This window comes from Lithobates pipiens, unplaced genomic scaffold (assembly GCF_037356315.1).
Source record: "Lithobates pipiens isolate NorthernLeopardFrog02 unplaced genomic scaffold, aLitPip1_a1.2 Scaffold_10, whole genome shotgun sequence".
Classification (NCBI taxonomy): domain Eukaryota; kingdom Metazoa; phylum Chordata; class Amphibia; order Anura; family Ranidae; genus Lithobates; species Lithobates pipiens.
In genome coordinates, this window is record NW_027507686.1 from 159,181,986 (window position 1) to 159,326,164 (window position 144,179).

The following is a 144,179-nucleotide window of genomic DNA, read 5'->3' on the forward strand; positions in this document are numbered from 1 at the left end:
GCTGGCAAGTTAATTGGTTGTAGTTTGTGTTTGTATATATACATGTGATATAGGGATTGTAAGGTCTTTGAGGGCAGAGACTGATGTCAATTGTTGTGTAAATTGTCAGTGCTGTGTAAATGCCTGTAATAAATATACCTGCATGTGCTTCACTTAACACATTGAAATGCATGCAGTTCACATGAAAAATATATCTGATGCTGGGTCTACCATACGGTGTGTTTGTGTATATAATATATATTGATTCCATAGCTCTATGATCAGTGATTTCATTCCTATTAGAGGCACAGAATGAGTTTGTATGTTTTTACGCCACATCTCTGTGAGCTTCTTTCATGTATATTTTGCTCTAAAATCCAAAATGTACTGGTTCTGGCCAAAAACTGGTTTTAATGTGTGTATGACATTGGTAAAGACAGAGTACGGCTCATATTCTAAGCTCCTTTGAGACCAGGGAATGATAACGGGCTCACAGAAATCTCTGTATAGAAATGTAACAAAAACAATTGAGAACTGTCTGTGATTTTTTTTTTTTTTGCACTAACAAATTCTCAGAAGAAAAAGGGGGTACACCCCAAAAAAAAAAAAACTTGTCCTGAAAATTCAAATGTTAGTACAAATAATAAAATATCACAGACAGTGCTCAGCCATGTTTGTTGCAAATACAAAAGTACAGCTACAACCACTTCAAGCATCTAAAGAAATGTGAAATATGATTGCTTGATATAATTTACTAAAATATGTATATTAAAACGCCTTCCTGCCCACCCAACGTCCCTTGAAAAAGTTCTGAATGCCTGGAGGGCTCAAAAGAATCAGCAGTCATGTGACTGCTGTGATTGGCTATCAAAGTGATCACATGATGAGGAACTGGTCCTGCTGGCTACTGATTGTTAGTCCAGGCCAAGAACAGTATCTAATAGCTCTATTGATAGCACAGAAATATTGTTTGTCCAGTGAGGCATATGTACAGCTGTTGCCACTGCATATATGTGTTATGCAGGCAGCAGGGGTGGACTGACCATTCGGGCACGCGGGCACTGCCCGAGGGCCCCATGCCACTAAGGGGCCCCACCAGGGTTGTCAGCCTCAATAAAACCAGGGACAGTATGTAAAAATCTGTGTTTTTAAAAAAAATCCCAAGATTATAGCTGCCACGCCTCTCCAGTACCTTTTCAGTATGTGTATGTGTATTCTGTGTGTGTATACTGTGTGTGTATATTGTGTGTCTGTGTGTGTATACTGCATACATAATCTATTGCCTGGGGGGCCCCATAATGTCCTATTGCCCAGGGGCCCCATAATCTCCTATTGCCTGGGGGCCCCATGAGTTGTCAGTCCACCCCTGGCAGGCAGCAATAAGTTAAAGAATTTGAACACTTGGGTGGTGGTAAAAGTGGGGCCCTTTTTGGTTTATACACAGAAAGGTTTATTTCTTGGGACACCTTTGCTTGACATTACATCATATTAACCAAAGAATTCAATTATTATATTTTATTTTGCAGCACCACCCCCCATCTCCCTCCTTTATTTTTCGGTGGACACCCGAAGTTGCCATAGAAATTGCTGGCTAGTCCTTTGGGAACTGAATGCCTCGGACCTTTGTGGACCACCACATCTTTAATCGTGCACCCTTCCTCTGCATCTATTTTCAATACTCCAACACAATGGTTGAATCTGCTCTATGTCTGAATAAAAAGAATGACACATACTGTACATTTTTGGACCATAGCTAGAGACTGGCACTATCTTTGCAATTTTGTTTTCAAAATGGAAAAGCAATCAAAGCACAGATTTCTAATCCTCTTACTACATTTCATAATTCATGTTCTTGCCCTAATTACAGAAAATCAAGAGAGAATACTTTAACAATGCACTTCTCTGCATCTTTCAATAGCAAAATGGTTCAATTGTCTGTAGCAGAAGCTTGGATTTCCATTAACAGTAAGATGCAAAGAATAAACAGGCTGTTGAACTATATGTCAGTGAGCTCATGTAATGCAAAATGGAATTTGTGTAGTTATGTAATTCTCTGAATCTCAAGGTATTCTGCTTTATCATATAAAACATACACAACATTTTTTATAACAGTCACTTGCCACCCTTTATACCCCTTGCACTTTGCCCATGTTCCAGTGCATTCCCCACATTTTCCACTTCCCCCTCATTAATCCCCCACTGATTGTAGTGATACTTTAACTCTGCCGGACTCTGACTCTCTATATAATCCTGAACCTCAAGCTCAAATACCTGTACTAGCTGTGCCCTGAGCAACAGCAGCCACGTGTTCTTACTGGCATTCTCCATCAGAAAGGGGCACTAGGCTGAACTTCAAAAGTTCCTAAGCAGATCCTCAATTTTTACTGCTATACTTGTTTCATCTAAAAAACTTTTACCAAAAGTCATCTTGTCACCTGCTTGATGGAACTCTTGACTAACTGCATATGCTGAAGGTAAGATTTTACTGTTAGCTCCAGAGTCACTCTTCAATGAGTATAGTAATATATTGACATTTCATTGTATGACATTATTTTTAATTGTCTAATGTGGTTGTCAAACTCACTCATATCACTTGTATCCATGGTGTAAGCTGAGTACCTGCAGACTGCAGTATACAGATTTACGTATCCTACTCTGCAAAGTCTAATTGTAAGCCATGAAGCACTGTGTACTGCACACAAAGTAAATATTGCCTATTTAAATCTGGTCTGTAGAGTAGCTCAGGTATCTTAAAAGTCATGACTAAACTGAGCATGCTTTAGATAAGTTGTGCACAAACGGCAGGTCAGATTCCACAGGGTACAAGAATCTGTTTTGGGGGTCCTGGGTTTTTTAATACATTGGCACACAGATTATTTTTGTTCCCAGACAAAAGAAAAAAAAAAACTTTTTGCATCACACCTGTAAATGCACAAAGTTGCATAATGTAACAAAATGTATACTCCTTATTGGATTATGGGATTGATTTACTAATTTACAAAGTGTAATTTACTAATTTACAAAGTGTATTTGCACTCTGGAAGTGCAGTTGCTCCAGAGCTTAGTAAATGAACAGAAGCCATGCTGACTTCCATTAATAATGTGTAAGCAAAAATGCTGTGTTTTTATTTTCCTTGCACGTGATTGCGTATTCTTTACAAAGTGAAGCTTTACCTGTGCAAAGTCTTTTTGCCTTTAGTAAATCAACCCCTATATGTCCTTTGACAAAGCATTCTATCTAATGTAGAACTGTCTGGAAAGGAAAGCATTAAAAATTTAGTTTATTACTCCGGTGAAGAGAGTTTGCAAATTCCTATTTTGCTGACTCAGTGGGATGTGAAGCAAATTCTCCATAACAGGAGCACCAATAGCAATTAGAGTTAGACAGGGGTTCTAACCTTTTCAGGCTGGACATGGGATACATTCCCTTCATGCCACCTTCATAGCTGCCGAATATTGCCCTGAACGACTAACATCTGTAAGAAGAGTTACGCTGCTTGCACACCCCCTTTTGTCCTTTCTGCTATTCAGGGACCCTGTGGTACTTTTTTACCACAATGTAACACACTCTGTGATTTGACGGGGAAGATTCTGTCATTCAATCGCTCTCCCTCCATTCACAGAATCATAGAATCAGTGAATGGGCTCTGAATGGCAGAAAGAGAAAAGATGGGCCAGAACTCTTTGTGACTGCTTTCAACTCATACAGCAATAAAAGATAACTACAACTCACCAGTTGCATAGACATTCTATGATGAATCCTTTAATACCAGTTTAATTGCTACTATATTCTTTGCTCTCCTTTGGTGGACAAGGCATTTTTGTGGTTATTTTTTGGACCTGAGTCCAAAAAAAAAAAAAATAGTCACAGCTATTTTTTTATATGTGATTTTTTTTTATACATGTGCACTAAGGGAAGTGATATTGCACGCAGTATTCTGTGATATAAGATTGCTTCGTATATGGGTTTGTATAAAAAGATAACTGCTTAGGGCAATATCCAGTAGCTATGAAGGAAGGAGCAGCAGCCTGCAAGATATTCATCATAAGCCTCCTTTTTATAATTTATATTATTTTTCTAGCCTGTATGCATGGCCAGGGTTGGGCAGGTGCCCTAGATGCAGTGTTTTCATGTCTGGGGGGACAGCTATGCCTAAAAAGGATGCCAGAAAATCCGTCATCCTCTCCTACAATTTAAATCAGTGCCTCTGATCAGCCTTTGACAAGCAGCAGAGCCTTGTAGAAAAACGTGTTTCAGCCTATAAGGCCTTAGTCATAAGACATACGACGAATGCCTTATCGACTGAAATGAGTCAACTGACCTAATATGCCTTTGTTCACCGTGGCTATTTAATAAAATGAAGAAAATTTTAAGAGCAACAACCGGAGTGCGGATCATTTTTTCTAGATTACTCTACTCAGCCAGCGACTGGGGATCGACCACCTGGAAGCTCTGCTATCTATGTAGTGTATGGGTAGTAGCACTGACTTTTCTGTTTAAGCAGCAGAGCCCACCCCCCGTTCTCCAGCAGGCTGCCTGCTGCAATATCAATCTGTGCTGCTGAATTGCGAGAGGAGGAGTTGTATGTGCCCAAAGACATTTAGTTGCTAAATTGCTTGCAAGCTCCCTGATAGAGATGTGCTGACAGCTTTGCAATCATGTTAATACACCACAGTTCAGGCAGACTGTCTGCAGCACAATGTCTCTCACTCCAAAAATAAAACAGCTGCAAATACACTGAACCCCTATCCAGCAATTCAGCCATAGTGCAGGGTGGGATATCTTGGCAAGTGGGACAATAGCGGGCCCTGCCGTTGGTCCAGGCTGACCAGCATCAAGGATTACTACTGGAAACAGTTTTGGCTTTGCTGACATCCTCTGTGAAAATCAGCAGCACCAGATCTGGAGGAAAAGCTCTATGCCCCCGTACACACGGTCGGACATCCTGCCAACCAAATCCGTCGGATTTTGTCCGACGGATTGTGTCTGAAACTGTTGCATACACACGGTCGGACAAAGTTGTCGAAAAATCCAATCTTTCAGAACGTGATGACGTAATTTCGTTACGATGGGACTACGGTCAGGCTAGTAGCCAATAGCTTTGATGTAGTAATTTGATCTGAGCATGCGTGGCACTTGGTCCGATCGGAATTCTCTACACATGTTCGGAGTATGTCCTATCGGACCAATTTGTCGGAAAATATTTCCAACAAGTTGGAAAATTTGGTCCAACAGATATTCCGACGGAAACAGTCCGATGCATACCACACACAGTTGGATTATCCGACAACACGGTCCGATAGGACACATTCCGATGGATGTGTACGGGGGCTTAAGCATACACACTGTGTGATTTTCTGCTGATTTTTGTCTTCAGATTTACCAAAACCATGTAGTGCAAGGGCCTGTCTGATTGCATACAAATTGAAACAAAACGCCTAAGGTTTGACCACATATTATATGGTTTTGGTAAATCTGAAGGATAAAATCAGCAGAAAATTTGATAGTGTGTACGGGGCTTTAGAGTCAAAAGTCTGGTGAACAGAATATGCCTCCTCTGGAAGTTAATGGCAACACTGATGAGGTCCACTAGTGACACTTCCCTCTATCCTTCCTTCTTTACAGTCCACCCCCTCTCCTAGTCACAGTGACTCCCTGTCTCCTTAAATCTCCCCCCATACCACCTCACCTTCTCTCCTCTAGTCACAGTGCCTCCCACTCATCTCCAGGGCACTTTACCTCTCTGCAAATGATCTACCCTTCCAGATCACAGAAACTCTGAATCGTTTCCTCCTCATACCATTTGCATATCTCCATTCTACCCATATTTTACTTCCCTTGGGAATGAGGTGCATTTCGGCATCTTTGCCTGGAGCGCTACATGACCTTGTTCTAGTACTGTCTGTATGTGCCGGGCAATTTGATTAGTCGGTTTGTTCATCCAAAACTGATTTTTCATAAATATATATCTATATATACAGTATCTCACAAAAGTGAGTTCACCCCTCACATTTTTGTAAATATTTTATTATATCTTTCCACTGAAGAAATTACACTTTGCTACAATGTAAAGTAGTGAGTGTACAGCTCGTATAACAGTGTAAATTTTGCTGTGCCCTCAAAATAACTCAACACATAGCCATTAATATCTAAACGACTGGCAGCAAAAGTGAGTACACCCCTAAGTGAAAATGTCCAAATTGTGCCCAAAGTGTCAATATTTTGTGTGGCCACTATTATTTTACAGCACTGCCTTAACCCTTCTGGGCATGGAGTTTACCAGAGCTTAACAGGTTGCCACTGGAGTGCTCTTGCACTCCTCCATGAAGACTTCACGGAGCTGGGGGATGTTAGAGACCTTGGGCTCCTCCACCTTCCATTTGACGATGCCCCACAGATGCTCAGTATGGTTTAGGTCTGGAGACATGCTTGGCCAGTCCATCACCTTTACCCTCATATTCTTCAGCAAGGCAGAGGACATCTTGGAGGTGTGTTTGAGGTCGTTATCATGTTTGAATACTGCCCTGCGGCCCAGTCCCCGGAGGTAGGGGATCATGCTCTGCTTCAGTATGTCACAGTACATGTTGACATTCATGGTTCCCTCAATGAACTGTAGCTCCCCAGTGCCGGCTGCACTCATGCAGCCCCAGACCATGACACTCCCACCACCATGCTTGACTGTAGGCAAGACACACTTGTCTTTGTACTCCTCACCTGGTTGCCACCACACATGCTTGACACCATCTGAACCAAATAAGTTCATCATGGTCTCATTAGACCACAGGACATGGTTCCAGTAATCCATGTTCTTAGTCTACTTGTCTTCAGCAAACTGTTTGCAGGCTTTCTTGTGAATCATCTTTAGAAGAGGCTTCCTTCTGGGATGACAGCCATGCAGACCAATTTGATGCAGTGTGTGGTGTATGGTCAGAGCAATGACAGGCAGACCTCTCAACCCTTTAACTTCTGCAGCAATGCTGGCAGCACTCATACATCTATTTCCAAAAGACAACCTCTGGATATGATGCTGAGCATGTGCACTCAACTTCTTTGGTAAACCATGGCGAGGCCTGTTCTGAGTGGAACCTGTCCTGTTAAACCACTGTATGGTCTTGGCCATCATGCTGCAGCTCAGTTTCAGGGTCTTGGCAATCTTCTTATAGCCTAGGCCAGAGCAACAACTCTTTTTTTCAGATCCTCCGAGAGTTCTTTGCCATGATGTGGCATGTTGAACTTCCAGTGACCAGTGAGAGAGTGAGAGCGATAACACCAAATCTAACACACCTGCTCCTTATTCACACCTGAGACCTTGTAACACTAATGAGTCACATGACACCGGGGAGGGAAAATGGCTAATTTGGCCCAATTTGGACATTTTCACTTAGGGGTGTAGTCACTTTTGTTGCCAGCGATTTAGACATTATTGGCTATGTGTTGAGTTATTTTGAGGGAACAGCAAATTTATGATCTGACCACAATTGTATAAGGTAAGGCCCTCCTTGATTGAATATAAATAAAAAAGGATTGCTTAAAAATGTCCTTGGACTATATAGCTACTAGTAAATCAAACAATTGTACAATACAATTATAATGTGTGTGTCCAACTTTACATCTGCTCCATGAGTTGGAGCATTCTCCCTCATTCAGGTACAATGCCCATATTTGTCAATCGACTCCCATGCTACTGAACAAGGTATCTAATTATTCCTGATAGATTTGTTTTGGGTGGACTGAGTTCTTCAACCACTTCCAATCATACAAAGTTCTTGTATTCATAGGAAGCCCTACACATCCCCTTAAGAAGACCTACTATAAGGCCTGCATGTGACTGATGCAGTGATAATTTTAAGAGCTGTGTAGCCATAAAGGAATGAAAAAAATGTTAAACTGCAGCAGACATTTTATATTCACAGATTTTGGCAGTGGCAAGCGGGAAAGCAGGAAGGGCACTTCTGCATATAAATATGTAGGGTGATCTTGATTAAAGAGGCTGTAAGTAGCTTGCTTTCATGTCCAACAGAGCCCCAAAAACCTTAAAATAGATCTATTATGAGGAAAATAGCTGCCATTACCCAGACAGCAAGCAAGTGAGCTGTATTTGGAAATGACTTGCTAAGCTATTGCTAGACTTTTCAGGGTTCACAAGTTTGTTGCACAATTGCAACAAGTCCAAATTGCATGACTCCAGATCAACTTCCTTTGCAAACATTCTGCAAGTCTTCTGCAAGTCCTGGTTCAGTTATGTTGTACAATAGTCATCCCACCACAGGGGTCACTGTGGTGTTTTCACAAAACATACTATTTCCCTACAGTGCATTGCATTCTTTAACCACTTCAGCCCTGGAAGAATTTACCCTCTTCCTGACCAGAGCACGATTTGCGATTCGGCACTGCGTCGCTTTAACTGTCAATTGCGCAGTTGTGCGATGTGGCTCCCAAACAAAATTGATGTCCTTCTTTTCCCACAAATAGAGATTTCTTTTGGTGGTATTTGATCACCCCTGCGGTTTTTATTTTTTGTGCTATAAACAAAAAAGAGCGACAATATTGAAAAAAAAGCATTATTTTTTACTTTTTGCTATAATAAATATCCCCCAAAAATATATAAAAAAACATTTATTTTCCTCAGTTTAGGCCGATACGTATTCTTCTACATATTTTTGGTAAAAAAACGCAATAAGCGATTATTGATTGGTGTGCGCAAAAGTTATACAAAATAGGGGATAGTTTTATGGCATTTTAATTAATATATATATATATATATATATATATTTTAAATGGCAGCGATCAGTGATTTTTATCATGACTGCGACATTATGGTGGACACATCGGACATTTTTGACACATTTTTGGGACCATTGTCATTTATACAGCAATCAGTGCTATACAAATGCACTGATTCCTGTGTAAATGACACTGGCAGTGAAGGGGTTAACCCCTATGTGGCAGTGTAGGGGTTAAGTGTGTCCTAGGGGTGTGTTGCTAACTGTGGGGGCATGGCTGTGTTTTACAGATCACTGATCTCTGCTCCAATCAAAGAGAGCAGAGATCAGTGTCACTTGTTGCTAGGCAGAACAGGGAGATGCTGTTTACATCGGCATCTCCCCGTTCTTCCTCTTTGTGAGGCGATCCCGGGTATCCACACTGTGATCGAGTCCGCAAGCTTCCCACGGTCGCGCGAGCGTGCAGCCAGGGCCGCTCGTGCCCCCGCCGCCTCTTAAAGGGCAACGTGCAGGTACATGATTTTGCCTGTATATGCCCTTCTGCCGACGTATATCGGCATGAGGCAGTTGGGAAGCGGTTAAAGGGCAGCTGAATGCCAACTGCCCACTCAATGCAATGCATTGTGGAAGAGAAGTATTAGTGTAATATGTATGGCTGTGAGGGCAGAAGGAGGTGATTGGTGCAACTTTTCTCAGTAGCAGAGGATGCTGTTAACTTTCACAGCACCAGAAGACAGCCGCTCAGGGCAGTCTCTGGTGGCTCTTAAGGAGGCATGGCATGCAACAGGAAATCTTTACCAAAAGCAGCATCTTACTTGGAACCTTGGGTACTTTATACCTGCCATAAATAAGGAGTGTTACTATAAGTACATAGTTCTATATGCTTTACAATTAGATGTCGGAGTAAGATTATTTCATGTTTGCATGTACTCAATATTAATGACACCATTTGTAATGGCTGTAATTTCACTTTAAAGTAATTGTAAAGGCTTGTTTTAAAAAAAAATAACAAACATGTTATACTTACCTCCTCTGTGCAGTTGGTTTTGCACAGAGCAGTCCAGCTCCTAGCACCTCCCTCCTTCGAGTGCCCCTCAGACAGAAGCTTGCTACAGGGGTCCCCCCAGCCCAGACAGAGCTTCATGTATCCATTCAGACACAGAGCCCCGGCCTGGCCCCGCCCCTCTCTCCCAGATTGGCTGACTGACATTGATTGACAGCCAATAGTGCTGCTGCTCTGTCTCAGCCAATCAGGAGGAGTGTACTGGATAGCTGAGGGAATCGTGGACATCACTGGAGAGAGAATGAGCTCAGGTAGGTAAATGGGGGGTGCTAGGGAGGCTGTTACACACAGAAGGTTTTTTTTATCCTAATGCATAGATTGCATTAAGAAAAAAAACCTTCTGCCTTTACAACTTCTTTAACAAGGATGTGCTATATAAACCTCAAATCCAAGATGACCTTAGATTTCAATGTTTAAGTATTTTGAATTAATATGGTTTAAAGGAAACCTGTATTGAGGAAAACATAGAGAATTCCTTTCCTGGCCCTCTGGAACTTCTATTTGGCTGGCTGTCTAGGCTTCAATACCATTGGATTTAGGCTGGGTTCACATTAGCTGTGACCGCGGCTCACAGTAGGGGGTCCGCTGCATCCCTGTTTTCCATTTCAGGGGCAAATCAGGTCCAAATTTTTGCCATAATTGGACCTGAAACGGAGCAAAAGATGCCCAGGACCCTTTTCCAGCATGTTCCGTGGCTGTCCCGGAGATGTGTTTACCAGCTTCATTGAGAGACGGTCACATTCTCATGCAAATTGGATGCTGGAAACCGCAAGTGTGAACCCAGCCTTACTGACTTTCGAGCAAGCAAAGCCAAAATTCCTGCTGTGCATTTTTATTTCAGATCAATTACTCAGTATGACAGCCAGGCAGCTAGCATTTTCAGAGGGAAGGTCAGGATTTGTAGCCACTATTATTATTCCCAGTATTTTGCAAATTTTTTGTTATTTTTTTATATGTGAAGAGATTTCCCTGTTTAAAGCGGAGGTCCACCCTAAAGTGGACCTTCCGCTCATCGGAGCCCTCCCCCCCTCCGGTGCCACAATCGGCACCTTTCAGGGGGGTGGGGGGTGCAGTTACCTGGATAATCCAGGTAACTGCACCCACTTCCGGGATAGCTCTCTGCGGAAAGGGGCGTAACGTACGCCCCTTTCCGCAAGTGCCCGCCCCTTCCCGCAAGTGCCCCGCTGCCTGCTGGGAAACACACAGATCCCAGAGGCAGCAGGGAGCGTCCTTATTGCGCAGCGCGATTCGCGCATGCGCAGTAGGGAACCGGGAAATGAAGCCGAAAGGCTCCATTTCCTGATTCCCATACCCAAGATGGCGGCGGCAGGACCCGACAGGCGACCTAGAGATCGGCTTCGGGTGCCGACATCGCGGGCGCGCTGGACAGGTAAGTGTCACTATTTTAAAAGTCAGCAGCTGCAGTATTTGTAGCTGCTGGCTTTAAAAAAAAAAAAAAACGCGGAGTCCCGGTGGACTCCCGCTTTAAATCAACTGAGAAATCATCCATCACAATCAGCACAGGTAGTGGAGGGTTGGAGTAAAACGCAGTGGGGGTTTCTGGGAAATTATGTAAGTCATATATAAACAGTAGATTTTTATATGTCATAGTCACTTAAGTTAAAACCATTCACATGAAGTTCCCTTTAAACATTGTTGAATTAATAATCTTCTTTGTTTTGTGATTTAGTTGAACTAATTTTTTTGAAGTTTTTCAAGAAACTGACCACAATCTTTAATCACTTTTTCTTCAAGAAGAAAGATATTTTATAATCAACGAAAGTCACCGCCTTGACGCTGAAAAGGTTAACAAAGGAAATTACTTTCCAAGACAAAACATTAACTCAAGCACTGAACGCGATATTTTGCCTAAATTGGTGCGGAAAACAAAATTATGAACGCCCATTACAAAGAGATGAAAATCTAAAGAAAATTCAAAGATTATCTATGAAACTACAGTGCTTATCAAAGAGTTTTTATAAGGGTTTCCAATACTCAAAGAATAAAGAACATAATTCTGAGCGAGAAGAGAGGATTTCATTATAATCCTGTTTAAGAATGCCTGTGGAAATGCTGGCATGAGTTCCTCAGAAAACAGAATATAAAAAAACAGTGAATTTTCTCCAGCATTGTTCTGTCCTCTGTGCTGTGCTGTGGAAAAGTTATTGTTGAACTCCAATCTCAAGAGGAAAAACAACGTTATCTACAGTTAAAATAAAGACCATTTTTTCCATATTTGGGTGGTGAAAGTGATTAGGGAGGTCAAAGTTGAGTTATCAGCCATGGCATTTGCAGATCTTTTGGAAAAAGCTGGAGGCATGGGACGGTTCCAGATCATACACGTTACATTACTAAGCATTCCCATATTGTTGATGGCCAGCCATAACCTTCTCCAGAACTTCAGTGCTGCAATTCCAAGCCACAAATGCAAAATAAATGACACTGGGGTTGTTAACAGCAGTACTGAAAGCGAGGGTTGGGTGGGGGTCTTCATACCACAGAATGATCAGGGGAGGCCTGAGTCCTGTCTGGAGTTTGTTGACATACAGTGGAGAATGGTGGATTCCAACAGCACATGGCATAATACTACAGATACAGAAACAAGATCCTGCACAAATGGTTGGGAGTATGATCGGAATGAGTTCAGCTCAACCATAATCACTGAAGTAAGTGTATGGGTGATATAGTTCTGAAATGTTGCACAGTTAGAATGTATACTGCTCAACTGAAAAGCACTCAAAACATCTGTACAAACTAAATTGATATTTCAGTTAACAGAGAACAGTAGCATTATTATCCCACTGGTTCCCTATAGTCTTTGGTAACTCGTTAATGTCTCTCCATTACATTGTACCATCATCAAATATAGCTTTAGGTGACCTAACCTTCTGATGCCTCAACTACAAAAATCTCCAAAGCTTTGCAGTGCCTTTATGGCCGAAGACTCATTAGTAGGCGTGAGCTTTCTTTTCACATTTGTGGAAAATTGTGGACAGACATGGCCATATCTAAAAGATTGAGATGTTAAATGCTTAAATTATTTCCAGAATTTTTAAAGCACTGAATTATTACACAGTGAAGTACAGAAAACATAGATCCTTTGACATTAACCCTTGTTCCTCAAAGTAGCTCACAATTAAATACCCCCGCAACAATAACATACACAGAAGGGGCAGTTTCAGAGGAAGCCAATTAACCTATCACTATGTTTTCGGACTTTGGGAGGAGAGCCACAAAATCCTCAAACACCATGTAGAGAGTGTCTTGGGAGAGATTTAAGCACAGATGAGCAAGGCAATCTCTTAACTTGCAGAAAATTTTATAATTTGGCCAAGAGGCAACATGTTTTGCAAATGTGCTTGATTCTTCTAGTAACTGGATAAGTGGTCAAAAATCTCACTTCAATTTAGGTGGTCCAAAAAAGGAGTTTCACATTCCCGATACAGGGGTGACCTCTGGTCTTAACATGCTCTTTGATTATTTGAATTCCTAAAATGATAACCCTTCATGTTGATTCATATTACTTCTTTAGCTGGCTAAAAACACAAGCAAGGATTCTGATTGCCCCTGCAGTATTGAAAGCAGGATTCTTATTGCACCCCACTAGGTAGCTGGAGGCTAATTAGGGTGCAGGAGTTATAGCCCCGTTTGGCCTGTTTGGCTGCTTTGCCAGCCTACAAACAAAATAGCAAACTGAAAATCCGAAACCAGCACTAACAAATATAAATTCTGTGTACTGCTAAATACAGTAAGTTATTATTTAAAATAGAAAACTGATCATTGCTCCTTTGTGGTAAATGATCCACTATTTATGCTGGGAGAAAAGAATATGCTCACAGCAGTGCAAATTATGAGATGTTCTCCCACAATTTAGTGGTGGAGCAGATTTTCTATTATTTACTTGTATTGCAGGAGTTTGACTCAAGGACAGGAAATCCTGCACAAATTATACGCTTACACTGACAAACGTAGTAATAAAGTCACAACTGCTCTCAGGTTTCTTCTACATTTGACCTAAATTTTATCAGCAGTGGTAGTGTTTTATCTTTTTATCTCTGTATGCAGAGCGATTAATAGTAGACTAATCTTAAACAGCCTAGTCTGCAGAAAATGCCTAATTTAAACTTAGTGTATAAAAGCACATTGATCTTTACGACACATACATATCGTCACATGTCAAAAATCACTTTCTTTCAGGATTTTAGTATATAATTAATTATAAAGCAATTAAAAGTAATATACAATATATATATATATATATATATATATATATATATATATATATATATATATATATATAAATATACTATATACTATATATATGAATACAAAGAAAGGGGTTGAACAGTATTATGAAAAAGCCGAACCCTATCTTAGTATAGAGAACCTATTTAGAAGTAGGGTCAACCTTTTCCTTCAGAACAGCTGTAATCCTTCCTGGAATGCTGGAATATAAGTCCGGAGTTATGTGTAGTAGGATTTTGCACTGTTCTGTATGAAAAAAGTCTCTAGTTCATTGAAGGTGGTGAACATCTACTTTACCATCTTTTTCTTAAACTTCCTATAAATGTTTTATAGAATTTAGGTCTGGAAACTGTAAAAGATTTAGGACATGTTTGATTACAAAGAAATTAGCTATTCCCACCACACACCTTAATGGAAATGGCCATAGTAGCTAGGCTGTTTTAGCTATAGGCATTGCATTATTTAAAAAAATATATATTTTACTAGTACATCTAACAAAGTCCAGAGCTTTATTCAAACATCAAAAAATCACATCGCAAATAAGAAACATTTCAGAGCCATGCAGAGCCCCTTTATCAGATTTGCTTGACAATTTGTTTAGCAGTTGGCACATGGGCATTTTTATTCTGGCATTGGGAACATGGCCTTTCAAAGTTCTTTAACTTTCTTGGCTAATGCAGAACATGCACCAGAACCAATGAATCCAGAAAGATTCAGAAAAATATTTTAGATACAAATCGTAACAATAATACATCTTGTTACAGAGATGTACTTGCTTCAGCAGCCTCTTTACATCATTTCTCTGCCTCTTCCCAGCTTCTTGATGGTAACAATAATGAACCATGCAAAATGCCTGCTTGCGTGCCTACTTGTAGCCTTTATCGGGTGCAGGGGAGATCCCATGTAAAGAAGTAACTAAATAGGGGCCATTGTGACAGGATTTTTTAACTGGTTCCTGACCGACTCACGTACTTATACTGTGGCACAATGGCACCACTGGATGAAACCCCATACGGGGGCGAGGTCCCCTTTAAGAGCCACCAGAGGGTGCACGCGTGTTGCCGGAGGCACGTGCGTGCACCCGCTGCATGACGGGGGACCCAGTGCCACACACGATCACATACATGAGAACCAGCATGGGGATTTGTGTGTGTAAATACACAAATCCCTGTTCTGTCAGGGGAGAGGAGACATATTGTTTGTTCTTACTAAGTAGGAACAACAATATGTCTCCTCCCTCAGTCAGTCCTATCCCCATACAGTTAGAACACATCTAGGAAACATCTATCTACAGACTCCCTTTACCTAGGCAGTTGTTTGGTAAAGGTGAACTAACCCTTTACCAAATATGGTGAAATTTGACTTATCACAGAGTATTATATATTTCACTGCTCAGAAGTCTATCCTACATTGTCCAAAAAAACAAACAAAACATCACTGCAGTTATTGTTGATCTGCTGACTTTACAGATCCCTTTCTGTGCTTAGTCATTTCTGTGCCCAGCGAAGTCTTATAGACTGTTATCCTCTATGCAGTACGTGCAGCAGAATGAGACTTAACTCTTACAGAAAACAAACACAACCTTATCCTGTAAAAGTTTCCATACTTTTGCAACAAAGTTAACAGGCTTCAATATTTCTCACTGGCTGACCTACAACAAGTTTTTAGATAACCAAAATCAGGATATGAAGAGATGAAAAAATTCCTTGCCTGTATACTTATTGCAGTTAAAGACAGCATAACAACCAGGGTAACTAGCATGTTGAAAAGGAGAGGTTGGCAATAGCAGACTCTATTTTTATTACATTACAAAAGCTGGACATTTCAGTAACTGTATAAATCTTACATAGGTACATATTGATGAGGTTGAATAAAGACACCAGTCCATCCAGTTCAACCTGTGTGGGTGTATAAGTGTGTACAGGGCCTTGAAAAGGTATTCATACTGCTTGACATTTTCCATTTCCATGTTGTCATGTTATAACCAAAAACATAAATGTATGTTATTGGGATTTTATGTGATAGACCAACACAAAGTGACACATAATTGTGAAGTGGAAGAAAAATGATAAATGGTTTTCAATTTTTTTTTACAAATAAATATGTGAAAAGGCATTTGTATTCAGCCCCCCTGAGTCAATACTTGGTAGAACCACCTTTTTCTGCAATTACAGCTGCAAGTCTTTTTGGGGACAGCTTTGCACATCTAGAGAGTGACATTTTTGCCCATTATTCTTTGTAAAAAAGCTCAAGCTCTGTCAGATTGGATGGAGAGCATCTGTGAACAGCAATTGTCAAGCCTCTGGACTTTGACAGGGCCATTCTAACACAATAAATATGCTTTGATCCAAACCATTCCATTGTAGCTCTGGCTGTATGTTTAGGGTCGTTGTCCTGCTGGAAGGGGAACCTCTGCCCCAGTCTCAAGTCTTTTTCAGATTTTAACAGGTTTTCTTCTAAGATTGCCCTGTATTTGGCTCTATCCATCTTCCCGTCAACTCTGCCCAGCTTCCCTGTCCCTGTTGAAGAAAAGCTTCCCCACAACATTATGCTGCCACTACCATGTTTCACGGTGGGGATGGTGTGTTCAGGGTGATGTGCAGTGTAAGTTTTCCAAGTGATAGATAAAAATGGGGCGCTGCCAGCAAACTAAACTAAGAATTCAAAAGATATATATAAGCAAATAAATAAGGTGAAAAAAGTGAATCCACCTCACAAAGTGATCAGACGTGTAATATAGGGCAATACACTATAGTGTTTGATAAATGTGCATAAACAAACAATCATGCAACAATATAAATATAGCACAGTTAAAAGATAAAGAAAAGTGGCTAAAATAGGAATGTGCAAACAATTCAATAAATATTAATAAATCGTGTCCCTTAATTCAAGTCCATGCGATTGCTTCGTGAACATAAAAGTCCATGCACAAAAAGTGACTTCCAAACACGTGATAATCCAGCGACAAACTTCAGTGCCAAACAGGTGCACCACCAGTTTCCCCCAGCCTCTCACCTCAAATGCTTAATATACAGACTCTGTATGTAAGCAAAAGCTACTCCATCCTCATCCGTCCAGCAGATAATATACACTTGTACATTCCTTTCCCAAGTTCTTCATATATCTCCCAATACAGTGTGCGGTACATAGAGTATGGAATAAAAGGACAGGGGGGCTCTCATGTGTAGTATATAGAAAAAGCAATTTATTATGGTAAATAGTCACTTACATCTAAGTAGAAAACAGCAGATAACGTCGTACGATCCGAACTTCCGGTCTCGGCCGCGACCTGAAGTAATGTGTGCAACACCACAGCTCCTTCCTTTTCCACCACACAAAGCATTTTTTAGGCCAAAAAGTTAAATTTTGGTGTCATTTGACCAGAGCACCTTCCTCCACATGTTTGCTGTGTCCCCCACATGGCTTCTTGCAAACTGCAAACAGAACTTCTTATGGCTTTCTTTCAACAATGGCTTTCTTCTTGGCACACTTCCATAAAGGCCAGATTTGTCGAGTGCATGACTAATGGTTGTCCTCTGAACAGATTCTCCCTCCTGAGCTGTGGATCTCTGCAGCTCCTCCAGAGTTACCATGGGCCTATTGGCTGCTTCTCTGATTAATGCTCTCCTTGCTCGGTCTGTCGGTTTAAGTGGACGGCCATGTCTTGGTTGGTTTGCAGTTGTGCCTTACTCTTTCCATTTTTGGATGATGGATTGAACAGAGCTCTGTGAGATGTTCAAAGCTTGGTATATTTTTTATAACATAACCCTGTTTTAAACTTCTCCACAACTTTATCCCTGACCTGTCTGGTGTGTTCCTTGGCCCTCAAAATGCTGTTTGTTCACTAAGGTTCTCTAATGCCACGTACACAAGATCGGACTATCCGGCGGACCAGAATCCGGCAGACAGTTCGCCTGTGTGTGGGCTCCGGCAGACTTTTTCTTCCCAAAAGTCAGGCGGACTTTGAAAGAAGTCTTAAATCAAAATTGTCAACTCAATCCGCCCGTCTGTGTGCTAGTCCGCTGGACTTTTGAAATGAACGCACTTGCCCACACACTGAGTAAAGTCTGTTCATTTTGAACGTGGCTCCAGGTAGACGGAACTAGCGAAGGAAGTGAATGTCACCTCCTCCATCGGTGAGATTGGCACCTCGCTAGTCCCAGCAGAAACACAAACAGCGCCAACCTAAGTGCAGTATTAAAATCCACAATTATTTATTTGGAATGTAGTACACTCACTCTGTATAGTAGAAATTCAGGCACATCGTGTATGTAAAGGAATGTTCCAAAGTTCATCACAGGACTCCCAGGGGAAGGTGATCCTCTTGCGCTGGAGCGTCTCGTCCGGTGGCGCCGGTGGTTTCCAGCGCCTCTGGCTCGGTTTTGCACAGCGTCACGGAGGTCACCTGGGGGCCTGGCGAGAGATGATCATGACTACCAGACACTGCGCGTTTCCATCCCGGCCCTGCCCCTTCTGCTACCGGCCACGCCTTCCTTGCTGGTCACTAGCCTCGTCACCTGGTATGGACTTAAAGGGGAACCCCTATGCCGAAAAAACGGCTTGGGGGTCTCCCCAAGGTCCATAGCAGATCCTTATCCGAGCACGTAGCCCGGCCGGTCAGGAAAGGGGGTGGGGATGAGCAAGCCCCCCCCTCCTGAGCCGTACCAGGCCGTGTGCCCTCAATATGGGGGGGTGCTTTGGGGAAGGGGGGCCCCCCACCCCAAAGTACCCTTTCCCCATGTTGATGAGGACAACCGTTGGTTGTCGGGGTCTGCGGGCGGTTAGCTTATCAGAATCCGGGAACCCCCTTTAATAAGGGGGCCTCCAGATTCCGGCCCCCTACCCTATGTGAATGAGTATGGGGCACGATGTAGCCCCTACCCCTAGCCCCGTCACCTGGTATGGATTTAAAGGAGAACCCCTATACCCCTATGCCCCCTACCTTATGTGAATTAGTATTGGGTACGATTCACCTGGGGGAAAAAGTGTACATAAAAAAACACAACACAGGTTTTTACTGAAGGAGAAAGCCGGGTTCCTCTGCTAGTAAAAGAGCTAGAAAAAGAGCAGAAGATAGCGGAGGAGCCCGGCGAGAAGACCCCATGAAGATGGAAGAAGACCCCCGAGCTGTCTAATAAAGTACTTTAAAAATCTGTGTTGTGTTTTTTTATGTACACTTTTTTCCCCAGGTGAATGGGTAGGGGTACATCATACCCCATACTCATTCACATAGGGTAGGGGGCCGGAATCTGGGGGCCCCCTTATTAAAGGGGCTCGGGATTCCGATAAGCCCCCGTCCGCAGACCCCGACAACCAATGGCCAGTGTTGTCGGGAGGAGGCCCTTGTCCTCATGAACATGGGGACAAGGTGCTTTGGGGTGGTGGGACTGCAGGGCCCTCCTTCCCAAAAGCACCCCCCATGTTGAGGGCACGTGGCCTGGTATGACTCAGGAGGGGGGGCACTCGCTCGTCCCCAAACCATTTCCTGACCGGCCAGGCTGCGTGCTCGAATAAGGGTCTGCTATGGACTTTGGAGGGACCCCACGCCGTTTTTTCGGCATAGGGGTTCCCCTTTAAATCCATATCAGGTGACGGGGCTGGCGAGGTGTCAATCTTGCCGATGGAGGCGGCGACATTGGCTTCCTTCACTAGTTCCGTCTACCTGGAGCCATATTTAAAATGAACGGACTTTACTCTGTGTGTGGGTAAGTCCGTACATTTCAAAAGTCTGGCGGACCCCCGCCATAGTCCAGCGGGTTGTCCGCTGGACCTAGTCCGCTGGAAAAGTCCGGTCGTGTGTGGGCGTGTGTTTGCAGGTCCGCTCGTTTGGAAAGTCTGGTGGACCTCCACTGCAAAGTCCGCCGGATAGTCTGATCGTGTGTACGCACCATCACAAACCTCTGAGAGCTTCACAGAACATCTGTATTTATACTGAGATTAAATTAAACACAGGTGGATTCTATTTACTAATTAGGTGACTTCTGAAGGCAAATGATTCCACTAGATTTTAGTTAGGGGTATCATTTATAATTTTCCTTCCACTTCACAATGATGTGCCGCTTTGTGTTGGTCTACCACATAAAATCTCACTAAAATACATTAATGGTTTTGTTTGTAACATGACAAAATGTGGAATATTTCAAGGGGTGTGAATACTTTTTCAAGGCACTGTATATATTTATGTCTTTATCACGCACATACTATATCTCACTAAGATGCCTGTCTAAGATATTTTTAACATTTTTGACACTTTCCACTGACACCACCGATTGTGAAAGGGAATTATACATCCTTACCACTCTAAGCCCACGTACTCACGGTCGGAGATTTTGCCAACCAAATCCGTCGGATTTTGCCCGTCGGATTTAGTCCGACGGATTGTGTCCGAAACTGTTGTATACACACGGTCGGGCCAAGTTGGCGAAAAATCCGATCTTTCAGAACGTGATGACGTAATTTCGTTACGATGGGACTACATTCAGGCTAGTAGCCAATAGCTTTGATGTAGGAATTTGATCTGAGCATGCGTGGCACTTGGTCCGATGAAAATGCTAAGCCCTTGTACACACGGTCGGAGATTCAGACGGAATGTGTCCTATCGGACCGTTTTGTCGGATAATCTGACTGTGCGTGGTATGCATCAGACTGTTTCCATCGGAATATCCGTCGGACCCAATTTTCCAACTTGTTGGAAATATTTTCCGACAAACTGGTCCGATCGGACATACTCCGATCATGTGTAGAGAATTCCGATCGGACAAAGTGCCACGCATGCTCAGATCAAATTCCTACACCAAAGCTATTGGCTACTAGCGTGAACATAGTCCCATCGTAACGAAATAACGTCATAACGTTCTGAACGATCGGATTTTCTGACAACTTGGTCCGACCGTGTGTATGCAACAGTTTCGGACACAATCTGTCGGACAAAATCCGTCGGACAAAATCCAACGGATTTGGTTGGCAGAATGTCCAACCGTGTGTACAAGGGCTAAGCCCTTGTACACACAGTCAGATATTCCGATGGACAATGTCCGATAGGACCGTGTTGTCGGATAATCCGACAGTGTGTGGGCTCCAAGTTTTCCATCCTGTCTATAAAATTTTCTGACAACATGCTCCGATCGGACTTTGTCCGATCATGTGTAGAGAATTCCGATCGGACAAAGTGCCACGCATGCTCAGATCAAATTCCTAGACCAAAGCTATTAGCTACTAACCTGAACGTAGTCCCGTCGTAACAAAATAACGTCATCACGTTAAGTACGATCGGATTTTCTGACAACTTTGTCCAACTGTGTGTATGCAACAGTTTCGGACAAAATCCTTCGGACAAAATCCGTCGGACAAAATCCGACGGATTTGGTTGTCGAAATGTCCGACCGTGTGTACAAGGGCTAACAGTAAAGAACTCACTGACTGTGTTGATGGTGGAATTTTCCCATGGATCTACTGTGTTCTCTCTGCTAGGGGGCGTGGAATGCCATCCCTGCCAGGAGAACACACTGATTATTGCTAGTGGCTATAACAGCTTCTAGCAATAATTGCATGTAAAATCCAACATGCTGGTTGTAGCCAAGTGGATTGATTGATCAGCTTGGGTACATTCAGCCTGCCCATACATGGTTGGAATCTCAGTCGATTCAACCTGTCTATGGCCAGCTTTACACATTACATTACAAGACATCCCAGGTCTCCCGCGAGGTGCGGGAACCTCCTGCATTTCAGGGGCGGCTCCCGGACACCCGCAAGTGCTGCCCAATATCCCGGCTGTGGGGCTGATCCTGGATTGTCAACTGATTCACAGTCGGGGATGATCGGTGCAGCAGGAAGGACAGCTGTGATCCCCGATATCCCTGTATAGCTGACAGCCGCTTCTCCTTCTCTCCCATTCATGGCCGTCAGCTAAAAAGCTATACAGAGAGAACGGTGATCACAGCTGTCCCTCCTGCTGTACCGATCATCCCCGGCTGTTCCCTGTAGCCTCCTCCTCCAACCCCCCTTCGTGCCCTACCCCTCATCTCCTCTGGCTCCCTGTCCTCCTCCTCCACCCTCCCTTGTAGCCCGCAGCCAGATTCCCTCCTCTCCTCTTCCGCCAGCTGTGGGGATCTGTCAGGATGGCGAGTGGAGAAAGGGACTGGTCATTTACCTGCCCCTGCCTTTTCTGAATTGGACATAGTAAGCGAGTGTGTTGCTCAGTTTATGAATGGACAGGAGCTTCTGTCCATTCATCTTAAATGCTGAGGAGATGCCAGGGGTCTGTTTAGACCCCTGATATCTCACCAAAGCCCCCCACTCCCCCCCCCCTCCCCAACAGGGTTGATCAAAAAAAATTCAGAAAATATTTGTGATTTTTTTTAAATAAAAAATGAAATTATAAAAAAATATATAAAATAAAAAACGACTGACACCACCCCCCTGCCCTACCAACAATGTTCCCTGTCCAAAACTCCTCCCCCCAAAAAGCATTGTGAATAAAAGAAAAAAAAATTGAATTGTAAAAAAACAATATGTAAAAATGAAAACTACTGACACCATCACTGCCACATACCCTCCACCGCTTCCCCAGAAGCACCATGAAACAAAATATTTAAAAAATGATTTGAAGAAAATAATAAACAACAAAATTGGAAAAAATAGAGAAAATAATAAAAACAAAAAACTACTGACACACTGCTCTACTGACACTATCCACCACCCCACCCATAATCATTGTGAAAAACAATAAATAAAAAAGTAAATTGTAATAAATATTTAAAAAAATACAATTGTAAAAAAATAATAATAAAAATAAAGAACTACTGACACCATCCACTGCCCTACTGACACCATCCTGCACATACTACTCACTGTTGTACACTCCACACTCCTCACATACACATTATACCCACCTATATACACTCCCCACTCCTCTCCTGCACATACTACCCACTGACATACACTCCGCACTGTATATTCACTATTTAACATTTCTACATTCTGCACTATGTAAGTCAGGGGTCTCAAACTGGTGGCCCCTGATGTAAGTCATCTCAGGCTCTTTTAAACCACAACCCATTTAAGCCACGCCCAATAAGTAGCACAACTTAAGCCACGCCCCCTCCCTGAAATGAGTTTTTGCAGGTTGAGATGTCTGCATTACTTCCACATAACATTAAAATATATATCTGATGTCAAGTCCACTTTGGTTGTGCAGGAACTGCTTTGAACTAATTTCCATAGGTCTTCATGCATGTATGTTTATATATGTAGATATTTAATGTGTTTTAGGGCAGCCTGTTAATTTCAATCAGCTGCCCTGTGCATGAGAAATGTGCAAAAAAGGTTCCAACATTATTTTTTTAAACCAAGCTGCACCAAAACCCATGGTACTGTGGTACCACGAGTTTTTGTGGGTGTACTGTAAATGCTTGAATGTTTGCTAGATGCAAGGGGTGCCATTAAAAATGAGTCCTTAGGGTGCAGTAAGGTGAAAGTGGCCTGGCATGTTTTCGTTTAGAGACCTTGTAGCATACACAGCTCCAGAAAGATAGATAGATGTCTTTATGGACAACTCAGTTATGTACTGCATCTGCACTATGCAGAGTTTTAATTATCTATATTTACTTTTATAGTGGGATTTGGTGTGCAGCAAAAAAAACAGAAGACAGCTGGCTCAGTCCTTGTACATGGCAGGTGTGCTTGTGGGAGCCATCATCCTGGGAGGCCTGTCAGACAGGTGGGTGACACTTTTTAAATCTATCTTACTCTAATTATCATAGATCTCATTATATGCATACCATGACGTTAAAATCACTGCTTCTTCATTTTTCCTAGGTATGGTCGAAGGGCATTGTTAATTTGGTCATACCTTCAAATGGCCATCAGTGGGATCTGCACTGCCTTTTCTCCAAACTACCTCTCCTATTGTGTGTTCCGGTTTCTTGGTGGGATGGCCCTGTCTGGCATTGGACTGAACACTACTGCCTTAAGTATGTAGAAAGGCTTTGTATAATATAAATATACACCATGTTGGTCCACCCTTTGCAGCTATAACAGCTTTGACTCTTCTGGGAAGGCTGTCCACAAGGTTTAGGAGTGTGTCTATGGGAATGTTTGACCTTCTTCCAGAAGCGCATTTGTGAGATCAGGCACTGATGTTGAACTAAAAGGCCTGGCTCGCAGTCTCCACTCTAATTCATCCCAAAGGTAATCTAACAGGTTGAGGTGCAGGCCAGTCAAGTTCCTCCACCCCAAACTTGCTTATCCATGTCTTTGTGGACCTTGCTTTGTGCACCGGTGCACTGTTGTGTTGGAACAGGAAGGGGCCACCCCCAAACTGTTCCCACAAAGTTGGTAGCATGAAATTGCCCAAAATGTCTTGGTATGCTGATGCCTTAAGAGTTTCCTTCACTGGAACAAAAGTACGAAGACCAACCTCTGAAAAACAACCCCACACCATAATCCCCCCCTTCACCAAATGATTTGGACCAGTGCACAAAGCAAGGTCCATAAAATCATGGAGGAGCGAGTTTGGGGTGGAGGAACTTGACTGGCCTGCACAGAGTCCTGACCTCGACCCGATAGAACACATTTGGGATGAATTAGAGCGAAGGTTATGAGCCAAGCCTTCTCATCCACATCAGTGGCTGACCTCACAAATTCACTTATGGAAGAAGGTCAAACATTCCCATAAACACACTCCTAAAACTTGTGGACATACTTTCCAGAAGAGTTGAAGCTGTTATAGCTGCAAAGGGTGAGCCAACTCAATGCTGAACCCTACTGACTAAGACTGGGATGGCATTAAAGTTAATGTGCATGTAAAGGCAGACGTCCCAATACTTTTGGTAATATAGTGTGTATATACTATATATAATAATATTATTATTATTATTATTATACAGGATTTATATAGCGCCAACAGTTTGCACAGTGCTTTACAACATGAGGGCAGACAGTACAGTTACAATACAATTCGATACAAGAGGAATCAGAGGGCCCTGCTCATTAGAGCTTACAATCTAGAAGGAAGGGTCAAGTGATACAAAAGGTAATAGCTGTGGGAGATGATCTGATGGAGAAAGTAAAAGTGCAGTTGTTAGGTGGGGGTCGGATAGGCTTCTCTGAAGAGGAGGGTTTTCGGGAGTGTCTAAAAGCAAGCAGAGTAGGAAATAGTCGGACAGATTGGGGTAGGGAGTTCCAGAGGATGGCAGAGGCTTCTAACACTTCTACACTGTATTCAATATGAAAATACAATGTGGCGATAGACACATTTTAACTTGTAACAGCAGACAATACATAGAGTAAAAACAGTGTCAAAGTTGACATGGCAAATGGGATATAATTGTACAGATATTTGTCTACTTTAGTGCAATTTTAGATGATTTTAGATGTATGCAATCAGCACTGTAATCACTGCCAATGGCTTATACAATTCTCATACAGCTGTGGGTCTCATCTATATTTTGGCCCTGCAAAATGTTTAATAATGTTACAGACAGCCAAAACTACAAATTAAAGCAGTATAAAAACCAAAACCAAAAATGTAATATATTGCAGCTTACCAATCTTTTGATGTAGTGGCTGTATTAGGTTTCTTCTTTTTTTTACTTTTTCCCCTCTTAACACACCTCATGTTTTAGAGTGCCTACACTGTGGATGAAGGAGCACAGGAGGTACCTTTGGACAGCAGCATTGCTAGTCTGGAGGGAGAGGATTGTCATATGTACTAACAGATTTAAATACACTAACACATTGAAGCTAAACTCCAGATAATACTTTATAAGCAGTTATAGCAAACAGCTTTTTCTTTTGGGACAAAGATTTCACATGAATACATAAAACTGAACATTTTAACCACTTGACATCCGCTCTATGGCCGAATGATGGCCACAGCACAGATCTGAATTCCCGGGAGGCCGTCATATGACGTACCTGTACACACTCCCTGCGCGCGCTGTGATCACCGAGCCACTGAGAATCGGGTGATCACCGATCCGAGTAAGGGGCTGGTCCCAACCCCTTACCATGTGATCAGCTGTCAGCCAATGACAGCTGATCACATGATCAAAACAAAAGCTCGGTGATTGCTTTTTCTTGTCCTCACGCTGACAGTGGAGGAAAAAAAAAAGCTGTTCACCGCCTCATCTTAAAGGGACATTGGTCCCAAAAAGAAAGAGGCAATTATGCCTCATTTATGCCACCTATCAATGCCCACAAGTGCCACCTATCAATGCCCACCAGTGGTGCCAATCAGTGCCACCAAGAAGTGCTGCTTATCAGTGTAACCGATCAGTGCCCATCACGGCCACCCATCAGTGCCCCTCACTGCCACCCATCAGTGCTCATCACTGTCACTTTTGGTGCCTATCAGTGCCACCTCATCAGCGTACATCAATGACGGACAAAAATTACCCGTTTAAAAATTTTATAACAAAATTTAAAAAAAAAATATATATTTTTTTTAAATTCGGTCTTTTTACATTTAAAAAATAAATAAAAATCGCACAGGGGATCAAATACCACCAAAATAAAGCTCTGTTTTGGGGGGAAAAAATTATAAAAATGTAATTTGGGTATAGTGTTGTATGATCGCGCAATTGTAATTCAAAGTGCATCAGCGCTGTAAGCTGAAAATTGGTCTGGATAGGAGGGGGGTTTAAGTGCCCGGTAAGCAAATGGTTAAGCACCCCTGTCAGTGGTAAATGGTTTGTCCCATCCCTGTAATTGCAAGAGAGCTTGTTCTTTTGAAAAACAGCAGACTTACTGGTGAAATTTCTGATAAAAATAGAAGAATGAAAGTCTAAAAAAGAAAATGAATGAAGCCATCACATCTAAGAACCGATAAACTGCAATATAATAAAACAAATAACAATGTTTGCATGTGGGTTTAATACTGAGATGCATATAGGAATAAGCCCCTGTATCTTTGGGATCATAAGCAATAAAAGCAAAACATATGTTAAAGAGAAGCTCTGCTCTGGGCAAAACAGTTACAAATTTTGGCAAACTAGGAACTGACAATCACTGCAAGCACACTCACTAGAGACCAGAAGAAGAACAAACCCGATGTGACACATGACTGCAGTTTCATATAAGAAATTGGGTCTTTTAAAAATTTTTTTTACATTTTTCCTAAATAGGTGAAGAGGAACAGATTTTTTTTTTTTCAATGCCTGGTGTGATTCTATAATTCATTATATTATTTTATTTGATGTTAGCCAAGAAAACAAATTGTGACAGATTTTAAGCACTCTCTTAACAAGTACAAAGGTTGTAAACATCAAGTCAACAGAAATGTAGGAAATGTTGTACAAGCGTCTTGTTAATGAATACATTTTGTATTGCATGTAGTAGACTTGGTTACTCTTTGACTACTAGATGCTTTCTCACATACTTGTAGTAAGTCATGTCTCAAAAAAAATGTATTTACATCTTGAAATAGTTATTTATTATTTTACATGTTATGCAGTCTCAAGTCACCTACCTACAAAATCTTTCTTCTTCGTACAAACATACTGTATGTTATATATTGTATTTTTTCTCAGATAACAATCATGGGGTAGTTCTGTGATTAAACTACAATGGTTTGGGGTACATTTTTTTTTTGATTCAGAATGTTTGACCATAGACAAACACAAAAAAAGAAAAAAAACACATTTTAATAGTGAGAAAGGTCAGGATTCCTGTCAATGATTTTGTTGTTGTCTGCTCCTTCAATCTAGCTGACATCTGCAGCCCCTTTTTCTTGTATGTAAGCAGTTAGGGCCATAAAGATGAGGTGGGAAGTGCATCTCTGTATCAGTTAGATAAGAGGGTGGAGACACTATTAACACCAGACAATGGTCAGAGAACTGCCACAGATGGAGCCTCTGGTGAGAACACAAGTGTAATAAATCTAGTTGTGTAAAGCTGGGTACACACGACCTGAAGATTGGCCGGTGTCGTTTCAGCTATATACAGTACACAGTGCTGGCTTCCAGATTTGAGACAGAGACTTTCACTCTCACACCTGGAAAAATATAGAGTTGGTCTAAACAGCGCTCAGCCATTTAAAGGCAGCTTTGTATTCTGTGGGGGAATACAAAGCTGGTTGATCGTTGATGATGTCACGCTCTCCAACTCAGCCAATCAGAGGAAGCTTTGTATTTATGCAGAGAATACAAAGCTGCCTATGATTAGCTGAGCACCGCTCAGATGGAATCTGCATTGTTGAGACGGGAAGACTCTGTCTCACAGCCGGAACTCGGAACTGTGTACTATATGCAGCTGAAGCTACAGTACATGCAGTACATACAGTGCTTAGAGACACTGCAGCACTTAGTGAAGTAAATTGTCCACTTGCACCGACTTGGTCTAAACAAACTATTTAAAGTGACAGGAAACATGGAGATCAGCTTTAAACCCAAGAACAAAAATGTAATAAATTGCAGTTTACCAGTCCATAGATGTTGTGACTGCATTCATTTTTGGATTAGAACTTTTTCTATATTTACCAGACAATAGCTGTTGATGTTGTCAGAATTCCAGTCTCCATGTAAATTCCTGTGCACTGAACTGCCATCTGAAACAATGTTATCACCTTTCCCAGTTATCTTATATGAACCACAAAATACCTTCTTCCTATGTAATGGAGATGCGAAGATGTTTTAATACCAATCAGGAGAGCAGCCTAGAATGACAACATTACATTTTCATAGATAGTATGGTTTAATAAAGACACCAGTCCATCCAGTTCAACCTGAGTGAGTGTCTACAATTGTCCCTACATTGCACACTCACTTCAATCCCTACCCTCAAGGAGCCCACAATCCAAGGTCACCATTCATATACTAGGGCTAAGTTTGAACAGAAGCCAATTAACCTATCATCATGTCTTTGGAGTGTGGGAGGAAACCCACGCAGGCGCAGGGAGATCATGAAAACTCCAGGCAGGTAGAGTCGGGGTTGGTATTCGAACCTGCAACCCTTTTTCTTGCTAGGTGAGTGTGCTAACCACTACGCCACTGTGCCACACAGATTTTGCTTAGTAAGTGAGTGATGGCACTCTAGGAGAGGAACTAATAAGCTGCAATATATTACATTTTAGTTTATGGATTTAGACATATTTTTAATAAACTTTTAATAAACTAAAACAGGGGAATTGTATATTTTCTGTGAACTAGGAAATAAACTGTGCAGACTATGATCTTCCAGCTTTGTATTGTTTACATGGTGCTTTATCATTTCAGTTGTGGAATGGGTTCCAACTAAAGTCCGCACAATCACTGGCACCCTGGCAGGTTATTCCTATACTGTTGGACAACTCCTTTTGGCAGGTTTAGCATATGGCATCAGAGACTGGCGATGGCTTCAGCTTTGTGTTTCTCTACCATTTTTTGTGTTCTTCTTCTACTCCTGGTAGGTCAAATTAATTTATAATGTTAAAGTTTTATCTGCTGGAGGCTACCAAAACATCTGAATGGCAGCTGCATCTGATTAGGTGCTGATTGGATTGGACTGTTCAGCTAACAATTTTCCACCTAGTTCAATCTTTCAATTGACGGATATTGGGCAGGAAGGGGCCAACAAGGCCGATGATTTGTGGCCTGGCTTCTTTGAATTCTTAATCTAGGAGCATCAGGGCCAACAGGGCCACCCTCGATGTAAATTTCAGCTGGTTCTTCATGAACTGGATAAAACTTGCACAGTGTATGTCCAGCTTTAGACCTACATTGAATGTATTATTACTCCACACGACCGCCTCATCTAAGAAAATTGTAGCAGCTGAGCTTATATAAAAAAAACAAAAAAAAAAAACGATGCAGTGGCATGAAAAAGTATTCATGCCACTTGAAATTTTCCAAATTTTTTCATGTTACAACCAAAAGCATAAATATATTATATTGGGATTTTATGTGATAGACCAACACAAAGTGGCACATAATTGTGAAGTGAAAGGAAAATTATAAATAATTTTCTTTTTTTTTTTTACAAATAAATATCTGAAAAGTATAGCGTGTATTTGTATTCAGCCCCCCACCCCCCCACCCCCCCACTCCGAGTCATAACTTTATAGAACCAACTTTCCCTGCAATTACAGCTGCAAGTCTTTTTGGGGATGTCTCTACCAGCTTTGCACATCTATAGAGTGAAATTTTTGCCCATTCTTCTTTGCAAAATAGCTCTTTGTTTCCTTGCAAAGGTAAAGTATAATGGGCTACTATGCATCTGTGGAGAGTATCTGTGAACAGCAATTATCAAGTCTTGCCACAGATTCTCATATGGATTAAGGTCTGGACTTTGACTGGGCCATTCTGACACATGGATATGCATTGATCCAAACCATTCCATTGTAGCTCTGGCTGTATGTTTAGGTTGTTTTCCTGCTGGAAGGTGAACCTCTGCCCCAGTCTCAAGTCTTTTGCAGACTCTAACAGGTTTTCTTTTAGTATTGCCCCATCCATCCATATTTGGCTCCATCCATCTTCCCATCAACTCCGACCAGCTTCCCTGTTCCTGTTCCTGTTGGTTTGTTCAAGGTGATGTGCAGTGTTAGTTTTCCACCATACAAAGCAATTTTTAGGCCAACAAGTTCAATTTTGGTGTCATCTGACCAGAACACCTTCTTCCACATGTTTGCTGTGTCCCCCACATGGCTTCTTGCAAACTGCAAATGGGACTTCTTATGGCTTTCTTTCAACAATGGCTTTCTTTTTGCCACTCTTCCATAAAGGTCTGATTTGTGGAGTGCATGATTAATAGTTGTCCTGTGGACAGATTCTCCCACCTTACTAAGGTTCTCTAACAAACCTCTGAGGGCTTCACAGAACAGCTGTATTTATACTGAGATTAAATTACTAATTACTCTATGTACTAATTAGGTGACTTCTGAAGGCAATTGGTTCCACTAGATTTTAATTAGGGGTATCAGAATAAAGGGAGCTGAATACAAATGCAAGCCACACTTTTCACATATTTATTTGTAAAAAAAAAATTGAAAACCATTTATCATTTTCCTTTTACCTTACAATTATGTGCCACTTGGTGTTGGTCTTTCACACAAAATACCAATAAAAATACATTTATGCTTTTGGTTGTAACATGACAAAATGTGGAAAATTTCAAGGGGTATAAATACTTTTTCAAGGAACTGTATACTCAGTGTGAATCACCATATGCCCAGCATATAAGTTCTTACCCACTTACTGTCTGGGGCAATTTTATTAATTTTGCACATGGTAAATTTAAATTTTTTTGCGAGAAAATTACTTAGCGCCCCCAAACATATATTTTATGAAAACAGAGGCCCTAGAGAATAAAATGGTGGATGTTGCAATTTTTTATGTCACACAATATTTATATATTTTCAGGAAAATACATTAAAAGGAATTTTAGTGCACACAAACACAATATAATACCCAATTGTTCCATAACATAAAATAATTTTGCACTGGATAAATACATACAAAACATGTCAAAACTTAAAGTTGTGTGCCCCTAAGAAATGGTGATTCACTGCCTAAAATGTTTCATAGGTGATGATTTATAGATTATCAGTGTATTTGTGAATGATGGCTCTAGAATTATTGCTCTCGCTTTGCAATTGCTGTTCACATATGCATGTGGGATCAACGAGGGGAGGGGGATTGTCATTCTTTGAATTATTTGTATTTATTTTATTAAAATTATATTTTTTCCTTTTCTAAAATTGTTTTTTTTTTTCATTTTATTGCCATCAGAAGTGGGCTAATAAGCCCCCATGTGATAGCTTTGGGCAGACACCCTTTATGAAGACATCAAGGGTCTATCAGACTCCCAGTTTATCCCCTGCCCTCCAGACAAGCTAATCAAACACAGGATGTGCTTGATTAGCTGCTCCCTTGGCTGTAACATTTAGAAAAGGACAGCTCTGAAACCAGAAATGACAATATCATTATCAATTCCAGCTTAATTTATCATAGAGGTGATGGGAAAATGGATGTTCCTCCATCTCTTCTATGTTCACCAATCCTGGATGTTTACTGCAGTCCTACCATCATCTTCATTACTTTTACTAAACAGTTGATACTGTAAAGAAGGACATCAAGACCAGCAGCCATGATCATGGTGTAACCATTTGCTGGCATGCTGTATATATACAGTATATACTATGGCCATCAAGGGTTATTGGATGATTTTAAGTTGAACAGTCCAATATAGTTTTATACATAAAGAAACACTAAAACAAAACACAAAATACATTTGTGAATTTCTTCCAAGATACAAACATAATCCACTTCCTGTCTACTGTTTATAAGTGTCATACAAAAAAGAATATTCTCCAATTCAATAATCATTCATATATTAAAGAATATTGCGTAGCCACTGCAGATGATGGCTGCTATTGATTGCAAAATAACTATTTCTATAAACAAACTATTTCCCTCTCCAAAAATGGTTAAGTCAAGAAAATTGACCACCTCTTGATTAAATCGATATTCCAAATGAATATTATTAGAGTTGCTATTAAGTCCAGCTTAAAACTGGTGTAAAGAATCCAAACAGTCACGCCACACCACGTCAAACCAAGCCACATCAACCACCTCCAAAACTGCAGAGTTATTCCCTTTTTTTAAAATTAAAAGTGTGTGTAAAATGATTTATATAACTCCACTCTGTAATAACAAAATGAAAAAACGGGAAATTAATGAAATACCTAAACCATCTTTTTTTAAAACAAATACAAATAAATCACCACTGCTACATAAACACCCCTCAATGCACACATTTAATATAATAAACACAAAAAGTGCTCATTCCTTGCAGAGCTGTGGCTAAATCAATCGATGTGTCTATACAAAAGTGCACAAGTCCATAGTGTTAATTTAATAACAAAGTGTAAACTGAAATATATACACAGGTGTCCAACGTAATTTTTCTTCCACCAAAGATCACCAGTGCTTTTGGTGATCACCAAACCTCACCAAGAAAAATAACACTTACCAAATTAAATTTCCTCTCTTATTTCAGACAGGCAAAAACAACTTGAGAGGCAACCTTGTAAAAATCCAGATCAATGTGGCGCCACCACCTCTTCTCCTCATCACATGGGGTAAGTAATAACGTATGCAACATAAAAATAAAAACACTCCAATAGTGAAGTATTTCCAAACTTCTGAATTTATTCCATAAAAATTAGCCCACCAGATCAATTATTAGTATTACACATGCCATATGGAACATAAAGAGCATAACCATTATCATGTAAAACTGCTTTGCACCACACAACAAATCCACCTAAATCTCACTGCAACAATTGACACCAGTATGGTGTCACTTCCTGTTACGTCACTTCCTTTTTCCACCACACCATGACTAACACGTTTTGTACATTCTGACTATTGCAAGGGCATGGTTTGCTAAAAATAGCAGCCACCTTATATACGCTACCTATACCAGTAAGCTCCTTCATTACCTTAAATGTATATGAATGGGCACAGTCATTTGAATACCACTATAAACTCATAACTTTCACAGAAAATTAAATAACTAGATTAATCAATAATTAAATAGATGAATAAATCTATAAGTCAATGAAAAAGTATATAAAGATCTCAATAATATATCTTTACAAAATATATAATAAATGTAAAAACCACTAAGTCCATAATAAAAAATATAAATATCTATATATTCCACATGTCTTATCTTAAAAAGTCACATAGAATTCCTACCTAACTTCATATATATTTTTATATGACATAGATAACAGCACATATCACATTTATTCAAATAAATAAATTAAAAGATTAAAAACAAAATATAAAAAGAGAGATAATCAATAATCACTTATAAAGCAGCGGATATACAGTATCATTTTATACTCAGACCTGCTGGATGCAGAGAACCCAGTACAGTATGAAATAGGTTTCCCTCTTAGAAAGATCCCTCACTCTATTTGATCCTCTCCAAAAGGTAAAGACCCTGTCAATTCTCCTAAACTGGAGACTTGTGGGGTCTCTATTGTTAAATACCCGAAGTATGCTGACACACTATATGGTTTAAAACCAAGTAAAATATTTTGGATATGTTGAGCAATATGCTTCCTAAGTGGACGTTTAGTTCGGTCAACATATTGCTGACTGCACAGATATTTAAGATCATACACCATATGAATGGTGCTACATGTTATCAGATCTTCAATCTTATTTTGTTTCCCGGTTGTTCTAGATACAAACATATCTCTTCTCTCCTATTTACTCTTCATGTGGTGCATGGTCTACACAGCCTACAAGAGAAAAAGTCCTGCTTTATCCAAGAAGGTAAGTGATTTTTAGGAGGATCTAAAACTCTCTTAACTACTTTGTCCTCAAAAGTAGGGGCCATTTGGTACACAAAGTAGGTTGTGGAGGAAGGTGTGTACCCAAAACCTTATCCATCAAAAGTATGGGCCAATGTTTGCGGAAAATATCCTCTGCTTCCCTGTAGTGTACATGAAAACCAGAGATAAAAACCAGTTGGTGTTTATTATAAGATATGTTCACACTGTGCTTTCTCTCTCATAAAATCTTCCCTTGGGATAGCTTGTGTATTTTGAATGGACTTGAATGCACAGAATACCCTTTTTCTATAAATCTTTTCCTTAACGCTTGTGATTGTTCTAAAAAGTAACTATCTTTGGTACAGTTTCTTCTTATCCTTAAAAAATTGCGGATGATGGCTGCTATTGATTGCCAAGTAACAATTTCTGTCAGTGGCTTTAAAAAAAAACTTTAGTAAACAAACCATTCCCCTCTCTAAAAATGGTTAAGTCAAGAAAATTAATATTCCAATTGAATATTATCAGAATTGTTTTTACGTTCAGCTAAAAACTGATGTAAAGAATCCAAAGAGCCATGCCTCGCCAAGCCATGGTAACCACCTGCATACATAGCTACAGAGTTATTCACTTTTTAAAAATTAAAAGTATGTGTAAACTAATTTATATAACACAACCCCACCCTGAACAAACTTAAGAAAATGAAGTGAATGAAATACCTAACCCTACCTAACCTTTTTTCAAATAAAAAAATAAATAAATCACGGTTGCTACATAAACACCCCTCAATGCATAAATAAACGCAAAAAGTAAATAACTCGGCTATGGAGGTGGTACATTTATTAAATAGTAAATAATAGCAGTCTTTATTTGGATATGGCTTTTCACCAACCTCAGGAGAGCAGCCATATGGAGAGTTCTAATAAGATCATGAGATCTCTGGATCATTCTTTAGAGAAACAGGCTAAGACCTGGTGTGATATTATTTCTCTAAAACGTTATCTAAAGGAAGGAATAATTGCAAGAGGGCTGAGATGGGATGTGGCCCCTCAGGATACTTTAAATGATCAGGCATCTAAGGAAGAGTTGCTTAAAGTGGTTGTAAACCCATGGAAAAAAAAAAAAAGCAACCTGCAAGGCAAAAGCATAATGAGCTAGTATGCATACCATACTAGCTCATTATGAATAACTTACCTGAAAACGAAGCCCCCGAAGCGGTCCTCCGTCTTCATGTTCGCCGCTGCCATGTATCCCGGAGTGACTTCCGGGTCTCGCTGCTCCGGCGCTGTGATTCGCCGGAGCCGCGATGACGTCACTCCCGCGCATGCGCACGGGAGCCGACACAAGTGACAACACATAAAGATATCTGCTGTCTTTTTGTAAATATCTCCTAAACCGTATAGATTTAGGAGATATTTCTTGGACCTACAGGTAAGCCTTAGTGGTATGTAAGGGTTTACAACCACTTTAATGTTATAATAGGGTGGGCAAGGAACTCCAGGAATTGACTTTGAAATTAAGAAAATAAAAAAAAATGCAATATTGGAAGCTAAAATTAAAGATTTTCAAACCAAGTTAGGGATTCTGTGGAATGTACAAAGTTCAGCCGGATTTTACAGATAGGATTAGAGAAATTTGATTGAGACATTCAAGTTAAGAAAGGTAAGACATTTAGGAGGGATTTAACAGACTTTAAGAATAATAAAGTGGCAAAATGGAGTCACTAATGAGCAAGCTTGGTCTGAAATTGTTAGCTCCACCGTGGAATCTGTAAAGACTGACAGCAGCAATCCTGCTGATATACTGGATAGAAACAATGCAATCAAAATTCTCAGAAGAGAACCTGTTAGAGAGAGGCAACTAGGGGGCAATTTGGCCAAGTCAGGGAACTGACCTGCAGTAAAGTAAACCAATATTCAGAAAGGTTCTCTCAAAATAATTCAGGTTGGAAGGGTAGCCCTTACACACAGATTGGTGGAAGAAGACCCTTTTATGGTAGTGGACATAATATAACTAATTATAATGCCCCCATGTATGCTAAATTTGAACCTTTGTCTAGTTATTGGGGTGCTAATAGAGAGATGGTTAATGATTACTGTCCTACTTTCATTACTTCAACTTTGAGGCCCTCTGGGAACAGGGGGTACTTGGGGAGACCTCAGGGGTTCCACCCAAGGCAAAATGCATCAGTAAGGAGGTTGGCAGGGAGGAAACACAGGGGATGTAGGGCAGGGAAAAGAGTCCAACAACAAAAAAAGAATTAAGGAATTGTGAATAATGGTAATTTTAATTTAACTAGTGTGCAATTGACCAATAACAAAACTTTTGAAACTGGGTTTCAAATCTGCACCCAAAAGGGCAAATAATACATTGGAGGTGTTTATTGACACATAAATATATTAGAACATTGAACTTGAAGAAATATTTTTAGGTTATCCTTTGGATCAGAGAGTAAAGGAAAGAGTGGGTTGTTTATTAAAGTGTTTTTTTTTTAAAGCCACTGACAGAAATAGTTATTTGTCAATCAATAGCGGCCATAATCTGCAGTGGCTATGCAATATTCCCAAAGGCCAATGATAAGAAAAATCTGTACCAAAGATAGGGACTTTTTAGAACAAGTTTTAAAGAAAAGATTTATAGAAAAGGGGTATTCTGCAGGTATTATCGATACGACCATTCAAAATATACTAGCTATCCTGAAGGAAGCATGTCTGAGAGAGAAAACACAATTGAAAAGTGTGTTATATCTAATAATAAACAGCAATGGGCTTTTATTTTTGGTTTTCATGCACAATACGAAGAAGTAGAGTTTTTTTTTTTAGCAAACATTAGCCCATAGTTTTGATGGATAGAGTTTTGGGTACACACCTTCTTCCACAATCCACCTTTGTGTACAAAATTGCCACTAATTTTGGAGACAAAGTAGTTAAGAGAGTGTTAAATCTTCCTAAAAAAACACTTACTTTGCTGTATAAAGCAGGGTTTTTCTCTTGTGGGTGAACCATGCATCACATGCAGAATAAATAGGAGAAGAAGAGATAATTTTGTATCTATAACAACCTGAAAAACAATATTAAATTGAAGATTCAATATCATGTAACACTACTCCTGTGGTGTACGTTATTGAATGTCCATGCGGCCAGAAATATGTCGGCCAAACCAAACGTCCACTTAGAAAACGTATTGCTGAACATATCCAAAATATGCAACCAAACTCTTGAATAATCGGAAATGATGAAATGCATCAGTGCATGATGTGGCAGAAACAGGAAGTGACATAACCGAAAGTGATGCCATACTGGTGCTGATTGTTGTGGTAAGATTTAGACGGACTTCCATCTAAATGGATGTTCCATATGATATGTGTAATGCCAAGAATTGATCTGGAAGCATTTTTATATGGAATGAATTCAGGAGTTTTGTAATACTTCACTATTGGAGTATATTTCTTTTTAAGTGGCATAGGTTATTACCCCATGTGAAGAAAAGCAGAGGAGATGGGGCACCCTATTGAGCCGTATTTGGGTTGCCTATCGAGCTGTTATTGCCTGTCTGAAATATGAGATCACAAAAAGCACTGTGCACTTTGATGGAAGATGAATTATGTTGGACACCTGTGTATATGTTTCAGGAGTTTTATTAATGGACACGATGGACTTGTTTTAAGTGCACTTTTTAAATTAACTATTTTTGGGTTTATTATATCGAATTTGTATATTTTAAAGCATGCCTATGCATTTCACTCCACCTACTTGCTCCACTCTGTGCCAACCTTGTCCCAGGTACATTTACCTACCAAAAATTATCTTTTATTTCTAAGAAAGGTCAGTATGCACTTCTGGGTATTAATCCAGTAGTTTTCCTGTAGGAGCATTCTGTTTATACATCCACACATGTAGTTGAACATAAGAAAAAAAAAAGTAAAAACGGCATATTGTAAACTTCTGAAACATTTTTTTCTCATTAAAACAGCATTACAATTCTCACTGGGTGGTGCTCAGATAGCACAGATTTAAAGTATGTGTGTAGCCTGTATAGCATGTATAGCCTGGGCTCTTCTGTTATCCTGAGAGCATTGTGTTGATGTAGTTGATAACCACAAGGGGAACCTTGTGCTACGAGTACTGTGTTGCTGTCATTGAAAACCACTCCTGTAATGCACAGAAGATTCCACAGTACTATATATAAGGTCCTTCTGTACTGCACAGAAGATTCTCCACTGCTGTACTGCACAGCACTGCCTGTCTGACAAACATGTACATGGATGGTGGTTTGAGATCTTTACACTTCAACCCCCTTATCCAAGTTCATAACAACCTACCATATTCTGCAGCAGACTTCATCAGGGCCTTACAATTCCAATGTGGTTAAGATTCTAGCTCTGAAAGTCTAGCTGAACAGCTAGGACCCATAAGACCTGTAGACCCGAGTCACCTGACACATGCTCCATGAGGAAGGTCCTCTCTCACAACCAGGAAGGCAACCCCTTTTCCTAATCATCACCAATTCCTAGGCCAATCAAGCTTACACTAGGTCATCAAGGATGCTCCAGTCCCAAGATATTGTCTGTGCATTCTGTTTCACAGTCTATTACATCCCACCATATAGAGGCTGGTTGTTATTTTCAATTTCTTTACTCAAAGTGCAAACAGTTCACAGTAGCGAGGGCATTGCAGTTACTCTGGTAAATATTAACTTACAGTTCATAAAGATGATAACAGTCCCATAAGAGAGAAACCTAATAAAGTTCAACAGAGTGTAAGAAGGGAGAATTGTGGTACTTGCAATTAGTGTGCTGTGCGCTGTGTTGCTCATTGCCATTCAATGGTCACAGCCCTTCGTTTCTAACTAGGCCTCTCCCCAATGTGGAGAGCCCATACCCACAGCTCTGCTGGTACATCTCATCAGGACTAGGGATGGGCTATCTGTTCAAGTCTAACACGAGTTCGACTCGAAGATGGGCTGCTCACCCATTCGCCGAACAGCGAACAATTTGGGGTGTTCGCAGCAAATTCGAAAAGCCTCGTAACACCCTTTAAAAGTCTATGGGAGAAATCTTAAGCGCTAATTTTAAAGGTTAATATGCAAGTTATTGTCATAAAAAGTGTTTGGGGACCCGGGTCCTGCCCGAGGGGACATGTAGCAATGCAAAAACAAGTTTTAAAAATTGCAGTTTTTTCGGGAGCAGCGATTCTAATAATGCTTAAAGTGAAACAATAAAAGTGAAATATTCCTTTTATTGTTTCACTTTAAGCATTATTAGAATCGCTGCTCCCGAAAAAACTGCAATTTTTAAAACTTGTTTTTGCATTGCTACATGTCCCCCCATTTCACAAAAAGAAAGTGACAAAATGGCCCCGCCCTCAGCTACTTAAGAAGTGTCCGGCTTGTGCCGTGTCAATGGCTGGGTGCCTCCGGTGGAGGCAGGATCCTGTGCGTGTTCCTCTCTGGAGTTGCTGGAGATCATCCATCGCTGGAGGTCAAGAATTGTATTACATCGCTGGAGTAGGAGCATGGATTTATTGGATTACATCGATGTAATCCAATAAATCCATGCTCCTACTCCAGCAATGTAATCCAATCTTTTTATTTTTTTATTTTTTATTTTTAATAAAGGACTTCTCCCACGTTGTGTGTGTTGTTTTTTTTTTTACCATTTTGACACTTTCTTTTTGTGAAATGGTAGGGGTAAAATGTACCCGTTACCATTTCAAACAGGGGTGGCTGGAATCTGGGGGTTCCCTTGCTAAAGGGGGCTTCCAGATTCCAATAAGCCCACCACCCGCAGACCCCCACAACCACTGGGCAAGAGTTGTGGGGATGAGGCCCTTGTCCTCATCAACATGGGGACATCCTCCCCATGTTGAGGGCATGTGGCCTGGCATGGTTCAAGAGGTGGGGGGGCACTCTCTCACCCCCCTCTTTTCCTGCGGCCTGCCAGGTTGTGTGCTCGGATAAGGGTCTGGCATGGATTTTTGGGGGAACCCCACGCCATTTTTTTATTTTGGCGCGGAGTTCCCCTTAATAAACAATTCAGACTTGAAGGGCCTGGTAATGGAATTTTGGGGAATCCCTATGCATTTTTTTTTTCAATGACTGTTATGTGAATTGTTGGGACCGACAATTCATTAATAGCCAACACTAGCGCTAGTACTATAAATTACTTTTTTTTCCTTTAGAAATGTCATTTTGCTCTTGGGCTGTTATAAACACGGGAAACATGCGCCACTTTACAGGCACACTATAGACACCCCCCAGGTACGAAATGTAACCAGTTCCCAACTGGCCCATAGCCAAATGAAGGCTACAGGGTGGTTTGGTAACTCTGGGAGGGCGTACAGTGACATCCTCCCAGAATCCCACTCTCGAGCGCTCCATCCATGGCATCACAAATCACGGTTAACGGCGGCTGATCATGGCCATTTACCACATGATCGCTCCGTCAAATGAAGGAGCAGTCTGTAAACATGTCCTGACGCCGGTTCGTCTCTCCCCTCTGTGTACTGATCTGTACAGTGGAGGGGAGAGATCAGATGGCAGCAGCGCTGTGGGCTAGATCTCTAGTGCCCACAGCACTGCTCTGTAACAATTGCAGTCACATCCATGGATCCATCCATTCATGCTCAGCCATCCCTCCATACTCTGCAATACTCTACCATACCCTGCCAATACTCTGCCATACCCTGCCAATACTCTGCAATACCCAGCCATACTCTGCAATACCCAGCCATATTCTGCAATACCCTGCAATACCCAGCGGTACTCTGCAATTCTCTGCCGTATCCTGCAGCACTCTGCCATACCCTGCAATACTCTGCCATACCCTGCAATACTCTGCAATACCCTGCCATACAATGCAATACTCTGAAATACCCAGCCATACTCTGCAATACCCAGCCATACTCTGCAATACTCTGCAATACCCTGCCATACTCTTCAATACCTTGCAATACCCAGCCATACTCTGCAATGCTCTGCCATACCCTGCAATACTCTGCAATAGCCTGTCATACTCTGTAATACTCTGCAATATCTTGCCATACCCTGCAATACCCAGCCATACTCTGCCATACCCAGCCATACTCTGCCATACCCAGCCATACTTGGCAATTCCCAGCCATACTCTGCAATACTCGGTGATACCCAGCCATACTCTGCAATACCCAGCCAAAAGGTGTCAAACTAAAATAAATAAAGTAAAATGAACAAAAAAAAAGTTCAAATTGCTTCTGTCCCCATGTGCTTGCATGCAGAAGTGAACGCATACGTAATTCCAGCCCACATATGAAAACGGTGTTTAAACCATACATATGAGGTATTGCTGCGAGCATTAGATTACTTATAATTTTGGCCCTAGGCCTCCTCTGTAACTCAAAACATGTAACCAGTAAAAAATGTTAAAGCATGACTTATGGGTATTTTTAACTAGGGAAGTTTGGTGCCATTCCAGGAGTGTGTGCAATTTTGAAGGGTGACATGGTAGGTATATATTAACTCGGCGTAACTTCATCTTTCACATTATGAAAAAACATTGGGCTAACTTTACTGTTTTTTTTTAAAGCACAAAACTGTGTTTATCCCAAAAAAAATGTGTTTGAAAAATTGCTGCGCAAATACCGTGCGAGATGAAAAGTTGCAACGACCACCATTGTATTCTCTAGGGTCTTTGTTAAAAAAATATATAATAATTTTTGGGGTTCTATGCAATTTTTCAGCAAATAAATGATGATTTTTACATGTAGGAAAGAAATGTCAGAATTGTGCTAGGTGCTCCAGAACGCCTGAAGGTGCTCCCTGCATGTTGGGCCTCTGGAAGGGGGTTTAAGTGCCCAGTGGGTAAGTGGTTAAAGGAATATTTTCACTTTAAGCATTATTAAAATCACTGCTCCCAAAAAAACTTCAGTTTTTAAATCTTTTTTTGCATTGATCCATGTCCCCTGGGGCAGGACCCAGATCCCCAAACACTTTTTTATGACAATAACTTGCATATTAAACTTTAAAATTAGCACTTTTGATTTTTCATGTTCATGTCCCATAGACTTGTTTGCATGTTCGAACAAATATTTTAACCGTTCACATGTTCCGGATGCGAACCAAACAGGGGGGTGTTCGGCTCATCCCTAATCAGGACCACCACCCATGCAATTTAGTGGAACTGTTATGCTATCAAAAAGCTGGTGTCAAAACTGTTCACAACTGCAACTGCAGGTCAAACAGAGACTAAGATAACAGTTTGCTTGGCTGTAAATTATCAGAGGATTTAGTTCAACTTTAAGTATAGGGAAATCCTGACTCTCTGCATTCAGAGCAGGTTGTACAGTTAAAGGGTAAGTAATCCCTTCCTACAAGCAATTTGCTTTGTACTCCAATAAGTACTCACTGTACTGGTAGCTAACCTACCTAAACCCATCTGCCATTGCATGAGTAAACATATTTTTCTGAACAAAAATATGTTTTGTTACTGACAAATAACACATTCAAATTATATTTAACGTATCCAAGAACTATATTCCGAGATAGTCATTTCCACAAAACACTGCTCATTATTTCCTTTAGATTCCTTTAGTGAAAGAAAGGCAATAAAAATACTAGATTATATACCGCAATAATAAAGATTGTATATGTATACTATAATAATACCAAGAGAGAAGAGGGAGTGTTCCATATTTCCACAGGCTGACAAAGGGTACTGTGGCATGAGTAGGTGGTATAGTGGCCACACATGTATCGAGATGATCATACAGTCAGTCATTCAATAAAAATAAAATACACACCAAGAACCTCTAGTCAATCAATTTACTAAGCTCTCGATTGATCATTTTTATTTGATCATTTACATTTATAACTGATTGTATTTTTGATTGATATTTTCATTTATTTACAAAATACATAACTAATCATAAATGTTGTATTGTTTGATATTTTAATTGATGATGAATCACTTGTTTGGGATTCCTCTTAGTTAAATAGAACACAAATCACTACTTTTATGACAAATGTAAATTCCTTCTCAGGGATAAAGATATGTCCCCACCCAACACCATCTGAGTGCTGTGTTGAAAAAAAGAAAATTATCTAAATGCCACTTTTTAGTTACCCCAAGTCATGGTCACTTAAAGTGGTATTAAACCCAAAAGCAGACATTTATTTTATTGCAGCTTACCAATTCTTAGATGCAATGCATGTATTAATTTCCTTATTTTGGCTTTCTTCCTTCTATTTTTCTCTGGTTATCTGGGCAGCAAGTCTGTTGTTTTTGAAAAGCACAAGCTCTCCAGAAGAATGTATCAGTTTACATGGATGAGACAAACCATTTATTCATGTAAACTCCTTATCCCAAAAGTGAATGCTGTAACTGATCATAAAGTGTGAGCTGGGGTCTGACTTCAATTTATTGATGTATCTAAATATGCAAATACATTTAATACTACCCTGCCGGAGTATGTCTCAATAATACAGAAGGTAAGCTTCAATATAATACATTTTTGGTTTTGGATTTTATATCAGTCCCTTCCTGATTGGGTCTTTCTTCACGTATTCACTTGAACTGTCTACATGATGTGGACACTTCCTAGTTGAGGTGACTGACGATCTTGGGTGCCAATAAAGAGCTAGATTAGTGGTCTCCGCACCTGGAACCGTTGTCGAGGGACCTGGACAAGGGACATAGATGAGTATGGCTTCACCTGGTTAAGAAAAAAAGGTTTGAAGGATGGGTTGGAACAGGGATATGCAATTAGCGGACCTCCACAGCCCACAGGGGTCTGTTTTGTGTGGATGGTGTTGCAGACTTTGGAAGTTGCATGAACTATATTGCTGTAACAATGTACTGTAGCATTCAGAACAAAAACAAAACTCTTCTCTTCTTCTTTTTTCTCAGGTGGTTTCCTGAATCTGCCCGCTGGCTTGTTCTCTCTGGTAAACCTGCCAAGGCAGTCAAAGAGATGAAAAGAGTGGCCAAGCTTAATGGAAGGCAAGAAGAAGCTGAAAAACTTACTTTAGAGGTATGTTACTGACTTTCAAAGCAACCTAAGAAATACAATTAATAATTTTCCACTCCACAAAGGTTTACAAGTTTAAAGGTTTAAAAAATAAAATAAAAAAAGGAAGCTGCACATAACAGCTAAAAAGTATGTTACTAATAATGCGTGTAGTGCTTAAAGCAGAGTTCCACCCACTTTTACAACTTGGTCTTAAAGGACGTGTGTGTGTCCCAGAAGGGGACAGGGCCCTACAGGAAGCGTCATGTGATCCAAGCATTCTCTGAAGGAAACTGGTGGTGAAGCCTGAAGGCTCCACTCTCAGTTTCCCTTAGTTAGAATGGCGGCGCCTGCACCTGATCCGATGGATGGATCTAATGACAGCCCTGACATGGGCATTGTGATTGCACCTGGCATATACATGCGCATTAGGAAAAAGAACATCTTTCGCCCTCTCAGAACAACAGATGCCCTAACCACCCATTTAATCACGAAAGCTGGTCATGAAGTGGTTGCAGAACTCTTGAGGACATCTAGAAAAGCCTTATTTAACATTAGGTTCTATTGATCAGGCTCTGGACATTCAGATATTTGTTTTATATAGCAAAAGTGCTTTAACAAACCTTATTGAGCTCTGCTGAGTCACTGATAGAAGGGGGAGCAAGGGGAGCTAAGCTGCTGGAAGCAGGATTCCAGTACTTCTGCTGTGAGCAGGCAAATTGCCCTCAGGTATGGAGGTGAGAGCTTGTGCTAAGACTTATTTATAATTTGTTAAAGTAATACTAAAGCTTAAGTTTTTTTTTCTATAACAAACGTCATACTTACCTGCTCTGTGCAATGGTTTTGCACACAACATCTCCGATCCTCTTCTTTTTGTGTCCCCCGCCAGTGCTCCTGGCTCCTCCCCCTCGAGCAGTGCCCCTAGAGAAAGCTGCTTGCCCTGGGGGCACTGCTGCATGCTCGATCCTGAGCCACTACTCTATGTGTTAATAAGATGGATAGAGCTGTGGTCCAACCCCACCCCTGCTCTCTCATCAATGGTTCACTAGCTATGTCCCTATCCAGCCAAGGCTATCTTGCACATTGTTGGATCGGTACGGATTGGGGGGGGGGGGCGTGTTGCACACAGAAAGTTTTTATCTTCATGCATAGAGTTTGTAAAGATAAAAAAACTTCAGCCTTTAGAACCACTTTAAAAACATGTTTTTATTTAAATATCCATAGCCTTGTCACGTGGTCAACCCCTTTGAAACCGCACCATAGCTGAATGACGACTATAAAGCGTGGCCCCGCTTTCCCAGGAGGCTGTCATATGATGTCCTCCTGTCTTCTCAGTGCCTGCACGCCCCCTGTGGCTTGCATCGCCAGTGATCTGTGATAGCTGCATCCTTTGAATGCAGCTAATCACAAATCTGGGTAAAGAGCCAATCACATTGGCTCTTCACCACATGTTCAGCTGTGTCCATTTACAGCTGATCACAGATGTAAACTCTGAAGGTTTTTCCAATGGAGTTCCGATGGCGTTCCGACGGAATTCCACTGAAACTGTCTTGCGTAAACACGATCACACCAAATTCCGACCACCAAAAACGCAGTGACGTACAGCATGTATGATGGGACTAGAAAAAGGAAGTTCAATAGCCAGTAGCCAATAGCATCCGTCTCGTACTTGCTTCAGAGCATGCGTCATTTTTGGTCCAGCATACACACGAGCGGTTTTCCCAATAGGAATTGGTTCTGTCGGAAATATTTAGAACATGTTCTATTTCTAGGTCCAGCAGAATTTTAAACGTAAAAAGTCAGATGGGGCATACACGCGATCGGAATATATCTGTCGGACATTTCGCTTGTGTGTACACAGCATAAGAGGACATGTACATCATTTTGAACAGATTTGTATCTATGTTGTCTCTATAGGACAGAAAATTAAATGTCCCAAGTGGCACAATGATGGCACCAAAACCCTTACTAGAGTTTTAATCTATTCGATATCTATTACCTACTGCATCCAAAATGAAAGTTTTATTTTTATTGTATATAATTTTATTTTTAAAAAAGTTTTTTTTTTCTTTTTTTTTTTAAATAAATCTGAATTATTTTATTTAAAGTAGCATACATCTGCTTTCCCTAAAATAATCAATCATAGACAAATTTAACAACATTAATCAATCAATTGCAGGAACACAGGCATGGCCACAAAATTTGATAAACTATTATCTGCACAGAATTATCAAAAATACAATGAAATAATTATGATATTTATACACAAGTTTATTTTTTTAATAAAATTGTGACAGTAAAACACTGGAAAAACTCCTGTTATGGTGTGTTTACTGAACTTTGTTTTAATACAATTGGTCAAGAAAAGCCCTTAAAAAGAAGAAGAGAGTGAGTGATTGGGTCCTTAAAGCTCTACCTTTGATGTTAGTTCTCACAATATATAGAGCAGATCTGCATCATAACCATGAGCACCTCAATGTTTCCCTTTTCGTGCCCTTATGCTCTCATTTTCTTTAACTGCAGACACTAAAAGCTGATATGGTGAAAGAGGTGGCTTGTGGGAATTCAACGTATACAGTGTTTGATCTGGTTCGAACCAGTACTATTCGCAGAATATCCTTTGCTTTGAGCTTTGTGTGGTAAGAAGACTGTCAAAAATAGCACTACACTACTAATTCTGTATGTTAGTTATAAATCTGCAAGAGAAGGTAAACTGGAGTATTTTGATATGGAGCTAGAATTCTCCCCCCAGCATTCTCACCTTGATAGTGTGCAGAGGATGTCAGGAGAACACCTGGCACCCCCCGCCAAACCCCCCACGAAGAAGGCCTTCAGCGGGTCATGGTTTGCGGCTTCTCGGACATGGTGAGGGAGAGGGGTTGATGTGACTGTGCCTGGGACTGACAGGCACTTTCCCCAAACAAAGTTTACCTTACCAAGCTGGCCAATCACCGTACAGGTAGCAGACATTACACCCAGGCATCAGGCATTGCAAGCAGATTGTTTGGATGTTATGTCTGCTACCTGTATGGAGATTGGCCAGCTTGGTAAGGTAAACTTTGTTTGGGTAAAGTGGCAGTGCCTGTCAGTCCCAGGCACAGTCACATCAACCCCTCTCCCTCACCATGTCTGAGAAGCCTGATGCCTGATCACTTTGGGAGTGATGGATGCCTTTGCTCCCCCTTTACTAACGTGGTTCCACCCATCCACTCCTGTAATGATGTAATGGTCAAAAGATCCACAGTCTCCTCACTCCCAGAAGTGTTGAATGGTGAAGAGTCTTAAAGAAGCAGCAGCAATGGGATGAAGGGAAGGTAAAAGACATGGATCACCAGGGAGGTGAGCATCTTCTATCGTAGGGAACTTTCATCGTGATTTTATCATCACCTGACAGGATTGCTTTAATAAGAAAATGTGCAGTAAACTTCACAAGTCTTAAACTGGACACCTGTTACAGTATTCTGGTGGTATCTATCTATCTATCTATCTATCTATCTATCTATCTATCTATCTATCTATTTATCTATCTAGCTATCTTTATTTTCAAATACTATCACTCTTCATCTTGCCTTCTTACTTCAAATACAAAGACATCTCTATATGTCCTGGTGACCATTGTTACCAAGAAAGAAATACTTTTATAGATGTCATATACGCAAAAGGTGAGGGGAAATCTTCCCATGGGGGTGGGGACATATTCTGATGACAACACTCAGAAGTGAACACACCCTACTTTTAATAATTTGTTAATAAAGTCCGAGGCCAGAAATTGCCAAGGAACAAAATGCAGACAGTAATTGTAGTGACCAATTTCCCTTTCCTTGATTTAGCCAAAACTCAAAAAAAAGTTTTGGCTGCAGTTGTACTTTAATGGTCTGTACTTTTCTGTACCATATTGTACTTAACGTTTCTGTATTTTCATAGGTTCTCTACTAGTTTTGCCTATTACGGCTTAGCAATGGACTTACAAAAATTTGGAGTGAGTATCTATCTTATCCAGGTGATCTTTGGGGCTGTCGACTTTCCAGCCAAGCTAGTTTCCACCACATGCATGATCTACATTGGTCGGAGGGTCACACAGTTCTTTTCCCTTTTGCTTGGAGGACTGGCAATCCTAGCTAACATCTTTGTGCCAACTGGTAAGACAACAGGCCCTCATATTATTGGTGCACCAATAAAATAGCTGCATTGAGGAAATTAATATATTTTTTTAACTTTTTAGAGCTGCAGGCGTTAAGGACCAGTCTGGCAGTTTTTGGAAAAGGCTGTTTGGCAGCTTCTTTTAGTTGTGTTTTTTTATATACCACAGAACTCTATCCTACAGTCATCAGGTAGGTACAATCAGTCATGTTCCGCACTCATGAAAAATTAGGAATATGAACAATATTTTAACTCTAGGATTTGCTTGAAGGGTTGATGTTCTTGCAACTGGCCATAGATGATTTAATAATTGAAGATGAACTTCAGGCAGATGAGAATACACATTAATGCAGCTAGGTAATAATTCATAAATAAGTAAATGTATTTTTACATGCAAGTAGAGTAGGTATGTTCATTTGACTTGGTGTCAGCTTTTTTGAATACCCTATAAAGCAGCGTTCAGTCTGAGAGAGAGGGTGGAACAGGACAGGTAGCCCTTTAGGTTGGAAATATGTGACATAGAACATGCAGATGGTGGAAGAGAGGTGAGTGAGCAGAGGGATGAGCTCACCAGTTTTCTGCTGCTATTTTACTGTCCAGTCAGAAGGCTTTGGGTGAAGCGAGGACATTGTATTTGTTAAAGTGCATGTATAGCCTAAATCTTTTTCTATTTTGGATGAATTAGAAAAGGGTTAAAACCTTTGCCAAGTTATTTTTGCTTCCTGTGTACTATTATGGAAACTTCTAACCACTGGAGTTCAACAAACCTCCCAAAATTTTGAGATGGGAATGAGGGACACCTACTAACAAACGTATGTAGGCATAGGATGCATCCTTTGCCACACCCCTTAAAGGAGAATTAAAAAAAAAGGTTAATTGACCACTTAACAACCGCCCCATAGCCGAATGACAGCTACAGGGCAGTTGCTTAACTCTGAGAGGCCGCCATATGACATCCTCCCAGAATTCCGCTCTCGCGTGCCCCCTGGGGCGCGCACTCGAGAGCATGTGTGACCGCCGGGTCCATCGTGATCAAATGACGGAGTGATCACTTGTAAACAAACCGGCGTCATGTTATGGCACCAGTTTCTCCCTCCCCTCTCTGTACCGATCGGTACAGCAGAGGGGGAAGAGATCAGTGTCAGCAGCGCTGTGGGCTGCATCTGCAGTGCTCACAGTGCTGCTCACCGAAAATTAACTCCTCAATTCCCTTCCAATACTCTGCAATACCCTGCCAATACTCTGCAATACCCTGCCAATACTCTGCAATACCCGCCAATACTCTGCAATACCCTGCCAATACTCTGCAATACCCCCCAATACTCTGCCCGCCAATAGTCTGCAATACCCGCCAATACTCTGCCCGCCAATACTCTGCAATACCCTGCCAATACTCTGCAATACCCGCCAATACTCTGCAATACCCACCAATACTCTGCCCCGCCAATATTCTGCAATACCCGCCAATACTCTGCAATACCCGCCAATACTCTGCAAGCCAATACTCTGCAATGCCTGCCAATACTCTGCAATACCCGCCAATACTCAGCAATACCCACCAATACTCTGCCCACCAATACACTGCAATACCCGCCAATACTCTGCAATACCCGCCAGTAGTCATTGATATCCTGCAATACCCAGCCAGCCGTCATATGATGTCCTTGACTTTGTGCGGGGATATCTGAATGATGGGTGTAGCTACAGGCATCATTCAGATAACAGCTTTTTCAGCCGGCGATTCCCCATACCATAAGAACAATCATAGTGGCTGTTCCACTGCTTGATCATTCTTACAGGAGGTGAGAGGGGACATCCCCCCCTCTCACCACTCTCCGGTGTTTCTACCGACTAGCCAATACGATCAAAGCCAGAATCTTTTTTTATTTTTTTATTTCAGGCTTCCCAGCCTAGAGGTGAGATGCGGGGTCTTATTGACCCCATATCTCACTGTGAAGAGGACCTGTCATGCCATGTTCCTATTACAAGGGATGTTTACATTCCTTGTAATAGGAATAAAAGTGATCCAAAAAATTATTTTTGGGGAAAAAAATTTCAAACTAAAATAAATAAAGTAAAATGAACAATAAAAAATAATAATAATTTAAAGCGCCCCTGTCCCCATGTGCTCTCATGCAGAAGCGAACGCATACATAAGTCCCGCCCACATATGAAAACGGGATTCATACCCCACATGTGAGGTACCGCTGCGAGTGTTAGAGCGAGAGCAATAATTCTAACCCTAGACCTCCTCTGTAACTCAAAACATGTAACCAGTAAAAAAATTTAAATTGTCGCCTATGGGGATTTTTAAGTAGCGATGTTTGGCGCCATTCTACGAGCGTGTGCAATTTTGAAGAGTGACATGTTAGCTATCTATTTACTCAGCATAACTTCATCTTTCACATTGTGCAAAAACATTGGGCTAACTTTACTGTTTTTTTTTTTTAAAGCACAAAACTGATTTGTTTCCCAAAAAAACACGTTCAAAAAATTGCTGTGCAAATACCAGATGCGAGATAAAAAGTTGCAACGACCACCATTGTATTCTCTAGGGTCTTTGCTAAAAAAACCTATTTAATGTTTTGGGGTATAATTTTCTAGCAAATAAATGATGATTTTTACATGTAGAAGAGAAATGTCAGAATTGTCCTGGGTGCTCCAGAACGCCTGATGGTGCTCCCTGCATGTTGGGCCTCTGTATGTGGCCACGCTGTGTAAAAGTCTCACACATGTGGTATCGCCATACTCGGGAGTAATAGCAGAATGTGTTTTGGGGTGTAATTTGGGGTATGCATATGCTGTGTGTGAGAAATAAACTGATATTATGACAATTTTGTGAAAAAAAAAAAAGAAAAAAAAAATCTTGATTTTGCAAAGAATTGTGGGAAAAAATGACAACTTCAGAAAACTCATCATGCCTCTTACTAAATACCTTGGAATGTCTTCTTTCCAAAAAGCGGTCATTTGGGGGATATTTGTACTTTCATGGCATGTTAGGGTCTCAAGAATTGAAATAGGCCATCAGTCCTTCAAGTGTGATCAATTTTCAGATATTGGCACCATAGCTTGTGGACTCTATAACTTTCACAAAGACCAAATAATATCCACCAATTTGTACTTTACAAAAGATATGTAGTAGTATAAATGTTGGCCAAAATTTATGAAGAAAAACTACTAATCTGCTAAATTTTATAACAAATTAAGAAAACTTTTTTTACAGAATTTTCTGTATTTTTGCTTTTATAGCACAAAAAATAAAAACCCCAGCGGTGATTAAATACCACCAAAAGAAAGTTCTATTTGTGTGAAAAAAGGACAAAAAATTCATTAGGGTACAGTGTTGCATGACTGAGTAATTGTCATTCAAAATGTGAGAGCACCGAAAGCTGAAAATTGGTCTGGTTATTAAGGGTGTTTAAGTGCCCAGTGGTCAAGTGGTTAAATCCACAAGTGCTTTTTTTTAACAACTACTATTCCATTTTAATTTATTTTAAAATGTACATATGCAGCAAGTTAGAAATTGGATGAAAGGTTTAACACTGGGAAACACTTTTTGAAAGATAAAAAGTGCATTTTATATACAACTATATAGATAGGACCAAAATGAGGGACAAATGAGGAGGAAAGAGGGACAGAGAGACATTGCTCGAAATCAGGGACAATTCCTCGAAATCAGGGACATTTGGGAGATATGCTTCAGTCTTGAGGCTGGGTTCACACTTGTGAGATGTGGGAACCAGCATGATTCCTGTGCGGGTTCCTGTATCACACTTGAATCGCAAAATTGAACCTGGGAACCGCTGCAGGTATTAATGTAAAGTTAATGACACCCCTAGATCGCTTAGCAGATCGCAGTGCTAACTGTCAAATTGTGCAGGAATTGGATTGCATAGATGTGAACACCCATGCAATCCAATTGCACTGTAGACCAGAAAAAGGGTCCTGCACTATTTTGGTGTGAATGAAATCCGATTGCAGCCATACAGTTCGTATGGCTGAATTTGCATCGCACAAACATTGCATATGATCTGCACAGCAATGCGGTGCGAATCACATACGATGTTTGTGATAGCACAATTGTGAGCTCAGCCTCAAAGAGTTTCTGATTTGTATACATGCAGAAAAGTCAAGTCTTAGAAATCCATGTGTGCGTCACTGTCAGAAATGATAATGGCAGACCCTAGCTTGTGTTCCAAGATGGATGGATATCCTCTCGCCCATCAATCTCAAGTAGATCTCTGTTTCTCTGCTGCCATTAACACCTGTAGGTACATCAACTGCCATTATTGAGATTATGGAAATGTCCGCTTATATGCCCTATCTGTAATGAGTTAATACTGACAACAATATTTATGTATTGTTGCTTCATTAGACTTCACAAAATGTTCTCTGCATGAAAATATGTATTTCTTCATAATGTCAGGGTCATTTTGTAACACTAGTTTTACACTAGAAATGAGTCACGATGAATACATTACTTGGGAGCCTTATTTCCCAAAGAGAATCTAGTCTTTGTACCAGCATTTATCACTGAGTGTTTGCACCACTAGGTGTTGCTGCTGTTGCATTTGCAATTAGAAACAAACCCTGCTTTCCTTTTTTTATTGTTTTAGCACATAGGAAATCTATTATTTATCTTCTGGTTTGCACACGATAATTTAAATGTCATGCGGGCAGGTGTTTCAGTAAATATTTATTTATGTTTTAATTGCTTTACTGACCTGATATGTCCACTGTGATAAATTTCATTATGTATTTAAAAAAAAAGTGAAGATAACCAAAGATTTTCTCTTTCCTGGTAAACATTTGAAAATGTGTATTATTTTTTTCAAATATGATAATTATTTATCTTGTCAATCCTTTTCATGCTTCTAAAAAAGGTGATTCTATATTCTATCGCTGCTGATGCCTTGTTATGTTAAGGGTATGTGCGCACTTACTCTGTATGTGTCTAAACCACGTGGTGGGACTGCCTGCTGTGACCGCACCAGCCATGTCCCATTACCAAATGAACCAAAAATATGTTAACCACTAGATTTTTACAACAGAGACATAGGTGTATTTGTTCCTGAAAACCGATAGTAAAATCTGTAAAAATATTTTTTATTTTATATGGGCTTTTTAAAGAAACAGAACAGTAATGTAGGTGCTATGGACATTGGCCCAAATCTATGGGGTCATCATGTATAATGTGTGTATAGTATGTGTATGTATGTATGTATGTATGTATGTGTATATATATATATATATATATATATATATATATATATATATATATATATATATATATATATATATATATATATATAGTACATATTCATATATATGCTGTATATTGGATTTTAGGTTGATTAGATATACTGTATATAAGTTTTTTACTTGCTGTTAATTTTGTGGTTGCAAGCAAACTGAATTGTCTTTTGCTAGCATAGAGCTTTGAAGGAGTTACACAATGCAATTGTATTTTTCAAAAGAATTTTTACTTCCCAACGCTTTTTACAAGTTCCTTAATACTATGGCTGCTGTTAAGATTACCTTTTTATCCATTTTGACCTGGAGTTCGGACAAGCATTGAGTTTTGTGACTGTGTGCCAGATACAGTGGATATAAAAAGTCTACACATCTCTGTTAAAATGTCAGGTTTCTGTGATGTAAAAAAATTAGACAAAGAGAAATAATTTCAGAACCTTTTCCACCTCTGATGCGACATATAAACTAAACAACTCAGTTGAACAACAAACTAAAATCATTTAGGTGAAGGGAAGTAAAAATAAAAAAATAAAATAATATGGTTGCATAAGTGTGCACGCCCTTAAACTAATACTTTGTCGAGGCATCTTTTGATTTTATTACAGCACTTAGTCTTTTTTGGGTATGCGTTTGTCATTATGGCACATTTTGATTTGGCAATATTTGCCCATTATTCTTTGAAAAAATACTTCAAATATGTTAGATAGCGAGGGCATCTCCTGTGCACAGCCCTCTTAAAATCACCCCACAGGTTTTTAGTCGAATATAGGTCTGGGTTCTGGCTGGGTGATTCCAAAACTTTAATCATCTTCTGGTGAAGCCATTCCTTTGTCGATTTGGATGTGTGCTTTGGGTTGTTGCCCTGCTAAAAGATGAGGTTCCTCTTCATGTTCAGCTTTCTAGTAGAAGCCTGAAGGTTTTGTGCCAATATTGACTAGTATTTTGAACTGTTCCTAATTCCCTCTACCTTGACTAAGGCCCCTGTTCCAGCTAAAGAAAAACAGCCCCAAAGCATGATACTGCCACCAACATGCTTCACGGTGGGTATAGTTTTCTTTTGGTGATTTTTTTGGAATTATGGCCAAAAAGTTCAACCTTGGTTTAATCAGACCATAACATATTTTCTCCACATGATTTTAGGAGACTTTAGGTGTGTTTTTGCAAAATTAAGCCAGGCTTGGATGTTTTTCTTAAGAAAATGCTTCCATCTTGCCACTCTACCGCAAAACCCTGACATATGAAGAATACAGGAGACTGTTGTCACATGTACCACACAGCCAGTATTTGCCAGATATTCCTGCAGTTCTTTTAATGTTGCTGTAGGCCTCTTGCAGCCTCCCTGACCAGTTTTCTTTATGTCTTTTCATCAATTTTGGAGGGATGCCCAGTTCTTGGTAATGTCACTGTTGTGTCATATTTTCTCCAATTGATGATGACTGTCTTCACTGTGTTCCACGGTATATCTAATGCATTCTTTTGTACCCTTCTCCTGACTCATACTTTTTAACAATGAGATCCCTCTGATGCTTTGGAAGCTCTCTGTGGATCATGGCTTTTGCTGTAGGATGCAAACTTTCTTTGGGGTTAATCAGAGGCATTATACATAGTTAGTCAGGCTGAAAAAAGAGACAAGTCCATCTAGTTTAACCAATAAAAAAAAAGTATATATATATATATATATATATATATATATATATATATATATATATATATACTGTAAGGGATCTTCCCGGGGTAGGGTGAGTTTGGACACAGTTCACATCAGACTTGGAATTTATAAAGCAGACCTTGGCGTTTATTCGTGGTACAAACAGTCCAACAAACAAAATATACAGCAACTCCGTGCTTCTTGTGTATAACAGGAACAAAATAATAATAAAACAAAACAACCTAGCCCGGCTGGGCGCTTACTAACAGGTTCTTCTCACCTATCTGACACTAATAAACACAGCGTCTTTCGCCTGGACATCGCAGGGTGGGTTTTAGCTCCAGCAGTGGCTGTGCTTGCAGCTTCCTCCAACACACAGACTGTTCATTCCCTGGCTGAGAGCAATCACCTGCAGGCCCAGCAGAGCCTTTACCTTCCCAGGCTAATTAGGATCAAAGCTCACCTGATCCAAAACCCAGAACTGGATCGGGGGGGGTGTGTGGAATGACAGGTCCCTCTACCAAACCTACCTGCCATTCCATATAAACCCAGGCCCGGCAAGATTAAATAACAACTCAGCAGCATATCGCTGCTGAGAAACTGATCCATCCTGGACTTACCATCTCACACTGTGTAGCAACCTAAGTGAGATGTACACCCCCTCGATCACTTCTCCAGTGACATGTCTACATATCCCCCCCCTCTTTTTCAGCCCGGAGGGCTGAGCCTTTTGTCCCCACAGACAACTTACCCTCGACAATGCATCAGCATTTGCCTGTAATTTCCCTGGCCTGTGTTCCACAGTGAAATTAAAGTTTTGTAGGGACAGAAACCATCTAGTCACTCATTGCATTTCTCTCCTTGTTTAACTTCATCCATGTTAGGGGGGCATGGTCTGTCACCAACTTGAATTTCCTGCCTAGCAAGTAATACTTTAAAGATTCTAGGGCCCACTTCACTGCCAAACATTCTCGCTCCACAATGGCATAATTTTTCTCGGCCGGGGTTAGTTTTCTACTCAAGTACGTCACCAGATGCTCCTCACCATTCACTACTTGTGAGAGTACTGCACCTAAGCCTGTGTTAGAGGCATCTGTCTGGACCAGAAATTCTCGCCTGAAATCGGGGGTGACTAACACAGGTGGTTGGCACAAGGCAGACTTAAGGCTTTGGAAAGCCTTCTCGGCCTCTGGGGTCCACGTGACCATTGCTGTCTTTCCGCCCTTTGTCAAGTCAGTTAGTGGAGCAGCAACTGAGGCAAAGTTCGGCACAAATCTACGGTAATAACCCGTAATACCCAGGAAAGCTCTAACCTGTTTCCTTGTCAGGGGTCTAGGCCAATTCTGTATTGCCTCAATTTTATTTAGCTGTGGCCTAACCAATCCTCTCCCAACAATGTAGCCCAGATATTTGGCCTCTTCTAGGGCTAGAGCACACTTCTCTGCATTTATGGTCAACCCTGCATCACTTATGGCATCCAACACGGCCTGTACCTTACAGAGGTGACTTTCCCAATCAGGGCTAAAAATGACCACATCATCGAGGTAGGCGGCTGAGTAATCACGATGTGGTCGCAGAATCAAGTCCATCAACCTCTGGAAAGTTGCAGGCGCCCCATGTAACCCGAATGGCATCACTACATACTGGAACAGCCCATCAGGGGTGGAGAATGCAGTTTTCTCTTTAGCCTCACCAGAAAGTGGAATCTGCCAGTAGCCCTTTGTGAGATCGAGGGTGGTTATGTACCTGGCGTTACCCAACTTCTCAATCAACTCATCTACCCTGGGCATAGGATAAGCATCGAACTTGGAGATCTCATTCAACTTTCTGAAATCGTTACAGAACCTCCAAGTTCCATTGGGCTTTGGGATTAGCACAATCGGGCTGGACCATTCACTCTGTGACACCTCAATTACCCCCAGATCAAGCATACGTTTTACCTCGGCAGATACGGCTTTCCTACGTGCCTCCGGTATCCTATAGGGCTTAAGGTTTACTCTGCTTCTAGGCTCAGTTTCAATGTGATGATGAATGAGGTGGGTACGCCCTGGGAGGTCAGAGAACTTGTTTTTGTTTTTCTGTAAAAATTCCAGAGCCTCCTGTTTCTGTGACACTGATAGAGCATCACCTACCTTGACTGGAGGGATTGGTGGTGACAAATTATTAACAGTATTTGTCGCCACCAAGGATTCCCTGTCTTTCCAGGGCTTGATCAAGTTTATGTGATAAACTTGGAAAGGCTTCCTTCTACCTGGTTGGTGCACCTTGTAGTTCACCTCACTGATCTTTTCAACAATTTCATAAGGACCTTGCCACTTCGCTAAGAATTTACTCTCAACAGTGGGGACTAGTATAAGAACCCTATCGCCTGGGTTGAATGTCCTGATTCTTGCGGACCGGTTGTAAATTCTACTTTGGGCCTCTTGAGCTCTCTGGAGGTGTTCCCTTACCAGGGGCATTACAGTGGCTATACGGTCCTGCATTTGTGCTACATGCTCAATAACACTCTTGTATGGGGTGGACTCACTCTCCCATGTCTCTTTTGCAATGTCCAGTAGACCCCTAGGGTGACGACCATAGACCAACTCGAATGGTGAGAACCCTGTGGACGCTTGGGGCACTTCCCTAATAGCAAACATGAGGTAGGGTAATAAATGATCCCAGTCACGACCATCTTTTCCCACCACTTTCTTCAACATATGTTTCAAAGTTTTATTAAATCTCTCCACCAATCCGTCCGTCTGGGGGTGGTATACAGAGGTACGGATGTGTGAGACTTTAAATAGTTTGCATAATTCCTTCATCAGTTTTGACATAAATGGCGTACCTTGGTCAGTTAGGATTTCTTTGGGGATCCCAGTCCTAGAGAACATATAAAACAACTCACGTGCAATTGTTTTAGATGCAGTGTTTCTCAAGGGTACAGCCTCAGGATAGCGGGTCGCATAATCTATGACTACCAAAATATACTGGTGTCCTCTAGCTGACTTTACAACGGGACCCACTAAATCCATGGCGATACGCTCAAAAGGCACCTCTATAATAGGGAGCGAAACCAAAGGACTGCGAAAATGTGACACTGGGGCACTAACCTGACATGTGGGGCACGACTCGCAGTATTTTTTAATGTCATCATATATCGCCGGCCAAAAAAACCTCTGGAGAACCCTCTCTCGCGTTTTGTCAGTCCCCAAGTGTCCCCCAAGAACATGGTTATGTGTTCCTGAGGTACCCCATTCATAACAGCAACCTGCTCTCTCGCATTTTTGAGAGTGGGGTCCTGTAATTGTGCAGCGCCAAAATTATCCCTAGACACCTCTAAGTCTAGTATATTTTGCTCAGTGGGAGGGGCCTCCTCCTCCCCAGCCAGGACCTGCAAAGGAAAACAATCATTTTCATCCTGCATACTTTTATCATTCCCAGTGGACAAGGCAACCCCCTTAGAGGTATCCTCACTCCTTTTGGGGATTTTTCTTTTTTCCCAGAGAGCCCAGAATAATGGAAAATCGCGCCCCAATATTACATTATGCATGAGGTTTTTAACCACACCCACTTCATATTGTATGGTGCCTTGTTCAGTCCCGATTTTAGCCAGCACTATAGGGTACACTTTTGTATCACCATGTATGCACACAACACTCATATGCTTTTTAGACTCTAAGTCCCCAGCCACCAGGCTAGCATGCACCAAGGTTACGAGGCTTCCCGAGTCCATTAACGCCTCAACGGGAAAGTCATTGATGGTAATATTGCAGATTTGCGGTTCAGTCTCTAGTCCAGGAACTGCAACACAAGATGGTTCCGCAAACAGCGACTGACGCCGGCTAGCGTCACACTCCATGGGTTCAGTGGTAAGAGGGCAATGGGCAGACACGTGTCCCGCCTCATGGCATCTCCAACACTGGATAGGGCCTGGTCTCTTTGGCAAGGAGTCCTTTTCAGAGCCCCTTAGCCACCCGGGACCATCACCAGTCTTTTGTCCCTGAGACACCACTTGAGCCCTTTTCCCTCCATCAGCACCCCTCCACACTCCCCCAATAGATGGAAGTCTCTTACCAGCTGACGGCACAGATCTGGTGCTCCGGGGAGGTGAAGATGCTGCAGGAACATCACGAAGGTAGTCCTCAGTCGCCTGGAACCTCTCCACAAGGTTGACAAGTTCGTTTGCATTCTTAGGATCACCTTGTCCCACCCAGCGTTGCAGGTCAGTAGGAAGAGCTCGGAGGTAGCGATCCATCACGACCTTCTCTAGGATTTGTGCAGGAGTAGAAGTGTCTGGCTCCAACCACTTTCTTGCCAAATGGATTAGGTCATACATCTGGGACCTCGCTGATTTGTCCAGACTGTAGCTCCAGTTGCGTACCCTCCGGGCACGGACTGCAGTAGTAACTCCTAGTCGGGCAAGTATCTCCTCTTTTAGCCGAGTATAGTCCTTAACCTCTTGCTCACTGAGGTCATAGTAGGCCTTTTGAGGTTCACCTGTTAAATAGGGCGCAATTACCTCTGTCCACTCAGCGGCTGGTAACTTCTCTCGCTCAGCCACTGTTAGATAGGCCTCAACATCGTCCTCAGCAGTCATCTTTTGCAGCGCTTTCTGCACAGTCCTTCTCCCAAAAAAAATCTCTGGAGCGGCTCCCATCACTGTGGGTGGATTAGCAACCACAGGCGCCTCTCGATTTACTATCAGGTGCTCGATAAGTTGTTGTTGGCTTTGGCGCAAAGCTTGCAACTCTTCCTTATGCATCTGCTGTTGTGCCGCCATGGACTGTTCATGTCGTCTATTGGCCTCTGTCTGAGCCTGCTGTTGTTGCAAACTCACTTGCATAAACTGCTTCAGCATCTCCTCCATGTTGCTGGACTGTTCTTGGAGTGTAGTTGCAGCTTTCACCCAAGACATAAGCAGCTGTAGCCAAGTCTGTCCACACCGTTGCCCCTAGCAACCGACTTGCCCGCATTCGAACACCAACTGTAAGGGATCTTCCCGGGGTAGGGTGAGTTTGGACACAGTTCACATCAGACTTGGAATTTATAAAGCAGACCTTGGCGTTTATTCGTGGTACAAACAGTCCAACAAACAAAATATACAGCAACTCCGTGCTTCTTGTGTATAACAGGAACAAAATAATAATAAAACAAAACAACCTAGCCCGGCTGGGCGCTTACTAACAGGTTCTTCTCACCTATCTGACACTTATAAACACAGCGCCTTTCGCCTGGACATCGCAGGGTGGGTTTTAGCTCCAGCAGTGGCTGTGCTTGCAGCTTCCTCCAACACACAGACTGTTCATTCCCTGGCTGAGAGCAATCACCTGCAGGCCCAGCAGAGCCTTTACCTTCCCAGGCTAATTAGGATCAAAGCTCACCTGATCCAAAACCCAGAACTGGATCGGGGGGGGTGTGTGGAATGACAGGTCCCTCTACCAAACCTACCTGCCATTCCATATAAACCCAGGCCCGGCAAGATTAAATAACAACTCAGCAGCATATCGCTGCTGAGAAACTGATCCATCCTGGACTTACCATCTCACACTGTGTAGCAACCTAAGTGAGATGTACACCCCCTCGATCACTTCTCCAGTGACATGTCTACAATATATATATATATATCATACAACACCATATACACAATCCTTCACCCACAGTTGGTTTGTTTTTGGTAAAAAAAAATCCTAATAAGCGTGTATTGATTGGTTTAACGGTATACAAACCATGGGATATATTTAGGGATTTTTTTTTTAAACTATCATGGTGGCGATCGGTGACTTATTGTGGGACTGCGATATTGCAGCAGACTGTCTAAATACTAATTGACACTTTTTGGGAACCAGTGACACTAATGCAGTGATTGGTGCTAAAAATATGCACTGTCACTGTACTAATGACCCTCGATGGGAAGGGGTTAAACATCTAGGGTGATCAAAGGTTTAAATGTGTGCCTAGCTAGTGTTTTTGTATTTACTGTGTGCCTGCTGCCCCTGCAGGCAAAAATGTAGAATCACGCTGATTCTGCCCACAACTGCCTCCCTGTGGTAAAAGTACTATAGGATGGTCAGCAAGTGGTTAAGCTGCTTGGTCCCCACTGACACACTTAATTATAGGCTTATTAGTAGGCTTTTCACATCTGTGTAACTTAAACATTAGTATGCCACCACTCCATCAACACACAAAAAATAGCACACAAACAACTTGAAATAAAATAGAATAAGTATATTAAACCAAGGCAAGGTAACACAAAACACAAGCCAATAAATAATCAAAGATCACATTAAAATATGCTCATTTCAGTACTAGCCTTATGTATGGCAATTAACTTAAATTACATGAACCAAAACTAAAGCTAATCCAAACTATCATGAATTCCACAATATTATAAGGAACCACATAAACTTTGAGGCATATATATATCAGTAAAGGAAATCTCAGAGTAACTCTGTAATAGCCAATTCAAAGAAAGTGTTTCGGAGTGCACACTGTAGTCATGCTCCCAGGTGTGGGTATGCGTAAGTGTTCCTGAATAGGGTACCCCTGGTACCCTTTAGGCAGCGCTCCTCCAGCTGACAGCACAACAGCAGGGGAGGGATCAACCTGAGGAGAGCGAGCACAGAAGCACAAGCCTGCTCCTGCTAGTTTTTAAAGAACACATTGATTTTAAGTTTTATGCCCCGTACACACGGTTGGTCTTTCCGACAGAAAATGTACGATTGGACTATGTTGTCAGAAATTCCGATCGTGTGTGGGCTCCATCAGACTTTTTCCATCGGAATTTCCAACACACAAAGTTTGAGATCTGGATCTAAAATTTTCCGACAACAAAATCCGATCCTGTAAATTCTGATTGTGTATAAACAATTCTTATGCACAAAGTGCCACGCATGCTCAGAATAAATTACGAGACGAAAGCTATTGGCTAATGGCCTCTTTATAGTCCCGTTGTATGTGGTTTATGTCACATTGTTCTGAACAATTGGATTTTCCGACAACTTTGTGCGACCTGAAGTAGAAAAGATGTAGCTGGATAGCCGCACTCTGAATTATTCAACTTTATTTCAAAAATGTAATTAAAATCATAGCATCTAGGCTGGTAAACAGACTAACTGCACAGCCGCTGACATGTTTCACACCGAACGCGGTGCTTAGTCATAGCTTTAACTTTGTGCGACCGTGCATATGCAAGATGAGTTTGGGCCAAAATTCCAGATGGATTTTGTTGTTGGAATGTTTGCGTGTACAGGGCATAACACACAGGCTTGGTGTTTTTCAAAATAGGGCATGGTAAATTAGGGTTTTGGTGGTACAAAAAGTAAATTTTAGTAGAAGGCATCTATTTCAGCTGCCTTACCTGCAGCTGAAATAGAAGTAGAGGGGCGCCAGACTAAGTGCAGTATTTATCGTAGGTTTAATGATAAAAACAAGTAGTAACTCACATCGGACCAATGCTGCATCCACCTAGGTAAATATAAATGTTTTTGCATTAACATACTTCTCTTTCTCAGATGAAAAATATGTACATATGTCAGCTTTTCTGCCTTGCAATCAAGAATGCAGCCACAACAGTCAAATGCAGATATAGAATGCCTCTCGTGTTTTTTCTTGCAGTTTAAAAAACAGAGATGTGATTGAGAGCAGTTATATCATTATCCTAGACTGTAATTAATTCTGATTTGTGCAAAGTCTTTACCTTACAGCTGTCACTAAACTCTCCCATTATTCTAACTAGTCCAAAGTATATGAAATGATAGTCTGACACTCAGGTTCATATATGAAGAGAGTGTTCATTGATCCCCTTATGCTGATAGGCTGCTGTGACCAGTGGTAAACATTTTTCCTAGGTCAGAGGGGATACTGGGGATGAAGGGGGGGCCCACCAATGTCACAAGAAAGGCACATGTGATAGCTATATATTTCAAATGGTGATGGACCTGACATCCAATGCCAGCAAGATACAGCTTGATTCACTCTGAATTCATGAAAGCTGGTTGACTCATTTCTGTTTAAAGCAGTATTAAATCCAAAACCAAACATTTATTATTAGGGTTGTCCTGATACAACTTTTTAAAGTACACATACCAATTTTTTTAAACTTTTTTTCAAGTACTCACCCATACCGATAATTTTTTTTTAATGTCATGTGTCAGTTTTCAAAGCACAATACAGATTAGGTGACACTGATATGCAGCACTGATGGGCACTGATAGATGGCACTGATTAAGCAGCACTGATGAACACTAATAGGATTAGGTGGCATTGATATGCAGCACTGATGGGCACTGACAGATGGGTGGTACTGGCAGGTGGCTGGCACTGATAGGTGGCACTGGCAGATGGCTGGCACTGATAGATAGCACTGACAGATGGCTAGCACTGATCAGCGGCACTTATGGACTTTGGGCACTGATAGGTGGCAATTATTGGCACTAATGGACAGGCCATGAGAGGAAAGGTTCCCTTTCCAAGCACCCGACTTGGTACTCCTTGCACTTGGCCACATAACTGCAGCAGCAGCCATCTTGTTACACCCAGCCCAAACTATATGAGCTGGGTGTAACAAGATGTCCGCTGCTGGCTTACTGGGGCCGAGTGCAGGGTGTACCAAGATGGGTGCCGGGATGCCGTCACTTTCGTTGTTTTGTTCGCTGACTTCCGATTGCACCGGGTCGTCTAATCTTAAAAACTGCACCTCACAGGTACTGGATCAAGCATCGGGAGCATTTGGACAAGTACAAGTACTCACGCAAATGCTCGGTTTCGATCCTTATTTATTATATTGCAGCTTACCAATTATTAGATGTGTTGGCTTCTTTTTTTAGGTTTTCATTCCTTCATTTTCAAAGGTGCTTACAATGATCAGCTTTTATTTATTCATGTAAAACCTTTATCCCAAACCTTTATTTTGAGTTTAATACTGCTTTAATAATGAAACATACTGACTGTATGTGTACTGGCCACCTGAGGACTTGAAACATCAGAATTTACAGAAAATATTAAGAAAAGTTAATGATACTACCCCCAATCACACCCTATGAATAGAAAAACACAGCTTGAATCATTTTGCTAGAGACATGCAGAGACATTTGCTATATAGTCTTATTGGTAATGTGTGTTTAATTCATTTTAAAAGCTTATACAATCTACATGAAATACACATTACAAAGCTAATCTGAATAAAATCTGCATGCAAATGTTATCAAGTCTAAATAAAGAAATGTGCCTTTTCAAAAGTTTCTGGTGTATTTTGCTGCATGTAAATACATCCAGAAGAGACAAATCCCTTTGAGTCCATCTTTCTGGATCTTTCTGTTAAAGGCACAGGAAATTATCAACATCAATGAGAACAAAGAGGCTGACTCTGATCAAGGACAAGGGTGGGTAGATGAAATAAATGCACAGCAGGGGCATTTTTTTATTGTGATATCAAGTCTTGTAGCATTTAGAAAAACTAAAGAGGAAGCCACAGTCACTGAGGACCTGATTGATGAAACATGGAGCAAAACTTTATCTCAGTGGTGAAACACGTCTGTAGGCAGGTGGGGATTTTCCTCCACTTAGTAGGTGGCACTGTGCCATTATGCAGATTGAATTGAGTTTGTTGGAGGATATTGCCCCCTCTTGGACACCCAAGTGTCTCAGAGGGAGCAGCAGTCGAATTGGGCACTGCAACGTCTGGGGACCTTTGGTGGCCATCTTGCCTGTGGCAAAAAATATTTAAAAAAAATATAAAAGTCCCCAAGTCATTTGGCAAGCTTCGGATGACTGAATGGTAGGGAGAAGCAACCACTTGTGAAGGACAGTGAATAGCTCAGGGTCAGATTCCTGGTGAGCAGGGATAGTTTAAGCAAGGATCCTTCTTCATTACACATGCTCTGGAGCAGGAGCCAGAGCAGACTGCAGGAATTTTCTCTTCTTCCACCCAGAAAGGTTTGCTTACAGGAGCTGCCCTTTTTTTAACATATTCTGTAAAGGCTGGGAGACTGTACATGTTCTGAACTGTTAATATCACTGCTGAAGATCAGTTTATTTGTTACTGATGTCTACTGTGCAAGAGTTACATAAAGCATTACAGCTATATACACTGTGTTCCAGTACTGCCTCCCTAAGGTCAGCCACTGACAGCTCCAATCTCACCCGTTCCGTAGGAACCGGCCGAGATCAGAACCATTAAAGAGGAAGTAAACCCTGATGAGTTTACTTCCTCTTTCATTCCCTGCAAAGGTAAAGCATAATGGACTACTATGCATCGCATAGTAGTCCATTATGTGTCACTTACCTGACACAGGAGCCAGCGATGTCACCGCTGTCCCCTGTAGTCCGGCGCATCCATCTTCTCTGTGGGTCTCGCTGCTCCGCCGCTGTCATTCAGTGAAGCCGCGATGACGTCACTCCCACGCATGCGCACGGGAGCCGCCACTGGCGGCTTATCGCTGTTGACCGCGGCACGCTCAGTGCGCCTGCGCGCCGCTGTCTACGGTGCATGTGCCATAGACAGCGGTGCCTGTCTTTCGGCAAATATCTCCTAAACCATGTAGGTTTAGGAGATATTTCTTGGACCTACAGGTAAGCCTAAATCTAGGCGTACACGTAGGTCAAAGTTGGTTGTAAGGGTTTACAACCACTTTAATTGGCAGGCTGAAAGTACAAAGTTGATAGATCAATTGATCAACTTGGGTACAGCCAGCCTACCACATTCACTTGCAATTATCGCAATGGGCTGCTATAGCCACTAGTGATAATCATTAAGGAAATACAAAAAGCTGCGCCAACAAGGAAATAATCTATACGTTAACTACCCAAAATACAAAATATATAAAAAAAATATAATAAAAATTATAAATAATAATTATATATTCAAAACTTATAAATAAAAATGACAATTAATATGAATTCATAATTAAAGAGTTCATGAAAAAGTCCATAGATAATCAACAATTGCAATCCTATGTAAGAACACCACGGTGGTTACACACACTCAAAATGCGCACAAGTGCCCGTCACCTTATAGTGAGTGCGCTTACCAGATGGAAGCTTAATGAAAGCGTTGTAAATATATCCTCAATCTCCTCAGAATACTCCTCCTTTTAATGGATCAGCTCACCGTAATAAAAAGCAGTATTCACATATACACATCTTATTCCATGGTCCCAAAAATTACTATCAGTGGCTCGAGGGAAGAAGAGGAAACCAACATAGTGTAACACTGTTTGGAAGTTTAATTAGAGCAAAAAGTAGCACACTTACATGAGCATCGAATCAATACAGCATGCACAATGGAACATAAAAAGCCGGCCGGAATTCGGGAGCCCGTCCTCCCCTTCTGCAACGTGATGGCGTCACTGCGTGCCTTCCCAGACGCGTTTCGTCATAAATGACGTTGTCAATGGGGAACGTCATTTATGACGAAACGCGTCTGGTAAGTCACGCAGTGACGCCATCACGTTGCAGAAGGGGAGGACGGGCTCCCGAATGCCGGCCGGCTTTTTATGTTCAATTGTGCATGCTGTATTGATTCGATACTCATGTAAGTGTGCTACTTTTTGCTCTAATTAAACTTCCAAACAGTGTTACACTATGTTGGTTTCCTCTTCTTCCCTCGAGCCACTGATAGTAATTTTTGGGACCATGGAATAAGATGTGTATATGTGAATACTGCTTTTTATTACGGTGAGCTGATCCATTAAAAGGAGGAGTATTCTGAGGAGATTGAGGATATATTTACAACGCTTTCATTAAGCTTCCATCTGGTAAGCGCACTCACTATAAGGTGACGGGCACTTGTGCGCATTTTGAGTGTGTGTAACCACCGTGGCGTTCTTACATAGGATCGCAATTGTTGATTATCTATGGACTTTTTCATGAACTCTTTAACCACTTCCCACCCGGCCAATGCATATATACGGCCGGGTGGGAGCCGTCTACTCCTGATAGGCCGTTCAGGAACGTCCTTCAGGAGTAGCGGAATCGCGCGCGCGCTCGCGCAGCCGCGCGATCCCGATGTGCTCGTGTCACCCGGACACGGCACATCTCAGATCGGCAGGAGGGCTCTGTGATTGGCCCTCCTGATCACATGACGGCCGTGTCCAATCACGGCCATCATGTGATGTAAACAAACAGCCGGTTGCTAGGCAATCGGCTCTCCTCTCCTCACACGGAAGTCACCGCTGAGGAGAGGAGAGCAGAACGCTGCAGCCGGCTGATGATCAGTGAGTATGGGCTGCTTTTTACAGCTTTTTACTCACTGATCATCAGTGTAGTGTAAACACACAACACACCACACAGTACAAACACAGTCCCCACATATGTCCCCAAAACAAACATGTCCCCAAAACATACATGTCCCCAAATAATAAAAACACATGTCCCTAATAATAAAAACATGTCCCCCACATATGTCCCACTAAAATCACATGTCCCAATGATTATCTGCACACATATGTACGTGATCACCTGCACACATATGTACATGATCATTTGCGTACATATGTCCGTGATCACACAAACCAATTATTATACACTTAACGGAATTTTTTTTACCAAAAACATGTAGCAGAATACATTTTGGCTTAAATTTATGACAAAATTTGATTTTATTGGATTTCTTTTCAAATAGAAAAAAGAAAATATTGTTTTTTTTCCAAATTTCCGCTATTTTTGCGCTTATATCGCAAAAAAAAAAAAACGGAGTCGTGAATAAATAACACCAAAATAAAGCTCTATTTGTGCGAACAAAATGATAACAATTTCATTTGGGTACAGTGTAGCATGACCGCGCAATTGTCACTGAAAGCGCTAGAGCGCTGAAAGCTGAAAATTGGGCTGGGAAGGAAGGGGGTGAAAGTGCCCTGTATTGTAGTGGTTAATTATGAATTCATATTAATTGTCATTTTTATTTATAAGTTTTGAATATATTAATTATTTATAATTTTTATTATATATTTTTTTATATATTTTGTATTTTGGGTAGTTAACGTATAGATTATTTCCTTGTTGGCGCAGCTTTTTGTATTTCCTTATTGTTGTTAGGTGTGTGTATCTCACTTATTGCAGCTGCCTTCTTTATAGATTATTATTAATTTTTGTTTGTGTTGTTTCACTCAAGCGCAGTTTATTTTTCCTTTAGTGATAATCATTGTCTTCTCCCGGCAGGGACGGCTTCCCCTTCCAAGATAATTGCTCAGTAGGAGGGATTCCCCTGTCAAAACTGTCTGTGGTTATACTTGGTACCCAACTTGGGCCTCGCCCACAGGCCCATAGTTTCCCACTGTCTCTCATTTGGAGGGACTGTGCCTGTTTTGGAAACATGGCAGGGGCGCATCCTTAACCTACCTGCATGGCACTAAAAGATGCCCCTCTTTCTCATCTCAGAAAGCAGGGCGGTATGTGATTCATAGATTTGTGCAAGCATACTGAAACAGAGAGGGGGTTTTCAAACACTCACTTCGGCTTCATGCACACAGGGCGTTTGCCCATCTCTCCTAGATGCCTTACCTCCTGGCAGTAGTGTTTTGGCAGAACAAAATGCTTTAATGCTCATTTAGACGCATTTACAAGCACCAAGCATTTTTTCTGCCAAATCACTGCTGGTCCTGGACGCATTGGCAGTGGGGCTTTTTTTCTGCCTTGCAAAGCCTTTGGGGTTGTTTACTAAAGCAGGAGAGTGCAAAATCTGGTGCAATTCTGAATAGAAACCAATCAGCTTCTAGGTTATAGTGCCAAAAGCTTAATTGAACAAGTTGAGGTTAGAATCTGATTGGTTACTATGCACAGATGCACCAGATTCTGATTGCACCGGTTTTAGTAACACTACCCCTATGTGTGCATGGACACGCAAGGGCATTTAGAGGCAAGCAGAAAAAAAAAAGCCAGATGCCCCTAACAGCTGCGTTAAAAACGTCCAGTGTGCATGAGGTCTTAAAAAACATGCTTGCAAAATAAGCATAATTTATAAACTTGCTTTATAATAATTTACCAATCCTTTGAAGTTGCAGTTTGGTATTGTGAGAATCCGAGATAAATTATCTACACTACAAGACCCATATTCTAGCTGTGCTTCTAGGCAAGTATCACAGGAAATCATGACAATGGTATTAACTACGGCTTATACTGTTACCAATAACCCCATCCCTCCCACTAATGACCACACAACACATGGGTGGAGTGAATTGGCCATACCAGCTATTTTATTAACCAATATATAAATCTCCTTAATTAACATAATAACATAATAACCTTTATATATATACTTCCAGTTTTATCACCGCAATGGAGTACAAGGTCCAATAGGCATAACCCATAACTGTACCCGCTAGTCACTTCTCAGGCCTCAAGTCAATAAGCCTCCGACTTAGAGACAACTAGCAGGTACCCACATACCAACTGGGAGCTGTCCCACAGACGGGTCCATAAACCATGCCTTTTAGGTGCCCATATGACATAACAAGGACCTTGCACCCCGCCAACAAACCACTAACCTGAGTTCATGTGACCCTCACCATACCAGCACACCAAGCTCCTCCAATCATAGGGCAGGTGGGCGGGAAGCTCCTTACCCTCACGGCTCCTTATGGTGACTGGCGCCAGGAACAAGAGAACAATTAGGTTGGTATTTTGAGACTAGGCTAGTGATGTAGCTGGGAGCAGAGTTGTGGATGGCTTTGGAACTTATTGTTAGTATTTTTAATTGAATTTGTTGGTCGAGTGCCAGCCAATGGAGGGATTGGCAGAGATGGATAGCAGACGCTGAGCAGTTTGTAAGGTGGATGTCAGGTCACCTGAGACCAGGTGACAGATGCACTCCATAGGAGTCGGAAGTGCACTGCTAGGTAGTGGACCTTAGGACTGACTGCTGCGGATTGTACCCAGGGAGATTCAGGACACAGGTCTACAGGATCACTAACACAGATCCCAATGGGAGCTGGAGCATAGATTCCCCAGGGTGCGGAGTCTAAGAGCCAGCGGGTGTTAGCCAGAGCCTCCAGTGGTGAGGATGGACTTCGCTGCAGTCTGGCTCCAGGTCGCGGCCCCTAGGGTCTCACAGCTCATGCTCACAGTAGACTACAGGAGAAGGAAGCAGCAGGCTGAAACGACAAGGATAGTAAGGGGATACGGCAGAGGTCAGGGCAACTAGCAGACAGGAACAGCAGAGTACACGCCAAAGGTTCAGGGTCACAGGCAGACAGGGATGGACAGGGACATGCAAAAGGTCAAGGTCACAAGCAGACAGGAATCATTGAGAACACGCCAAGGTCGGTAACAGAGACAACCATAGAGCACACGGCAAGCAGGAACCAGGAAGCCAAACACACAATGAATACACAATGGTTGATCAGCACTGTTGGCTTGCAGTGCACAGGTTAATATAGGGTTCCCTGATAGGGCCTGGGGTGGAGCCATGCTTAGAGGAGAGGTTATAAAAACCACCAGGTGGAAGTGGCTGGCATCTTAGTCAGAACACATGAGGGGAGGTAAGATACCAGAGGAAGATCACTGCATAATCATGACAGTGGATGAGTCTGGCAGTAGCATTCATGAAGGACTGAAGAAGGGATAGTCTATTTAAAGGTAAGCCAATGAGGTGGGAGTTGCAGTACTCGAGGCGAGACATAACCATTCAATGTGGGACCAAAAGGAGAGTTCAGAGTTCAGGATAAACCTAGCACCCTGGCATGTGGGGATAGGTGGATGGTTGTGCAATTGCTCTTGACAGAGAAGTCAGGGGAAGAGGCATGTGGAGGAGGAAATATTATGAGCGCGGTTTTGGACAAGTTGAGTTTGAGAAACTGGTGTGACTTCCAGACAGATATGTCTGTTAGTAAGTTAGTGATGCGTGAGGAGACTGATGGAGTGAGTTAAGGGGTGAAGATCATAAGATCTTATTGGATTACAATTATGATGCTTAACAGAACAGTATTCTTGATTTTATACATGTACTAATAGGGCTGATGCATGTTTCTAGCAACACTCACTAAGCAATTGTTACTATGATGACTATATTTAATGTCCCATAAGATTTTAGACCAGAATTTCAATAAAACTATTCCTATCAGACCAGGTCTTGTTTAACCACTTGAGATCCGCGCTATAGCCAAATGACGGCTACAGCGCAGATCTCCTTTTCCGGGACGACGTCAATAGACGTAGTCCCGTGTACGAGCACCCTGCGTGCCCCCTGAGGGGTGCGCGCGGCGCGCTCTGTGATCGGCGAGTCCATGAGACTCGCCTGATCACCGATCCGTGCAAGGGGTCGATCCCGACCCCTTATCACGTGATCAGCTGTCAGCCAATGACAGCTGATCATGTGATATAACGGAGCCGGTAATCGGCTATTATTCCTCCTCGCGCTGATAGCGCGAGGAGAAAAAAAATATGCCAATCACCGGCGGCCGTGATCGGGACATCAGTCACGATCACGGCCAGCCCTGCTAATGCCTACCTGCCCCCTGCCAGTGCCCACCTGCCCCCTGCAGTGCCACATCTACTAAAAGTAAGTGCCCCCCGTCAGTGCCACCCAGCAGTGCCCATAGTGCCACCCAGCAGTGCCCACAGTGCCACCCAGCAGTGCCCACAGTGCCACCCAGCAGTGCCACCCACAGTGCCACCCAGCAGTGCCCACAATCTGCCTCAAAGGTGCTGCACCCCAGTGTCACATATCCGTGCCCAGCAGTGCCGCCCATCAGTGCCCAGCAGTGCCGCCCATCAGTGCCCAGCAGTGCCACCTATCAGAGCCACCTATCAGTGCCACCTATCAGTGCCCATCAGTCCCATCTATCAGTGGTACCTATCAGTGCCCACCCGTGCCACCCATCCGTGCCACCCATCCGTGCCACCCATCAGTGCCATCTTATCTGTGCCCATCTTTGCCCATCAGTGCCGCCTTATCTGTGCCCATCGGTGCCGCCTTATCTGTGCCTATTAGTACCGCCTTAACTATGCCTATCAGTGCCCACTAGTGCAGCCTATCAGTGCCCACCAATGCAGCCCATCAGTGCCCACCAATGCAGCCCATCAGTGCCCACCAGTGCAGCCTATCAGTGCCGCCTAATCAGCGCACTTCAATGAAGGAGAAAAATGACCCGTTTGCAAAATTTTATAACAAACTATTAAAACATGATTTTTTTTTTTTTTTTTGCATATTTTTTGTTTGTTTAGCAAAAAATAAAACTCCGAGCTGTAACTAAATACCACCAAAAGAAAGCTCTATTTGTGGGAAAAAAAATGATAAAAATTTCATTTGGGTACAGTGTTGTATGGCCGCGCAATTGTCATTCAAAGTGCATCAGCGCTGAAAGCAGAAAATTGGTCTGGGACTGAGGGGGGTTTAAGTGCCCAGTAAGCAAGTGGTTAAAGGTGATTGTGAAGAACTTGATATACTTTGCTGTGGGTTCACAATATGTTCATATTAAATGCCTACAATCAGCAGATTATTTAGCAGATTTGTCATTAATGTTGGTTACAGCAGTTCACATGTGTAATGTATGTAATTATTTGTATACAGCAGGGCCCTGTTAGATTTATTGCATTAGCAATAAATTGCTGTCAGATAATAATAAAACTATAATGTTTTATTAATACTGCCATTTTTCTACATACTTTTTACTAATGTCCATCACATTGGAAGCTTTAATATACCAGTTACTCATACACATATAGGGAAGGTATCTGACTTTATTGCTTATTTGGAGGTTTCATTGGTTCAGTTTTACCATTTATATTGTCTTATACACTATATTGTCAAAAGTATTGACAATTGACAACTGTTTTTTCACACACATGAACTTTAATGACATCCCAGCCTTAGTCCGTAGGGTTCATTATTGAGTTGGCCCACCTTTGGCAGCTATAACAGCTTCAACTCTTCTGGGAAGACTGTCCACAAGGTTTAGGTTGAGGAGGGTTGTTTTTCAGGGGTTGGGCTTGACCCCCTTCCAGTGAAGGGAATTTTTAAGGCGACAGCATACTAAGACATTTTGGACAATTTCATGCTCCCAACTTTGTGAGAACAGTTTGGGGATGGCCCTTCCTGTTCTAACAAGACTGCGCACCAGTGCACAAAGCAAGGTCCATAAAGACATTGATTAGCGAGTTTAAGGTTGAGAAGAATGGTCAAACATACACATGGCACATTATTCAGCATTTTTGGATGGGGCCTTCGTTGTAGCACGTTACTTACTGTGGTACTTGTGATGGTATGTTATTGTCAATAATATTCAACACATTCTCTGTATGCCTTGCTCTGGATATTTACTACACAATGATGTGGGTTATTTTAACAGTGAAATGATGTGAAAGTAAAGACATGTTTTTCTGTACATGAATGCTTTTAAACAACCTTATGTAAGAAGTAAAGGTGGTTGCTAGCACACCTTTCCCCATCAAGATAAGTTCTTCTACGGAAAGCCTTTATGAAATCTAGTTTGCTGTAGTTGTAAACATTTTCTTACAAGGTTAACTGCAGGGAAAATCCAGAGTGTTATTTTTTAAACTGATATACTGCATTTCCCCACAAAATAGAATTATTGCTATTAAATAATAACTATTCTTGTTATTATTATTATTCAGGATTTATAACTATGTTTTGTCTTAATAAAATAAATACATATTAAATCCAAGAACATTTCACAGTGAAACTGCTAATTTCACGTTCCACACTATTTTGATAAATGTTCTGTGTAATGTATCCTATAGATGCATATCTTTCCTGTACACACTTCCTGCCATCATGCTCCTATTATTTCTCTCTTGCACATACGGCCAGCTATTGGTCACTCAACATTCTTGTTCTTATTCTATAGCCTACTGCTATAGCCTCCTCACTGCTGTCCTGCACATACTATTGACTTTCATAACCTTTACACATACAGGCATACCCCACTTTTAAGTACACAATGAGGTTTATTTACTAAAGCTGGAAAGTGCAAAATCAGGCTCACTTCTACATAGAAACCAATCAGCTTCTAACCTCAGCTTGTTCAATTAAGCTTTGGTAATAAAACCTGGAACCTGATTGGTTTCTATGCAAACGTGAGCCTGATTTTGCACTTTCCAGCTTTAGCAAATAAACCTCATTGTGTACTTAAAAGTGGGGTATGCCTGTATTTCCTTCTGTCATATCCTTTACATTTTTCTTCTGTGCATACTGCCCCAGTAGTGTATTTAGGTTTTGTGCTGCCCTAGGCCTCACTAAACTCGTGCACCCCCTAATTTAAATATGACCCATCCCTTCCTGTCAAGGCCACACCCCTTGCTGTTTAAGACCAGCCCTGTATTTTTTTTAGCATCAATATTTTTTTTGAGTATCAAAAGTGTACACAAGAATGAAACAATTTGAAAGACAGCTTCCAAAGGGTGCCAATACACATTGTATAGTGCAAATACAAGTTATAGCTGTTATTATAGGCACAAAACAAAACAAAATAACTGGATGCAAAACCATAAAGTAACATGTATAATTCAAATACACTTACTCTAACGTCCGATCCTGGTTATTCAGACAATAATACGCATATAAATGAAAGCCAGAGAAAAGATTAAAAAAAAAGCATAAGAGCAAGGATTACAATATAGTACCTTTCACGCACATTTATATAGGTTCATTTATTCTGAGCAGATCTACACCAGTCCAACCATGGCTGCCATAAAACTCGTTTGGTCACTAAAGTACCCTGTGAAGCAGCGAACATTAGTTCATAATTTATATGTAGGTCCACCCTTCTTAATATCTCTGTCAACTTTGGTATTTCTGCCGTTCTCTACCTTTTTATAATCGCTAATCTAGTACTCACTAAGATATGAAAAATTACCGATCTATATCTTTTGGGGAATCTGTCTATACCCAGCGACAAAATTGCTAGGCCCAGGCCATTGCTTATGCTTGAGCTAGCAATCCGGTCAATCAAGCTGAAAACCTGATGCCAAAGATTATCCAGCTTTGGGCAAACCCAAATTATATGTCCAAGTGACCCCCTATTCCCACAAAGTCTCCAGCACAGCGGTGACGTCTGGGGGTGAAAGCCAGCCAGTCTCACCGGAGTCAAATACCACCGGAGAAGAATCTTAGTAGAAAGTTCCAATAAGTTTACGGATTTAGTTGCTATGTAAATGATCTTTACTGTCTCCTGCCACTGGTCTACAGAGTAGGGAGTCCCCAACTCGAGTTCCCAAGATCTCATAGACGGAGACCCCAGAAACTCAGACTTATGATTCAGGAAATTATAAAATAGTGATATGCCTTTAATTGCTGTGTTGTTATTCTGATAATACAAATATATTCTGACCGGAAGGGGTATCTGGGTTGTAGAATTTGTATGTATAAGGTGGGAGATCTGATTATAATGTATACTGATCCCTTAACTCCAGCCCAAACTCCAGCTGTAGTGCCCTAAATATTTAAATGGATGGTCCTATCATAATAGCATGCACTGAAGAAATTCCATGCGCCATCCAATTTGTTATGTTTAGATCAGGATTTAGGAGCTTCAAACTCGACAAGGTCAATGGGATTGGTTTAGTGGGCTGCACCGGGCGAACAAAGCTCAGAAGTGTCTTCCAAGCCTCTATCGTAACCTTCATGGGGGGGGTTAGAGTACCAACCTCCAACGGGTTCAGTGTGCAGGTCAGCAATAAATCACCAGTGTTGTGCTTAGCACACTGGGCTCTTTCTAGCTCTTTTTTTTTTTTTTTTATTCTTTATTTAAATTTTTCATTTAAGTTGCGTACAAAACATAATCAAGTATTATAAAAGAAAACCATAGGACCAAAATACATTCATGCCCTTAAATTTTTCACATTATCCTGGTTTTCTTTCTTTACTTCTCGAGTTCTTCTAAAATATCTCCCTCCCACCCCTCTCCCCACCCCTACCGACCCATTACCTCGTTAAAAATCATAGATTGTCTAAAGATTTTCCAGTATTTCCATTTCACATGGAATCTCTTTCTTTCTCTTTCTTCCTCCATTCCCAGCCCTTCAATACTATACATTTCCTCAACTTTTCCTAGCCATTCCTTTACTTTGGGTGCTTCTATTTCTTTCCATTTTTTCGGAATCAGGCTTTTTGCCACGTTTATTAATGAGCTTGTGAGGGAATTCCTATACTCCTTAATTGGGGTATCTACTGCATGGAATAGGCATAACCATGGGTTCTCAGGTAACTGTATTTTAGCTATTACTTCTATATATCTTATTATTTCTCTCCAATATTCTTTAATCTTGGGACAATCCCACCATATATGGGCCAAACTTCCCGTTTGTCCACAATTCCTCCAACATTTCCCAGATTGTCCCTCCTGGTACTTTGCCATTATATCTGGGGTCCTATACCATCTTACTAAAATTTTATAATTTGTTTCTATCATCTTACTATTTTCCGTGGATCTGTGCACCATCTTCAATATTTTTTCTATATTTTGGTTTTCACCCCGTGCTCCTATCTCTTCTTCCCATTTTTGAATGAAAGTTGGTACCTCCGCTTCACATTCCCGTCTCAAGACCTTATAAAGCTGGGCAATACCTGCCCTTGGGGATTTCCCCTCACATATCCGCTCCAAGGCAGTCAAATTTTCTCCATCTCTAAGCGGTTGTGGTAGTCTTGAGACGAAATGTCTAAGCTGCAGGTATCGCCACTCATTCAAATCCATCCAATCATTTTCTTTCTGTAATATTGCTAGTGTTTTCAATTTCCCCTCTTTAATTATGTGTCGTAATTGCATATTATCTTGTTTTATCCATTTCCCTCCTATTGTACTTTTACCAGGTGCAAAAAAATCATTATCTTTTAAATAAATTAAAGGGGAATTATATTTCCACTTATTATGTTTGTGTATTTCCTCCCATACTCTAAACACATTTTTTGTGACCAAAGGTGTTGTCTTCCCTAGTGATCTATATTTTAAAGGAGTCCAGATTTCTCTACCTAAATTTGTGCCTGATAAACTGTGTTCTATTTTTCCCCATCTTTTTTTACTTTCTAATTTTGCCCATTCCACCACCCGTGTTAACACTGCTGCTTCGTAATATTTTCTAAAGTCTGGGACATTCAGACCCCCCTCGTCTTTTCCCTTTTGCAAAGTCTTCAGTGGGATTCTAGGTTTCTTGTTGTTCCAGATAAATTTAGAAATTAAAGAATTTATTATTTTAAAATATAGGGGGGGGATATATATTGGTAATAGCTGAAATTTATAAAGGATTTTAGGTTGAATAATCATTTTTAAGGCATTAATTCTTCCTAACCATGACAGGGGCTTTGTTCTCATTCTCCTTATTTCTTCTCTCAATTCTTCTAGAAGGGGGATATAGTTTATTAGGTACATTTTTTCTATTGATGCAGTCAGTTTAATCCCTAAATATTTAATTTCCTTTTGCCATAGAAATGGGAATTCTCTCTTAATGTCAAGTTCTTCTCTCGGATTTATATTTACGTTTAAGATTTCTGACTTGCTTGGGTTGATTTTAAAGTTAGATAATTCTCCGTATTCCTGTAAAGCCTTTAACAAGTTTGGCATGGAGATTCGTGGGCTGGATACATAAAACAGAATATCATCCGCGAATGCGGCTGTCTTATGTATTTCCCCCTCTATCTCAACCCCCTTTATATCTGGGTTTCTCCTTATCGTCTCCAGGAGTGGCTCCAATGCCAGAACGAACAATAGGGGGGACAGCGGACACCCCTGTCTAGTCCCATTGTTCATTCTGAAGGCTGTTGATAGTACCCCATTAACTCTTACCACTGCCTTGGGGCTGTTATATAGTGCCTTTATCCACTTCAAAATTTTGGGACCAAACCCCATTCCCCTTAGGGTACCCATCATGAATCCCCAGTCTACTCGGTCAAAAGCTTTCTCAGCATCTATTGATAGGAGTAGACTGGGGATTCTACTCTCCTTCATCCTCTGAAGCAGTAATAATGACCTTACTCCATTATCTTTTCCTTCTCGCCCCTCAATGAATCCCACCTGATCTGCATGGACTAAGCTAGGCATTAACTTCTTTATTCTAGCGGCCAATATTTTTGCGAACAATTTAATGTCCGTATTGAGTAGTGAGATCGGTCTATAGTTTGAGCATATTGTATTCTCTTTTCCCTCTTTCAATATCGTGGAGATTGTCGCAGTGGAGGCCTCCTCGCTCAGTCCATATTTTGTACCTAGTCCATTATAATATGCACATAAAATTGGGGCTAGTATGTCTCCAAACTTTTTTAGATATTCTATTGTATAGCCATCAGGCCCTGGACTCTTTCCTCCTTTGGTCTCTTTTATTGCCTGTATTACTTCTTGGACTGAGATTGGATTCTCCAATTCCTGCGCCAATTCCCCCGGTATTTTAGGGATATTTGCTTGAAATATATAGTCTTTGATTTTTCCCCTTCTCTTCATCTCTTGCTTTTCTGTCTCTTTTTTTCTCACGGAATATAACTGCCCATAATATTCTCTAAAAACTTCTGCTATTTCCTTAGTTTTATAGACCGACTCTCCCTCTTTATTTAATATTTTCTCTATATAATTCTTCGATCTTTTTTTCCTCAATATCTTTGCTAAGATCTTACTATTTTTAATGCCGCTATAATATCTCTCTTTATTAATCCTATTATATATCGTCCTCATTTCCTGTTCCATTAATTCCCCGAGTTCCTCTCTTTTCATAGCCAGTTTATGTAATAGGTCCACTACCTGTCCACTTTCCCTGCCATTTGCCTTTTTATGTTCTTGCTCTAATCCATGGATTTCCTCCCTCAACTCTCTACTCTTTTTAATACCTTCTCTCTTCCTATTTGTACCTAGTGAAATATATATCCCTCTTATATAAGCTTTATGTGTCTCCCAAATAATATTTTCCATATTCTCTTCATTTAAATTAGTGGTAAAAAAAAAACTCCAATTCCTTTCTAATTATTTCCTCTCCCTTCTTGTCCAACAGTTCCCTATTCAATTTCCAGGAAAAAGGAGATTTCTGAAATCCTGGGATTTTGATCTTCAGGCATATTGGAGAATGATCAGACAATGTTCTAATTCCTATATCTGTGGATATCACCTCGTCCAGAACCCTATGTTCCACTAACCAGTAGTCGATCCTTGTGTACGTCCCGTGTACCGGGGAATAGAACGAGTAGTCTCGTATCCTTGGGTGCATAGTTCTCCACACATCCATAAGCTGGTACTGATATAGCCTGTGTTTTATTATTCTCCTCTGCTCCTTCCCAATCCCCTGCACACGGGACGAACTATCCATTTGCGGATTCATACAAAAGTTCATATCTCCAGCTATAATTACTCTTCCTCTTTTAAAATCCCATAATTTCTCCAATATTCCTTTCAGAAAAACCGTTGGACTTCTATTTGGGCAGTATATGTTAGCGAGGGTATAGTCTACTCCCCATAGTTTCCCCTTCAGAAAGAGGAATCTACCCTCCGGGTCGACTAATCTTTCTTCTATTTTATAGTATACCTCCCGTCCTATACCGATAGCTACCCCTTTTGAGTTCCTTGAGTAAGAATCTCCATAAAACCACACCGGGAACCTAGGGGAGTATATTCTAATCTTGCTTTCGTATGATAGATGGGTTTCCTGTAAGAACACTATGCCCGCTTCATATTGTTCTATTTCTTTCAGAATTTTAAACCGCTTTGCTGATTCATTTAGCCCCCTAACGTTATATGACAAACAATTAACTATAGACATAGCTTTTAGTCAGGCTGGTTTCTCCTCTTTTCTCACTTAACGAGGTTCTCTGCTGTCGGGTCTTCTTTCTCCCCCCACCCCTCCCACCCCCCCTCCCAACCTCCTCCCAACCCTCCCAGACCCCTCTTTGGTCCTTGTACCTATATCCAGAATATATCCCCATCCTGGAATATGTACCTCACCCCTTGGGGTGAAGCTCCAAGCCCGGTATTCCGTGTCCCTCCACTCCCCCCCGGCCTTGAAGGCCCGGTAGACATAGAGGGGGAGAGGAGGGAGCAGATAGTCCAGGGAGGCTCTTCCCGTTTTCACCCATACCCACATTAACTTTTATTTACTTTACCTCTCCCATCTCGTTTCTTTTGTAATAAATTACACCAGCCCCCCCTCCCCCCCTCTCCCCCTACCCCCCCCCCTTACATTAAGCTCTCTGCCCTATTCCCTCTTCAATTAGTCTTTCTTCTCTTTCCGATCGCTTAGGTATACTAATGGTTGGAATCTGTAACTCTGTACAAAAGTCCTGTACTTCTTCCGGAAATTTCAATCTAACCGTCTTTCCGTCCCTATGTACTATCAATGCTGCAGGAAACCCCCAACTATATTTAATATTAGCTTGTCTTAAATGTTCTAGTAATGGTTTTAATTGTCTTCTTCTGGATAATGTTTCACTTGGCAAGTCCGCAAATACTTGCAAAGTTGTTTGCTCGTATTGCAACGGGTGTCTCTCTCTGAGGTTCCTCCATATTTTCTCCTTATCTGTATACCGATGGAATTTAACAATGACATCTCGTGGGGTCTCCTCCTTCATTCCTAGAGGCTTTCTAATTCTATGTACTCTATCGATCTTTAACTCCTCGTCCTCTTCTCGTCCTAGTAGGGGGTTAAATATTTTCCTTATTTTTTCTTCCAGTTTCTCTCCATTTTGCTCTGGGAGGGCTCTTATCCTTAGATTTTGGCGTCTATTTTGATTTTCCTGTGCTTCCATTTTATAGAAGGTATTTCTTTGGTTTATTTGCAGTGCTTTCACTTGCGATTTTAATTCTGCGATTTCTTGTGTTTGTTTCTCAGTTCTCTCCTCAGCCTCTTCTACTCTCCGCAACAAATGGCCCAGATCCATCCGGACATTTGTAATCTCACTCTTAATTAAACTTTCCATCCTTTCAAACATTGCCATCATCTCGATCTTCGTGGGCATTTGAGCTATACTTCGCTGTTCTTCCCCGTCCCCCTCGTAAGTTTCCATCTCTCTCTCTGTTTGTGTTTCTTCTCTTGTTTTATCTCCTTGGGCTCCTTTTAACTTAGCCATTTCCTTTTTTGCGTTTTTGGTTGGCAAGGATGTTTTTTTTTCTACATCTGGGCTTTTTTGGTTACCCTCTTTAGTTGTCAAGTATTTTTGTATTGAACTAGCGGTTACACTAGTATTTAAACTCTCCCTCGGGGTTTTAGATTCTGTTGTTTTATGTGATCTTCCCCTCATCATGTATCTTGTTCACTTGTCTTGTTTGACAAAATAGTTGTCCTGTATAGAGGGGAGTACCTCTCGGTTCCAATCTTTGCTTTTATTGGATTTGAATGGAGGGGCAAGGGGAGAGAAGAATATCCTGCCGTTTCACCTCTCAGGCACCCTAGTTTAGATGGAATACTTCTCTTCACTTTTGCTTTAAGAATAGAAAATTCTGCGACTTGATGGATTTTTTTTTTTACTTTTTTTTTTTTTTTATTAGGGCACCTGTAAAGATCCTGTAAAGGAACAATAAAAAAAAAAAAACGTACCCTTCGTCCCTTTTTTCCGATCTCTATATAGCGTAAGAGGGGCGGGAGCACACGTAGAGAGAGAGGAAAAAAAAAAGAAAACGCATAAGGAACAAAAAAAAAAAAAAAGGGGAATGTCCTTATACTTTTGCAGCTCTATTTCTACTTGATCCAATTGTCTAATCAGCTGCTATCCACCACATAATGGAAAGTTACTCTCCAGAAAATATCGCTCCAAGCTTATCGCATAGTTAAATCGCAGAGTTCATCATTTAATTTGCAGCTTAGTTCATAACATAGTTCATAACCTTTTCAGTCAGTACTAAGCTGTATCAATACTTAGTCCTTAAGTGAGCTTAAAACTCAGTACTAGTTTCAACTATCAGTTTAGTAGTTTCCAGTACTTCCAGCATTTAATCAATTGAGCCACTCCTGGATTCATAGTTTTCAGACAAAATCATTGCTCCATCAAGACCTCTCTTATGTCTCCAGTCACTTAACCCTTTCAGGCCCCCTAGTTTAGATGGAATTGAAAATTCTGCAACTTGGTGGATTTTTTTTTTTTTGTATTTTATTTTGCTGGGGCACCTATGAAAATCCTATAAAGAACCTATGAAAAACGTACCATTCATCCCTCTTTCCCGGTCTCTGTATAACGTAAGAGAGGCGGGAAGATACGAAGGAAAAAAAAAAAAACGCAGAGGGGGGGGGGAGGATTCGGAGGGAAGAAAAAAAAGGAATGTCCTTATGCTTTTTCAGCTCTATATTAGCTTAACCCAATTATCTAATCAGCTGCTATCCACCACAGGAAGGAAAGTTACTCTCCAGTAGATATAATGGAAAGTTACTCTCCAGTAGGTATCGCTCCGAACTTATCGCATAGTTAAATCGCAGAGTTCATCACTTAATTTGCAGCTTAGTTCATAGCATAGTTCATAACCTTTTCAGTCAGTACTAAGCTGTATCAATACTTAGTCCTTAAGTGAGCTTAAAACTCAGTACTAGTTTCAACTATCAGTTTAGCAGTTTCCAGTAATTCCAGCATTTAATCAATTGAGCCACTCCTAGGGTTATTAGGCAATCATTGACATTTAAACAAGTCCTCTCATTGGTACGTTCTTACAAACATTTCAATTCCGTAGCTCTCATAGATTCATAGGTTTCAAAAAGAATCATTGCTCCATCAAGACCTCTCTTATGTCTCCAGTCAGTTAAATTTTAGCCAGTCCCAGCTGCTGCATCTCTCCCTCAGTTAGTCATCAAATCTCTTTAGCTTCCACAGCAAACACAGTTCAAACACAGTTCACGATGCAACAGCGCTGGATAACCTAGGGGCTCTGGAGGGTAGTATGCAGAGCATAATATACAGAGGACACAAAGGCAGAGATAAGAGGGGGGGCGTATGGAGGAGACAGAGGGGAGGCCAGCAACCAACAGTCACTCGTGGGGTCTCAGGATCAGGTGTTTTCTCTTGCAGCCATTTTTTTGATTGAACCAGGGATATCTCTCACTTACCCCTGTTCAGTTTCCTGCATCCTTTACTGCTGTCCACCCCGATCTATCAGTCGCTCCTCCTTGGTCTCCTGATCCAATATCATGGGGAATAGGCATCTGCGGGGTCACCATGTGCTGTCCTCTAACACGGTGTTCTATCCCACTTCACCAGCATCTGCATCAGACTTGCTGCCATGGATCTCCTGCCTCCCCTTCCGTCCTCACAGACACCGCCTCGGGCTCCTCCCCCAGCTTTCCCACATCACATCCTCCCCCCTGATCAGTCGGCTCTTTCTAGCTCTAACCGCCTAGGCGCCTGGCTCTGTGCAAACCATTGTTTTGCTTGTGCTAGGATAACGACCAAATAATAGTCCTTCAGGAGAACATGTCCCACCCCTACTGCGCTTTTTGTCTGTATCAGTTTTTTGAATGCGCATCTGGCCTTCCTCCCCTGCCATAAGTACTTATTAATCGTTGATTGCGCTTTGGAGAAAAAATATTCGGAATTTTTATAGTGAGAGTCCTAAATAGATATAGGAATTGAGGTAAAATCATCATCTTAAAGGCTGCTAGTCTTCCTGCCCAAGTCATTTCTGTTTTAGATATAGATATCAGTTTGGAGTCTAATCCATCTAGAAATGGCAAATAATTGTCGTTAAATAGTTTTTCAGTTTTATCTGACAACATTATCCCCTAAGAACTTAATTCCCCCAGAGCTCCAAGCATAAGGAAAGATACATTGCAATTTTATTTTCGTTTCTTCATCTATTCCCAACCCCAATATCTGGGATTTTCCTTCATTCACCTTATAATATGAAACACGGTTAAACATCGATAGGGTCTCATGCGCCTCAGCCAGGGAAGTCTCCACGTTGGAAAACATCAAGATCACATCATCAGCAAACAAGCTGACACTATGACTCGTCTTCCCCATCATGAATCCTGTAATTCGTGGGTGTGATCTAATATGGCTGGCAAGAGGTTCCATCAGTAAATTACAAATCAAGGGATACAAAGGACATCCCTGACACGTTCCATTCGAGAAATGAAACGGAGAGGACAGTACCCCTGACAGGTATACTCTGGCCGAGGGTTTGGAATATAGCGCCATAACTGCTGACACAATGCCTCCCTCAAACCCAAAGGCCCCAAGCACTTCTCTTAAGAACTGCCAATGGATACAGTCGAAGACCTTCTCTACGTCCAATGTTAGAAGCAGAGAAGGCCTTTCCTGCACCTCAGCCAAGTGAATTATATTAATTAATCTACGGGTCGCATCTGAGGCTTGCCTATTTTTAGTAAAACCCGTTTGATCGGGGTGTATTATTGTAGGGAGGATGTCCACCATGCGAGCCGCTATTAATTTGGCATACATTTTTAAATCACTGTTTAAAAGAGAAATCGGTCTAAAGTTAGGCGGGGAGACTGGATCCTTCCCTGGCTTAGGTAGGGTTATAATCAGCGCTTCAAGCAGAGGCAGCAGCATTATTGAAGATCTTAGTAAGGTATGGGGAAAGAATGGTCTTAATATTCACCACTAAAACCGTCCGGTCCTGGAGATTTGTTAGATGGTAGGGAATCTATTGTTTTCTGGACCTCAAACTCAGTAAATGGTGCATTCAGAGAATCATCTAGTTGCTCCTGAGTTAGTTGCGGAATTCACAGTCGAGAAAGGAAGTCAACAATCTGTTCCCTAGTAGGTTGATGGGTCGTGGGGTCATCTTTGAGGTTATATAGTGAACTGTAGTAGGAACTAAAAGCGTCAGCTATCCTCTTAGGGTGGAATTCCTTCAGCTTAGTGGATGGATGAATGATATAAGGAATTTTAGTTTTATATCTGTGACCTTTGATTGTGTCTGCCCCATAAGTCTGGTGCTACATTAACAGTGTAGAGCAAGCCGGCGGGGACTCTTTCCGTGCTGCCCCCCTGGAAAGTGCTGCCCTAGGCCTGGGCCTTGTCGGCCTAGGCCAGGATACAGCGTTGTACTGCCCACCATCATACCCTCTGTTCTCATCTCCTGCCCATTCACGCCACACTTCTCTCATACACATATTACTTTCCACAATCCTGTCCTGCCATCATACCCGAGGCACTCCTTTCCTTCACATATTACCAAAGGGTATTCCCTTTGAATTCCTCTCCTGAACATACTTGGCCTCTGTCATACCTCTTGTTTTCCTGTCCTGCACATATGAAATTCCATGATATGCTAAATTTTTCTCCTTTATTGCCTGCCATCGTAACCTTTATCCCCCCCACACACACACATACTGGCCAATGTCATACCCTTTTCACTTCTCTCCTACACACATTATATTTTTTGTAAGATGCCCAATCCTGTCTGTTCTGGAACAGGCACACTTGTACTAGAATAAATTAAAAAATCGAAAAGGGTGCAGCAATCCTCCATAGATTCGATGAGATGTAAACCATATCAGCAAATGTAAGGCAGCCAAGGTTTTAATAGTAATAGATATCAGAAGAGGAATAAAACAGTTTTATTAAAATAATGTATTATGCTCTGCTGCATATTTAGCCAAGCTTCCATTTCTACATATCCTGTATCACTCTGCTCAGCTGTACTGTCTGTATGGCCCATATTCTTGTCTTTGCTGTGATGCCCCATGTGTTTGTAGCTTTGCATCTCTCCATTTACTGTATCCCAGCTGACAATGATCTCTTCCCTTGAGAGTCACTCCAGACATCTGTGTAGTTGTGGCAGACAGAGTTCCAGACTTCCTCACTCTCCAGGATTTGCACTTGTGCTTTAGAGATTTCATCTGATACCATATCCACTATAAATGTTTATTAAAAAAAAGCAGTTTGATTTTCAATATCAGAGCAATGCGTTAAATATTAACAGGCAGTGCCACTGTTTTGCTACTGCCGAACTTATATTCTATACTTTTCAATAATTTTATGCAAGAGAAAAAGCAAAAGAAAGTAAGATGGTGAAAGTCAATGGGGGTAAAAGAAGACATAAATTAATTAAAAGGCAAATGTTTTGCATTATTAGTATTTTACCAGTAATATTATATTTCTGAAATGACTCAAATCTACAAAAAACATATTAAAGGGACTTCTTCATCCTATCTTTTTATATATAAATATGCACGTGTTTCTTTTGGGAAATTTTTACATACAGTAGGTAATCAATCTTTTCTGGATTGTCATTAAAAAAAAACCTTCTTCAGCTTTCTATCATCCTTATCACAAAGCCTAGCCAAGTAAAATGCTGGTTTCTTGTATATTGTTATTATTTACAGTTTACACAGCGTGGGAGGGAGACAGTACAGTTAAAATACAAAAAAATACAAGAGGGTTAAGAGGGCCCTACTCAAAAGAGCTTACAATATTATAGGGTGGGGCAAGTGGTACAAAAGGTTATAATTGTGGGCGGTGAGCTTATGGAAATGATAAAAAATTAATTGGAGGCGTGATAGGTGTCCCTGAAGGGATCACCTAAAGGCAGCTGGAGTAGGAAATAGCCGAACAGATTGAGGTAGAGAGTTCTAGAGGATAGGAGAGGCTCTGGAGAAGTCCTGGAGATGGGAGGAGGAGACAAGGAAACTTGAGAGTAGGAGGCCTTGAGAGGAGCGTAGAGCTCGGGAAGAATTGTGAATGGATTTGTATGCTGTTGTTAGTATTTTGAATTTAATTCACTGGGCAATTGGAAGCCAGTGTAGGAATTGGCGCAGAGGGTTAGCAGACAATGAGTGGTTGGTAAGGTAGATGAATCTGGCAGCAGCATTTATGATAGACTGGAGAGGGGATAGCCTATGGAGAGGTAGGCCTTTAAGAAGGGAGTTGCAATAGTCAAGGCAAGAGATAACAAGGGAGTTAATGAGTAGCTTGGCGGTTTCATTCGTTAAAAAGGGGTGAATTTTAGAGATGCTACAGGGGTGAAGTCTACAAGCTTTTGACAACGATTGGATTTGGGGTTGAATGGACAGGTCAGAGTCTATTATTATTATTATTCAGGATTTATATAGCGCCAACAGTTTCCGCAGCGCTTTACAACATGAGGGCAGACAGTACACTTACAATACAAATCAATACAGGAGGGACTAGAGGGCCCTGCTCTTTAGAGCTTACAATCTGGAAGGGAGGGTCAAATTGAAACAAAAAAGTTAATAACTGTGGGGGATGAGCTGGTGGAGAAAATGAAAATACAGCTGTTAGGTGTGGGTAGGATAGGCTTCTCTGAAGAGAAGGGTTTTCAGGGATCACCTAAAAGCTAATAAAGTAGGAGATAGGCGGACAGATTGGGGTAGGGCATTCCATAGGATTGGAGAGGCTTTGGAAAAGTCCTGGAGGCGAGCATGGGAGGCGGTGATGAGGGAGCTAGAGAGCAGGAGGTCTTGAGAGGAACAAAGAGAACGAGTGGGTTGGTATTTAGAGACTAAGCTAGTGATGTAGCTGGGGGCAGAGTTGTGGATGGCTTTGTACGTAGTTGTTAGTATTTTGAATTAAATTCTTTGGCTGAGCGGAAGCCAGTGGAAGGATTGAGAGAGAGGAGTAGCAAAGACAGAGCGATTGGTAAGGTGGATGAGTCTGGCATCAGCATTCATGATGGATTGAAGAGGTGATAGACTATGTATAGGTAAGCCAATGAGAAGGGAGTTGCAGTAGTCGAGGCAAGAGATGACCAATGAGTGAATTAAGAGCTTTGTTGTGTCATTGGTTAGAAAGGGGCGTTTTTAGGAGATGTTGCGGAGGTTGAGGCGGCAGGATTTGGACAGTGATTGGATGTGAGGCTTGAAGGAGAGTCCAGGACTACACCTAGAACCTTGGCATGTGGGTATGGGCTTATGGTTGTGCCATCAATTTGGACAGTGAGATCAGGGGAAGGGGCATATGGGGGAGGAAAAATTACAAGTTCGGTTTTGGATAGATTGAGTTTGAGGAAGTGGTGTGACATCCAGACTGACATATCTGATAGTAAATTAGTGATACGTGAGGAGACAGAGGGAGTGAGCTGAGGAGTAGAGAAATAGATTTGGGTGTCGTCAGCGTAAAGGTGGTATTGGAAGCCATGGGAGGCTATCAGTTGACCCAGGGAGGAAGTGTAGATTGAAAATAGGAGCAGTCCAAGAACAGAACCTTGGGGGACCCCAACAGAGAAAGGAAGAGCAGAGGAGGAAGTAGAGTTGTAAGAAACGGTAAAGGTGCGGTCGGATAAGTAGGAAGAGAACCAGCAAAGAGTACAGTCATGGAGACCAAAGGTGTGGAGTTTTTTTTGAGGAGGGGGTGGTCATCCGTGTCAAAGGCAGCAGAGAGGTCCAGGAGGAGGAGTACCGAATAATGTCGATTGGTTTTAGTTTCTGTGGAGTGTTGAGGACGAAATCCAGACTGAAGGGGATCAAGAAGGCTATTATCAGCAAGGTGGACGCTCAGTCGGTTGTAGACCAGATGTTCAAGGAGTTTGGATAAGAAGGGGAGCAAGGAGATGGGGCGTAGGTTGTTAGGATTGGATGGGTCGAGTGAGGGCTTTTTAAGTATGGGTCTGACAAGTGCATGTTTTAGAGAGTTGACGGGGACGGGATGATAAGTTGTTAATGAGAGTGATAAAATAGGTCTGCTTGGCAGAGAAGAGGCTGGAATTGTATTTTTGGAGGGCAGATTTATATTGGTTGAAATCTTTCTGAGACTTGGTCTTATGCCACAGGCGTTCATGAGCACGACTTAGTTTTTTCAGACTTCTAGTAACATCTGTTTGCCAAGGCTGAAGGGGTCGGGGCTTGATTCTGTGTGTAGTGAGGGGGGCAGTGAGTCCAGTGAGGCTAGAAGTGAAGTGTTGTAGACAGAAGTGGCTAGGTTGGTGCAGGATAGGGGTCAGATTTTGTCGTAGAGGTTGTCGACAGCAGAGTAGAGAAGAGAATGGTTGAGATGACGTAGGTTTCTGCGGGTAACCTTTACATGGTTGGAGGGAGAGGAGGTGAAGGAGAGGTAGAGAGTGAAACTAATAAGGTGGTGATCAGAGAGCAGGAATGGATGGTTAGAGAGGTTGCATGGAGCGCAAAGGTGAGAGAAAACAAGGTCAAGGATATTGCCTTCAGAGTGAGTAGGAGCATGTATCCACTGCTTCAGGTCAAAGGAGGAGGTTAGGCTGAGAAGTTTGGAAGGGGCAGGAGTGTTAGTATTAATAGGGATGTTGAAGTCCCCGAGAATGATTGTGGGGATTTCAGAAGAAAGAAAGTAGGGTAGCCAGGCAGAGAAGTCATCAATAAATGTTGATACTGGTCCAGGGGGCCTGTAGATCACAGCTATCCTTAGAGAAATTGGAGTGAAAAGGCGAATGCAGTGTGCTTTGAAAGAGGAGAGTAACAGAGAGAGAGGTGGCTGAAGTACCTGAAAGGTGCTATGTGGGGCTAGAAGGATTCCGACACCTCCTCACTTACGTCCATTGGATCTGGGGGAGTGAGTCCACAGAAGTCCACCATGGGATAGGGCAGCAGAAGACGCAGTGTCGGAATCGTGGAGCCATGTTTCGGTAAGGGCGAGTAGGTTAAATGAGTTGGCGATAAAGATGTCATGGAGAGAGATGAGTTTGTTGCAGACAGAGCAGGAGTTCCAAAGGGCACAAGAGAAAGGGAGTCTGGTCTTGGGAAGAATAGAAATGGGAATTAAATTGTGTTGGTTGCAGCTGCTGCCAGAGGATGCAGGATGATGGGTGCAAGTGGTACAGTTTGATGGAGGCCCAGGGTTTGGGGATATATCTCCAGAGGTTAGGAGAAGCAGGAGGGTGAGAGAGGTAATATGGGAGTGGGATTTATATGAAGGGACATGCCCCAGGGTCTTGGAGATTTTTAGTGTGTGTCAGTTTTTGGGTGGAGATGGTTCAGTTAGCACATACCTTTAGGATGAGAGAAGAGATTCTCAGGAGACAGTCAGATAATCGGTCAATGATAAGTGCAGAGTCAGAAGTGCTTCCACTTATATAAATCCCCCCACTTTGAGAGAGCCCCTGTTGCAAATGTGCCCCCTGCAATGGCCTATGATTACCTCTAGTACCCTGGCATGAGGGGAGGGATTGATGGTTGCATTATTGATTTTGATGGGAAAGTCATGGCTCAATTTTAGAGAGATTTCAGATTTTAGGTGCTGAAAGCAGTACAATTATTTTGCATGGAAATTTGTCGTTTTATATTGTAGGCCTGCAATTCTTAAGAATAACTCACTTAAATCTGTTCAAACCAGAGTCTAGTAGACATCCCGGGTATGATAAAGTTTATAATATAATAAATAACTATAAATAATTATAACAAATAATAATAACAATTATTGAATAATGTAATCAAATCCAAAAACACTGAAATTTGCTCATTTGCAGAATTGTCACTGTCATTAGATTTAGTGTTTGATGACGGATCTCCCCACAAATCTCTATCGCTCAATTCTGCAAGTAAATATAATTTATTATCGCTGTTTTCTAGTTGGTCTAAAATCACTTTTGACATAAAGGGACACTTTTTGGTTGCTATGGACAATCTCCAAATTCCAGGCACAAAAAAACAGTATTTATAATATAAAAGTGCATGCAGGGCACTGGACAGACCACTAGGGACAAAGGGGATGTGTATTTTTTTATACAGTGCTGTAATCTTACAGATTACAGTATACTGTATGTGTTTTGTGTTTTTACTTTTTTGAATTTGGCGCCGATCTCCGCTCTCGTGTGTCGTAATGTCGCAGGGAACGGAGCTCAGCGGGACACTCAGGCACTGTGTGAATCTAGCGGAGGACAGTTGTACACACAGCGCGGAGGACATTGCAGGATCCTGGGGACAAGGTAAGTAAGTTTCCCTGTATCCTGCAATGCGATCCCGAGTCTGGCTCGGGGTTACCGCTAGTAGGCTTGTGCAATTCGTTTTGTAATGAATCAAAATTCGGCCAAATTTTGTATCTTTCGGACAATCGGATGCATCCAAATGTCCGAATAAAAAAATAACGAATTACAACGAATACGAAAGAAATATAACGAATGAATTCAAATGAATTTGACATGATTCGGTAGTTCTTTTAAGTTAGCTCAAAGTAAATCTTATAGTCCAATCAGCTAATTAATTTTGTGCCGGAGGATGGATTACTGGCAAAGTGCATTCCTGAGAACTGAGTTAGAAGGGTGTTGTATTGTATTTGATCCGAGGAGAAGAGACGTTGTCATTGTGTGTGTTAAAAGATTCAATAAACAAACGACTTTCCAAACTACGAATCATTATCACGAATGTCTATACATACATAAATAGCGAATTTCAACGAATACGAACGAATGAATTCGACACTCTACGAATAATAACGAATTATCCGAAAACATATTAACGTAACATAATGAATATTACAGAACAAAATTATGTATTTTACGAATGACAACAAACCGAAACTAAAGAAAATTTTCAGTTGTGCACAAGTCTAACCGCTAGTGGTACTGAAATTCCACCCCGAGCCAGACTCGGAAATACCACCAGGCAGGTTAAGGAAGTGGTGTGGCATCCATGCTGATATGTCAGTTAGTAAGTTAGTAATGTGAGAGGAGACTGAAGGAGTGAGATGAGGAGTAGAGACATAGATTTGGGTGTTATCAGTGTAGAGATGGTATTGGAAGCCGTGGGAGGTTATCAAGTGACCAAGGTAGGAGGTGTAGATAGAGAAGAGAAGGGGTTCAAGAACAGAGCCTTGGGGGAGCCTTACAGAAAGCAGAAGTGGCAAGAAGGAGACAGAGTTGTAGGCAGTAGTGGCCCATCCATTAGGGGTGCATGGGCATCGCCCCCCATCCATGCATCTGGCCCTCTGATCTACACACATGATGCCGGACCATGGATTTCAGGGGGGGGGGGGGGTTGAAGCACATGATTAGAGCCAGAGGCTCTAATAGGCTTCTAAAAAGGGTTGGCTCGGGGCATAGAGCACTGCGCTCCGATCTGACCCAGTTGTGTGAAAATAGCGACTGAATATTTGCTATTCCCACACTGATTCTCCTCTCGGCCAGTCAGAAAATGGGTCCTGAGACCCATTTCCCGATTGGCCAAAAGAAGAAGCAATCCTATTAGCATAGAAGGAGGAGGAGGGAGGAGATGCATGGCCGGACACTGGCCGGCTCTATGTTCCAGGTTTCGGGCTCTGACTCAAATTTTATGCTGTCCCTGGCTGGCTCAGAGGGGTGAGCATCATTCAGGGGAACCAAGATCTCCAAGAAGGACCCACACAGTGGGATCATCGATGAGAGGTTTCCTGCCTGTATCCGTGAGGCCATGTAACAGGTGCTGAAGGGCTACAACTGGTCCTTGGTGACCATGCTAGTCCGGGGCTCCAGCTCCCTCAAAGCCAAGCCCCATGTCAAGAGATGAGGGGAAGCCCCACCCACCAACCAGCCTCCACAGACACTCCATGAGGGAAGCCCCACCCACCAGCCACCACTGCTTCCAGCACTCCTCAGCTCGGGCAGTGGAGATTGGCGTGTCATCTTGTAAGTTAAGGAGTCTTTCCACCTTCCTGTCCTTCTCCTGTGGGGGGGGGGGGGGGTGGTTGGAGTTAGTGCTGCTTCCTCAAATTATTGAGCACCAGCCACCACTGGTTGTAGGTAACACTGAAGGAGAGCTGTGATAGGTAGGAGGAGAACATTGGTTGAGTAGTGGCCATTGGTTTTAGCAGTTAGTAAATCATTAGTGAGTTTTAGTGAGGAGGGCTGCGAGCGAAAGCCAGACTGTAAGGGGTCAAGAAGGTTGTTTTCAGTGATTTAGGAGCTAAGACAGTTGTAGACTAAGCGTTCTAAATGTTTAGAGGTGAATGGGAACAATGAGATGGGCTTGGTGGGGTCCAGTGAGGGCTTTTGAAATATGGAAGTGATCTGTGCATGCTTTACAGAATCCTGCGATGTCCTCCCACTGTGTCCGTGGGCTGTGTCCTTCGCCCAATGTACTGTGTGCTGGGCTCCATTCCCTTCAAACTTTGCTATGCACGGGAACAGAGCCTGGGGTCAAATACAAAAAGTGAAAAAAAAACAATACATACAGTACACTGTAATCATACCCCCAGGGAGGTTAATCAGCCTCCCCCAAAAAATCCACCCTAAAACCCTTCTTTTGAATTTATTCTTTCCACCTCTGCTTTCAGAAACCAATACTGTATATGTGCTGCATACATAACAATAGGTTTAGAAATAGTTTTGTAAATAGGAATTTCAGATTTCTGTGACAAAATCCTTGATTTTCTAACTGTCTTTAGTGAATAATAATTTCTCTCTACAGCTACTCTTGCATTTATCTGCTAGCTCTCATCATTGTGTACATGCATTGTGGAGCCCAGAGTCAAAATGATTTGACTCTTTAATAACTATTCTCTCCACAACATAATGTATATCCTTGACATTTTTTTTCCTATTAGTTGTTTTTTTTTTCATTGGCATAATCATATACTTACGGTAGCTTTCTTTAAAATTCTCATTCAGTCTGGATTTCTCCTATTATGGCTCTATTCTGTTAAAGAAGTCATTTCTTTGTGTTTCTATTGCTGCAAAAGCATCATCACATACTCACACAATATAACTCACATCCTCAAATACTACAGACCTGCATGTCATTACCTGATGTGTGATGCCATCAATCTCCCTGCTCCCAGCCTTGGCTGCACTCTTTACAGCAGATTTCTGAGGATGTAAAAAGTGAGATGAGGAAGACAAATAGGGCAGCCACAAATAATATATGAACAATATATATATATATATATATATATATATATATATATATGTATATATATATATATATATATATATATATATATATGTATATATCTATATATATATATATATATATATATATATATATTTATGGTCGAAGCCCTATGGCCGACACGGATATGAACCAATAGACTTTACCATAAGATTAACAACATGAAATGGACCTGAAGTGTGCCCTGGTCTGATGGTCGGTATACCAAAATAAGGGGGCATACCCTAGATTAGAAATTAATATATTGTGAAGAAAAAATGAATTTGAGAAATGCCCTGAAAAGGGGATGGGAGGGTGGGTGCCGCGCACCGGAAACCGACAAAGACCACAGGCGAGCGGGCTGGTTAAATACCCTCCGGGCTCCTCCCATAAATTCAGGCCACCATACTGGCCTTCCTACTTATGGTCGAAGCCCTATGGCCGACACGGATATGAACCAATAGACTTTACCATAAGATTAACAACATGAAATGGACCTGAAGTGTGCCCTGGTCTGATGGTCGGTATACCAAAATAAGGGGGCAAAACATTCAGGTAGGGGTGTAGTTTATTCGTTTTAGCTTAATTAGATGAGCGAGTTTGGTGAATGCTTGTGCCATTTCCACACGAGGATTGGGGATGTACTGGGCGAGGTAGGCAGGGTTCCAACTGCTTAGTCTCTCAATGACGTGACTTGGGACCCAGGCCAACATGCTGCCAAGGATGCTCAAATACTAAAGAGTGACCACGGTATGGACCGGGGTCGAGGTGTAGGCTGCGTAGAAGGACCTAACCGAGAGCGGTCCTGACCTAGCTTCATCAACCTCGGCCCAGTTGTCGGTGGTGAAAGCCATGGCCTGTCCTGTCTTGACATGACCCCAGAGTCGAGAGGCTGTCATGACCGGGTATGGCTTGAAGAGGGAGGAAGTCCAGGTAAACCCGGGGTTTAGGAGTATCCCTGATGCCATGGTTCTGTAAGCCAGTGGTGGCCAAAAATTGCAGCGAAGCCTGTGGAGGCTGCGGCATCCGTCACTACCAGGGGTGACAGGGCATCGCAGATGGTATAAACATCGCTATACTAATCCATGCAGTAAGGAACCTTCCGACATAGATAGGACTGCTAATGCTACGGCATCTAAATTAAGGATCTAAGAGGGGTCCTGCGTCCGTGAGAGGGAGACCAGGAGGCGTGACATAAAGATTGACCCTGGGGGATGGCCCGTATTGTAGATTTTGACCATTCGTCAGGTGGCGTCTGTGTAGAACTTGGCTGCCAGTGCTACTAACGATAAACTGGGTAGGCCGTGAAGACCACAAAGGGCCCGGTAGATGGCCGCTTGGATGACTAGACTGGGGAATGTGCGAGGATTTTATGTGTCCCTAAAGATGGCAGATGTGATGGGCGAGTGTACGCCGTTGGCTATGGGCTGATGCCTCTAGATGCCTCGTAGTGGGGATCTTACTGTATGGGCCGTAAAGACAGATGGCTCTCCGGGTCCTGTAAGGATAAGAAATGCTGAACGCTGGCTAGGTATAGCCTGACTGTGTAACAAGAAGAAGCCAGTTGCGTGTGTCAACACGATCCCGGTGCAGGACGGAAGTTGAACTCAACTGTCCTAAGGGAGAGATGACAGACAGGGAACGGTGAATGGCTTGTAGGAAAAGCCACAGAAGACAAGTGGCCAATTAAGTGCTGCTGAAAACAACGTGTAGCCAGTTTGTGGGCCACTGAGAATGTGCTAGCAAAAGAATGATTGCAAGAGGTTATGCTAAGTCGCGAGCCTTGGCACGATTGCAAAGTTGTGTTTAAACATGTGCTTGCGACGATGGCACGGGAGTTTGTCACTGGAGATGTGTTCGTAGTGACTCTGAGAAATTCGTGTTACCGCATGTGCTTTGCGAAGACTGCCGGAGTTGTGCTCGAACGTGTGTTTGGATGCGTGCTTGCAAAGATTGCAAGATGTAATGCCAAGATGCGTGCTTGCAACGATTGCAAGATGTTATGCTAGGACGCGTGCCTGCCACGATTGCAAGGAGTTACACCAGGATACGTGCTTGCCATGATTGTAAGAAGTTATGCCAGGATGCATGCCTGCAATGATTGCTTAGCTGTTATGCCAAGATGCGTGCTTGCAACGATTGCAAGATGTTATGCTAGGATGCGTGCCTGCAACGATTGCAAGGAGTTCCCCAGGATGCGTGCTTGCCATAGTTGCAAGGAGTCATGCCCGGATAGGTGCTTGCAACGATTGCAAAGAGTTATGCCAGGATGCGTGCTTGCAACGATAGCAAGGAGTTATGGTAGGATACATGGGTAGCCAGGTCGAAAAAGACAGAAGTCCATCCAGTCCAACCACAAATCAAATAAACAAAGTATCGCACAACCCAACATACCCAATTCTACACCCACAGCTGATCCAGAGGAAGGCAAAAAACCCCAGCAGAGCATAGTCCAATTTGCTACAGCAGGGGAAAAAATTCCTTCCTGATCCCTCGAGAGGCAATCGGATTTTTCCCTGGATCAACTTTACCTATACACATAAGTACCCCGTTATATAATGTACATTTAGGAAAGTATCCAGGCTTTCCTAAAGCAATCTATTGAGCTAGCCAGAACTGCCTGCTAGCAATGATTGCAATAAGCTTGTGCCTGGACATCTGCTTGCAATGATTGCAAGAGTTCTATGCTTGAATGAGTGTTTGCAATGATTGCAAGAGGTCCATGCTTGAATGCGTGTTTGCCATGATTGCAAGAGGTCTATGCTCGAATGCGTGCTTGCAACGATTGCAAGAAGTCTATGCTCGAATGCGTGTATGCAACGATTGCAAGAAGTCTATGCTTGTATGCGTGCTTGCAACGATTGCAAGAAGTCTATGCTTGGATGCGTGCTTGCAATGATTGCAAGAAGTCTATACTTGGATGCATGCTTGCAACGATTGCAAGAAGTCTATGCTTGGATGCGTGCTTGCAACGATTGCAAGAAGTCTATGCTTGGATGCGTACTTGCAACGATTGCAAGAAGTCTATGCTTGGATGCGTGTTTTGCAACGATTGCAAGACGTCCATGCTTGAACGCGTGCTTGCAACGACTACAAGAAGTCTGTGCCTGGAACATGTTTGCAATGATTGCAGGGAGCGTATGCTTGGGTGCGTGCTAGCAGTGATTTGCAAGAAGTTGTTTCTTGCATGTGTATGGAATGAATCCGATATGAATCGGTCGACCAAACCGAATCTTGTATGAGCCGATCGCATGAAATTAATCTGACAAAACCCGTTTTAGAGTGTATGAATTTAATCTAATATATAAGAGACTGTGGAGAGTACGGGATGAACCCGGTGCGAATCAATTTGCCGCTGGGGCGACTGGAATTGAAACGGGTTGTAGCGTGTATGAAAATGAAACTGACACAAATCTTTGTAACTATATGTAACAAATCCTGATGGAACCGATCGTAAGATGTATGAAAGAAAACCAAGATGCATTGGATTGTGCGACTATCAGGGGAGTAGTAGTGAGGTGAAGGTTTTAACGAACGAATCGAGACCCTTGGCTGAAATTCGAAGCACGAAGGATCGACTTGGGGGAATGACAGGCAACATGCGAACGATACCTGTAATGCTGACATGACGGGTGCAATGTATTGTTGGTATGAGTGGATTAGACTCAAATGACAAGAGTGTGCAGTGAATGAGTGAAATGTTTGCTGTGACATAGGCTGATTGCGATAACCGACGTTTCAGACGAAAAGTGATGAGATGAACAGTGGAGCATGTAACGAAATGCGACCGAGCCAATTCTGAACAAAACAATTGGAGCACACCGGAACAAATCGGTGCCTCACGGATGCGACTGACTCGAATCGGGCACGGTATATGACGGTCAAATTAATGACATATGTGTTATGACAGAGGCATAAGTCGATCGTGCCGCGACTGCGACTGATGAGGAACCGGACCCTGGAGTATGCACTGAAACTAGGTTAAAGCACTGGGGCACACCGTAACGAATCGGTGCATTACGTATGCAACCGGATTCGAAACGGAGTGCGGTACATGGCGGCGAAATTATTTTGATTGCCATGACAGAGGCACGAATCGATCATGCCGCTGTTGCGACTGACCGTTAACCGTGTACGCTCTGGAGCATGTACTGAAATGTGGCTGAAATACCTGGGGCGCGCCGAGACGAATTAGCGCACGATGCGACTGGATTCGTATCGGAAGCGTGATACGTGACAGTGAACCGATTTCCCATGACAGAGACATGAATCAGAGAACCGAAACCTGCAACCAACAATGAATCCTGACTCTGGAGCATGTACTGAAATGAGGCCGTAACAACTGGGGCACATCGGAACGAATCGGTGCATCATAGATGCGACTAGATTCGAATCGGAGCGCGGTAGGTGACAGTGAAATGAGTGACAAAAGTTTGCCATGACAGAGGCCCGAACCGGTCGTGCCGCGATTGCGACTGACAACGAACGGGACTCTGGAGGATGTACTGAAATGAGGCCGAAATACCTGGGGCCGTCCGGACGAATCGATGCACGGGGATGCGACCGGATTCGAACTGAACGTACTATGTGACCATGAAATGTTTCCCATGATAGAACTGCGAATCGGAGAGGACGCAACCTGCGACCGTCAACGAACGGGCTCTAGAGCATGTACCGAAATGAGGCCAACGCAACTGGGACACGTCGATCAAACCTGTGCGTTTTGAGAAAAGCGACTGGTTTCGATTCGAACGTAATAGGTGAGGTGAAATGACTCCCATGACAGAGACCCGGGTCGTTTTAACAACGAGCGGGCTCTGGAGCATGTACCGAAATGAGGCCGAGCAAGTAGGGGCACACCAGAACGAACCGGCGCATTTATCGAATGCGACTGGATTCGAATCGGAGCGCCGTGCGTGACAGAAATGAGTGAAATGATGAAATGACCTACGTGAGCCAGCTATGGCAGAGGTACGAGAGTCGTTGTGCCATGAGACACGACTGGCAACGATTTTGACTGTGGAACACGGTAACGAGACTATAACAAGTACTAAAACAGTGCAGTTTTTCCTACCAGCAATATCTACCGAAATGACGCCCGTGAAATGAAGGGCACTGCGAAATTAGAGCGTATTGAGTGATAACAACCGGTATCATAACGAACGATTCGATATTTCAGGTTTTAACGACACTAAAAATAGTACAGGAAGGTCAATCGAGACCCTTACCTGCGGCAGACGAGCTGGCGACGTTGTACAGAGCCGGCGACGTTGTACAAAACGAACGGGAAAGAAAACCACGAGAGAGACGTTTTGTCCGAATGGAAACGAAACACGAGCCGTCGGCCTAGTGACGTAGTGCCGCGCAAAACGAACGGGAAAGAAAACCACGAGAGAGACGTTTTGTCCGAATGGAAACGAAACACGAGCCGTCGGCCTAGTGACGTAGTGCCGCGCACCGGAAACCGACAAAGACCACAGGCGAGCGGGCTGGTTAAATACCCTCCGGGCTCCTCCCATAAATTCAGGCCACCATACTGGCCTTCCTACATATATATATATATGTATATATATATATGTATATATATATATATATATATATATATATATATATATACATATATATATATATATATATATACATATATATATATATACATATATATATATATATATATATATATATATATATATATATATATATATATATATATATATATATGTATATATGTATATGTATATATGTATATATGTATATATATATATATATATATATATATATATATATATATATATATATATACACTATATTACCAAATGTATTGGGACCCCTGCCTTTACACGCATGTGAACTTTAATGGCATCTAAGTCTTAATCCATAAGGTTCAATATTGAGTTGGCCCACTATTAATAGCTATAATAACTTTTCTGGGAAGGCTGTTCACAAGGTTTAGGAGTGTGTCTATGGGAGTGTTTAACCATTCTTTATGGACCTTGCTTTTTGCACTGTTCCAAATTATTTGGTGGAGGGGGTGTTATGGTGTAGGGTTGTTTTTCAGGAGTTGGGCTTGGCCCCTTAGTTCCAGTGAAGGTAATTCTTAAGGTGTCAGCATATCAAGACATTTTGGATGATTTCATGCTACCAACTTTGTGAGATGGCCCCTTCCTGGTCCAACATGACTGCACACCAGTGCACAAACAAGGTCTATAAAGATATGGATGAATGAGTTTGAAGGAACTTGACTGGCCTGCACAGGGTATTAAACTCAACCTGATAGAACATCTTTGGGATAAATTAGAGCGGAGACTGCGAGCTAGGTCTTCTGGTCCACATCAGTGCCTGACTTCACAAATTCGCTTCTGGAAGAATGGTCAAATATTCCCATAGACATCCTCCTAGACCTTGTAGACAGCCTTCCCAGAAGAGTTGAAGCTGTTATAGCTGAAAAGGGTGGGCCAACTCAATACTGAACCCTACAGACTAGGGCTGGGATGCCATTAAAGTTTTTGTGCATGTAAAGGAAGGAGTCCCAATACTTTTGGTAATTATTATTAACCACTTGGGATCCGCGCTATTGCCAAATGACGGCATTAGCGCGGACCTACATTTCCGGGACTACGTCTATTGACGTCGTCCCGTGTACGAGCGGCCTGCGCGCCCCCTGAGGGGCGCGCGCGGCGCGCTCTGTGATCGGCGAGTCCATGAGACTCGCCTGATCACCGATCCGTGCAAGGGGTCGATCCCGACCCCTTATCACGTGATCAGCTGTCAGCCAATGACAGCTGATCATGTGATAGAACGGAGCCGGTAATCGGCTATTATTCCTCCTCGCGCTGACAGCGCGAGGAGAAAAAAAAAAAGCCGATCACCGGCGGCCGTGATCGGGACATCAGTCCCGATCACGGCCATCAATACAAGGGACCACCTGCCACCTGCCAGTGCCCACCTGCCTCCCGCAGTGCCATCCTGAAGTAAAAGTAAAAGTAAGTGCCCCCCGTCAGTGCCCATAGTGCCCACAGTGCCACCCACAGTGCCACCCACAGTGCCACCCACAGTGCCCACAATCTGCCTCAAAGGTGCTGCACCCCAGTGCCGCCCATCAGTGCCCAGCAGTGCCGCCCATCAGTGCCCAGCAGTGCCGCCCATCAGTGCCCAGCAGTGCCACCTATCAGAGCCACCTATCAGTGCCACCTATCAGTGCCCATCAGTCCCATCTATCTGTGGTACCTATCAGTGCCCATCCGTGCCACCCATCCGTGCCACTTATCCGTGCCACCCATCCGTGCCATCTTATCTGTGCCCATCTTTGCCCATCAGTGCCGCCTTATCTGTGCCCATCGGTGCCGCCTTATCTGTGCCTATTAGTGCCGCCTTAACTATGCCTATCAGTGCCCACCAGTGCAGCCTATCAGTGCCCACCAATGCAGCCTATCAGTGCCCACCAATGCAGCCCATCAGTGCCCACCAATGCAGCCTATCAGTGCCGCCTAATCAGCGCACTTCAATGAAGGAGAAAAATGACCCGTTTGCAAAATTTTATAACAAACTATTAAAACATGATTTTTTTTTTTTTGCATCTTTTTTTGTTTGTTTAGCAAAAAATAAAACTCCGAGCTGTAACTAAATACCACCAAAAGAAAGCTCTATTTGTGGGAAAAAAATGATAAAAATTTCATTTGGTTACAGTGTTGTATGCCCGCGCAATTGTCATTCAAAGTGCATCAGCGCTGAAAGCTGAAAATTGGTCTGGGACTGAGGGGGGTTTAAGTGCCCAGTAAGCAAGTGGTTAAACAGGATTTATATAGCGCCAACTGTTTAGGCAGCGCTTTAAAACCTGAGGGTAGACAGTGCAAATACAATACACTTTAATACAGTAGGAATCAGAGGGCCCTGTAACTATTCTTGTAGTTGAGATATTGTTATTTTCCTTGTAGTTGAACAATTGTTTTCATAGATTAATTGTGATGTACTCTACATTGACCTTTTGCATGAAGTTTTCAGCTATGTCACTGATATAATTAAGTGATGTAATGCTTAGGCCAAGCCTAATAGCTTCTCAAAAAGCCAGTAAATCTAGTTTACACACTGGTTTATACAAAGAAGCAAGACATAGTATTTACAGATAGACAAACACAAGATTCAAGAGCTCATAAAGTAGAATAAATTACAGATATTTATTTGTGAATGTAGATGATAACATTTTCCTACATGTAACAGTATTCTTTTTTCAAAGCTTAGAATGCTAAACATAGAATAAGATGCTATACATAGAATGATAACAAATATAAATGTCAAATACCTATATCAAGTTTTGCGCATGTCTCCATTTATTGTCAATTACAGTTGAATCAGTTTTTTTTCAAAAGAGAAGGTATACAATGTTTGCGTACAGTATATTTCTTTGATTTGGTATTATCATAACAAAAAGATAACACTTGTGAAAGTTTTTATTTTACATTTTTTTGTATGATAAATATGTAATATTGCATATAAATACTTCATTGTTACAGTTACAACCAATACATAGACCATTAGGCTCCTTTTCACACATTTGTCAAACCAATCTTAGCTGCTTTACTAGAAAAAAAAACTGTTGTTTGCAAAGCTAAATAGCTCAAACTCATATTTACTCACAAAATAGAATGATGTTGATTACTAAAAGAGTAGAGACTGTTAACTTGGCTTAGGGGATAAGGTGAGGCACTGTTTATTTCAATCATAGAATCATGTACAAGAAGAAATCGTGTTATTTTTGATGCTTGGACAGTTAAAGTGAATGCAGCTACACTTTATTCACCAAGATTAAAGGATATTTTAGACTCTAGTACCTGGTAGCAGAGCTTAAAATGATGAGGAAGGCCTCTCTTACACCTCAGATTTGGTGCCCCTGGTAGTGTGAACAGAAGGTGCAGGAGTGCAGAGTGACACAAGTGCCTGTAGGTCTTGCTAGCAGCAGAAGGGGTATCAATGCCAGGCAGAAGAGGTCGTCAGTAGACATCAGTGCAGCAGATGGGCTGGTAGGCAGCTGGAGGATGGCAGACTGAAGCAGGCTGCTACTGGTGACAGTGGGTGAGGTATGCGCTAGTAGCAGACTGTAGAACTGCAGGTACAGCAGGATAAGACAGGAAGCAGGGTCAGGCAAGCCGGGTGATACACTGGCAGGACAGATCAGGTACAGAGGAGCAGGCAATAGCGTGGTCTGGGTACAAGTTGGGTCAGGAGCCAATCAGTGCAAGAGAAAGCCAATGCAGCAGACAGAAGTGGAGATCAAGGATAAGCCATGGTCAGTGCACACAGAGTTCAGAGAGTGGTCAGACAAGCCAGGTCAGCAACAGGAATCAGGTTACAGGATAACAGGAACACAGGATGCAGGGAAGACTGAAAGACAAAGCAGCACTGATCCTGAGCATTGGCTGGGTTTAAATAGCATGTTTGGCACCAACATCTGTTACAGGTACACAGGTGCACGTGTGCTCATGCGCATATTTATTAGCCAGTGCCCAATTCTTGCAAGCATAAAAAGGAACATGTTTCAGCCTGTGTACAAAAGAAGAACTTCCCTTACCGCAGTATAATGTTTCACCTAGACGGGGAGAGATCTGAATGAAAATACCTGATGCTGGCCCCCCCCTTTTAGGAAACTCATAATACTCTAGGAGTGTAGTGTCCTTGTATAGGAAAATTATTATCTATAGTAAATATTTAAACATAATATGAATATTGATCAACAATAAAGTTTCCTTGTACGTTCTCAAAGTGGTGTTGGCAGAAGATATAACACTTTGTATTGTACACACAGACATTAAAACTGGCAGTTTTTGAAAAAGACTTCTACATAGAGATACAAATAAATAAAATAACCATATACTCAAGGCTGTCTTTAATGAGAAATAGTAGCAATATAAAAATAACAAAATAAACACAAAATCTATTTTCCCTTTATGATTCCTCAAAGCTTCTTACCCAGTTTCAGCTAAAGCAGGGGTCTCCGAACTCGCTAAACAAAGTGCCAGTTTACTGTCCCTCAGGCTTTAGGGGGGCTGAACTGTGGCCAGTGGGAGTAGAAAATGCCTTGGTGTCAGTGCCCCATCATTGGTGTTAATGGGAGGAATAGCACCCCAATGTTGATATCAATCAGAAGAATAGTACCCTATTGATGGTGTCAGTAGTAGGAATGGTGCTCCATCTTTGTTGTAAGTTGGTGGAATAGTAACTCAAGGGCCAGATAAAGGCAAACAAATGGCCACATTTGGTCCCTGGGCCATAGTTTGGAGACCACTGAATTATAGCATTGTTTCCAGTCTCTCTTTTGGTTCTTTGCTTCTAATGGTTTTTAGCACTCGCATTCTTTTAGTGATTTTCTAAACCCCCTTTCCATCTCAGGTTATTCCTATGTAAAGGACTTTTACTTTGATGATTGTTGTTTTCACAGTACAATTAATAAGACTATAAAGGAGGAATGTATAGTTGATACCAAATATCCTTTCAAGCACATTTATATGACACTTATTGTGCTATTTATCAACAGGTAATTTGTTAATGAAATTTGATAAATTTTCTCAAAATAAAAAAAACATGATTTTTTTTTTTTTTTTTTGCAAGTTTGGATAAGGGAAGTCAATAGAGCTTCTCTTCATTCACTGAGCTAAAGGAAAATCTCTTTGCAAAGTTAAAATTCCCCTGCAAAGTAGACGGCCCATTTGCCTTTAGTAAATCAACCCCTCTGAGGCCAGCCAATCAAATTATTGCCTCGCTCACACAACAATAATACTGCTACAACTACAATAAATACATCTACTCTGACACTTTATTTACATACCTCAAATACATATCTATCCATGTCTAATTACAGTATATGGTATAGGTTGAATCATTCATATTTTGTATTGGTCTATAACTGAAATATTACAAAGGGTGCATCCTGTATTAACTGATTATTTGTAAAGATAAAATGTTATGCAAGTTTAGAATAATTATAATGTAAAATTATCACTATTATATGTATAATACATGCATAATACATATAATCAGTTAAAAATGTATATCAGTATTATAAATTTGATCAACAACCATTATAGGATTTGCCCTTAGGTTTCTGTGCCAGTCAATGCATCCCTAAACACAAGCAATTGCATTGTGTTACAGATTGTTGTCAGACTTCCAATCTATGCTAAACTGATCTGTGCTAATCTACAATGTAGAGAATTACAGCAATTTTCTTTCCTGTCTAATCACTATTTCTCTCCGTTGAAATGGCCATAGATGGATTGGAATTTGGCCAGTTTAGCAGAGACCGGACAATATTTAATCAATCAATGCCCATTCCTGCTCGACAGAAGTTGATCTAACGGTCAACTTTTGTCAAATAGGACTTTTCGAAAATTACCAATTGATCAGGGGCTGCAGCCAATCTGCTACATTTGCTGATCATAATACCATAGCACAGAGGGGGAGAATGCCTCCACACACCTCGCTTGTGTGGACGGGGAATCTGTTTTTTTTTTTTTGATCAGCATGTTCACTCATCAGAAAAGTGATCCATCTACTGTCAGCCTTGGTTAGTAAGTTTTAACCTCCCTGGCAGTATGATTATTTCAGATTTTAGGTGCTGAAAGCGGTACCATTATTTTGCATGGAAATTTGGCGTTTTATATTGTAGGCCTGTAATTCTTAGGAATAACTCACTTAAATCTGTCCAAACCAGAGTCTAGTAGACATACCGGGTATGATAAAGTTTGATAGATTTCATAAATTATAATAAACAATTATAAATAATTATACCAAATAATAATATAATAATAATAAAAATGATTCAATAATGTAATCAAATCAAAAACACAGAAATGTGCTTAATCGCAGAATTGTCACTGTCATTACTTTTCAGTATTTGATGACGGATCTCCCCACAAATCGCTATCGCTCAATTCTGCGAGTGATTCTAATTTATTATCGCTGTTTTCTAGCTGGTCTAAAACCATTTTTGATGTAAAGGGACAGTTTTGGTTGCTATTGACTAGGGATGAGCTTCGTGTTCGAGTCGAACATACGTTCGACTCGAACATTGGCTGTTCGGCCGTTCGGCGAATTCCGAACGTTTGGGCCGTTCGCGTCAAAATTCGAGTGACGCGCGCGCGGACCACAATGCACTGCGGTGGCGCAGTGCATTGCTGCCCCATGATTGGCCAAGCATGCACTGTGACCCCGCATGCTTGGCCAATCGCAGCGCCGGCAGCGAGGAGAGCCATGATTGGCCACAGGCATCCTGCTCCGTCAAATGACGGAGTGATCACTTGGAAACAAACCGGCGTCATGTTATGACGCCTGTTCCTCCCTCCCCTCTCTGTACCGATCGGTACAGCGGAGGGGAAAGAGATCGGTGTCAGCAGCGATGTGGGCTGCATCTGCAGTGCCCACATCGCTGCTCACCGAATTTAACCCCTCAATTCCCTGCCAATACTCTGCAATACCAGTGCATACTCTGCAGTACCCTGCCATTACTGTGCAGTACCCCGCCATTACTCTGCAGTGCAGTACCCTGCCATTACTCTGCAGTGCAGTACCCTGCCATTACTCTGCAGTACCCCCCATTACTCTGCAGTAACCCCCATTACTCTGCAGTACCCCCCAATACTCTGCAGTACCCGCCATTACTCTGCAGTAGCCGCCATTACTCTGCAGTACCCCCAATACTCTGCAGTACCCTGCCATTACTCTGTAGTACCCCCCAATACTCTGCAGTACCCTGCTATTACTCTGTAGTACCCCGCCAATACCCCGCCAATACTCTGTAATACCCTGCCATAAATTGCCATAACCATAAAATTAAAATTAAAGCGCCCATGTCCCCATGTGCTCGCATGTGCCACACATGTGAGGTATCGCCGAGAATGTTAGAGCGAGAGCAATAATTCTAGTCCTAGACCTCCTCTGCAACTCAAAACATGTAACCAGTAAAAAAAAAATTAAAGCGTCGCCTATGGGGATTTTTTAAGTAGCGACGTTTGGCGCCATTCCACGGGCATGTGCAATTTTGAAGAGTGACATGTTTGATATCTATTTACTCAGCATAACTTCATCTTTCACTTTATGCAAACATTGGGCTAACAAGTGGTTAATAATAGAGCTTGCAGTCAGTAGTGTTAGGAGATAGTGCGTGCTGTCTGCGTGCTCTGTACCCAGTACATACCGCTATAATATAGGGCAGGCCCCTACTTTCAAACATCCAACTTACAAACATCTCCTACTTGCAAACGCAAGGAGACAGCAGCAAGTGAGATGAAAAAAGATGGACGACAAAACAAATTATACAGGGGTGATAACCCTTCCCTATGTTTTCCAAAAAGCTTAAAGATATTTTTTTGACTGGAGCTACACTTTAAAAATGTACCGGTTGAAAATGACAAACAGATTCAACTTAACACAACAAACCTACACAGTCCCTGTCTTGTTTGCACCGCCTGTATACTGCTGTTCTGAGTATATAGGGCCTGGGGGCCACACGCATTTCCTTTTTTTAATATGGGTACGGGGTTCCCCTTAATATGCGTACAAGACCCAAATAGGCTGGTAATGGGCAGGGAGGGCTACCCATGCCATGTTTCTCAATGATTTTCAACCATATTGCAGGAACCAGATATAACATTAAAACCGCAAGCAGTTTTAAATGGTGTTATTTCCGTTTAATGTCATTTTGTGCAGGGACTGTTCTAAACACGGGAAACACGTGGCACTTCACAGGCATACTACAGACACCCCCCAGGCACCATATTTAAAGGAATATTTCACTCTTTTTTTTTCACTTTAATCGTCATTAAAATCAGTGCTCCCGCCAAAACGGCAGTTTTTAAAACTTTTTTTTGCAGTGACCCATGTCCCCTGAGGCAGGAGGCAGGTCCCCAAACCCTTTTTAGGACACTATCTTGCATATTAGCCGTTAAAATGAGCACTTTCCAATTCGAACGTTCGAGTCCCATAGACTTCAATGGGGTTCTAACGTTCGTCCCGAACGCGGGGGTCGTTCGCAAGTTCTGGTGCGAACCGAACCGGGGGGTGTTCGGCTCATCCCTACTATGGACAATCTCCAGTTTCCAGGCATAAAGAACAGTTTTTATAATATAAAATGCATGCAGGACACTGGAGAAACAACTAGGGACAAAGGGGATGTGAAATAATTACATACAGCAATGTAATCTGTAAGATTACATTATACTGTATGTAATGGGTGTGTTTTACTTTTCAAATTTGGCGCCGTTCTCCATCCCCGTGCGTCGCAATGCTCGCAGGGAATGGAGCCCGGCGATGTGATGAATCGAGTGGAGGACGAGTGGAGGACGAGTCGCTCACAGTGCAGGGTGACATCGCTGGATCCAGGGGACAAGGTAAGTCAACTCATCCTGGATTCAGCGATGCGATCCCGATTCTGGCTCAGGGTTACCGCTTTTGGTTCTGAATTTTCACCCGGAGCCAGACTTGGGAATACCGCCAGGGGGGTTAATCATCACATAGTTACATAGTTACATAGTTAGTCAGGTTGAAAAAAGACACAAGTCCATCCAGTTCAACCACAAAAAAAAAAAAATAATAATAATAATAATGTCATACAATCCCATATATCCAATTCTATACCCACAGTTGATCCAGAGGAAGGCAAAAAATGCCAGCAGAGCATGATCCAATTTGCTAAAGCAGGGGAAAAAATTTCTCCAGTTCCCCGATATCCTTTTTGAGAACTGGTGGCCAAAACTGAACTGCATATTCCAGATGAGGTCTTACTAATGATTTGAACAGGGGCAAAATGATACCTCTCTCTCTGGAGTCCATACCTCTCTTAATACAAGAAAGGACTTTGCTTGCTTTGGAAACCGCAGCTTGGCATTGCATGCTATTATTTTTTTTGAAAATTTATTTTTATTGAACAGTTTTTAAACACATACAGAACATACAAAGGGTCCCAGAAACCCCAGTCCCCCCCCCCCGTGACTGGGATCGGCACCGAAAGTACCGATTGTATAACTTGCGTCACTCCCCTCCAGAACTCCTCAATCTGCGGACACTGCCAAAACACATGATCAAAGTCAGCTCGGTCGGCTGTACAACGCCAACACCCCCCGGCACCCGTACCATACTTTCTGGCCAATCTGGCTGGGGTGTAATATACTCTATGCAGGATTTTAAACTGGATAAGTCTGTCTCTAGCTGATGATCTACCAAAACCCCCAGAGCCTTCTCCACTATGGTTTCCCCCAGTTGTACTCCCCCTAGCATGTATGATGCATGCATATTCTTAGCCCCCAAGTGCATAACTTTACATTTCTCAACATTAAACCTCATCTGCCACATAGTCGCCCAATTAGACAGAGCATTGAGGTCGGCTTGTCACCTCATTAAGCTGGAAACAGTTGGGTCAGGGAACTGCCATCTAATATCTGGGAGCACTTTGACTGCTTTTATGTTAGACATTGTTGCATTACAACTTGTACAGGTTACTATCTTTATACTGTTGCTCTTGATGTAGACATTTAATGAGTTATGTTATAGTTACAATTTTCTTTGTTAATTTTAATGGTTTTTGTACTAAGGAGACCTGTAAAGTTCTGTATAGGACTATTGCATTCCCTTCAAAAGTCTTGTATTCAGTGGCGGCTGGTGCACAATATCTTTTTTGGGAGGGGGCATAAAAGCAACACCACCACCCTCCCTCCTGTGTGAGACAGACGGGAAGGCGATAACCCCTCCCCCCTCTTGGGAGATGGATGGGAAGGCAGTGATCCCCCCCCCCACTGGAGATGGAGAGGAAGGGGGCGATTGTTCCGTGGCCATTGCTTCTCCTCCTGGCCGAACAGAAAGTAAGTCATGAGACCCACTTCCTGATTGGCTGGGAGGAGAATCAGGAAGACAATAGAGAATATTAATTCGCTATTGTCACACAACTGGGTCGGCTCAGTGCTCAGTACCCTTTTTTGAAGCCAATTAGAGCCTCAGGCTCTAATCCTGTGCTTAAAAAAAAGAAAAACATTGAAATCCGTGCGTCCGGCAACCTGCATGTAGATTAGGGGCCGTGCACAGGGATTAGGGGGGCAGAGCCCCTGCGCCCCTTATGAGAGGGCCACCACTGCTTGTATTCATTGGATGACATCCATTATATGTGACATGTAAGCTGTGGCTAAATTTAATGGTAGATTACAGAATGAATCTAAAAATAGCTCGGATGGCAGAAATTTACTTAAGAATATACAAAGGAATTATTGCAATTGTGGGTTCTGAATAAATGAACAAGTGATAATTTATTAACAGCATGTAATAATTTATTCAAGACCTTTGAGTGTAGTAACTTCTCGATATATACACGTTATACATTTAAAATACATTACATGAACATATCTCTCTTCTGGCAGGCTTCATCTTCAACAGTCAAGAGACTGCTCTAATTCACAGCAGACTGCACATATTCCACTATTCCCCAGTTTTCTGAGGCTCACAGATCATTCTGTCTGTTCTTAAGAGCCATCAATATGTAATTCCTTAGGCAATAGTTTATTGAAAAAAAACAAAACAAAAAAAAAAAACAGAACTGGGTCCTAAAAGTTCTTTATATTAATCAGAATTACTTAGTTGTATCTTATTTAATTCAGTTTCATGTGTTCCAATATACAAACATATAATGAGAATGGTTATGCAAGAGAAAATGTCATACAGTAAATAAATGCATTCGGGAACTTGGTGGGCCATCGCTGCTTATATAGGAGATTAGTGGGTTGGAAAAATTGAACCAGTATGCTATAGCTCTTTGATGATATGGCAGATGTAAGCCAATGCCACGTCGCATTACCTACAGAAATTAACAGATAGCTCACAGGAAAATCACTGGACTTTAAAGGTACCTGCTGTTTAAAAATATATCTTTGGAGGGATAAAAAGGTTTTAAAAGAAATTAACCATTATTATTTTTGGCTATCACTGTGGAAAAGCCTAGGGCTGAAAAAAAAAAAAATCTCGGATAATTCTGAGATATCAGAATTCTAAAATAATTTCTTAAACTACTGAGATAATATCTTACAGCTGAATGAGATAATATTACATAAAATTCTGTTTAATAAAATTATGTAAAATATCTAAAATATTAACTCTGAGATAAGAGGCTGATTTACTAAAGGATTTGAGAATGTTCACACAAAAATAGTTTGACACCATGGGGTTGATTTACTAAAGGCAAATCCACTTTGCACTACAAGTACACTGAAAGTGCACTTGAAAGTGCATGTGCAGTGTACTTGGAAGTGCAGTTGCTGTAGATCTGAGGGGGACATGCAAGGAAAATAAAAAACGGCATTTTAGCTTGCACATGATTGGATGATAAAATCAGCAGAGCTTCCCCTCATTTCAGATCTTCCCCTCAGATCTACAGCCACTGCACTTGTAGTGCAGAGTGGATTGCCTTTAGTAAATCAACCCCTATGTTTACTTATTTCATCTGCAAATGTCTGAATAATTAAAGCAAATATTCACACAATATATGGTGAAAATCTTCTTAAAACCTTTAGTAATTCAGCCTTATTTTATCAAGAATATGATATAAAGAGGCTGATTTACTAAAGAATTTGAGAGTGTTCACACAATAAAATGTGTGACGATTCACTTCAGTTATTCAATTCCGGATTGCTTATTAAATGTGCACATGATTAGATAGTTGTGAATATTCTCAAATTCTTTAGTAAATTAGCTTAAAAATGCTAGAATGTTTATCTTAGAATTTTGACATAGTGAAACTTCATTTCTAAAGGAGAATATTCTTCCTTTATCACTCCAAGCACCCAACCATGCACAAAGTAAAGTAAATACACATTTTCTTTTCACATGATCAGATGATTGAATGCAGTTTAATTAAGCTACGTGAAGAATAAATAGCTTTAGTAAATCTACTTCTGCTTAAAAAATCTGCCATATTACATGACTTTTTACCTGACCCATGGCTCAAATGCCAGCGAATAACCAACATTTTCTCCTTTTATCCATTTAAGACATCTTTATGGTAATATGAACAAAAATGGGAATTATGAAAAATTAAACAATTATGAGTAGATACATGAAAATACAAGGTCTTGCTGATAACCAGCAGCACCTAAATTAAAAAACACCTACTCAATGGTGCCTAAAATATAGCTTTGTGGGAAAAGATTGAAAACATGCTTACCTTGGACCAAGCATCTGCCCACTTCCTGGAGGTATTGGTGGTATTGGTGACATCTTTGGGCATCACCATTACCTAGGAAAGTTGGGTGCTTGAACGCACCCCAGCAAGGCTTCACAAATACACACAGTGCCATTTTTATATGAAAAATAATATCTTTGTATCGCAGATTATAATGAGTAGTCCCTATTAACCAAAGTTGATAATGTTGATCCACGATATATTATTATTATTATACACGATTTATATAGCGCCAACAGTTTACGCAGCGCTTTACAATGTATGGGGGGGGGGGGGGACAGCACAATTACAGTACAGTTCAATACAAAAGGTACAGGAGGGCCCGGCTCGTAGAGCTTACATTCTAAAGGGAGGGGGTGGTGGTACAAAAGGTAATAGCTGCAGAGAATGATTTGATGGGGGTAATGGATATATGTTTATGCTCTTGTGTATGATCATATCTTGAGTATTCTAAATATATGATTTTATGTTATTTATTGAGCCAGAGAGGTGCTGTGTTTGTTTGTTTTTTATGGATGATTTTGTTTAATTTAATTTGATTTAATTTATGTAAGTCAATGTATACAATAGAGAGCTTCCTATCGGGTTGCCCACAATGATTTATATTTGTTATTGTATTTAAAAAAGAATGTTTGTTATTGTATTTAAAAAAATGTTTAACAGAAAAAAGAAAAATAATAAGCCATATTACTGCAGAAGAAATAAAGTGATAAATGAATAGCTTTCCCAGAAAACACAGTTTGACAAAATGTTCACTATACTGCCAATCATGTCATATTTATTTTAAATGCAGATTTTTTTAGTTTAAAACCGGCTTATCTCTTAACTGTCCCTATGTCAATAACTGTCTCTAAATCATAAGTACCTCCTAGCATCTGACCCTTGTACACCTGACCCTTTAACAATAAAACTAATCCTTAAAGGAGTTATAGTGTCAGAAGGTTTTTTAATCTTAATGCATTCTATGTATTAAGATAAAATGCCTTCTGTTTGTAGCAGCCTTCCCAGAACCCCCTAATACTTACCTGAGTCGCATCTCTGTCCAGTGATGTCCACAAGTCCCTCAGCCCTCTGGGACTCCCCCTTCTGATTGGCTGAGACACAGCAGCCGTGCCATTGGCTCCCACATTTGTCAATCAAAGTCAGTTAGCCAATCAGGAGAGAGAAAGGGGGCGGGGCTGAGCAGCAGCTTCGTGTCTGAATGGACACACAGAGCTGCAGCTCAGCTCGGGTGCCTTCATAGCAAGCTGCCTGCTGTGGGGGCACTCAACATGAGGGAGGGGTCAGGAGCAGCCAAGAGGGACCCGAGAAGAGAAGAATCCGGGCTGCTCTGTGCAAAACAACTGCACAGCGCAGGTAAGTATAACATGTTTGTTATTTTTTTTATTAACGACTTAAAGTGATTGTAAAGTCTCATTTAAAAAATTAAATAAAATAACAAACATGTTATACTTACCTCCTTTGTGCAGTGGTTTTGCAAAGGGCAGCCTGGATTCTCCTCTTCTTGGGTCCCTCTACACTGCTCTTGGGCCCTCGCCCCTGTCCAGTGGCCCCACAGCAAGCAACTTGTTATGGAGACACCCGAGCCGAGTCACAGCTCTGTGTGCCCTTTCAGACATGGAGCCCAGGACCCGCCCCCTCTCTCTACAGATTGACAGCCATTGGAGCCAATGATGCCGCTGCTGTGTCTCAGCCAATCAGGAGGAGAGCCCAGGATGGCTAAGACACTCATAGACATTGCTGGAGAGAGATGGGGCTCAGTTAAGTAATTAGGGGGTGCTGGGGAGGCTGCTACACAAAGAAGGTTTTTATCGTTATGCATAAAATAATGCATTCTGCCTTTACAACTCCTAATTCCCCCTACCAACACCTAATTACTAAACTATTATTAAAATCGGAACCCTTAACACTTACCCTTACCCATCTCTATGCTATAGCCCATAAAGCTTAATTTTCCAGAAACAGAGAACCATTTATTTTAATATACACCTCAAAAACAATGTAGGATATTAATATACTTTGTGTGCTCCAAATGGCCTTGCAAACCCATTTATCAATTTGTAAAAGTATCAGTGACATCATCACTATGCTGCACAAAGCATGTGCGGAGAGCAGAGCTGTCGGAGGGGCCCAATAGGCTCCACCCACTATAGGCTGCCTGCAGAAAACGACAGAAGGGGGCGGATACAGGACCACTTAACCAGCACAAGGAGAGAGGGAGTGTCAGTGACTTGGTTACAGGAAACTTCTGCCCAGAGGCCAAAATTTATGCTGTATTACTGTACACACCTGAAAGAAATACACAAATCAAACACGGATTCAAGTAAGAATACACATGACTCCTATCACGGGACAATAGTTCAGCTTTTACTCTCAACCTGACCTGTTATGTAAAGCGGTATTAAACACAAAGCCAAAAATGTGGTATTGCAGCTTACTAATCCTTTGGTGCAGTGGCTGCATTAGTGTTCTTTTTTTAGGTTTTTCCCCTCTGTCTTCACCTGGTTATCTGCTCAGTAACACACCTCCTATATTAGAGTGCCTACGCTCTGGATGAAGGAGAATAGGGGGCACCTTGTGCCCCCATGTACTGTCAGATTAAGACATACTAAAAAATTGAAGCAGAACTTCAGCTAACACTTTTTAAGCAGTCACAAAAAAAATGTTTTTTTCTTTTTGTGATAAAGGTTTTACATATATAATGAAAGCTGATCATTGTAAGCACTTTTGTCCCAATCCTGTAACTGCTGCAGACAGCTTTCATTGTTTAAAAACAGCAGATGTACTAGTCAGATCACCGGGTGAAACTTAGCAAAAAAAAAAGCCTAAAACAGAAAACGAATGCAGCCATAACATCTAAGAATTGGTAAGCTGCAATATAATAAATGTTTGAATTTGCGTTTAATAATGTTTTAACAACTAACCTCCTCCCTAACCCCCCCCCCCCCCCCCCCCCCGCTGATTATTTTTGTGTATGGGAACCCCCCTAGAGTGTTGGGAATATATCTGAGGGGGACTTTAAGGATTTTATTTGTTGGTTTTTCACTGTAAACTGGCAATAAGTATCTGTAGGTTATAAAAAAAAAACAATATGAACAGCATAGAAGATATTTGGAGCTCCTTAACTCCACACTTAAAAGTAAAAAAGTAGCAAAATATAAAAAAACATTCCAGTGTACGGCATATCTTTACCAGATTTTGCATATGTTTTGTAAAACTATAAAATGTTATTCAATTCTATCTCACAATATACCCATATATATATATATATATATATATATATATATATATATATATATATATATATATATATATATATATGTTGCCGATCTCACAATATACCCATATATATATATATATATATATATATATATATATATATATATATATATATGAATTATTTTGTTTAACCAATGTATTACAATGTCACTCTATAAAATACTAATGAAATAATCAATTTCAGACAGAGTGGTCTCGGTTTGGGCAGTACCATGGCACGTCTGGGTGGAATTGTGGCTCCTCTAGTGAAGATGCTGGGTGAATTCTATCCTTTCTTACCATTGGTCATATATGGAGGTGCACCAATTCTTTCTGGACTACTAGTATATTTCTTACCTGAAACAGTTAACAAACCACTGCCAGACACCATTGAAGAGGTGGAAGAAGGGTAAGTACAGTGTTAATGTTTTCACATACTATGAATTTAGGATTATTCTTTCCATAGCTATATTTAGTCCAAAAATCTGCAACACTGTGAATGGAAGATTATAGATTACCCAGAATTAGAGAGAAAACTCACAATGGTAAGGAAAAAGAACAATTAAATGTAAATGTAACTGAATAACATTTAATTTGCTTAAGCACTAGGAACCATAAGCAAAACCATTTTTATTTTTACTTTCAAAGAGTTTATTAAGGATTTTACAAAGTAATAATATAAGCATCAATACAAAAGTACCACCAACAGCAGAACAAAATAAAAAAACAAGTGCAATACGTAAAATATTAATACCCACATTATCGATCTCAGAAATAAAAGTAACAGCAGGTTATGCAGGGATCAATGTTCAATCACTTGAAGCACCAGGAAGACAATACATACCCAGTGAAGCCTACCCCAGGATCAAAATGCAGGGCTTGTCCGATGCTAGATTATTAGGCTCCCGGATATACAGTAGAAGGAAGATAGAGGAACAGATGAAGAACTGGAAAAGAAAAAGAATAAAGCAGGGGTGTAGAGGTCCTAATCAATGTCAGGGGGAATAAAGTATTCCCCAAATCAAAAAATAAAATATACTAACGCACCAGAGAGACAGGCATATAGGTTGCCCACGGCTCCCAGATCTGTTCAAATTTTTGGACTGTATCCTTCAAGATGCTAACAATATTCTCATGCAACATGGTCCAGGTGACTTATTTCCTAGCCTGTCCTAGGGATGCAGGAGGTTATTTCCAGGATTTAGCAAGAGTCATCTTGGCCCCTAACAAAATAAAGAAAATTAAACATTGCAAGCATTTAGGTAATCTAGGCACAGGGGCATTGAGAAGTGCTATACGTGGAGTCTTGGGGAACTGAATGTCCTGTTATTCTATGAATCAGGGCAAAAATGCCGTTCCAAAAGCTACGGATTCTAGGGCATTCCCACCAGATATGGCACATTGTCCCCAACATCTGACAGCATCAAAAACACAAAGGCGACACAGAAGGGTACATTTTGGCCAGCTGAGTTGGCACTAAGTACCAATGGGTGAGCACCTCTAAATTTCCCTCTATCAAGGCAATATTCAAAATATCCTTATATGACCTTAGGAAACAATTATGCCATAACTATGTGTCCCTTTCCTTGCCCAGATCAGTATCCCAGTTCATGTAAGGGAGTCTAGAAGGAGAGCCCAGTAGTAGCTCATAAACCAGGGAGATACACCCATACTGATCTGCATCCTGTCCACCATTTTTCATATGGAGTCACTTGATCATGGTCCAGCTTAACTGGAGGGATTGTAAAAAATGCAAAAAAAAAAAAACAGAAATGCTCCAACTGAGGCATTTCAAGAACCTCCGTACTATGATGGAGCGTAAAAGGTCCACTGTGGGTGATAAACTGCCCAATTCTGTACAGACCCTTGTCTAACCACCACTTAAAAGCCGTAATGTTCTGCCCTGGAGGGAAATCCGGGTTATTAAACAAATGAGCTTATGAGCAGAAAGGAGAGACCAAGTCACTGTTAGAGCAGAGCTTATCCCACAGCGCCACTGAATGGAAAAGAGTAGGATCCAGGAAGGGAGGCCAGAGCCTAGGGGGTCACCACAAAAGGTAGTCCAATATGAAGCCTGTAGTCACCATTCTCTCCATATGTATCCAGTCTGGTTTAGCATATCGAGAGTATACTACTAATCCCGATCGGAGATTCCGACAGAATGTGTCCGATCGGAGCGTTTTGTCGGATATTCCGACTGTGTGTGGTCTGCATCGGACTGTTTCCATCGGAATATCCGTCGGACCAAATTTTCCAACTTGCCGGAAATATATTCCGACAAAATGCTCCGATCGGACATACTCCAATCATGTGTAGAGAATTCCGATTGGACAAAGTGCCACGCATGCTCAGATCAAATTCCTACATCAAAGCTATTGGCTACTAGCCTAAACATAGTCCCGTCGTAACGAAATAACGTCATCACGTTCTGAACGATCGGATTTTCCGACAACTTCATCCGACCGTCTGTATGCAATAGTTTCGGACAAAATCCGTCGGACAAAATCCGTCGGACAAAATCCGTCGGACAAAATCCGACGGACAAAATCCGACAGATTTGGTTGTCGGAATCTCCGATCGCGTATACAAGGGCTTAGAGTTGTGTGAGGTGAGCCACCTGAAAGTACCTAAATAGGTCAGGCAACTCCAACCCTCCCTGAGGCTTTGATTAAAATAGAATTTTCAACCATTTTTATTTTTTAACCTCCCTGGCGGTATTAGTTCTGGTTTTAGGTGCTGAAAGCGGTACAATTATTTTGCATGAAAATTTGGCGTTTTTTATTGTAGTCCTGTAATTTTTAGGAATAACTCTCTTAAATCTGTTCAAACAAGAGTCTAACAGACATCCTGGGTATGATAAAGTTTATAATATAATAAATAATAATAAAAATTATTCAATAATGTAATCAAATCCAAAAACACTGAAATTTGCTCATTTGCAGAATTGTCGCTGTCATTAGATTTATTGTTTGATGACAAATTTCCCCACAAATCGCTATCGCTCAATTCTGCAAGTGATTATAATTTATTATCGCTGTTTTCTAGTTGGTCTAAAATCACTTTTGACATAAAGGGACACTTTTTGGTTGCTATGGACAATCTCCAAATTCCAGGCAGAAAAAACAGTATTTATAATATAAAAGTGCATGCAGGGCACTGCACAGACCACTAAGTACAAAGGGGGTTTGTAATTTTTTTATACAGTACTGTAATCTGTAAGATTACAGTACTGTGTGTGTTTTGTGTGTTTTTAATTTTTTTAATTTGGCGCCGATCTCCGCTCCCTTGCGCTGTAACGTCGCAAGGAACGGAGCTCTGCGGCATTCGGGCAATGTGTGAATCGAGCGGAGGACAGCTCGATCACACAGTGCGGAGGACATCGCTGGATCCAGGGGACAAGGTAAGTAACTTCTCCCTGTGTCCAGCGATGCGATCCCGAGTCTGGCTCGGGGTTACCGCTTATGGTACTGAAATCCCAACCCGAGTCAGACTCAGGATTACCGCTAGGGTGGTTAATAAAATACTTGTTTTCACATTTTTCATCATCTGTTATATCTTAGCCCTTGTACACACTGTCGGAGCTTCTGACGGAATGTGTCCGATCGGACCGTATTGTCAGATAATCCGACTGTGTGTGGTCTCCATCGGACTGTTTCTGTCGGAATATTATTATTATTTTACAGGATTTATATAGCGCCGACAGTTTACGCAGCGCTTTACAACATTGGGGTACACATTACAATACAATACAATTCAAGACAAGGGGAATCAGAGGGCCCTGCTCGTTAGAGCTTACAATCTAGGAGATATCCGACGGACCAAGTTTTCTAACTTGTCTATAAAATTTTCTGACAACATGCTCTGATCGGACATACTCCGATCATGTGTAGCCTACTCCGACGGACAAAGTGCCATGCATGCTCAGAATAAATTCCTAGACCAAAGCTATTGGCTACTAGTCTGAACGTAGTCCCGTCGTAACGAAATAACGTCATCACGTTATGTACAATCGGATTTTCCGACAACTTTGTCCGACCGTGTGTACGCAACAGTTTCGGACAAAATCCAACGGATTTGGTTGTCAGAATGTCCGACCATGTGTACAAGGGCTAAGTGTTGCTGATTTCCTGCACTTTCATTGCTATTATTTCCTGTATAGATGCATGCACTCTAATGATAGCTGCACTGTATTTCTCAGGGTGAATTGACGACAGAGAACCATGTCCTGCATTGCCGCTAGCAATAATCACATGAAAAACTTGGCAAGACAGTTGTACCCAAGTTGATTGAGCGATCTACTTGGGTACATTCCGCCTATTCATACATGGTTCAAATCTCGGCCAGTTCCTGCTGTGGTACTGGCTGCGATTTCAATGATTTATGGTCGGCTTAGGCTCTGAGCTAGACTTACAAAGCACATTTGCCTTTAGTAAATCCACCCCAATGTGTTTTCAAATGACCAGTTGTAGTCTCCATTAGAAGCCCTTGTGGCATTGTGATAATGCGGGAACATAACAGGAAGACGGGACAGGAAGTGCCTAAACAATGACATTCATGATAAGATCACCCAGTATTTTTTCATAAAAGCTGCAGATTTAAAATATAGAAATTACTTTTAAAATCACAGTGTTGCATGTTAAAGCTTGTATGAAATGTTAGCTATTGGGTTTACATATACTGTACTTTAAATGCCATGTAGCATCGGAAATAGATTCTTAAAAAATTATATGTTACCAGATTTAAAGGGACATAAAAAACACTTAGAACTGTAAATGGGTGGATCACATATTTCATATTATTTAAAATATCATGTTTTTGTTAATACAGGAAAAAATCCCCAGCGAAAAGGGAGAAAAAGGAGATTGTACCTTTACAGACAGTGAAACCCAACCCCGTGCGTGAGGTTGTATGACATCAGAAGTGGTATCAAAGTTTGACAACCTCCAGGAATGCCTTAATTTACTTACCCAAAGTCTTAGGTGGGTTCACAAGATGTAGTCAGCAACAGCAGCAAGAACACTGTAGGAAGACAGAGGAGCTACGTGAAGTAGCAGGTCACTATGTCATATGTCTCTACAGTCAATTCTTCCCTTCTGGAAGTGCGGTATAGGTACTGCATTTTGGAAAAATGTTGGTACCTCAACCAAGTCACCCTAAGCCTTTAATCAAACCTATACTTCCATGAACTATGTAAAGCTTGTTGTAGTAATAATGTTGTCACAGGTACAGAGCAACATCTCGCAGCAGGACATCGATCAACTGTCCTGGAATCCTCTTCATGTTGTTGAAATGCTTATAGTTCAATGATGATTGTCAAAAGCTTTCATGGGCTCAGGAAGAATATGTAGAGGCTCACAAGCCTGCTTGTTGGCCCACGGGCATGCAGCTGAGGCTACGACTAAGCTTGGAGCTTGGAGCAGCTGTATTAAATCCAATAGTAGTTGGTTCTACTAATATACACAGCAATGCCATAGTTTGTACATGTTACATGCAAAGAATGAAACATAAGGTATACTGCTTATCATGAGCTGTGTGAGGGTATGTAAGAAATATAATCCATGCATTGCACACATCACTGCTCACATCCAAAGCCGGCACTTTCTGAAGGATAAAAAGACTGGCATGCATGCTGTAGATGAGAATGTACAAAGAATCAGTTCCTTTTGTCAGCTCTTTATCCCTCTTCATTTTCTGTGCATTAAAACATTAAAACATCCCTGTATCTTTTATTTTTATTTTTTATAAATAAACATCCTTGTTATTAAATATTCGGGCATAAAAAAGAGAAACATAGGACTGCCCCATAGTGTTTATGATTAAAAACCTACTAAATGTATATAATTAATTAGATACATTAAAGATTGTGAAGCAGTGCACCAATGGCATTAGCATTAACTAGCAGTTTCAGCAATGCAATATGAAATGACAGAGACATTTTTCAACTTTATTTTTTTGTATGTCTGGTCAAATTCATTGCTCAATATTAATTTTCTCTGAGTGGATTCTGTTGGTATTTAATCTTTTAAAGCTTTTACACATGCATATCTAAAGGCTGTATAGCTAGCCCTGGGTGCAAAGTACATATATGTCATCTAAAAAGACAATAGACATCCAAAGAGCAACTCACAATTTAATGCTTACTAACACACCACTTGCCCTATGTACTCCTTGGAGATATTTGAGGTGAATTTAGTGTTACAAGGTGTCAATAAATGGTGTTTGTCTTTCCCAAAGAAATGTATGGTCTCATCAGAGGATTTTCTTATGCTGTGTCCAGACACAACAACCTAATTCAAATAGGAATTCTTATTCTTCAGTATCTTTTCTAAAATGCAGTAAAACCCAGCCAATCAGAATTAGAAAATAGATTCTTATTGGTTGCCATGGATTAAGTCTCTTAAGATTTAAACGTTTGCTTATTAGGGCTTTACGTGGACAGAGCTCACAATTTGCAATGAATTTATACTATAATGCCACATACACACGACCAGACTTTCCAGCAGAAAAGGTTCGATGGTCTTCCCGATGGAGTTCCGACAGAGTTCCGACTGAACAGTCTTGCCCACACACGAACAGACCAAAGTTTGTCTGTTTTAAATGTGATGACGTATGACGGGACTAGATAAGCAACTTCAATAGCCAGTAGCCAATAGCTGCCCTTGCATCGTATTTGGTCCATTGGACCAGCATACAGATGAACGGTTTTCCAGATAGAAATTGATTCCATCAGACAGATTTGAAACATGTTCTATTTCTAGGTCTGTTGGAATTTTGGAAGAAAAAAGTCAGATGAAGACCACACATGATCGTAATATCTGATGGAATGATTTCATCTGACCTTTTCTGCCAGAAAGTCCGATCGTGTATACGCGGCATAAATTGGCCTCTTTGAATAAATTGCAATGTATTGATTTGAATTTATGTTTTTTTGTATATAGTTTTATCAAGTTGAAAATAAGAACAAGTACTGACAGGATTACAACAAAAGAAGAATGTTAACAGTAGGGAAAACATTATCATCAGGAAGTACCATTTCCACATAAACTGTAACAAAAAGTCACTCTCCATTCAGTAAAGCAGAAAGCAAGAAGAGTATTCAGTATGGCAGCTCAAGCCCAAGTGGACTGTTGGCATTATGCGATATGGGTGGAAACAAGACCTGACTATACATTTAAATTATAGGAACAGTGTTTGGTGAGAGTTAAGAACATATGTAAGGGAGAAAAGAAAGGAAAATAAAAACAGAAAAAGAAGAGGATCAGGAGGGTTGGAAATGAACAAACTAGCCCTTTTGTGGGAAGTAGATGATGTAGGGGTAAGCAATTAACTGAACTTACTTTCTAATGTATATCAAAAGTATGGGGTAGAGCAGAGGTAGGTAACCTCGGCCCTTCAGCTGTTTTGAAACTACAAGTCCCATGACACATTGCAAGACACTGACAATTACAGACATGCTAGATGCAGAGCCATGATTTGTAGTTTCACCACAGATGGAGTGCCGAGGTTGCCTATCCCTGGGGTAGAGACAAACTCAAAGCACCAGGAAGATAATGGTCTATCCACAGGTTCCAGAATTTCCAGAAATTTGCCCAATGGAGTTATTGTGTTGTGCTGTAAGCTTTTCAAAAATGTGTGTGACAACAAGTTTGTGAATTGTGTGAAAGGGTGTGTTGGGATCTTCCAAGAATGTACAATTACCCTCTTGGTCACTAAAAGACATGTTGAAGTAATTTCAATTGGGTCGGCCAACATCTCTGCAGTTTCCATTTAAGTAGGGCATTAATGGGAAATGTAAACCTATAACAGTGTATGTTGACTCAACCTAAATCAAAAACATCTTACCTCCAGGCAGTTGTGCGCAATGGTACCTTTTGGCCACAAAATGTGCGCAATGGTACCTTCTGCTTGGTAACCTCTAAAGCAATCAAATCTGTAATCTGCACAGAGCTAGAGGTGAATATCTAGATCTGGTCCTAGTTGGCAGCAGCTACCACACCACCTAGGTATTCCTCCCATTTTGGGGTATAAGGGGGAAGAGATTATCTATGGATTGGGACCTAATGGGACCTGGTGAGTGGGGATTAATAGCACAAGTTTTATGAGGTAAATCAGGAACATTATGCCCTAGGCCATCCAAGTCGTGCTTACGAGAATCGTTTCATACCTGAAGGTGCCTTTAGTTTGGGTATACGTATTAAGTTTAAATTGATCCAATTATGAAATGCTTCAGGATTCACATATGTCAGTTCAAAGGTAGAGTTTGGATGAATTCTTTATGGGTTAATTTCTCTAGTTCCTACTAGTTAGTGGTTTTATATCATTAACTAACCACTGCCTTTTTTTGTCAGCACAATATTACATGATTGTATCTTTTTACATCATATTGAATATAATACATTTTATTGGCCTTTTAAAAAAACGTAGATTTCAGTGCATTTTAGCAGTATATCATAATCATAAAGCTTGTATCAAAATGATCTTGTAAACGGCTAAATTGACATTTCAAACTCAGAAACATCCACTCCATCTATAACTAAAGGAAGAATAATTATAGTCATATAACACCTGTCAGTATTATGCTCATATGCAACACGGTCAAACAGGTTTTAAAAGATCAATCAATAAAATATGTTTTGCTTAAAAATGTGTAAAAAGTTTGTAATAATGTAATATTAGACAGTAAAAAGAAGTCAACGGTATGTAACAGATGGCAAATTGACAGGCAAACATTTATCTTTATATCTTTAACTCTTAAATCTTGAAATTTTATTTTCATTTTTTTATTTCTTAGGGGTATAGCACACATTCACAAAACTTCATTAACATTAGTTAGTGATTTTTCTAGTTTAATGAAAAAATGCAATACTTTAGGCTTTATTCTGTGCGGGATTGACACCCCTTTACTATGCTGTGCAAGAATCAACATTGTAGCTCCACATGGACAAATAATAAGTTCTTGGGGAACAGACCAGGGCAGTGTGTGTTTTCCCTGAAATTACATCAGTGTGTTGTTTATAACTTGTTTATAACCTGTAAAGGTTGCCAAAGGAAAGGCAAAGGAAAGGGAACTGTTTTAGCTAATTCTATCACTGCCTACTTTTCAATATAGTAAGAAGTTTTATCTGAGTTCTGCCAAGATTGATAATATCTTGTAGGTTCCTGGCACACTCTGTGTTTAAACTTCATCCACCTACGATGCAGCTTCCATGTTGATCCCTACAGAAGGGTCATTGACTGAAATAAAAGTACTACTTGACAAAAGCAGCATGAATTCAAAAAGTAAAAGCAATTTCTGCACTGTCCTGATTTCCTTTAGAGCACTGTGATCTTGCATCACATGTGTAGATGCAAGAATGAAGTGGCAAATACAAGATGGGAGTACAAATATAAATGTTATTAAAACAGTTAGATCCCTTCCAAACAGCCAAAGCCAGATGGATCTTGTCATCTACAAGCAGTTTCCATGGAACTTGCATATACACATTGTAAAATGTATCTACTCCACCAACTATCCCCAGAGTTCAACTCTCATTCACATAATAAATGTAAAACCCTGAAGGAGGTGACACCCTCTATACTGTAATTCATACCTATTAGCTAAGTTTACATTTGGACTCCTACCTTGGCTTTAGTTTTTCATCTTTCCTCTTGTGGTTTCTATCCAAAGTGTTACTGTAAAAGTATGTGTAATCCACTGCCTAACACCTAACACATTTTAAGACATTCAACTCAACACAAACCGGGGGGGATGGGGGTCAACAATGAAACACCTGTCACAAACTGTAGGTGAAAAGTAATATATTGTTTAACCACTTGCTTACTGGGCACTTAAACCCCCTTCCTGCCCAGACCAATTTTCAGCTTTCAGCGTTGATGCACTTTGAATGACAATTGCGCGGGCATACAACACTGTACCCAAATGAAATTTTTATCATTTTTTTCCCACAAATAGAGCTTTCTTTTGGTGGTATTTAATTACAGCTGGGAGATTTATTTTTTGCTAAACAAACAAAAAAAGATGCAAAAAATAAATAAAAAAAAATCATGTTTAATAGTTTGTTATAAAATTTTGCAAACAGGTAATTTTTCTCCTTCATTGAAGTGCGCTGATGAGGCGGCACTGATAGGCTGCACTGGTGGGCACTGATAGGCTGCATTGGTGGGCACTGATAGGCTGCACTGGTGGGCACTGATAGGCATAGTTAAGGCGGCACTAATAGGCACAGATAAGGCGGCACCGATGGGCACAGATAAGGTGGCACTGATGGGCAAAGATGGGCACAGATAAGATGGCACAGATGGGTGGCACGGATGGGTGGCACGGATGGGTGGCACTAAGGGGCACTGATAGGTACCACTGATAGATGGGACTGATGGGCACTGATAGGTGGCACTGATAGGTGGCTCTGATAGGTGGCACTGCTGGGCACTGATGGGCGGCACTGATGGGCACTGGTAGATGACACTGATGGGCACGGATATGTGGCACTGGGGTGCAGCACCTTTGTTGAGGCAGATTGTGGGCACTGCTGGGTGGCACTGTGGGCACTGCTGGGTGGCACTATGGGCACTGACGGGGGGCACTTATTTTTTAATGAGGTGGCACTGGCAGGGGGAAGGTGGGCACTGGCAGGGGGCAGGTGGGCACTGGCAGGGCTGGCCGTGATCGGGACATCCGCCGGTGATCGGCTCTTTTTTTTTCTCCTTGCGCTGTCAGCGCGAGGAGGAATAATAGACGATTACCGGCTCCGTTGTATCACATGATCAGCTGTCATTGGCTGACAGCTGATCACGTGATAAGGGGTCGGGATCGACCCCTTGCTCGGATCGGTGATCAGGTGAGTCTCATAGACTCGCCGATCACAGAGCGCGCCGTCGCCGTGCGCGACCTAGTCCCGGCAAAGGAGGTCCGCGCTGTAGCCGTCATTCGGCTACAGCGCGGGTCTCAAGTGGTTAAAAAATTAACATGAACAGATTATTGCCTGACAAGAAAATATTATATAAATAATACAGCCTCTGCACAAAAGAGGAAAAAAAACATATAAAACCAAAGATAATATGTAAGCAATCATAAACTGGAAAAATATCTAGCCAGCAATCACATTGAATATTACCACATCCAGGGGATTAACAATAGTGTACCTCTCTTAGGCCCCCTTCTCTGAGCCTGTCCAAGTGTCTTTCCAGATGTCTCTCTGTCAGATGTGGTCAGATCTCCAATCAAGGTCTCCTTCTCTGGTCTTCAGTCAAGGTCTCTCCCAGTGTCCTATCTTATGCTATTCTTATACTTGTTCCTTTGCTATTATTGATGAATCTCTGATTTGTCCAAATGGCTCAATAATAACTTTCTCAAAGAAACGATTGGATTGAATTCAAGTCAACTTTAATGTGATGACTCTTGTTATTTATATCTACTTAGATCTCTTGTTGCTATTTGTAGTCACTGTGTCTAAAGCAAGTATACGTCTGGTAAGTCTGCCCTCACCCTAGACTTTTAAACATCAGCATACCAAAGCCATATTAACAAAAGGAGATGCAGTAACTGGCCACCACCTTATTCATCAGATATCATGACAAAAGGGGCAATGAATGAATGTTAAAGCCAGTTCTTGAGAGAACAATCTCGTAAATATGTGCTTGTGCCCATCTGTCATAATAATCAGATATAAATATAATAATGGCATACTTTTTCCTAGAAATACAGTAAATATTTTATTGGTCAATTACATTTCTTACAGGACCTCTGCCTGGTTAAAATAATGTCTGTAACCCCATATCCCTCTACTTCCTATGTGGTCACTGGGACAAAAAATGAATGGCATTATAAACATCTCTACTTGCAACTTGTGTTTTTTACATTCATTATTTCGTTTCATGGTGTCTTTTGTTGGACTGTATGCACACAGTAATTCTTCACATTTTTATGCAAGCAGTTGTTTTTAAAATTTTATCTTTTGAACATGAGGTATAGCAATGTACAGGTTAATGCATGACCTTGGTCTTTTGTCTAAGAATTTACACTTCCTCTGGAGAAACTACATATCCCACAATCCCTAATTTCTCAGTTTAGTGCTCTTCAGGTGAGAGATAGAAATTCATTAGATCTGACACAGACACAAACAGGCAGTGCAATTAAAGAGGTAGAAGAGAGGTAGAAGTGTGTGTATGATGCAACAGAGAGGAAAAGGGGAGGCATGGATTGGATGCTGCATGACCCATCACAAGAAGTTGCTTGTCCCTTTAGCAAACAGGGACAAGCTAGGTAAAAAAATACATGAGCATAGAGAGATGGATCAGCCATGACACTACAAACCTTAACAGCAACATGCAAGCACATTATTACAAGGTAAGACACACAAACAGCACAATGACTATAACTACACTAATCCCTAGTAAAAACAACCTTAACCAGTGTACAATGCCTTTAACTAAAGTTCTCTATGGGTAATATGGACAGTGCTAAAAGCATTTTCTTTATTAGAATGGGTAAAAGTAAAAACCTACATTTCTTATTGCTGTCTGCAACCCTGTTAGCCCTTGTACACACGGTCGGACATTCCGACGGAAAAAGTCCGATCGGATCGTGTTGGCGGATAATCCGACCGTGTGTGGGCTCCATCGGACTGTTTCCATTGGAATATCCGACCAACAAAGTTTTAAAGCTGGGCTATAAAATTTTCCAACAACATGATCCGATCGGACTTTGTCCGCTCATTTGTAGAGAATTTCGATCGGACAAAGTGCCACGCATGCTTAGATCAAATTCCTAGACCAAAGCTATTGGCTACTAGCCTAAACGTAGTCCCGTCGTAACGAAATAACGTCATCACGTTCTGAACGATCTGATTTTCTGACAACTTTGTCCGACCGTGTGTATGCAACACCAGTTTTGGACAAAATCCATCGGACAAAATCAGATGGATTTGGTTGTCGGAATGTCCGACCGTGTGTACAAGGGCTTAGGGAGATTTTTCTTACTTCCAGTGCACTCATAGGACCACAGACAGCAATAAAAACCTGATAGAGATTCCAAGGCTAAAAAAAAAAGTTTTACTGGAAGTTGGGCTTCCTATATTTTTTAAACGCTTGCCGACCAGCGCATGCCGATGTACGTTGGCAGAATGGCGCTGATAGGCAAAAGGGCGTACAGGTACGTCTCCTTTAAGGAGCGGTGTCGCGGGCACGCGCATGCCACAGTCTCCATGACTGTGAGTCCCACAGATTTGATGTCCGCCGGATTCCCGCAATCATGTCACCGAGAGGAAGAACGAGGAGGTGCTTTTGTAAACAAAGCATTTCCCCATTCTACCTAGTGACAGGACAGTAATCACAGCTCTCTCTCATCTAGAGCAGTGATCACTGTCCTGTGTGTTGAAGTCTAGCCCCCTCACATTTTGAATCACTCCCTAGGACTCACTTAACCCCTTCACTGCCCCCTAGTGGTTAACCCCTTCACTGCAAGTGTCATTTACACAGTAATCAACACATTTTTATAGCATCGATCTCTGTATAAATGACAATGGTCCCAAAATAGTGTCAAAAATTTCCAATGTGTCCACCATAATGTCGCAGTCCCAAAAAAAATAGCAGATCACTGCCATATGCCATAAAACTATCCTATATTTTGTAGACACTATAAATTTTGTGCAAACCAATCAATATACGCTTATTGCAATTTTGTTTACCAAAAATATGTGGAAGAATACATATCAGCCTAAACTGAAGAGAAAAATTGTTTTTTTTATATATTTTTGGGGATATTTATTATAGCAAAAATGAAAAAATATTGCATTTTTTAAAAATTGTTGCTCTTTTTTGTTTATAGCGCACAAAATGAAACCTGCAGAGGTGATCAAACACCACCAAAAGAAAGCTCTATTTATAGGGAAAAAAGGACGCCAATTTTGTTTGGGTACAATGTCGCTTGACCGCACAATTGTCAGTTAAAGCAATGCAGTGCCAAATCGCAAAAAGTGCTCTGGTCAGGAAGGGGGTAAAATCCTCCAGGGCTGAAGTGGTTAAACTGAGCATATTACAAGCTGTTTATAGCATATAAAGGAACCAGTGGATGAGCATATACAATGCTCTATTGTGCTATAGATGGATTATTCCGACAATGACAGCCACATAATGAGAATGGGACTGATTTTCTTTGGCTCAGATTTACAGAATGTATTTATGAATGCAGGATTATGGAAACATACAAATGAAAAGCTAAATATCTGACTTTGGGATGTGAAAAAAAATCATGATCCAGTTTCAGAACAGTTCTCTATTTGCTATTTTATGCTTAGTTCATTCTCAAAATACTAGTTTACTGTGCTTATAAAGAGAATAGTGATCTCAGATCCAAAATAATATTGCATAAAAGAGTTGAGCAGGTAAACATTACTGTTGTTATTAGTCAGCGCATTATACATGTGCCTATTGTGGACACAGAAGGAATACTATTATCAAAAGTATACTGATCTCCTTAAGAAAATGCTAGTTGACTGGCTGTAATGCTGTCCTCTAGGTCAATGTTTTCTGAGTCACTGACCCAGAACCAATATGCATATTTAGGCACCCTGCCCTAAGCAAGAGGGACTAATAAAATGAGTGTTTTGCTCTGCTGTAACCAGTCTCAGGTGGCTTTCTATAGGTGTTTCCTAAGCTCAGAGTTATTGTTGGCTTCTACCTGCTGCTGGGGAGTGTACCTGGCAAAAGTTTGGAAGGCTGCAATGAATGACCTGTGTTATGAATATTTGTATCTCTCTGACCAACCACTAGGAGGTATTTTGCACGCGATGTAGGCTGGATATACTGTACATATTCAGGAGAACATTTTGGTAGCTCTCTGGCCTTTCAGGCTCCAAGGTGTTGTTGCTGAGGTTCTTATCATCCAAGGTCTGCTGCCTGGGGAGGGTGTACTGAGTTACAAAGAAGCCCATACCTTGGACCTAAAGCTTCTTGCTAATTAATATGTAATTATGTAATCCTGCTGGAGGGTATATAGGGCGGAAATGGAACAGGAAGGTGATTACCTAGTCTGGAGCACTGATGAAACTTTGTCTGAAGTCTTCTAGCTCATCCATAGAATGTGAGTGCAGAAATTGCTTACAGCCAGTGGTCCAAAGAACATACTGTAGAATTGCTTGTTTGGCATAAAGATTTGCTATTTGTGTGACTGTAATTTTTTTTTTTTTGGAGTCAAAAAGTGACGGGTACCTATTTGTTCACAACCCCACTATAAGTCTAGGCCTCAATCCTGAGGTGAAATACCAACTCACCTGAGCTCTGGGTGTCCATAATAGCCTCCAGGGGGTAAGGGGGTGTTACACATATCATAAAGTTCAGAAAAAGTCCTTGTACTGGTTAGTTATAAACTGTGAAGCAAGAAAGTCTGCACAGCGGCTACATAACTAGCAATTGGCCTTGGCCAAGGTTGGTAGCACTTCCAGGAGGAGTATACAGGCCCCTAAACATCATGATGCTGTTGCAAATTCCTGTGTATTATGAAAGGTTTTAGACTGCTTCTCTGCTTGTAAGTGAAAATTAGTTAGGTCCTCATGTTTTTTTTCATCTACATAATTTGTAAAAAAAAATCTGGAATAGTTTAGTGTTTACATACAGTTCACCCACTCTTGGTCTATATAACTGAACTGCTAGAAGATTATGTTGTGACAGTTTGCTCCATTCTTATGCCCCGTACACACGGTCAAACTTTCCGACAGAAAATGTGCGATCAGATAAAGTTGCCGGAAAATCTTTTTCCATCAGAATTTCTGACACACAAAGTTTGAGAGCTGGATTTCAAATTTTCCGACAACAATATCGGATTGTGTAAATTCCAATCGTGTGGAGACAAGTCCGATGCACAAAATGCCACGCATGCTCAGAATAAATTACGAGACGGAAGCACTCGGAATGGTAAAACTAGCATTCGTAATGGATATAGCACATTCGTCACACTGCAATGTTAAAAATTGTTTAATGCGGCGCATTCTCTTTTTCTTTATAATGCTAGTAGAATGAAGTTGTTTTGCTGCTCATATTCACACAGACTTCTCACAAACTTTTTTCTTTATTTTTTTTTCATGAATTCATGAATATAATATTTTTCTTTGTCAGATCTCCTGAATAATTACTATAGTTTTATGTTTTAATATTTTGTGATTTTTTTTATTCAAAATCTCCATTTTTTTGGGTTATCTCCATAATTTTTTGTGGATTTTGTGTGTCAAGTTTCCACAACAGCATTATTATCTTGTATTTTGAAACCTCAAGGAGGTGGCACAGTGGTGTAGTGGTTAGCACTCTCACCTAGCAGTAAGAAGGGTCACTGGTTCAAATCCCAACCACGACACTACCTGCCTGGAGTTTGCATGTTCTCCCTGTGCCTGCGTGGGTTTCCTCCGGGTACTCCGGTTTCCTCCCACAATCCAAAGACATGCAGGTAGGTTAATTGGCTTCTGTTCAAAATTGCCCCTAGGATATGAATGGGGACCTTGGATTGTGGGCTCCTTGAGGGTAGGGACCAACATGAGTGTGCAATGTACAGGGATGGGGACAATTGTAGACACTCACTCAGGATGGACTGGTGTCTTTATTCAACCTTACTAACTATGAAACTATGAGGTTGGTTGGTGTCCCTTGTTAATTTCACATTGTATTTAGGAAATGTACCTGCCTACTCACAAATAAACTGTGCTTTTTGAAGTAAAACACATAGGCAAGTATTTCTGAAAAATAAATACACCCTTATTAGGGGGTCATAAGAAAATAAAGAGGAAGGCAACGCTGGAGAAACTGCTGAAATTGGCGAAGCCTTTGTACCCCAGGGAACACATCGACTATTTAATAGACATGTGCATTCGTTTTCGTCCGAATGCCTTTTTTGTCCGAATTTCAGGTATTTTTGTTATCGTTTTAACAAACGATAACGAAAGCACAGAGTCTGAAAAACGAAAGATCCGACATAAATAAATGCTTAATTTTCATTTTAGTTTTGACACAGTTCGATACAGATAGGAGATTCAACGTGACTTTGACAATAACAATCTGTGTCTATTGAACTTGTATCATAACAGTCCATTCACACAGGGGCAACACAACTTCCAGCACGACTTTGGGAGGCAAGGCAACTTGGACAGGAGTGTGAATCACAGGATGACTTACAACACGACTTTAATGTAAAAAAAAAACCGGCATGGGTTCCCCTTCAAGAGCATACCAGGCCCTTCAGGTCTGGTATGGATATTAAGGAAAACCCTGCGCCAAAAAAAAAAAATGGCGTGGGGGTCCCCCACAAAATCCATACCAGGCCCTTCAGGTCTGGCATGGATTTTAAGGGGAACCTCAGGGCCAAAAATAAATAAATGGCGTGGGGGTCCCCCTCCAAATCCATACCAGTCCCTTATCCGAGCACGCAACCTGGCAGGCCACAGGAAAAGAGGGGGGACGAGAGAGCGCCCCCCTCTGAACCGTACCAGGCCACATGCCCTCAACATTGGGAGGATGCTTTGGGGTCCCCCCTAAAGCACCTTATCCCCATGTTGATGAGGACAAGGGCCTCATCCCCACAACCATGGCCGGTGGTTGTGGGGGTCTGCGGGCGGGGGGCTTATCGGAATATGGAAGCCCCTTTAACAAGAGGACCCCCAGATCCCGGTCTCCCCCCCTGTGTGAAATGGTAAGGGGGTACAAAAGTGGTGGCCTGAGGAGTCCATATATAATGGAGTACAGTCTGGTCCAGAAGTCCAAGAGATCAGGAACAGCAACATAAGACATCTATGGTTCCAGGCTGTGGTCATATAACAGCCTGCATCTTTTGTCAGACCAGACTGAACCCAGGCAATCACACTCTTGTCTTCCTTAGACACTTCCCTACAGGCTCCCTTGCAGGCTGTGGCTCTGCTGTTGTAGTTGTGGCAGGAGGTGGAGGAGGAGGGCAATGGTCAACCTCCTGGCTGCCACTTGCCACAGCCTCCTCCCGGCTGAGGTATTCCTGTGTATGAAAATGGGACATAGTTTTAGTTTTTTGTTCATCAATCACACAATTTTGAGCTCATGACTGTTGCATATTGAATGTTATAAATAGAACAGACTATCATTCTGAGCCCAGCATTTTTCATTCTTGTCCCAATCATTTTTGGTCACTACTGTCTATTGATATGTAAACCACTTTGTTAAATTAGAACTTACTGATCAATAATAACATCTGTTTAACATCATTAAATTTACGACAATAAATATGTTGAACAATGCTCTACCTGACTCAAGCTGGGCTCCTCCACATGTTGCTGCCTGGAAGGCCCAGGTTGGACATGGGAAGCCTCAGCTGGGAGGGGGGGGGGGAAGAAGCCTTGAAGGAAGACTGGAGAGTGCTGGCCTGGGTTCCCTCTGGTCTGCCAAAAAATGGAGTCTGTCATAGTACCACAGCCTGGGTACATAAACGTCATCTGCAGCTCCTGATCTTCTGGAATTCTGGACCTTCTTGCGCTCTCTCAGATATGTACTCCTCATGATACCAATTTTGGCCTTCAAATATGTGATGTCTGCTGTGGGGATCATCTGCTTCACAAATTCAAGCAGTTTCTCCAGCGCTGCTTGCCTCTTTCTTAGTCTCTTATAAAAGGGGTGGTTCACCTGCCACAGGCAGGGCAGCTTCCTGAACATATCAATGAAGATGGGGATAAATTCCCTGTCTTTCAATGGATCCATATTCTCTGCAAGGCACAACACAAGACAAACCCTAATGTCAGGCTAAACTCTTCTAAGATTGTCCCAATATAAGCATCAATCTAGAAGCAGTATAGGCCAGTGATGTACCAAGTTAAAACTGTACCTTCGTTAGAACGATCAGTGCTTCCGCTACTCCTTCCTCCGCTCATAGATCGTACGTACAACGCACACGTGTTACGTATTATATACACTGTGCATGTGTGAAACTCCGTCCGCCCCTGATGTTTTTTCTAGTCTATTCCCCGCCCCTTCTCTTTTGGTGCAGTGGGGAGAGCACATGGCAGAGACACAGCAGGTGCATGCTAATTACAGCAACGAGGAGGATGAGGAAAGCCTGGAGCCAGAAAGGTCCCGATCTCGGAAGGAGATTTAAGGCCTCAAATATGTCCTTTGTAGAGATGTTGTAGATGGTGGACATATTGAAGAGGAACGACTATGATGGGAAGTATTGTCCTTACCCAAACCCAAATATGAGAAAGGCCAAGATCATGACTAAAGTTGTGAAGAGTCTTCAGAAGAATTTTGGGGTACAACGATTCAAGGATCAACTGAGGAAACACTGGTCAGACCTGAAACTGAGGGAGCATGATCAGTATAGAAAGATCAAGCGAGTTCTTCAAAAAGAATTTGTCATGTGTTCATATTATTATTACTTGAATACTGCTCCATGTGCTTTTCTTTAGTGTTGTACAGTTTAAAATGCCCACTTTCATGTTCATGGGTTCAATCGGTCATAGGAAACATCGTTCATTCGGCCACTAAAATACGATGTTTTGGGAAGTTGCAGTTAACTACATTTGTTCAGGCCTATTTCTAGTCAAAGAAGTTTGTTGTCTAGATGGGTTTGTAACTAGAATGAAATGCAAATTTGATTCAGTGTAAAGTAGAGGACACTCAGCAGCTGTTTACACATCTGGACTCAGGAGTACTAGTGTGGGACACCAGAACACCCTTTTTATTAGGGTGTCCCATACATGTGCTCCAGTGGATGCTATAGCAGTGTCCCCATCTGTGGAACTTGCACAAAACAGGTAAGTATTATAGCTTTAGAAAGTGTAAAAAATAATGTTATCAGCTTTGAACTCTGCCAAAAAAGACAATCAACACTTCCAAGCAATGTTTCATATTCCTATTTCTCCCCTCAAATATCGGTGTGCTAAATATAACTTTTTTATATTCTCATTGGGGGGGGGAAGACTCGGTTGTCTGAGGACACCAGGTACCCCACACCACCCAAAGAAGGGGAAATCCTAACAACGGAAGCAGAGGAGGAAAGGCTGTTGAAATTGGCGAAATTGTCACCACAACAGGTGAGTGTCTGAGACCCCGGCTTCAGGTAATAGATGTATGCCTGCATATTTATAATACATGGTGTGTTTTTTTGTTTATTTTTAGGTGATGTGGTTGTTGTAGAAGAAGAATGTCATTTTACCAGTGAAAGTGCCCAGATCCTCATCGGGGAGATAATGGGGTGCAATCGCGATTAGGGATGAGCCGAACACCCCCGGTTCGGTTCGCACCAGAACTTTCGAACGGACCGAAAATTTGTGTGAACTTTAGAACCCCATTGAAGTCTATAGGACTCGAACGTTCAAAATAAAAAGTGCTAATTTTAATGGCTAATATGCAAGATATTGTCCTAAACAGGGTTTGGGGACCCAACTAATGCCCCAGGGGACATGGGTCAATGCCAACATTTTTTTTTAAAACAGCTGTTTTTTGGGAGCACTGATTTTAATGACGATTAAAGTGAAAAAAAGTGAAATATTCCTTTAAATATCGTGCCTGGGGGTGTCTATAGTATGCCTGTGAAGTGGCACGTGTTTCCCGTGTTTAGAACAGTCCCTGCACAAAATGACATTTAACGGAAAAAAAATTATTTAAAACTGCTTGCGGTTTTAACCACTTAACAACCGCTCTATAGCCGAATGAAGGCTACAGGGCGGTTGTTTAACTCTGGGAGGCCGTCATATGACGTCCTCCCAGAATTCTGCTCTCGTGCGCCCCCTGGGGCGCGCACTCGAGAGCATCCATGACCGCCGGGTCCACAGATCACGGTAAACGGCGGCTCATCGCGTCCGTTTACCACGTGATCGCTCCGTCAAATGACGGAGTGATCACTTGTAAACAAACCGGCATCATGTTATGACGCCGGTTCCTCCCTCCCCCTCTCTGTACCGATCGGTACAGCGGAGGGGGAAGAGATCGGTGTCAGCAGCGCTGTGGGCTGCATCTGCAGATCCACATCGCTGCTCACCGAAAATTAACCCCATCATACTCTGCCATTACTCTGCAATACTCTGCTGCAATACTCTGCAATACTCTGCTGCAATACTCTGCTGCAATACTCTGCAATACCCTGCAACAACACTCTGCAATACCCTGCAACAACACTCTGCAATACCCTGCAACACTCTGCAATGCTCTGCAACACCCGCCAATACCCTGCAACACTCTGCAATGCTCTGCAACACCCGCCAATACCCTGCAACACTCTGCAATGCTCTGCAACACCCTGCAACACTCTGCAATGCTCTGCAACACCCGCCAATACCCTGCAACAATCTGCAATGCTCTGCAACACTCTGTAATGCTCTGCAACACCTGCCAATACCCTGCAACACTCTTCAATGCTCTGCAACACCCACCAATACCCTGCAATACCCTGCAACACCCTGCAATACCCTGCAACGCCCTGCAATACCCTGCAACACCCTGCAACACTGCAATACCCTGCAACACTCTGTAATGCTCTGCAACACCCGCAAATACCCTGCAACACCCGCAAATACCCTGCAACACTCTGCAATACCCTGCAACACTCTGCAATGCTCTGCAACACCTGCCAATACCCTGCAACACTCTGCAATGCTCTGCAACACCCACCAATACCCTGCAATGCTCTGCAACGCAATACTCTGCAACGCCATACTCTGAGATATCCAGTCATACTCGGAGATACCCAGTCATACTCAGAGATACCCAGTCATACTCGGAGATACCCAGCCATAGTCAGTGATACCCTGCAATACCCAGCCATAGACATCCCCCCCCTCCCACCGCCCTCCGGTGCTTCTACCGACTCGCCAATACGATCAAAGCCAGAATCTTTTTTTTATTTTTTATTTTTTTTCAGGCTTCCCAGCTTAGAGGTGAGATGCGGGGTCTTATTGACCCCATATCTCACTGTAAAGAGGACCTGTCATGCCATATTCCTATTACAAGGGATGTTTACATTCCTTGTAATAGGAATAAAAGTGATCAAAAAAATTATTTTTGGGGAAAAAAATGTCAAACTAAAATAAATAAAGTAAAATGAACAATACATTTTTTTTTTACAGCGCCCCTGTCCCCATGTGCTCGCATGCAGAAGCAAACGCATACGTAAGTCCCGCCCACATATGAAAACGGTGTTCAAACCACACATGTGAGGTATCGCTGCGAACGTTAGAGCGAGAGCAATAATTCTAGCCCTAGGCCTCCTCTGTAACTCAAAACATATAACCAGTAAAAAAAATTGAAACCATCGCCTATGGGGATTTTTAAGTAGCGACGTTTGGCGCCATTCCACGAGCGTGTGCAATTTTGAAGAGTGACATGTTAGGTATCTATTTACTCAGCGTAACTTCATCTTTCACATTATGCAAAAATTGGGCTAACTTTTCTGTGTTTTTTTTTTTTTAAGTACAAAACAGTTTTTTTTCCAAAAAAAGGCATTCGAAAAATCGCTGCGCAAATACCGTGCGAGATAAAAAGTTGCAACGACCACCATTGTATTCTCCAGAGTGTTTGCTAAAAAAACATATATAATGTTTTGGTATTCTATGTAATTTTCTAGCAAATAAATGATGATTTTTACATGTAGGAGAGAAATGTCAGAATTGTCCTGGGTGCTCCAGAACGCCTGATGGTGCTCCCTGCATGTTGGGCCTCTGAATGTGGCCACACTGTGAAAAAGTCTCACACATGTGGTATCGCCGTACTCGGGAGTAATAGCAGAATGTGTTTTGGGGTGTAATTTGTGGTATGCATATGCTGTGTGTGAGAAATGAACTGATAATATGACAATTTTGTGAAAAATAAAAAGTAAAAAACATCTTGATTTTGCAAAGAATTGTGGGAAAAAATGACAACTTAAAAAAACTCATCATGCTTCTTACTAAATACCTTGGAATGTCTTCTTTCCAAAAAGGGGTAATTTGGGGGGTATTTGTACTTTTCTGGCATGTTAGGGTCTCAAGAATTCAAATAGGCCGTCGGTACTTCAGGTGTGATCAATTTTCAGATATTGGCACCATAGCTTGTGGACTCTATAACTTTCACAAAGACCAAATAATATCCACCAATTTGTACTTATTTTTACCAAAGATATGCAGTAGTATAAATTTTGGCCAAAATTTATGAAGAAAAAATTACTAATCTGCTAAATTTTATAACAGAAACAAAGAAAAATTCATTTTTTTACAGAATTTTCTGTATTTTTTCTTTTATAGCACAAAAAATAAAAAACCCAGCGATGATTAAATACCACCAAAAGAAAGCTCTATTTGTGTGAAAAAAAGGACAAAAATTTCATATAGGTCCAGTGTTGCATGACTAAATAATTGTCATTCAAAATGTGAGAGCACTGAAAGCTGAAAATTGGTCTGGTTATTAAGGGTGTTTAAGTGCCCAGTGGTCAAGTGGTTAATGTCATGTCTGGTTCCGGCAATACGGATAAAAATCATTGAGAAAAAAATGGCATGGGTATCCCCCCTGCCCATTACCAGCCCCTTTGGGTCTTGTACGGATATTAAGGGGAACCCCATACCCAAATTAAAAAAAGGAAAGGCGTGGGGCCCCCAGGCCCTATATACACAGAACAGCAGTATAGAGGCGGTGCAAACAAGACAGGGAATGTGTAGGTTTATTGTGTTAAGTAGAATCTGTTTGTAATTTTGAACTGGGACATTTTTAAAGTGTAGCTCCAGTCAAAAAAAATCTATTTTTAAGCTTTTTGGAAAACATAGGGAAGGGTTATCACCCCTGTATAGTTTTTTTTTGCCATTCGTCTTTTTTCATCTCACTTCCTGTTGTCTCCTTCCGTTTGCAAGTAGGAGACATTTGTAAGTTGGATGTTTGAAAGTAGGGGCCTGCCCTATATGCTCTGCAGAAATGTGGGTCTAAGGTGTTGGTGTTTTGTCCACAACACTGTAAACCCTCAAAGTGACTCTTGGTGGGCGCTGGAGCACCCCGCTGTGAACGATTATATCAAGAATTGTAATTACATGCCATTGTTAAACAGTGGTAGAAAAATTGGGCCTTTGGTGGTTGTGGTGGTGGTGCTGGTGCCACAACACTATAAGTCCTCACAGTTACTCTCGGTGGGCTCAGGAACGGACCCTGCTGTGAAATATTATATCAAGAGTTGTAAATACAAGCCACCGTTAAACAGGGGCTGAAAAATTGGGCCTTGGGCACTGCTTGCTGGTGCCACAACACTGCAACCTCTCCCATATACTCTATTTGTAGTGTAGGAATGAGCCCTGCTGCAAAGCATTGCATCAAAAATTGTAATTACATGCCCCTGTTAAACAGGGGCTGAAAAATCAGGCCTTAGGCACTGGTGCTGGTGCCACGACACTGCAACCTCTCCCAGCTACTCTAGTTGGAGTGCAGGAATAAGCCTTGCTGCAAAGCATTGCATCATAAATTGTAATTACATGCCCCTGTTAAACAGGGGCTGAAAAATTGGGCCTTAGGCACTGGTGCTGGTGCCACGTCATTGCAACCTCTCCCATATACTCTAGTTGGAGTGCAGGAATGAGCCCTGCTGCAGAGCATTGCATCAAAAATTGTATTACATGCCCCTGTTAAACAGGGGCTGAAAAATTGGGCCTTGGGCACTGGTGCTGGTGCCACGACACTGCAACCTCTCCCATATACTCTAGTTGGAGTGCAGGAATGAGCCCTGCTGCAAGGCATTGCATCAAAAATTGTATTACATGCCCCTGTTAAACAGGGGCTGAAAAATTGGGCCTTGGGCACTGGTGCTGGTGCCACGACACTGCAACCTCTCCCATATACTCTAGTTGGAGTGCAGGAATGAGCCCTGCTGCAAGGCATTGCATCAAAAATTGCATTACATGCCCCTGTTGAACAGGGGCTGAAAAATTGGGCCTTAGGCCCTAGTGCCACGACAATGCAACCTCTCCCATATACTCTAGTTGGAGTGCAGGAATTAGCTCTGCTGCAAAGCATTGCATCAAAAATTGTAATTACATGCCCCTGTTAAACAGGGTCTGAAAAATTGGGCCTTAGGCCCTAGTGCCACGACAATGCAACCTCTCCCATATACTCTAGTTGGAGTGCAGGAATTAGCTCTGCTGCAAAGCATTGCATCAAAAATTGTAATTACATGCCCCTGTTAAACAGGGTCTGAAAAATTGGGCCTTAGGCCCTAGTGCCACGACAATGCAACCTCTCCCATATACTCTAGTTGGAGTGCAGGAATTAGCTCTGCTGCAAAGCATTGCATCAAAAATTGTAATTACATGCCCCTGTTAAACAGGGTCTGAAAAATTGGGCCTTAGGCACTGGTACTGGTGCCACGACACTGCAACCTCTCCCATATACTCTAGTTGGAGTGCAGAAATGAGCCCTGCTGCAAAGCATTGCATCCAAAATTGTAATTACATGCCCCTATTAAACAGGGGCTGAAAAATTGGGCTGGTGGCATCACCCAGAACCAAAAATGTTCTTCCAAGCTATCAGCAGGGTCAGCTATCAGCAGGGTCATTGAGGAGGAAGAGGATAGTCAGTCAACATAACAGGACAGTCACTCAGGATCAGCATAGGCAGTCTTGTAGGGATGTGACATTTCAAAAAATATTATTCGGTTACATCAGCTTCAGGTGCTTGGTAGCTGGTGGTGATCTAAGCATGATTCATCTTTATGAAAGTCAGTCGATCAACTGAGTCAGTGGACAGGCGCACCCTGTGATCGGTTACAAAGGCTCCAGCAGCACTGATGGTGCGTTCCGAAAGAACGCTGGATGCAGGACAGGCCAGTAGCTCAATTGCATACTGTGCAAGCTCTGGCCAGTGATCCATCCTCAAGACCCAGTAAGTCAGAGAATTTTCGGTGGGTAAGGTGTCCAAGTCTGACCTTGCCCCTAAGTATCCCTGCACCATGTAAATCAGATGCTGGCAATGGTTGCTGGAACCGATCATACCTTGGGGCTGCAGACTAAAAAATTGTCTGAACGCATCGGTCAGATGGCCACCTTCTCCACTGCTCCTTCTGTGACTGACCGAAGCCTCAGCAACATGTTGCCCAGGACCAGGAGTTTTTAATACTCCTACATATAAGGCGGTTCTTGGGCAGGTTTAACTCTTTTTGGAGCTCAGCCAGCTGAGCACTGGCATTAAATGATCAGCGGAAATGCACACAGACTTTCCTGGCCTGCCTCAGGACATCCTGTAAGCCCGGGTACCTGCCCAAGGACCGCTGCACCACCGGGTTAAGGACGTGAGCCACACAGGGCACATGGGTCAGTTTTCCCTGTCGGAGGGTGGAGAGCAGGTTGGTGCCATTGTTGCAAACCACCATTCCTGGCTTAAGCTGGCATGGCGTCAACCACCTCTCGGCCTGCCCCTGCAGAGCTGACAAAATATCTGCCCCAGTGTGGCTCCTGTCCCCCAATCAAACCAGTGCAAGCACGGCATGGCATCTTTTTGCCTGCGTACTTGCATAGCCCCTTGAACGCCTACAGAGCACCGCTAGTTCTGAGGACAAAGCACAGGAAGAGGCCATGAAGGAAGAAGAAGAGGAAGGGTGGAGGAGATAGGTGTGTCACAACCAGTAGTAGCATTTTGGAGGTGTGGTGGTGGAACAACCTCCAACACTACTGCACCCTGTCCTGCATCCTTCCCAGCTGCCAGAAGAGTGACCCAATGGGCCGTGAAGGATAGGTAACGTCCCTGTCCATGCCTGCTGGACCATGAGTCAGCGGTAATATGCACCTTACCACTGACCGCCCTGTCCAGCGAGGCCAAGACATTGCCTTCCACATGCCGGTAGAGACGGAATCGACTTCTATGTGAAAAAGTCTCGATTGGGAACCTGCCACTGAGGAACCTCACAGTCCACAAACTAATGGAAGGGGGCAGAGTCTACCAACTGAAAAGGCAGCAGTTGAAGTGCTAGCAATTTAGCCAAGCTAGCATTTAACCACTGGGCATGTGGATGGCTGGGAGTGAACTTCTTTCGGCAGTGCAGCAGCTGGGACAGGGAAATTTGCCTGGTACAATCGGACGTCGGTGTACCGATAGCAGATTGCCCGCAAGTTCTTGGCTGTGACACACCTAATTCTACACCTTCTTTCCTCTCAGTGCAGGTTTCAGAGAGGACTGAAGGTATAGTGGGGTTGGAGATCCCAGCTGATGATGAGCAAGGAGAAGTCTGCTTTGTTCCTTGGTGTGGGTCTTTTAGGTACGCTTGCCAGCAAACTGCTTGGCAGGTCGACCTATGTCTGGGAATGCATGTGGTGCCCAAGCGGCTGTTGTTTTTGCCATGCGAGATACACTTGAGACATATCTTGAAAACAGCAGTGATACAATCTGATGCACTCATCTCAAAAAAGGCCCACACCAAAGAACTTTTCAAATAACGTGCAGCGGCAGCTCTGCAGTGAGATGCAGTCGGTGTGTTGCCCTTAAGCTGGCCCCTGGAGGGCATCCTGCCTCATTGGAGATGTGCCTCCTCCTCTCTCCTATCAGGCACCCACGAGGAGTCAGTGACCTCATCATCCCCTCCCTCCTCATCACTGGAGCAAACCTGGCAGTATGCTGCAGCTGGGGGAACATGACTGTCAGGTTGCTGTCCTTCTTGGGCACCCCCTCTCTCTAGGCTCACATTACTGCCTTCCTCTAGCTGGGTATCATCATCAATCATCAGAGCCTTCAAAACGCTGGGCATCCTCCTGGAGCATGTACCCAACATTGTGCTCAAACAGTTTGGGGGACTCCTCAGGAGGACATGGTGGGGCTAGGGAAGGAGTGAACACCAGCAATTGGGATAGCTTTAAGTGCACACTGTGCAGAGTACACAGTACACCAACTGTAATTGCTGCAGCTGCCTTTGGTACAGGATCAGAAGAATACCAGCAATTGGGGTAGCTTTAGGTGCACACTGTGCAGAGTACACAGTACACCAACTGTAATTACTGCAGCTGCCTGCCTGTGGTATAGGATCAGAAGAACACCAGCAATTGGGGTAGCTTTAAGTGCACACTGTGCAGAGTACACAGTACACCTTCTGTAATTACTACAGCTGCCTGCGGTATAAGATCAGAAGAACACCAGCAATTGGGGTAGCTTTAAGTGCACACTGTGCAGAGTACACAGTACACCAACTGCGATTACTGCAGTTGCCTGTGGTATAGGATCAGCAGAACACCAGTAATTTGGGTAGCTTTAAGTGCACACTGTGCAGATGACACAATACACCAACTGTAATTACTACAGCCGCCTGCGGATAGGATCAGCAGAACACCAGCAATTGGGGTAGTTTTAGGTGCACACTGTGCAGATGACACAATACACCACCTGTAATTACTACAGCTGTCTGCGGATAGGATCAGTAGAACACCAGCAATTGGGGCAGCTTTAGGTGCACACTGTGCAGATGACACAATACACTAACTGTAATTACTACAGCTGCCTGCATACAGGATCAGCAGAACACCACCAATTGGGGTAGTTTTAAGTGCGCACTGTGCAAAGGATACAGTACACAGGAATGAATCTAGCTAAACTGAATACAGTATATATATATATATATATATATATATATATATACACAACACTAAGGATGGATATATATACACAATACACTGGCTGCAGCTAACTGACTAGCCTCCTGCCTGCTCTATATAACTCAAATGAAATGAAATCACACTGTCTATCTCTCTCTATCACCATGCCGAAACACACTACACAAGGCTGACTTCCAGGCGGCCTTATATAGTGTGGGGCATGTACTAAACCCCCTGAGCTATAGTTGGCCAAAGCCACCCTGGCTTTGGCCAATTACAGCTCGC

The 144,179-nt window shown here is 41.8% G+C and overlaps 1 protein-coding gene across 4 annotated transcripts; it reads left to right on the plus strand.

Annotated features, from left to right (window-relative positions):
• The first annotated feature begins 2,242 nt into the window (after positions 1-2,242).
• SLC22A6 (solute carrier family 22 member 6) lies at positions 2,243-121,090 on the plus strand. 4 transcript variants are annotated; one of them, XM_077458528.1, is made up of 11 exons: positions 2,245-2,453; positions 11,457-12,432; positions 23,626-23,729; positions 23,828-23,982; positions 29,224-29,392; positions 44,152-44,275; positions 46,775-46,890; positions 48,176-48,390; positions 48,474-48,582; positions 115,580-115,783; positions 120,202-121,090. In XM_077458528.1, the coding sequence occupies exons 2-11, from the start codon at positions 12,049-12,051 to the stop codon at positions 120,284-120,286; spliced, it is 1,665 nt and encodes a 554-aa protein (XP_077314654.1). In that variant the 5' UTR covers positions 2,245-2,453; positions 11,457-12,048; the 3' UTR covers positions 120,287-121,090. The 4 variants fall into 4 exon arrangements, with proteins under 4 accessions (XP_077314670.1, XP_077314654.1, XP_077314647.1 ...); XM_077458521.1 differs by having other exon boundaries at positions 11,522-12,432; XM_077458536.1 differs by having other exon boundaries at positions 11,525-12,432.
• Positions 121,091-144,179: the final 23,089 nt, after the last annotated feature.

Excerpts from the sequence above, each read along its gene's own strand:
- SLC22A6 (XM_077458528.1), top strand. The coding sequence starts at position 12,049 with ATGGCATTTGCAGATCTTTTGGAAAAAGCTGGAGGCATGGGACGGTTC. Across the intron at positions 46,891-48,175 it reads TTTGCTTTGAGCTTTGTGTG|GTTCTCTACTAGTTTTGCCT; the intron begins GTAAGAAGACTG and ends GTATTTTCATAG. Across the intron at positions 48,391-48,473 it reads TAACATCTTTGTGCCAACTG|AGCTGCAGGCGTTAAGGACC; the intron begins GTAAGACAACAG and ends TTAACTTTTTAG.